This window comes from Somniosus microcephalus, chromosome 6 (genome assembly GCF_052327205.1).
Source record: "Somniosus microcephalus isolate GS21.2 chromosome 6, FLI_Smic_1.0, whole genome shotgun sequence".
Taxonomy (NCBI): Eukaryota; Metazoa; Chordata; class Chondrichthyes; order Squaliformes; family Somniosidae; genus Somniosus; species Somniosus microcephalus.
Window position 1 is genome coordinate 259,049,846 of NC_140992.1, and position 144,179 is coordinate 259,194,024.

A 144,179-nucleotide genomic window follows, 5' to 3' on the forward strand; every position below is an offset into this window, starting at 1 on the left:
AGCCAATCGGCCCCTCGAGCCTGCTCCACCATTCAATAAGATCATGGCTGATCTGATCCTAACCTCAAATCTTCTATCACTCTGCATCCACCCGAACCCATGTGATCTCCCGGGAGAGGCGAAAAACCAGATAAAGACCCAATGGCCAATTTGGGAGAAAAAAATCTGGGAAATTCCTCTCCGACCCATCTAGGCGATCGAAATTCTTCCAGGAGATCACTCTGTCCCTATATTTTCTACAGTACTTACCTTCTGTAAAGGCGATCTCCACCCCAGCCAGGAACAGGAATAAAACCACCTCCTGAAATCTAACAGAATTAGAACACAGTAGGAGCAGAACACGGCTACACGGCCCCTGGGCCCGCTCCACTACCCACAGGGCCATGGCCATTCCGAACCCAGACTCATGTCCAATTTCCTGCCCGCTCCCCGTAACCCTTAATTCCCTTTACTTCTAGGAAACTATCTATTTCTGTTTTAAATTTATTTAATGATGTAGCTTCCACAGCTTTCTGGGGCAGCAAATTCCACAAACCTACCACCCTCTGAGTGAAGAAGTTTCTCCTCATCTCAGTTTTGAATGAGCAGCCCCTTATTTTAAGATTATGCCCCCTAGTTCTAGTTTCACCCATCATTGGGAACATCCTCACCGCATCCACCCGATCAAGCCCCTTCACAATCTTATATGTTTCAATAAGATCGCCTCTCATTCTTCTGAACTCCAATGAGTAGAGTCCCAATCTACTCAACCTCTCCTCATATGACCACCCCCTCATCCCCGGGATTAACCGAGTGAACCTTCTTTGTACTGACTCGAGAGCAAGTATGTCTTTTCTTAAGTATGGACACCAAAACTGTATGCAGTATTCCATGTGCGGCCTCACCAATACCTTGTACAACTGCAGCAATACCTCCCTGTTTTTATATTCCAACCCCCTAGCAATAAAAGCCAACATTCCATTGGCCTTCTTAATCACTTGCTGCACCTGCATACTAACTTTTTGAGTTTCGTGCACCAGGACCCCCAGATCCCTTTGTACTACAGTACTTTCCAGTTTCTTGCCATTAAGATAATAACTTGCTCTATGATTTTTCCTGCCAAAGTGCATAACCTCACACTTTCCAGTATTGTATTCCATCTGCCAAATCTCTGCCCACTTACTTAGCCTGTCTATGTCCCTTTGCAGGTTTTTTATGTCCTCCTCACTCACTACTTTCCGTCCCATCTTTGTATCATCTGCAAACTTTGATATGTTACACTCGGTCCCCTCCTCCAAATCGTTAATATAGATTGTAAAGAGTTGGGGACCCAGCACTGACCCCTGCAGAACACCACTAGTTACTGGTTGCCAATTTGAGAACGAACCATTTATCCCAACTCTCTGCTTTCTGTTAGAGAGCCAATCCTCCACCCACGCCAGAATATTACCCCCAAGTGGTATTTCAGCGCAAGTTTCCAGAACAGGCTGTCTAATAACCCCAATGTCCTTTCAAGGCCTGGTGCCATGCTAACTGCATGTTTATACGTGGGGAGTCAGTACCTTTTGCAAGGATAAGAGTTTAATATCAAGCACTGACATATGAATAATGGCTGCAAGATGTGAGCCAAACTATTCTTCTCACGACAGCCACTGTGAGAGACTGCAGTCTTATCCAGGCAAGAAGCACATGTTTATTACCTCTGTATAAACATTTCATAAATCATTCCAATACTTTTTTGTTATCCTCAGCTAAAATCTGGATGAGATTCTGTCTACCTTCCATTGCATTTCCTCCATGCTACCTTCCCCTTATTGGAGAGAACATCCATGTGTAATAAAAACAGAAAATGCTGGAAACCCACAGCAGGTCATTCAGTATCTGAAAGAGAAAGATAGGTTAATTGTATAGAATAGGAGGGACTCTGCTTCGGCTCAGAAACATTAACCTGGCCTTTCTCCTTCACATGCTGACTGACCTGCTGTATATTTCCATCACCCAATCCGGCCCAATTACCGTTCCATCAGACTAATCATCTCAGCCCCAGGACATCGCTGCAGGAATTCCTCAGGGTAGTGTCCTAGGCCAAACCATCTTTAGCTGCTTCATCAATGACCTTCCCTCCATCATAGGGTTAGAAGTTGAGATGTTCGCTCATGATTGCACAGTGTTCAGTTCCATTCGCAACTCCTCAGATAATGAAGCAGTCCATGCCCGCCTGCAGCAAGATCTGGACGAGATTCAGGCTTGGGCTGATAAGTGGCAAGTAACATTCGCACCACACAAGTGCCAGGCAATGACCATCTCCAACAAGAGAGAGTCTAACCACCATCCCTTGACATTCAACGGCATTACCATCATCGAATCCGCCACCAGCAATATCCTGGGGGTCACCATTGACCAGAAACTTAACTGGACCAGCCACATAAATATTGTGGCTACAAGAGCAGGTCAGAGGCTAGGTATTCTGCGGTGAGTGTCTCACCTCCTGACTCCTCAAAGCCTTTCCACCATCTACAAGGCACAAGTCAGGAGTGTGATGGAATACTCTCCACTTGCCTGGATGAGTGCAGCTGCAACAACACTCAAGAAGCTCGACACAATCCAGGACAAAGCAGCCCACTTGATTGGCACCCCATCCGCCTCCTTAAACATTCACTCCCTCCACCACCAGAGTACTGTTGCTGCAGTGTGTACCATCTACAAGATGCACTGCAGCAACTCGCCAAGCCTTCTTCGACAGCACCTCCCAAATCTGTGGCCCTTACCACCTAGAAGGACAAGGGCAGCATACGCATGGGAACACCACTGCCTCCAAGTTCCCCTCCAAGTCACACACCATCCTTCATCATCGCTGGATCAAAATCCTGGAACTCCCTCCCTAACAGTACTATGGGAGTACCTTCACCACACAGACTGCAGCAGTTCAAGAAGGCGGCTCACCACCATCTTCTCAAAGGTAATTAGGGATGGGCAATAAATGTTGGCCTTGCCAGTGACACCCGCATCCCATGATCATTTGCTGTCTTTACTTCAGATTTCTGCTATTCATTGATTTTTTTTTCTTTTTATCTCCACATCCTTTTGTGAGCGACACCCAAAAACTGTATTGCTGTTACTTACAACATGTGAATGTCCTTGACTAGTAATAGCTCCCCTCTGCCATGAGCTTAATTTTCCTTTCTTCAGATGATACAAATTCTGTAGGTATGTGCACCATTCTTACACAGGCTTTAAGCCATTTATTTCACAAGGGTTATCGCCTACATTAAAAATAGTACAAAGAAAGAAAAAGAAAAAAAAGACTTGCATTTATATAGTGCCTTTCATGACCACCAGATGTCCCAAAGCACTTTACAGAGGTACTTTTTGAAATGTAGTCACTGTTGTAATGTAGAAAACGCAGCAGCTAATTTGCTTCAGGAACATGATATAAGCGCATTAAGCATTTGTGTTTCAACCTACCGACTGGAATTTCTGCACTATAGCATCTTCAAGATGAGCTATATATCCCATTTATCTCACTCTAGCTCTTTTTGCTTCAGACCTCCAGTTGAAGTGATTTAATTTATAATTAAATAAAACAAAATAATTATACAATAAGAGCTGTACACTCAGTTATTTATAATACTTTTAAAATAAGATGCATAGTTATGTTATGTTGTATGGTTTCCATTCTATATCTTGTATCTGTGGTTGAGACGTAGGTTTAAATCTAGCCCAGGCTGCTGGAATGAAAGTCTCCTGTCTATAAAAAATTATGACTATACTTCAAACGTAATTTATTGGTTGTGAAGTGCTTTGGAATTTCCTGAGGGCATCAAAGGTGTTACCTAGATGCAAACTCTTTATTTCTTTATTCCTTTTTCTGCTGGCTGTAAGGGTCTTATGTAAATTGAGTTCCTAATGGGCATGGGCCTACAGCACCAAACTATCAATAATCCAGCACAAATTGGCAATCTATATCTCAGTGTTGTCTATGGGTCTTTGCTGTGCGCAAATTGGCTGCCATGTTTCGCTACATTGTAACAGTGACTACACTTCAAAAATACTTCATTGGCTGTGAAGAGCATTGAGACATCCTGAAGTTGTAAAAGGGGCTATATAAATGCAAGTTCTTTCTGTCTTAAACCAGAGAGGTTAGAAAGAAAGACTTGCATTTCTATAGCGCCTTTCACAACCACTGGACGTCCCAAAGTACTTTACAGCCAATGAAGTATTTTTGAAGTGTAGTCACTCTTGTAATGTGGGAAACGCAGCAGCCAATTTGCGCACAGCAAGCTCCCACAAACAGCAATGTGATAATGACCAGATAATCTGTTTCTGTTATGTTGATTGAGGGATAAATATTGGCCAGGACACCGGGAATAACTCCCCTGCTCTTCTTCAAAATATAGTGCCATGGGATCTTTTACGTCCACCTGAGAGAGCAGACAGGACCTCGGTTTAATGTCACCTCCGGCAGTGCAGCACTCCCTCAGCACCGCACTGGAGTGTCAGTCAAGATTTTTGTGCTCAAGTCCCTGGAGTGGGACTTAAACCCACAACCTTCTGACACAGTGCCACTTACTGAGCCACAGCTGACACTGGCTACAGGAAGACTGGTGTGGAAAATGGAAAATAATGTCACACAGATACAGTAGGGTACGCTCTTCTGAGTTCGGGGCTGTAGCACATTGTTGGGTCAGGTAGAGGAAGCTTTACTCCGTATCCAGCTTTTATCTCTGACCTTGACATGTTTGATGCTGATGTTCCATTTCCTAGCATTAGATGAACACAAATACCTATTTTTTAATCTATCAGATTTCCTCCTGTTACTGTTAAATGGGCAATTCTATATTCTATTCTTAAAGATCAATACTCCAGTAGTGTGTGTCTCTATCCTTCTGTGGCTATGTGGAAAGAGCTGTGGTTTCAATTCCTTCTTTCTGGCTTTCATATCTATCCATTTATTCCATTTTGTTCTAGGCTGACATGTGCCTCCATGTCTTCACACTCTTTAATTTCAATTCTGATATCTCGAAGGGTTGTAGGGCTGGAGGAGGTTACAGAGATAGGGAGGGGCGAGGCCATGGAAGGATTTGAAAACAAGGATGAGAATTTAAAATCGAGACGTTGGTCAACCGGGAGCCAATGTAGGTCAGCGAGCACAGGGTGATGGGTGAACGGAACTTGGTGTGGGTTAGGACACGGGCAGCCGAGTTTTGGATGAGTTTAAGTTTATGGAGTTTACCTACTATTTGAGTTAAACTAGCTATTATGTTAAGTAAACAGAAATCTGCACCATTAGGTTCACTTTTATGAGTGATGGAGATTTCTAATTTCAAGCATAGAAGTCTTATATCACAATATTTGTCTTTGTCATTTTAATTGATTTGATCTGTAACTGCACTTGCAACTACTTCCTCTTTCAGTAAGCCGGTCAGGCACAATGATGGGTAGCAGGCGCTTGAGGTCCTCAAGGGACACTCTCAGGTTACCATTTTCATTGCCTGAACAAATGTACTTATTAGCCTATGGTCCCCAGAAAGAATCCAAAAGGTGTAGCGTGACATTGTTGTGCTGTTAAATAGCATCTGCTGTTACAGTTATACGACAGGTTTCGTGTTGATGTGAAGTGGTTTCGGCTTCACACCCATGTAAAATATGCGCTATAACTCGGATGCTAAGTTGCTGAACTGATTGCTGCTCTCATATTTACAAATGAAGCAAGCGCATTTTCAGGGCTTCACAATGGCTACAGTGAAACTTCAGCAGTGCAAAGCAACATTTAAAAAGCTTCCAAGTGCTCACATAGGAAGTGTAATTTTAACCGTTTTAAATGTAATTTTAACCATTTTAATATCAGTAGCACTAACTGCCCTACTGCACTTTGCTAACATTACAATGTAAGCAGCATTTGGATGCAGGTAAGTGGGCGCACTGTACATCTGCTTGCTTGACCAGAGAGTAAACAAGAGTGGCAGTATAACTCCAATCTTATGTCATTCAACCAATTATAAACCAGCAAGCCTAATTATGGTATCTCCTACTCTTATATAATTCTAGCACAGAATAGCTGCCAATTTACCTACATAGTAACAGTTACTATACTTCGAAACATAATTCACTGTGCAAAGTGTTTTGAGACATTTTGACATGAAAGGTACTAAATAATGCAAGTATTATATCGGCTTGAAATTATATAAATATTTAACATATTCAAATGATGCTCCTTTTCTATTTTGGTGGAGGCATGAACATACATATTTAAAATGGATTCATGTCGCTGTTAAAAGCAGAGGAAAGTAATTCATACTAATGCATTAAGCATTCGAATGTTAACATTTCACAGCGCAATTTCCAGGCCTGTAGTATTAGAATGTGTCTAAATTAAGTGCATTTTTGGTTTCCCCTGAGCAGCAGAATGAACAAACCATTCATTAGCAATGCAAAGCTTTGGGAAGGAATCTAAAGCAAGAGAGCTGTCACTGCTTTATTTGCATTTTCAGTCAATCCGTTTAATTTGAAATTGCTCACGAGAATCCTGTTATGAAGCCAGCAGACTTTCCCTTGTTGACCTTACTGAAATCATTTGCTACCCAGATGACAGACAACTGCATCAATTAAGGGCTATTTAGCAAAGGAAAGTTAAAGGTCAAACTGCTGGGCAAACTGTCTCCTGGTTTTGACCTGGTCAATTATTCAGTCCACAATGGGAATGACATATTCTAGGGATCTTACTACAGATTAGAAACAACTGACTATCAGAGTTGTATTTAGTTGCTAAATATAATTGCATAATAATGGGTAAATCACATTTTTTTTAAATGCTGGTGTAGCTTGACAGGACCAAAATGTACCTAAAAACTACTGTTCCAATAAAAGTGCTAATTCGTACAATATACAGATGATTTGCTGTAACAGAGGATACAATTCTTAACTAATGCAAAGGTTTTGATGCAGTTCGATAATTGATTGCACATTTCTGCATTATTGTGAGTGAAATTCAACTTTGGCGGGGACAGAGAATGGGTGGTAGCAGATTGGCGGGTGTATAACTGGCGGTGATGCCCACCAAGGATAAATAAGCTGATGAAATTCATTGGCTAGATTCAAATTTACATCGAGTCCACAGCACAGAAACAGTCCATTTGGCCCAACTGGTCTATGCCGGTGTTTATGCGTCACACGAACCAGAAAAAGTTACCCTATTGTCCCTGTGTGGGCTTGAACCAACCAGCCTTTTGATTAACAGACGAACATGATAACTGATTGCACCACAGAGTCGCAACATTTGCTGAATGTCCACTTGAGTGAGATACTGAGGGCTGTTGGCACCCATGGAATCAAAGCCCAGCAAAAGCCTGCACCTTGAGAAGGTGAGGAATTGAAATGAAAAGTCTTTTTAAACCGATCTAGCTAGTTAAAACAAAGCGTTAAATGAACCAAACAGTGGTTTGTTAATTCACCCCCTAAATCAATCCAGGTTTAGGGAGGTCATTGTTTAGTTGAGTTTAGATTTGTTAAACTGATAAGAGTGTCAGCTTTTGGTGAGTTATATATGCAACTATGTGCAGAATGGGCCACCTTAAAGAATGAGTTGATTTTGAAGCTTCCCTCAGTATAAATAATAACACTGAAGAAAATTCTAGTGCTAATTTTGGCAGTTCATTTCCAACACGTTTTTTTAGAAAAGAGCAATGATTTGATTCTGTATAAAATAGTGTGGTACCTGTAGTATGGATAGAAGCAGTTGCTGATTTTGTATTATATTCATCGACAATCCAGTTCATACACGTTCATCTCTGATGTAACTGTGTGTACTTTACACGGTTCCTTTTGAGAATATTACACTACCATAGTTAAAGAGCCTGACAGCAGTCACACGTACATTATTCTTTTTAGTAAACACAGAAGTAACATCTAAAATAACACTTTTTAAAATTAAAACACCTAGGTGAAGTGCTAAACTCATGCTACAGGAAACCAACAAAGTTATAAAGAATTAGAGAAAAGACGAGATAAAATTTTAAGCAGTATTTCGATGATTCCATGCATACAAAGTGAAAAAGAAAGGTAATACTGAGGGAGGAGTTTCAATGTCCAAGAAAAGAAGGAGGTTGTGCGATGATTTCAACATAACAGGCAGGAGAAAGAGCGTGTAGGTTGGTATATTTAGAACTTAGAAGGAACAAGAGAAGAAAGTTCAGAGGAGCAATGACTATAGTAGTATTGTAAAAATAGAGCAACATGAGAATGGTTGCATCAGATAGAGTTGGCCGTAACCAGCTATAAGTACAATGAAGCACACTGGGATATTTTTGTAATTAGCATCTGCAATTGCTAATCAAAGAACACTGCAAGGAAAGGGAAATTAGAAAGGAATGTCTTCACAGGAGTGGCTAGAATGCAGAATTCTCTACCACAAGCCAATATTGAAAACATGCAAAACATACGGAATTGATGGGCAGGAAAAAAAACAGCTGGTCCATCAAGCCTGCCCCACACCATGGTGGCCGGAGAATCATAACTAAAGACTTCTTCCCACCCCCACCCCACCTGCCTCCCTCTTCCTTTGCAGCCATGTAATCTCCTGGGAGAAACAAAAATACAGAGAAAAATCCCAGGGCCAATGAGGGAAAAACTATTGTGGAAAATTCCTCTCCCACCCCCTCAGGCGATCGTAACTGTCATAAATCGCAACTTCTACAAGAAGTAACTCAGGAAGTAGTACTGAATGGCCAGCTGAGGGCGCCGTCCAAGGAGTATAAATACTCGGGCATGGGCCCACCTTGGCCAGAGACAATCTGGAAACAGGAAGCTAGTGACTACTAACTAGACCTCCATGTTTTGTTACAAGTCGATTAAAGCCTTGCTTTATGTACAACCAAGTGCGTAGTGAGTCTTTATTACATCAGTAACCAGTCCAGGAGATCACATGGACCAAGTGTTATCTAGAAAGACACTTACCTTCTGTATGATGTGGTCTCTGCCCCAGTCAGGAATTGGTCCAGCTCCCTCTTGAAGGCAGAGAGTCAGCACCCACCACACCATCCAGCAATGTATTCCAGAGACTCACTACTCTCTGGGAAAAGAAGAACCGCCTAACATCCAGTCTATTCCTACTCTTGCATAGTTTAACCTCATGTCTCCTGGGCCTGCTCAATCTGTTAAACTGGAATAATCTATCAATAGGGAAGCTATCCAGCTCTTTAATTCGTTTATAGACCTAAAACAGAATTAATAAATTCTTTTAAAAGGAATTTGATATTTGTTAGCGAAAGAGGAATAATAAAGAATATGGGGAGGGAGCAGGAGAGTGGTTTAGACTAGATGCTGCTGGTGGAAGAAATACTGACATAGACTTGAGAGGCAAAATAGTCCGCTTCTGTGCTGTAATATTCCATGATCCTATAGTTCTAAGGGCAATCAATGGATAAAGACTATGGGGGAAAAATTCAGTTGGTTTGCGCCTCCCGTTAGCGCCTTAAGAGGGCAATAATGGGGCGCAAAGCATCTAGCACCCCTGCGCGGCGATGTTTGCGCCACTCACGAAATTAACTAGACATTTTGCGGCGGTGCTAAACACTACCGCCACGATCTCCTGCGCCGGCAGACCATGACGTCAGTCGAGTGTGCAATGCCCCGGTAGTGCCCTGGACCAGATATTGAGTAGCATCCCCTGCCTTACCACCTGCCACTAGCAACGACAGGTTGAGGGGAGCATTTTGCAGTCAGGAAGGGACTGGGGGAGTGCTATTTAAAGGTGACCGCTTCCTGCCTTTTTTTGTTGGTGACATTTTTGCACCACGCATTCTGAGAGAGAGAGAGAGAGAGACTTCTGGAGAGATTCAATGCTGTGTGAAGGTGTTTTGGGTACTGAGCAGCACTTTGCAGGTTCATTTTGATTTGCCCTTCCTTGTATCGATTTAGAAGAGACTGCGGGGGCTGCACTCTGAGCTCTTTCCCTGGGTCTCTCCATTGTTCTTTCCAGCAGATTTGATGTACAGGTCTCTCCAGGCCGAGATTCAAGGCTGCAATGAGCAGGATTTGGCTCTAACCCTAACCCTAACCCTCCCCTTTAAGAACTGGCCGGTGCCATTGTGTCTGTGTTTCATTGCTGACTGACATCACATGAGCTTTGCCAGCGCTGTGAGTTAGCGCCTCGCTCCTCGGCATTTGCGCCTTAAGATAGGTGTGAAGCACCTGATATAGCTCTCCAATCACCTCCAGGGGCGATAAAAGCCAAGTTTGCAGTCGGAGGCGATAATTAGCGGCAGGCGCTAATCTTTGTGCCCGGCCGGTAATTGCGCCCCAAATGGGGTGATACTGAATTTCTCCCCCTATATACCTCCTGAGAATTATTACAGTTTGTAGTTACTAAGCTACCAAAAAACATATCCTTTGTAGTTACATTAACTACAGATGGCCTGAATAGTCTGAAATGATATTATGGCTTTAATAGTTATTGATTAAATTATATTTGTTAGTTTCTCTTTCCACTTGCTCTAAGAGGCTGAGAAGGGTTTGTTGCAGTCTTCCTACCAGAAGTCAATGAAAATCGTGCTAACTGTAGCCTTTCTGAGCCTTGTGAGAAAAGGTAATTACCCTTGCAAAATATATTAGTTATAGGTAACAGCGTTGTAAAATTTACTAAGCACATGTATGTATGTATGTAAAAATATATATAATATATACCTTCAATTTAAGCCCACTGACAGCTTCATGAATACATGCACTATGCAATGAGCCATAAAGTCCCAAATTCAATCCCTAGTCTGTCTTGAATTAGCTGATCTTGGTTCAGACAGCAGCAGGGGTTCAACAATTAGCCTCAGCTCTCCTGGGCTAGAGAAAGGCAAAGGTTAGCCCAAAGTCCCACTCATGGTTGCTATCCAATGATCCCTGCTGGAAAGCGTGAATATGTGGATGTTGGTCAGGAACAAATTGGGCTTGAAAGAAAGACTTGCATTCAGTTTGAAAGAAAGACTTGCATTTATATAGCAACTTTCATGACCTCAGGATGTCCCAAAATGCTTTTCAGCCAATTAAGTACTTTTGAAGTGTAGTCACTGTTGTAATGTAGGAAGTGCTACTGCCAATTTGCACACAGCAAACTCCCACAAACAGCAATGTGATAATGACCAGATAATCTGTTTTAGTGATGTTGATTGAGGGATAAATATTGGCCAGGATACCAGGGATAACTCCCCTACTCTGCTTCAAAATAGTGCCATGGGATCTTTTATGTCCACCTGAGAGAGCAGAGGGGGCCTCGGTTTAACTTCTCATCCGAAAGACAGCACCTCCGACAGTGCAGCACTCCCTCAGCACTGCACTGGAGTGTCAACCTAGATTTTTGTGCTCAAGTCTCTGGAGTGTGGCTTGAACCCTCAACCTTCTGACTCAGAGGCAAGAGTGCTACCCACTGAACTATGGCTAACACATATGTGGGCATGCTTGGATGTGATGCCCTCCACAGTAAAATAGCCTGGTGAAGCTCACAGTCCAGAGCACTTGGGTGAGGTACAGGAGGCCTATGGAACTGTATCTGCACACAAATCAGCATCGACAAGAGAGGAGTGGAGAAAATTGGGGGGGAAATTCAGCGTATTGCACATCCAGAAATAAATTAGTAAATAAATACATTAGGTACACACCGAAAGATTGTAACGAGAAGCCATACAAAACCATGATTAGGAAGGAACGCACTAAAAGAAGGGTGATTGTACAGTTTCTGCAACAGTCCATGTTTATCAGAAGTTCTTTTCATAGAATCATAGAATCATAGAATAGTACAGCACAGAAGGAGGCCATTCGGCCCATCGAGTCTGCGCCGGCTCTTTCGAAGAGCAATCCAGTTAGTCCCCCTCCCCCGCTCTTTCCCCCTATCCCTGCAATTTTTTCTCCTTCAAGTATTTATCTCGTTCCCTTTTTGAAGGCTACTATTGAATCTGTATCCACCATCCTATCAGGCAGCGCATTCCAAATCCTAACCACTAGTTGCATAAAACAGTTTTTCCTCAGTTCGCCTCTGGTTCTTTTGCCAATCAGCTTAAATCAGTGCCCTCTCATTATCGACCCTTCAGCCATTGGAAACAATTTCCCTTTATTTACTCTATCTAAACCCTTCATGATTTTAAACACCTCTATCAAATCTCCTCTTAGCCTTCTCTGCTCTGAGGAGAACAACCCCAGCTTCTCCAGTCTATCCACATAACTTTTGTATCATAATTGTTATAAGAAAATCGGTGCATTTGCGCCTCTTGTTAGCGCTCCCAGGGGTGCTAACGGGGCGCAAATGACTTTTCACCTGGGTGCGGCACCGCTAATGACTCCCACTAAATTCAGCGGGAGTTTAGCGGCAGTGGTAACCAGTAACGCCCCGCTCCACTGCGCAGGCGATGACGACATCATCACCATGCGCAGCGCCCCGTTTTCGGCGCGCCTGCAAAATTGGCCCGCGCCCCCTGAATCTGCATCGGGCGATGACAGCGAACGATTCGGGGGGCGGGAGCGGAGCGGCAGGAGGCTCACTGGCCGATAAGTAAAGGGGAGGTGGCGGGCGGGGAAAAAGGAAATCAGCCGACTTAGCCGTCACGGCCCATTGCGTCTTTAAACGCGGGGTCCGTGCTGCGATCCGGCAGCCCAGCACTCCTCTTGTGCCGGGCGCTAAATTTAGTGATTTTGGCAACCCAAAATGGTCACTAGAGAATTTTTCCCCCATAGTGTTTTCAGTCTACTTTGTTATTTTATGAATTAAAAGAGAGGTGCAAATGCAACTTTTAAAAAATAATTGCAGGTGAAATGAAGGTGAATCGTTGATATTTGGTCCGATGGTGCAGTTTGTTGGTGTTATCGGCACCTGGAAGTTGTAAAATGTGAGTCCTGTCCTATATTTCAGGCTTCTTATTTCAGAGAAAATCATTTCCTGTTATACCCTGCGAATTGGGACACTGTAACGTACCAATAGATCATCTAGGATTAACATTCAATGAACTTGTCAGACAGAATGTATGCTTTATATGCAGTTCCTGGTTACAATCAATCTCTTAACTACACCACAATTCACACACATATATTAGGGAATTGCAATGCATTGTTCACTTGCATCTCTTTTCTGTCATTCTCCTTGCAAATAAATGCTTGAATCTCCTACCCTTTAGTTTGGCATATGACCCCTTTAGCCATTACCTTCATGGTTCACACCTCTGTGGCTGCATAGCACTCTGCTCTAACTTTCCCTAGTCTGCTACTCTTTCCCAGTAGATTCTGACTCCGTGTGTCTTGGAGACAGAGTGATAAAACAAATGCATCCCCTGTTTGTAGCGTGGGTCCAATTCAATTGAGATTGTGTTGATTTTGACCAAATTTAATCTCCCTAGAGTTCACACTATAGCTCTGCCCTGAGCCAGGACATAGGTCAGACGGTATCAAATTGCTGTCTGTTGCAAGTCCTGGTCAGCAATGCTAGGTTACAGAAACACCAGCCATTTTAAAGCCATATATAACAGTCCAGTTTTCTTTGGAATCATTTGGAACATCTGAAGGTTACATTTTTAATTTCAGTTTAATATGATACTAAATATATCTTCATTCTATTTACATCAGCATAGATTTTATTTGGAAACAGCCATAAATGCACAATAAATGACATAACAGAATAAATAAGACTTTGTCACCTAACCCTGTGTGATATAAGTTTACCGTTATCTGCAGTTAGCTGTTTGGTGAAAATGTGTTAAACTGATAACCCTGTCTTGGCAGTGAGGACTGGAAGTTAAAAGATGGCTGGGAATGTGTTGTAAGACTGTAAGATTACCAAATGATTCGCATGTTGTCCTAAAATTTTTGCTCAAAAGCTTAATAATAATTGGAAACTCTAACATTCCATTGCATGCAGCCCATAACACAGTCACAGTCAGCTTTCACTGTGTATGATATATATGGGCTTCCATCTTTTTCCATCATTGAGTTCTTTTTTTATTCCACTTCATATTTTGAATTACTAATGCCATTTTTCCATATCTCCTGCCAGCTTCCATTATGACTGCTGAGTTTTCTCTGCAGCTTTACATCATTTCACAAGAAGACAGCTTCTTAACTGGAAGGTAACCGTGTGACAAGAAGAAAGTTTTTTACTGGAAGATAATTATCATGTGACAGGAAGAGAACTTTTAACTAGAAGATAAAAGTGTTGGTTCCTCCTTTGACAGCAAAGGATAGTTTTACCAAGAAAAAAAGCTATGTTTTACAAATGTAGGCTCTAACCAATATAAAAAAGATTTTTGAAAATGTGTTTAATTAACATTTTTGTTTACAAAAACACAGAATGCATTGATGTTTATCATATTGTAAACTTTATTACATCACTTGTGTTTCAGGATGAAAATATTGAATAGTTTTGAATTATTCTCAGTTCTTAAACAAAAAGGTTTACCAAACATTTTCCACCAAAACAATGCCTGTTATATTGTACAGAAGCATTGCTAAATTAATTAGGTAAAGGCCCAAGCTGAATTCTCACATTCTCCAAAGAGTCTCACCTGATAGAGGTCTGTAAGATTGTGCAAGGGTTGGATAAGGTAGACGGAGAGAAGGTGTTTTCACTCGTGGGGAATCCAAAACTAGGGGATAGTCACTATTAAAATCTAATAGGGAATTCAGGAGAAACTTCTTTACCCAGAGAATAGTTAGAATGTGGAACTCGCTACCGCAAGGAGGGGTCGAGGTGAATAGCATAGATGCATTTAAGGGGAAGCTAGATAAATACATGAGGGAGAAAGGAATAGAAGGATATGTTCATAGGGTGAGATGAAGAGGGGTGGGAGGAGGCTCGTGTGGAGCATAAACACCAGCATGGACCAGATGGGCCGAATGGCCTGTTTCTGTGCCGTACATTCCATGTAATGTAATTCTACATAACATTCCTTCATACTTGTATCAGCTCGGGTCCTGACTCCCATGTCAGGTTGCATTTACACTATAGCTGCAGCTGTAGTGTAAAAGCACGCTAAAATAAATAGGTAACATCCTCACTAAAATAGCAATCAAAAGAGTATCAAGTGAATGCATAAATGTGTTTATATGTTAATATTGCACAGTGCAATCAAAGGACCCGAGGGTAAATTTCTGTCTCTACAGCCTGGACGTTAAGCATTGCTTGGGTAAAGTTCCAAAAGGATAATCTGCTGGGGTAGGTCGCATGCCCTTTACAGAACCCTACGGATTTCCCTTCCATTAAAATCAATGGAAAACAAAGAAACAAAGAAATTGCATTTATATCGCACCTTTCACAATCTCAGCTTGTCCTAAACCACTTCACATCCTATGAAGTACATTTGAAGTGTAGCCACAGTAGGAAAATGTGGCGGCCAATTTGCACACAACCAAGTCCCATAAATAGCAATTAAATAATTGACCAGATAATCTGTTTCAGTGAGATTCACTGAGGGATAAATATTGGCAAGAAAAATACTGGGAGAACTCCCCTGCTCTACTTTGAAAAGTGCCATGGGACCTTTTACATCCACCTGAGAGGGCAGACGGGGCCTCAGTTTAATGTCTCATCTGAGAGGTTACACCTTCAACAGTGCAGTACTCCCTCAGTACTGCAAATGAAGTGTCTGCCTGGATTATTATGTGCTCCAGTCTTTGGAATGTTACTTAAATCGAACCTTCTGACTCAGGCAAGAATGTAACCACTGAGCCAAGGCTGACAAGGAAAATCAGGTGAGTTCAGTTACTGATGTGCGATCCTCCCCACCAGATCTTTCTTTTGGCACTCTGCCCTCGTGATGCTTAACATCCAGGTGGTAAAGACACAAATCTACAGCTCTAACTTCTGATCAAATCCAGAATCATTTGTGAATATTGAGAAATTAATAAATGTCTGTTGAACAGATGCTTTGGTTTCTCCTCAAACTTGCAGAAAAATTGCAATTAAATCTGACGTCATTTTACAGGGGTTTCTAGTCCGCTGCAGTGTTCTCAGCCATTTCCTGCCATAATGTCAGACTTGGCTCAGCAGTAGCACTCTTGCCACTGAGACAGAGGTTGTGCTACAGGGACTTGAGCACATAATCTAGGTTGACACTTCAGTGCAGCACTGAAGGGACACGGCCTTGTGGATGAGACATTAACCGGAGGCCCTGTCTGCCCTCTCGAATGGAAGTAAAAGATCCCATGGCACTTTATGAAGAAGAGCAGGGGGAGTTCGCCCGGTGTCCTGGCCAACATTTATCCCTCCGCCGACACCACCAAAAACAGATTAGCTGGTCATTTATTTCATTGCTGTTATTGAAACCTTGCAGTGAATGAAAGAAAAGAAAGACTTGCATTTCTATAGCGCCTTTCACGACCTCAGGACGTCCCAAAGCGCTTTACAGCCAATGAAGTACTTTTTGAAGTGCAGTCACTGTTGTAATGTAGGGAACAGGGCAGCCAATTTGCGCACAGCAAGCTCCCACAAACAGCAATGTGATAATGACCAGATAACCTGTTATTTTAGTAATATTGATTGAGGGATAAATATTGGCCAAATTCGCTGTAGTACCAGTTTACTCTATGTACATTTAGTGTATAGATATCTTCGGCAGTGTTCTCCTTTTGAGAACCAGATCTGAGCTATGTATTGCAAACGCATACGATGAAAGACTCAATCAGCACGTTCTGAGACCGACAGTAACAAGTGATAGCTTCTAAGTGAGTAATGTCGTTAAACATCTACAAACTCCCAATAAAAAAGCAACTGATTTAATTTCATCGTTATTTTTGGTGCAATAATTGGTCTTGAGTATGTCACTGCATGGCAATACAAACTATCAGTGACAGTAGCAGCAAGCTGCAAGTCTTGTATAGCCGATAGTTAGCTCCTTAATTTGGAAGTGAATGTATTTCACTTTGGTTTAAATTGTTCTCACATCTAAATCAGTATGAAACTAGATTTAATATAAACCCGGTTTATATGAGACACAGTAGAAACAGATATAGTCCAAAAAGTCGTCTACAATATATTTATGCATATGTATCAAGTGCATTATATTATTACACGCTCATTGTGTTAACTGAACTCATTCATATTCAAATTCCACTTCTAACGCCGCCTTGCGGATTATCACTGAATCTATCCCGGTGACATAAAATGGCATAAATAGAATCATTTGTCCTTTTTTTTAGTTTAGACGGCCCAATCGCCACGTTTTAAAGCACATATCACATATTTGAAATCCAAGTTCCACACTCTCTGATTCAAAGACGTGCTTGCTTGAAGGAAAATAAATATCACAGCTCGCTGTATAAAATGCCAGGGTGTATTCCTCGGTGGGAGAGAGTCCCAGCAATGTGTGTTACTTATATGGGCAAAGAGCACGTGTTTGGTGTTTGTATTACCTGATCAAACAGAGATCACTCTGTAAGCTGTTCTTATAAACGCAGATCGACTTTTTTTTTACAGTTTATGACTTGGTCAGATTTTACCTCCGGGATGTTTCCTTCGGAACGACATTGCGTCCAGCTTTTTTTTTGAAATGGGTTCAGATTAAATGGGCCGTTACAGCCAAAGACATCTATTAGGTGTTTTTAAAAAACATAAAATTAGCGTAAAAACCACAATTCGGCTGCACATCGAATACTCACTTTCCAGAAAATCGTGGGGCAGATGTAGAAATATTTTCCGGAAAGAAAGCTTACATCAAATTGTCGGGAAAAAAAAAGTGTGGAACTGAAAAAAAGTCATTTTGAAATATTTGGCTACTTTTCATTTTCTGTGAATGGGCCAAGAATTTTTAAAATGTAAAGTATACAAATGTTAACACTTCAATTTTGCATAAATTGGCCATCAGTATAAGGTAGTCACCAAGCAATCCAATAGGGAATTCAGAAGAAACTTATTTTCCTAAAGAGTGGTGAGAATGTGGAACTCGCTACCACAGGGAATGGTTGAAGTGAATAGTATAGATGTGTTTAAGGGGAGGCTGGACAAACATATGAGGGAGAAGGGAATCGAGGGTTATGCTGACAGAGTTAGATGAGGAAAGACGGGAGGAGGCTGGAGTGGAGCATAAACGCCGGCATGGACTGGTTGGGCCAAATGGCCTGTTTCTGTGCTGTACATCCTATGTAATCCTACCTATATATATATAATAAAGCAATTGAACTATAAGACACACTGAAAGGTAAAGCTACCTGTCATAAAATGCGGCCAGTAACATGCTACCATAACTTGAAGCTATATTGTCCATTGCAGAAGTATTTCAAGTGGGATTAGGATCAGGGGTATATTCAATTATTTGCATTTCTATAGCGCCTTTCACGACCACCGGATGTCCCAAAGCCTTTTAGAGCCAATGAAGTACTTTTTGAAGTGTAGTCACTGTTGTAATGTAGGAAACGCGGCAGCCAATATGCACACAGCAAGCTCCCACAAACAGCAATGTGATACTGTCCAGATAATCTGTTTCTGTGATGTTGATTGAGGGATAAATATTGGCCAGGGCACCGGGGATAACTTCCCTGCTCTTTTTTTGCACGAAAGTAAGGCTACCATTCAGCAAATGGATTGTGTACAGGTGCCTCGCCCTGCCTTAGGTGGCTGCTGTGTTCATGGTTTATTGGATGGGTTTTACATAGGATTACATCGGATATACGGCACAGAAACAGGCCATTCGGCCCAACCAGTCCATACCGGCGTTTATGCTCCACTCGAGCCATTAAGTCTACTGATAACGCACAGCATCTAAATAAACCTGACGCTTCGTGACAACGGGCAACTTTAATGTGCATAAACTTTATTGTAGTTCTACATTTGTGTTACCAAACCCATTCATGGATTCCTTCCAACCGAGCTACAGGACTGTTGCTATTTGTCTGAATGCGATCGTTACATTCAGACTGAACTTGAGTGTATATACAATCTTCCAAAATTGTGATTTTGCATTTGGGGCGCCCAGAACTGGAGAGAGATTTAATTGGGGTGGGGAGGAGGGAGACATTCCGGTCAGGTGATGTTTCAGGACTGGGTCGACCTCAATGGGAGGTCCTCTCGCTCCACAGTCCCCAGACGACACCTCCCTTGAACTAGCTTGAAGTGTGTGTAATTGCAATGAAGCCCCGGGGAAGGACTTGTGTCATTTACAGTAACGTCAAAGGAGGAATTGACGAGGGTGGTAAAACATTCGATAATGAAACTGTTGCTCCAGTCTCTGCTCACGTTTGCACTAAAATGCACTTTTATCTAAATTCAACAATTAAAAGAACCAAATTCAACATGTCTAAATAACCACCGCGGTTATAGTTTGTGCGGGTGATGGGCACACTTGATACTCTGCTCTCTCTCTCTCTCTATTGACGTTTAAAATGAGAAGGTAAAACTACGAAAACGCATTAAAGTTTACGAGCTAGTAATTATGCTGCATTTATTTTCCGTGAAAACCAGATTCACTCAAAAACTGGTGCAGAGTAACGCTAGACAGTGTTGTTTGACTTATAATACACTTAAAAACTAACACAAGATACATATATGCAGTTTAAAAAAAAACTGAGCTAACATCGTCTACTTAAACTGGGAAATATCACAGCCTAGTCTCACTGCCTGATTATCTCTGCACGGCACGCCATAAGGTAAATAAGCAATGAGAGCGATTTTCTGTGAGCAAAATTGTAAAGCAGCGGATTCGGGCACCAGGGAGTTTTTAGAAGTGTAAATAGCCTAGTCTGTTCCTGGCCAACTCCGAGCGCCCTGGAGTGCTGGCGAATGCATAGATTTCAGGCACAATAATATTGCAAAGTCCGAAAAGCCAAGCGAATCGAGTGTCACGTTGCTGCAAATTATTTAACAATTGTATAGAGAGGATATCGCTTTTCACGTTATTCCGGCTAATTTGTCTGGATGAAAGGCGATCCCCTTTGGGGCTAATGCTATTCCCGAATGAGGTCAGTTATTTGTAGGGTTCAGCTCTATCTGCGGCAAGCTGTTAAACTCTCTCTCTCTCTCTCTGTCCTGACACCTCTCCCAAAAGAAAACCCACCTGACGTGTGTGGGAACCGTAAATCTCCCACCGGCGAACCTCGGCATTAAGCAAACAGCTCGAACTGCCGTCTGAATGTCAGCAGGGATGCCAAGGACCCAGCACTTTGTGGCAGTGATCACTGCAGTTGAAAACACTCTGGGTAAATGTTTGGACCCAATCAATTCCTACCCTTTTATACTTGCTTCCCAATATTTGACACAAAGAAGCACCAGGTAATTAAAAGTCTAGGGGAAAAAATAGAAGTTTAACTATATTACTATATGTAGGGGGAGCAATAATTACTCGGTCACTATCTAGGGAGCACCGGTTGCTCATTCTGTTGTATTTATCAATTCCATTATATCCAGGCCCACTCTATTTACAGTATACGACATAGTTCAAAGATTATATATAGCGGGCCATCGACGCCAGTTATTTTGGGGCAATTTGCTAACCTGTAGGGACACCCCCTTAAAGCTGGCGGGCCCCTTTACACTGGCATTATTAACTTGAGAAGATAGCTGTACTAAAAATAATTGCAAATGCTTCTTGTACCTGGCAGTTATTCGCGAGGTTAACAATTTTAAAATTAAATTATTTCACGAACAGAGGATGTATTTTAGTTGGTAATAGGGCATAATGTGCATTTTAAGGTAAAAAACCATCCGGACAGATTTGAGTTCAATCGTTCTTCCAAGACAGATGCATGTCAACACCCTTCTCAGTTAAGATGAGTGTCCTCCTTGGGTCATCATTTTAAATAAAATGTACTTGATAACAACAGGATTTAACCGCATTAAAATGTTTAAAAGAGCAGTTGACATTTTGCATTTTGTTTATAAATTCCACATGAAGGTTGTTCGGTTTTGTCGAAGCAAAATTGGTTCGACTCTTTAAAGAAAGCACACGGCAGGGAAAGGGGTTTCACTTTGGTCGAACTGTTTGCACTGCGTCCATTTATGGATTGCCTTAACCCTTTAAGTGCGACATCCTATTTGTGTCTATTTTAAACTTCTAATACTGGATAGCTGCATTTTATCGAGACAGGCATTAAACGCCGCCACTCCCCCTTCAGTTGTGGCACTGCCCGTTTCAATTAGTTGAACTCGTTGTGATTCGTTTTTATCTCTTTCGGTGGTTCGAAAATTCGACTGTGGTCCCGAAAGGGTTAATGCACACAAAAAGGAAAGGATTCTTGAGGTTAAAAAAAAATCCACCGAGTGCCTGCGGTATTTTTGCTGAGTTTGAAGGTAGTCCTGACACTGAACAAATTGATCTGTCGCTTGACGCGTCGCAGGCTTTGACAGAGTCTGCGTGGAGCTTGTAAATTTGTAGTATCCCAGCTTTTCTTCTGAGGATTGAGGCATTAGCAAGGCAATAAAGCGTTTAACAGAATGGTGCTCGGCCACCCTTGTATTATACACCACCTGTTAATTAGCTGGCCATCAATCCTTGCCTGATTGTCAAAACAGTCAATTAACTCCAAATACTCCAAAGACCGAACCAAACTCAAACACACGCGCGATGAACTGACTTTTAAGGAGCTCATTGTGACCTTCTGAATAAAACACCGGCATGTAAATTGGAAACAAGGTAGCACAAAATCAACCGAATGCAACAATAAACAGATCAAGTAGCAAAAGCTATTTCAACAAGAAAGCCCCGTTGTGCATCCAGACTCTCTTCCCATTTATCATTTTGTCCCTTTTAATGTGCGTATCATTCACTAAAAAAAATCAAACCGATTTCGAAGTTGACTGCAATAAATAATGATTTTAAAAACAAATTGTTGAGACGTTTGACATATATTTCCTACATTACAACAGTGAATACACCTCAAACATTTTAATAGGCGGTAAAGAGCTTTGGAACGTCTTGAGGTCGTGAAAGGTGCTATATAAATGCAACCTTTTCTTTTCAGTAGGAAAATGCATTTTCTTCTTTGTTATAATTCCAATAAATCGATGACGGTTCCATGAGATCTTGGAATATAGGGATAGGGGTTTCTAAGAGTACTGCATATCCTGGTGGGGAAGGTGATAATTTGTTTATTTAAAATTCCTCATTTATTTAAATTTAATGTAACGCCATGCATTTCACATTAGCTAAGACATTCATTCTTAATTAAGTAATGTTTGCATTATGGGATTGCACTCAGTATGAAGTGACAAGACATGAACCTTTACTTCACTATTAAAAGGTCAAGAGGATATTCTGGAGCACAACCTCAATATTCTATCATGGTTAAATAAGATATCCCTTTGACTGACACGTTGGAAAGCACCACTAGAGTAATAAACCCAAAAAGCCATTTCGCCCGCTGGGCTGGTCAATTTTTCTCTCTCGCTCTCTGGTTCTTCCGCAAGGGTCTTCAATCTGGTGATTTCCGTATTATCATTTTTATTTTATTGTATAAATATACTTGAATCAGGTTCCTGTGGCAACAGACCATCTCACTGTTATTCCCTTTTAAATTCACCTTTTTTTATTAAAGGTTTCTAACGTTTTAAAAAAACGAGAAGACTGATGTCAACAAAGTTTGCCCCTATTACTTAAAATGGGTGAAGGTTTGCAAGAGCTGATCAACAATGACTGAATGGCTTAGCATTCTGGGCGTGGAAGAATATGTCGTGTGCATTATTTATTGCATTCCTTCCGAAGTTTCCCTTAAATTTCCCCCCAAAAAACCCAGAAGTCTTGTTCTTAGAAAATGAAAACGCGAATTGGCCCAACAAGCTTGTTTTTTTCCCCTCCCCAGTGAACTTTCACACAATTACTGCGTATCATTGGAATTAAACATCAACTTACATAAAAGACAAAAAGTCTCCGCAAATTTACTGATTGATGTGATATTGGCAGAACTTAAAATATTGTTTACCACTACACTCAGCAGATTCCCACACTAATTAGTAGATTTGTTGATTAATTAAAACAAAAGTTGCACTCTGAACTTTACTTGTCTACTTTTAGCAGAAAATGTCCCCCAATTTCTATTGTCATTCCAGAATACCTTCATGCCTTAACTATTGTTGGTATAAAGTATAAAGAATAGACTGATAGTCAGGGATCTGTCTGGGTGGTAGTGCAAGAGAACTTCTGGTAATATTTGCCTGGACTCTCCAACGTGATCTCTTTATTCGCTTTTACAATGTAACAGAATTATGTTTTGCAACGCCAGTATCTGCAGTAACATTTTTTCACATGGGTGTTCTTATATCCTCAGCATGTTAATATTAGAAAAAGTATTTTTGGTTGATGCGAATTTAATTTTAAGACTTTTTAAACTTGCATGGTGAAATCGAGGGAACCTAGGTTCCCATTAGCTTGTAAAGCATCTGTCCTTTTTAGGTCGTACTGCAACATTTAGAAGTCCTAATCACGAATAACCCCCCCCCCCCCCTTAAATAAGCATTCTATAAATCTCTGCTCTTTCATATACGCATGGTATAAATCTTTGTGAGTTATTTATTCTCGTGTCACTGGGTTGGATTTTTTAGACTCTGAGGCTCCTCCTGGTCTTGGGTCTGCTCTTTCTGGGCAGCCCAGATCTCCATCCCCCATGCCATGAACTGCCCACGTTGTTAAATGAGGCATCGACTGGTGAGCAGTGAAATGTGGACAGCGCTTTCCTTGGTAGCCTCCAGCTATACACATTCCAACAAACGTCGAAGCCCCTGATGGAAGATTAATGCACAAAATGGGAAATAGCTCCAAACGACATCATCATTAACGCGCCACTGCACGCCTATTCCATTTGCTTTAACTTTTAACTGTCATATTATGCAAATTCAGTTAGAGATGACATAATACAGTTTCTATATATTTGCTACATTTTCGTGGGTAAACCAGTCTTGTCAATCTAGCGGTGGGGAGGATACGAGTATTCAGAATGAGTCTTGAATATGCAATCTCCTGGCTGCAAATTTCAATTGTCGACACTTTAGTCAAATATTTTCTAAAAAAAAAGGATTGCCGTTTAACTTCTGTCAGTGATTCCATAAATCCATCAGATTACGGGTCGAGGTTGACCGTTTTGAATTAATTTCAACGAAAAATAGAAATAAAATTAATATTTTATGTCTAATAGTGTAACACATCCGAACTTCCACTTCGCATTCTTTTTAGTCTCTGGAACGAATTTTTTTCTAGTTAAAAATAAACCATCTATACTTTCCATTCGAAGGAATAAAGGTGTCATCACAGCCTATGTTAGTTATACAGTCAGGTGGAGGAAACAGCGAATGATGAATTATACACGCTGTGTATAAATAGCTGAAAGGCCTGTGTAGGTTTCGTTAGCTAGGATGTAAGAATAATGTAACAGACACCGTACAATCGTTAAGAAATAAGGGGCATCGGGGTTTTAAGCAACGGCTGGGTTATATATTTCTTTAGCTGAAATATGTTGCTGAAATATTCCGGCCTGACATCACATTCGTCAACTTATTAAAACACTGGTGAGATGGTTTTTGCTCACTGATGCATGCATTCGTCGCATTCCACACGCGGAATTAGCCACCCACGAAACGGTTCCCTCCTTTTTATTATGGCAGATAAAACATCTATTTTCACTAGGTGGCAATGTATTATGCCACTGTGTTTCCCTGGACTGGCAGGCGCGTTTGCAAAACATCGAGACGAGTGCGCTGACATACAAAGTAGTTCAACGTTAATATCTATAGGGAAAGTTTCCACTTTTTCGGCGTTTACTATTTTTAGACCTTGACATGAACAATTGCTTCCATGGCTTTGAATGGGAGGGGGAGAAAAAAAAGGTGAATTGCTGTTGTTTAATTGGGATGACGCAGAGGTCAGGGCGAGACACAGTCCTGAGATCTGCAAAAATCACGCAACCTACATTCACAAATATCTCTGCAGAATAAACAGAATCTCTTGGAAAGCTGCCCGGGTCACTCTTTACGGCTACAAGTTTAACTGGAAGAGGAAACTGCGATCATTATTCATTGAGTAAGAAGTATATGCCAGGACCGGGCTGTGCGGGGTTGCAGGGTTGCCACTTTTCCTGGTGTATTGTGTTTTGGTCCGGAGCGATTTCCGTGTCGTGGGTCGAGGGGGCGGTCTTCCGCTTGAACCCACTCTGCGTGTGAAACCCCAATCAGATTCTGTGTGGTGCAAATCAACTCACCGGGAAATAATGTTGGAAGGAAGAAGTTTGACTACAATACCTTTGTTGTAATAAACCGGACGATGCATAACTAAAACCCTGAGCAATATAACTAAAAACACACACACATTTTAATAAACCTATAGTCATTTATGTATAATTTTAACAACTATGACTTATTAATTAAAAACTCCTGCACTGCCCAGATACTTATATAGGTAGTTGGTGCCATAAAGACGCTTCCTGTTAGCTGTTATTATGTTGAAATGATATTTGAAGTAACATAACTATGAATATATCACTCAAAAATAAATGATTAATTCAAAAGGGTTTCTAATTAAAATATATAATACAGTATAAAAACAAAATTATTAAGGATTACCATCTAGTTTAAAAGTCTACGGGATGTGCATGTACAGGTAGATAATTAATATTATACACATTCAACATCTGTCATTTAAGAGGCACATTTTTACTTCCACTATTTGCTTTTCAATGAAGAATCAATCGAATCAATTCAAAACTAGCCCAATAAAGATGTACCTAGCGAATTTCAAATGTAAATAGTACTGAATCAATAGGAATTAAAGGTAAATAACAAAAGACATGATTGAAACAAAAATCACGAGAAAGGCAAAACGTAGACATTCTAATGTATTTTTGATATGCTTTAATTTTAGAACCTGACGTATGACTACAGTTTAAAAAACAACAAGAAAGGCACAGCAGCTTTTAGAAATGTAAAACTCTTCAAAGGTAATCTCACAATTATGCTCCATATTTTGGTTTAGAGTGTGGTCACCACACTCCACTCAAAACATGTACCAGTAACCTGTAAATGATATGCCTTGAGGTGTGAGTGTCGGCGTAGTTGCCTGTTCACTTGAATATTCAGCTTCTGCTTGTTTCTTGTGAATTATCCCGGCCTGCATAACAGAACAGTTAGAATGCTCTCCGAGCAGGTTCTGTGGTCGGCAGAGCGGTTCAGTGCCGGAGAGGGCATGACCTTCATGTATCTCAGCAGGGATCCAGACACCCCGAACCAGTCACTGGAAAAAGAAACATCTAGGTCATATTCCTTTTTTTTTGACAACAAGCTGACCTCCAAATTGAACTTATCAGAAAGTACCTCATTTCTAAAATTCGCAATCTCCTGTTACCTACACGGCGCATTGTGCATCCCACTGATAAGATTTTTTTGTCAAAAAGATCTAAATGCTTTGTGATCCTGTTCAGACAACGATCGCATATATATAAACACTGGCGTTTGATCAAGGAAATAAACCACAATGAACGCTAAACACATATTTATCACAGTCACATTCCTCACTTTATATATTCAGAAATATTTTCATACAATTCGCACCAATTTGGCGGGATTGCTGTAACAAAAGTTGAAAAACATTTTAGGAGAAAAATATAATTATAATATGCTGTATATTTCAAGGTAGAATATTTTTTTAAAGTGTAATGCCAACTGATTCTGTAACACTTATATTAAAATCAATACGCCACGAACTTAAATACAGTTGCATAGTGTATTTCACAGTAAGATTATTTAAATGTAGAAATACTAATCATGACACATTTATGGAAATATTACTTCATTGCTTTAGAAGCAAAATCACAGTATCTCAGAATGCCTATTTCCAGTGAATCATTCGGCCTCATGCGCGATTATAGGTGTTAACACAACAGTTGTCACGGTGTGGAAAACGTTATCTTTGCTTTTATGGTTGCCCTCTGATTGCAAACAGCCACTCTGAATTGGTGAAGTTGAACCCTTCAGAGAGTGGGCTGACGTGAATTTACCGGCGTGAGACTAAACAGTTGGCAAACGCACATCATTAATTTTACTGCATGACCCGTTTGCGTGAGTGATAGCTACTGATGGCCAGTACATTACATTTACAAAAGAATATGTAATATGCAATTCAGCTAAATCATATAACGTTATCCTTTTTAATAATTTTCAACAGTTACTTTTGATTAATTGCATTTACTCAGATCAGCTATATCTGATATTACGGAAATTATACATTCCATGTAGTAATTTATCACGTTAAAATGAATTAGATAATGTATGACACTTTATATCATGGTATATGCTTCGCAATCATTCTGAATCGTTACTGACTATATGGGCAGGTCTGAAACATGCAATGGGAGCAAATATGCTTTGTAGTGTGCAGCAGGTTGAGGAGAAATGATTGAAAATGACTTGTCCTTGCGCTCTTGTTCACCGTGCCAGTGTTTTGTTGGCTTCCCCTTCAGTCCTAAAAATACGCCTGTAACATTCTAAACATTTTAACTGGGTCGCTAAGCAAGGCGTTCCGCAATTAACTATACAGCATGTGAGGGAACATAACATGATATGCAGCTGAGAATGATCTATTACATCTGAGAAATATATTACACCGATGTTGATGTTTTGAATTTTCCATTTTTATGTTAAAAGGTGTAAAAAGGATGTCGCATATTTTACAAAACGTATTGCGAGGTATAGCAATTTTGTTTTTTATTGATCAGAACTGCAACGCTAAATGCAAATTTCAATTCCATCGTATAAAATATAAAATACACGCGGGTGTCGCCATTTACAGTGCCTGGTCTACTTAATTGCTAAGAGACAATAATAACATGCCGCCCTGACCAGGTACGGACTCAGCTGTTACGTCGCGTCTTCAATGGCCTTCTGCTCAGTTTCAAGCCAGTTTCCAAGCTGCTCACCTCCCAACCCAATGATCTGCGTGTCGTACTCGTGATCTGCGTGTACTCTGTCCGAATTAAAACCAGGGCCGACTGCAGATATATTATTGCAACCAGCTAAATGTCCTACATAAGCAAATCAACCAAAATGTAAATGGACAGAAAATGACCTTTTAGTTTCTTACATACTTCTATACAAATCTAAAAAAAAATAGTGAGGCACTGCTAAATTAAAATTCGGAACGATTCTATAATCAAACTTTATTATTTTTCCTACGCTTATAGGAAATACATAATTATATAAAAACCATCATATAAAGATTGCCGTTGCGTTTTCATATCATGCGACAGACTACCGTACAATATAGTTAACAGCCAGGCATTAGGACCGCGCGGAACAATACGCCAGTGTGGGAGGGGTATTCCGCGTTTGCGTGCAAATGGGGCAGTCTGGTCCTTGTGTGGTCCGGGTGTGTGGTCTCCGGTCCCGATCATCTGTCCAAAGGCTGCTAACTTGGATGTGAATGACCACCTCTGTTTACTTTAGCTCTGTCTGCAGTTAGTGAACTCTGCTCAGCGTTTTCCTGGCATGGCAGGTTCCAGCTGGTGCAGATCAGGACTTAGCAAGGGCTCCTCGGGATGGTCTGCAAATGGACTCCTGCGTAAATCAACGTCAGAATTTATGGACCATTTTCCACCTCATCTCGCTCTGCCTAAAATATACGAGTCTCATAAACTATGAGTGGTGAAGAAAAGTTGTAGATGTTCTGATTACTGTTCAGAAGAATAAGACGTTACAGTAACGTGCATAGCTTACCTGTAAAATTCAGTGTAAAGTTGCAGTGTCTGTAATCGACAACACAATCGTGCATTGTCCCTTGTATGAACTCTTGTAATTAATTACCTCCTATCATTTTGCTTTGAAATGTCACTTTTCAATTTGCTTATTATAGTCTGTTTGCTGTTAAACAGTGTTTCTTGTTTTTCAAATATGCAGTTACCATGTGACAAAAGACGTGTTTAAATAATGAATAATGCTGTTGAATTATAATATTTGTGACACTGGATAGTCTATGCACCTTTATTCATTTAAGATAAAGAGGACGGAACAACATAGACATATCAAACACGGCCATCCAAAATGCAACAGCGGTTACAGCTATGTGACTGGTTGTAAGAGAATAACCTATTGTAACAACTTAAACAAACAATCTATTTCAATCCCTCGTGTGCAAAATATGAACAGAAGTGTGTTTTCTTAACGACTGTAGCACAATTAAGGGAGAGGTGAAGTGATACTGGGCAACCCATTTAGTCAAACTAAAGGAAATTGGCTGGGGGGACGCTGTCTGCATTTTAGAACTCTGGACTGCTGTTCTGGGCGCCAGTGTACTTCTCCAGTACCTGACCTTTCCCCTTTAACCTCTTCTGGCTTGGCTGGAAACTCGCCCTTAAATGAGACGAGTCTACTAGCCTAGGATTCCGTTCCCAGAAGATTATTTTTAATAGGAACAACTGGATTGCCTAATCAGCGAGCCTTAATAACAAAACTTTGCTCCTGAATTAATCTTCAGCGCATTATTCTGTATTTCCAGCATCGTTTCACAGTTTTGAATGAATTTCAAAATATTTAATCAAAGGGCAGTTCATTTTGCGTCTGCAGTTCAATATTCAAGCGAGCAAAGGAAACCATATCACAGTGTATCAGCAAATAAACGCATTCGTATGGAGATCTGGCTATTTGGAAAATCAGTAGGTGGCTCCTTAAATGTACTGTAATATTTCCCTGAAATACTTGGGGCACGCTTTCAGTAGCTTTTCACCACGTTCAAGTGTTTCTATAATTTAACCTATTGCTTCCAGTTACAGAACATATGGGCGAAGTCAAGAGCAATGTGTCAGACATACAGATGCCTCTACAAAAAGATACTTTCGACAACATGACTGTGCTAACATTGTATAAAAACAAAGTTGTTTAAACCCTTTAAATGTTTAAACGGAAAGGCAGCTGCAGAAAAGTCTCGCATTTGTACAATCTGCTTTGATTTACACATTTTACTGAATAAAAAACCATCACAATCCTCTATTTTACATGCGAGAATGCATCCTGGATTATTTCATAATACGTTAGATGTCCATTTACTGATACTGAAATAGATATTGCAGCTTCGGTGCGCACTGGTTGACATTTAGCAGAAATTGAAAAATAAGTCATTGAACTGGAAGCAAACGACATAAAGATTTTACATGAAAATCGCGAGTCCAACAACCCCCCAATTAAATAACCAAAACATTGGACCACTCTTTCAGAGTTGGAATATGAAAACAAATACGTCAACTCAGACGTTTACGCTCTACTCTGTTTGGAAAGAAATGTTATCCAGCCAGTACACCTTTTCCTTTAATTGCCCTTCATAGGTTGGTTTCATTTTGAAACATCAAAAATCAAACCTTAACACAACCATTGCATCAATTCTAGTGCTGTGTGATCCTGCTCAAGGTATTGTAACTGCCCAAGGAAGGTGAAAATGTTGATTTGGGAAATCAAGTGGCAATTTAATTTCCTTAATCGTCATACTTACCATATCTAATTAATATAAACTTGATTTCAACGGTTTCAAATGTATATGATGCACATCCTTTTCTCAGTTGGTTTAAGCCGACAAACTTAAAACTGCTGGATTTATCAATATGATGGTTTCCCCACCCCTCAATTTGTTGGCTATGTATTGGTTTGTGTATCATATACATTGAAACAGTGGAAATCAAGTTATATCCATTAGATATGTTAAATATGATAACCAAGGAAAATGAAATTGCCACTTGACTCCCAAGGCAACATTTTCACCTTTCATTGGCAGTTACAATACCTTGAGCAGGATCAGACAGCCCTAGAATTGATACAATGGTTGTGTTCAGATTTTATTCTTAATGTTTCCAAAATGAAACTAACCTATGAAGAAAAAGTGTAGCGGCTAGATGCATTTCCCCCCCCAGACAGAATATAGTTAAAACGTCTGAGTTGAACTGTTTGCTCTCATATTCCAATGTTTTACGACTTTCAAATTGAATTAAAATAGTCGTTTTGTGTTACATTTTGCGTGTTAGATTACATTTAGCCCAGAAAGCAGTTTGGGAAGGAATTAGCAAATCTAGCCTGTAATTGAGGGAAGGCGGCTGTCTCGTTTTCATTTTAATCATATGCCACTTTTATGCTTGCCAGTCTTCTTTAATCAGTCCGACATTTAACTGTTACAAAGTTTGAAGCCTGAAGTTTTTTTTAAACTTGACGTTTTCAGTCACAGCCTGCTTAAATTGATGAATTATAGAGAATGTAGCGTTTGTGCACAGGCCTTTGTGGTTTGTCTATTGCAAAGTTCAAGTGGTACGCTTGTCCAATGTTATCCCCATTTCAATTAATCTCCAAATCAAACTAGGCCTACCAATGTCTAATAAAATATAACTAACGTTTCCAGGAAAATGTAAATAACAGGCTATGAAAATAGATCACTTTATTCCCACCCATGGCGCCTCACCGCAAAATCTGGTGAAATAACGGATTCTTTTTACAGACATGTGGGTGGTTCGACACCTTATATCATTATCCAAACATGGACCCTGCTGCGTTGTGTGGTCATTTTTGATTTCATAATTACTTTCGGAAGACCTTGGGACATTGGTCATAATTTTCTTTTAATCCTAAACATATAAAGGAAGTTTTCGCAAAAAAAGCTCTACTTTATGCTTCCAGCCTCAAAGCCTCCTTTCAGCACGGTTGCCATGGATTAGAACACTATTTCCAATAATTATAAATCTGTTCACTTTCACCGTCGTCATTTGCCTTCCTTAAATGGCTTAGTCAATAAGTTGGCAGTGTTGCCGTTGAATATTTAAATTACTAGCTATATTACAGAATGAACATTAGGATACATATTAGAAATATAAATTGGCCTGAAATAGGATACTAATCACAACTTGGTAGGTATGTCCACAAATTGTCATCTTACTTCACCTGGGCACTTCTGGGTTGTAAACGTATATGTGAAATGATTCCTCAAGAAATGTACAGAAAGCTAGAATGTACCACTTTATATGATACCTTGTTTTACTATCAGCATATCCGTATCAAAACGGAACACTTTCATTAAAGCCGTCTGTGAAAATGGGACGTTCTCAAAATGATTCAAAATGTGTTACATAAAACTATATATTAGAATCAATAAGGATCTACGTGCATTCTGTATCTCATCACATCTAAATTCAGATCGCAGAGGTCTGTCACTGAGTCTGAACTGACAATTTTTAAAACCCGCAATAAAAAACTAATTAGCCCTGATTGAGTGCACTTTACAAGACAGAGAACATCTATTTTTTTACCAGTGCTGAATAAAATACTTTGTTGTAAACTATAATTCTAATTCCGATTTGTGAAATGACCGTCCATCTGGTTGCAATATTTAATGGAAGTTATTCAGATCAATATTTGTGCTTCTTAAATCTTCTTTAGAAACTGTGAATTAACAACATACGATTTTGTTGTGGAATATACATCGAGGCAAATATTTGCACAGAGCAATTGTCATATTGAGATTAGATGGCGAACAGCAACATTGATAACATTAAATACATTACACGTATCAGTATAAGAAATCCTTTCACTTTTAATGTCTATGATGTATATATTTACTATATTTTAATGAATCGAAATATTTCTTAAAGGAATCACGAATATAAAGATATAAACCTAGATTTGATTCTTGATGCCTGCAAGACAAAGTTGCTAAATGCATGAAAGTAATTTTACTGAAATGATTGGATGACAGGATCTCAGTGACTCCCCTTAGCCTCACCTCACGACATGTTCAGCTATTAGCTGTTAAAACCAATGTAGGTGGACCTTATTGGATCATGCTATGCACTCTGAAGTTTCTAAGTGGTCCACACCTTGAAATACAGGCAGGAGCGAGATTTGGTTATAAAGTAAGCGGCTTATTCAAGCACAAAATAGTGTTTAATTTCGGGTTTAAAATCACTGAGATTTGGGATACATTTAATGAGATTGTAGGGAAATTATACAAATAACTTAAATGAGTGAGATTGGCGGTATAATTACAATTTAAGCCAACCGCTGTGAACATGCAGAGTAAAATACATCTCCTGGGGAGTCCCATGAGGCGCTGGCTTCACACTGTCTGCAGTATAACTGCAATTGCCAATCAACACTCCAACATGGGTCCTCATTCCAGAGGATCATTCTAAAAATCGATATTTTAGAATCCATAAATGTGATGGGAGTAATACAATCCCTCCTTGTTTGATTTACATAGAAACCGAGATGACTTACATTTTTAAACACAGATTTCAACCAGCATTAATCTCAATTCACATTTACACTGAAAAGTAAGTACACGCGCATTTTTCTATCTCAGCTTTTCAGTAATTTTTAAAGAAAATCGGATTCAGATTGCAAACTGAATTTATTATTTTTTAAAGAGATACATGGAAATAAGTTGATTATCCACACAAGAAATCTACTGCAGTAGTTATACCGCAGGTGCCGGTTTGACATTTCTGCATGTTTTTAGGGGGGTGCAAGGTGACATGTGCATCTGGTCACTGGCATCCAAATGCAAGTGGAATCCTCGTCAATACTGAGCTAGCCGTTCTGCTGTTTTGTTGCTAACATTTAAAAAATAACGCAATTTAACTCTTCAATGTTTAACAAATTGATTTCGCACAGTTGCGGTTTATACAGTCGACAATGTGAAGGGGAAGCGGTGTGAGACTGCCTCCAGGAAATGCTCTGACACTGCATCTGAATAAACTTCTTCATATGCAGATCGGTTGCTTTAAATTGAAGTTATGTTACAGATTCTGAACAGATACAGCGTGAAAACGATGCTACCTTGATGTAAAACCTATTCATCTAATTTTAAGTAAGGGACCAGTTGCATGTACAGGTACATATACAAGTCTTCGACCAGTGCTTGCAGATTGCGAGTGATTCTGCTGACACCAGCCTAATGACAACAGTGTTATGCGGCCACTTTCTCAACAGTCAACATTGGACTGGGCTTTACAATAAAACGTGTGCATGCACAAATTGGTCGGATTTCGCAGACATGACATGAGCTGTTTTGCATTGATAGATGCCCACGCTGAGCAGATGAAAACACTGAGCAGAGTTCACGAACTGATTGTCAGGGAGCGCGCCATGGTTTTAAAAAATCTTTTCCAGTTCGACGTTTAAATCTGTGACATACATAGGATTACATCGGATGTACGGCACAGAAACAGGCCATTCGGCCCAACCACTCCATGCCGGCGTTTATGCTCCACTCCAGCCTCCTCCCGTCTTTCCTCATTTAAATCTATCAGCCTAACCCTCCTCCCTCATATGCTTATCTAGCTTCCCCTTAAATGTATCTATAGTATTCGCTTCAACCACTCCCTGTGGCAGCGAGTTCCACATTCTCACCACTCTCTGGGTAAAGAGGTTTCTTCTGAATTCCCTATTGGATTTCTTGGTGGCGATCTTATATTGATGGCCTCTAGTTATGCTCTTCCCCACAAGTGGAAACACTCTCTCTGTATCCACTCTATCAAAACCTTTTATAATTTTAAAGACCTCTATTAGGTCACCCCTCAGCTTTCTTTTTTCAAGATAAAAGAGACCCAGCCTGTTCATCCTTTCCTGATATGTATTCCCTCGCATTTTTGATATCATCCTTGTAAATCTTCTCTGCACCCTCTCCAGTGCCTCTATATCCTCTTTATAATATGGTGACCAGAACTGTATGCAGCACTCTAAGTGTGGTCTAGCCAAGGTTCCATATAGGTTTAATATAACTTCCCTACTTTTCAATTCTATCCCTTAGAAATAAACCCTAGTGCTTGGTTTGCTTTTTTATGGCCTTGCTAACCTGTGGCGCAACTTTTAGTGATTTGTGCATTTGTACTCCGAGATCCCTTTGTTCCTCTACCCCACCTAGACTCGCACCCTCCGAGTGATAAGTGACCTCCCTTTTCTTCCTACCAAAATGTAATACCTCACATTTATCTGTGTTGAACTTCATTTGCCAATTATATGCACATTCTGCAAATTTATTAATGTCCTCCTGTAAATTGTTACAGTCCTCCTCAATATTGACTATCCCCCCAATTTGGTGTCATCCGCAAATTTAGAAATTGTGTTTTAGATTCCAAAGTCTAAATCATTAATGTAAACTGTGAACAGCAGTGATTCTGCCACTTTACTGCTACTCTCTGCTTTCTGTTCTGTGACATCCTGCCAGAAACAAGACTGCCTACTTTTTAAACTGAAAAAGCACGTGTCCTTGCTCCACAGTGATGGTTAAAAGCCATTATTCTCTGCTAACTTTAAACGGATTCAAAATGAAATGTCTTAAAAAAAAGCTCCAGTCTGGCCTGCAGTTATACTGCAGCAACTGTGATGCTCAAGCGGCGGGTGATGGCCCTTGCTTTTAATGTGATCGCCAGTCAGATCACTGGCATGAGACTCCCTGAGTTATACTGACAATTTTGCTTCCATGCACAACTGAATTTGCTTTGCATAGATGCAAAAAGCAGCAGGGTAACAGGTCCATAACTGGCCCAAGAGTAAAACTAACCAGGCCCGGCTACTCCCAATTACCACTGTAAGCAGCGAGTATTCAGATTTAACCACCATTGGAGTAAAAAGCAGCCCACTTGATCAGCACCCCATCCACCACCTTTAAACATTTAATCCCTCCACCACAGGTGCACCGTGGCTGCAGTGTTTACCACCTACAAGATGCACTGTAGCAACTCGCCAATGCTTTTTCTGCAGTACCTCCCAAACCCGCGACCCCTATCACCTTGAAGGACAAGGGCAGCAGGCGCATGGGAACACCACCACCTCCAAGTTCCTCTCCAAGTCACACACTATCCTATCTTGGAAATATTTCGCCGTTCCTTCATCGTCGCTGGGTCAAAATCCTGGAACTCCCTCCCTAACAGCACTGTGGAAGTACCTTCACCGCACGGACTGCAACGGTTCAAGGTGGCTCACCACCACCTTCTCGAGGGCAATTAGGGATGGGCAATAAATGTTGGTCTTGCCAGCGACGCCCACATCGGAGGAACGAATAAAAAAAACACCATGCAGTAGCTGTAGACTTGTGTGACCGAATGTGAATGGTGCCAGTGCTGGCGATGGGACATATTTCCTGCAAGTTGGTAGAGGCGAGGTAAATGTTCAGGGGGAATACATGCAAAGTGTTTTTGTCAGTTATGTCTTCTCTCCTGGCAGAGGCAAGGTGAGCGTTCAGGGGAAATAGATGCAAATTTTAGTATCAGTTATAACTTCTCTCCCGACACAAGTCATCCTTTCAGGGGACTGTGCTTGCGGGGGAAGAGCCGCTGCAATGGCCCCACCTCAACCATCCCAGAGGCGGCAAACACCTGAAGGCTGATGTGTCCGCTGGGAATGATGCCGGCTTGGCAGATTCAGGTCTCATTAATATCCTCTCTTAAAAATCGCCCAAATATCTTGTTTCTTTCCCCATTTAAAATATGTCGAGCCAATTCTTTGAGCATTCGCTTTGATGATCAATATTTCTGTGGAATGCTACCATCAGCACTCTGGTCCTATTTCAAATACTCTACCGGGGGAAAAAAATCCGTTTATAATGTGAACAACTTTTAAAACCAGCCACTCCCGGTGCATTCACCGCAAAATAGATTTACGAAAGTAACGTTCTGCCAAGCAGAAATTCCGCATTCAAGCGCCACCTCCCTGTCCACACAACTGGTGCTAGTGACACCACCTGATGATTTGTGTTCTGCATTTCCACCTTTGGGAAATGAAACTGACCTACCCGCTTAAAATACGTTTTAAACACAGGTGGCAAACGCACCACCCAACGTGTCCGGGTCTCCGTTAATCTCCATTCTGTGCTGTATTGTCAGTTCGTGGCAAATTTATTCTTGAACGATCCTTACCAGTAGCAACAAAAACATTGCCAGCGAGCTGTTGGATAGTCGCTGCCTTGTTTGTTACATAGAAGACACAGCGCAGAAACAGGCCATTCGACCCAACTGGTCTGTGCTGGCGTTTGTACTCCACACAAGTCTCCCGTTTTACAAAAGCACCTTCAAATCCGGTAAGTCGGTGGATGAACAGACCTTAATGGCCAGAAATTACTGCTGGCCATATCAATGGACAAACCTTAAGGGGCTTGTTTTGTCTCCGATTTTAGTGGAGACATTACTACCCCTGTGTTAAAATAGTCAGTTGAAAAATACAAGCTTGTTTCGCCTGCTTAATGTCAGCAGTAATTTCCAGGTTTACATTTATACTGTTTAGTTACACCAGTTCAGTTTGAAATGTTCACACAGAGGCATGTAATCATCGCAGTTGAATAATCTAAGTATATTATTAGTCAGTAAGGGATCTTATATCGGAGTGGTAGTCGTCACAGCACTTGTGAATTGATTAAAAAAATTTATGCATACTAAATAAATGGTTGCAGCCAAAAATATTAAACAATTTCTTGAAAAACTAGTTAAAAAAAATCTGTTTAAAGTTACCCTGCCAAAAAGTTATTATCACCTTTTAAAGTTTTTAACATATTCGGCTTAACACTGTCTCACCAAGTAAGCTATTCCACATGTATATCATCCTGTTTGAAGAACTTAATAATATGTTAACTGTGTCTTCACCTTTTTTCATGAACCCTTTTCCTACAGCGTGTGTTGTTGCAATTGAATGTTGCTCTGGGATCCAATTGAACTATTCCCTTCAAGATCTTAAAATACCTCAGGCAAGTCACTGCTATGCATTTTTCCCCCAATGTGAATATTCACAGTACCCTTAGTATTTCCTTATAGGCCCCTATGCTAGCTTTGAATGTAAATGTTTCTCTCTCCTCAGGTGCTGTCTGACTCCCGTTCAAAACCGGAAACTTCACCTCACCCCTCAAAAAATCTACCTCAGCTCCTCTGTTCTTGCAAACTATCGCTTCATCTCCAACCTCCCTCCAAACTAATTGAATGTATAGGTCAGTGGCACAGTCCCCTAGATTAAATTAGATGTCCTTCTTTGTACTGCCTATGAGGCCAGTATTTCCCCCCTGTTGTACTATGCCCAGAATCGTACACAATAGTTAAGGTGGGGTTGACCAGTGCTTTATGGAAGGTAGCTATCACCTCCTGGAACTTGTGCTCTATACCCTCTGCTTTACATCCTATTTGCCTTTTTCGCCCATTGCAAATTGTACTGAGAGTTCAGGTATGTTCCACTGAAACCCTGTGATCCGTCTTTCGTGTTATTTACTGTAGACTGTAGGCAACCCCAACTGCCCCATGCTCATCTCTCACTAATCTTCCTGGCCAGCATGTCTGCTGAGTCTAATCTCACCACCCACCTGCCCGTCCTACTACCCCATCAGACTCTGCCAGTGGATCAACAATTGCCACCCTTTCTGCAATTCCATCCAGAATGTCCATTCACTCGCGAACAAGACCCTTTCCATCAGAATTTTATTGTGGGCAATTGCATTGACATCCTTGCTTTGATGGAAATATGGCTCATGGGTGGCGACACCTTGCCACTTACTGAAACTCGCCCAAACCCATTTGCCACAATATTTCTGCAGCTGTCAATCAGCTCAACCATTCTCTCTCCGTCAATGTCCTTATCCCAATAAAATCTTTGCTCTGCCCCATCTTGCTCATTACCTCTGGCATGGCCCCCACTTTTACTCCCTCTAGTCTATGGAGCACAGCTGTTTAGCCATGCATCACCAGATCTGGCTGGACCACATCAAGCATTACTGGTCCTCTTGTCCACTGCCAAAACCACTCACTACTCCAGATTCAGCATGAGGAACAAAGATAACCCCTGGCTTCTTTTCTCCACTGCCAACCATCTCCTTAAACCCCTCGCTCTTGCCCCTTCTCCCCTCACCCCCAACAGCAAGTGCAAGGAGCTCATGGACGTCTTTGGCACTAAGATTGTGACCATATTTCAGCTGTCTCTACAGCTTCCTGCTCCTTCCTCTTGCCCATCAAGCCAAACCTCTTCCAAGGCTACCACAGACCCAAACCTGTGCTTTCTATAGTTTCTGTCCCCTCATGCCCTCTGACATGAATCTTGTCATTCATGTGGAAATTACTTATGAAGTAATACTAGGCGGCCTGCTGGTGGCGCTGTCCAGGGAGAGTATAAATACTCGGGCATGGGCCCAGCTTGCTCAGGACATTCTTTAACATGAACTAGTAAAGGACAACTAGATCTCCATGTTGAAAAACAGTTGATTAAAGCCTTGTTTAATACTCAGACCAAGTGCCTAGTAGTTTTCTTATGTCACACTCTATGAGCTCATCTTGTCCATGAGACCCATCTCCTGATCCATTGACCCCATTCCCATAAATTTCTCACCACCCAATTTCGCTTCCTGGCCCCTATGCTAGCTTTGAATGTAAATGGTTCTCTCTCCTCAGGTGCTGTCTGACTCCCGTTCAAAACCGGAAACTTCACCTCACCCCTCAAAAAATCCACCTCAGCTCCTCTGTTGTTGCAAACTATCGCCTCATCTCCAACCTCCCTTTCATCTCCAAACTAATTGAACGTATTGTTACCTCCCAAATCTGTGCCCATCCTTTCTGCAACTCTACATTTGAATCTCTCCAATCAGGTTTCTGCCCCGCTACAGCATTGAAACAGCTCGAACCAAAGTCACAAATTATATATCCTTTGACTATCACCATGGTACATTATCCATTCTCATCCTCCATTAGCTCTCTGCAGACTTTGACGCAATCAATCATGCCATCCTCCTCTAACGGCTCTCCTCCATGTTTAGCTCAATGCTCAGTACTGCCTCCACTTGGTTACTGTCAAGTCGGAGCCAGAGCACCTTCAAAAATAGCTTCTCTTCGCACCCACACACGGTTACCACTTGAGTCCCCCAAGCAGCCATGCTTGGTCCCTCTACTTCCTGATCTACATGCTGAACCTTGGCAACATCGTGTAAGCTCCACCCCTTCACCACCTCTCAACCCCTCCACTGCCTCTGTTATCAGAATGTTTGCCAAAATTCAGTCGCGGATGAGCTGAAATTTCCTCCAGTTAAACATTGGGAAGACTGAAGCCATCGTCTTCAGCCCCTGCTGCAAACAATCTACCCTTGCCACCGATTCCATCCCCCTGCCTGGCCACTGTACCAGACTATTCACAATCTTAGCATCCTATACGACCCAAACCTAAGCTTCTGGCTCCATATGTTCTCCTTCAAAAAGACTGCCTACTTCAACTTCTGTAACATTGCCTGCCTCTGCCCCTGCCTCAGCCTATCTGCTGATGAAACCTTTATCCATGTTTTTATCACCTCCAGACTTGACGATTTCAATTGTCAGCCTCTCATCCACCACATTCCACTCATGCAAAGCTCTGCTGTCCATATCCTATCCCAAACCATGTTCTGCTGACCCATAATCCCTGTCCCTGGTGACCTACATTGGGTGCAAGGCACGCAACGCCTCCAACTTAAAATTATTTTCCTCATGTTTAAATCCCTTCATGATCTTGCCCCTTCCTATCTCTGTAACCTTCTTCAGCCCTACAAATCCCCAGAACTCAGCGTTCCTCCAATTCTCGTCTCTTGCGCACCCTTGTTCTTTCTCCTCACTCTTTGCGGCCATGTCTTCAGCTGTCAAGGCCCTGTGCTCTGGAATTCCTCCCTAAACCTCCAGCTCTCCACCTCCCTCTCCTCCCTTTTAAGACCCTGTTTAAAACCTTCCTCTTTGACCAAATTTTTAATCACCTCCTTCCTAATATCTCTTTCTCTGGCTCTTTGTCCAATTTTGTCTGATTACACTTCTGTAAAACGCCTTAGGAAGTTTTGCGATGTTAAAGGCGGTATTTAAAAAAAAGTTGTTGTGTGATGTGACCCACTTACAGAAAGAATACTTTTTCTCAAGTATATATTAAATAGTAACTGAAAAATCTGGCAGCAGCAGTTAACTTAATTGTAAATGTGACCTCTGGTAAGCAATAACTATAACAGGCTATGAGTCATTCCTGCAAACCCTTTGGAAATATTTCAGTGCAACGTGCATATTCATCACTGTGAAATATTTTTTGATATTTGTGAACAAAGTTTCACCCATATATTATCTGCATCATTGAGTTCGATGTAGGCAGTGATTGATTCTGTGAGGGAAGTCTGCAAAAAAAATGCAGATTTGCACTTGTTACTGTAGAAGATGATGATTATTATTGTATACATACATGAACGTTCTCTAGACAGAAATCTTTGGCAGTGGCATCACACTTCTTAAAATATCCTGGGCACAAACTCAATAGAACAATAGCTTCAACATGGATTTTTGAATTAATTACAATCCTTGAATTGAGAGGATGACAGAGTCCCCTGGTCGCATGCAAAAGAGGCAGGAAACCAAGCTCTCCTTTGATGTTAACAGTTTAAGATCAGATTAGTCCATACTAACAAAGCCGGCATTTAATCATCTACTCTAGCTTTGAGCTCCAATGGTACAAAAGATGAAAATCAATTTGAATAAAAGCTACAGCAGGTAGTTATTGTGAAACTTACCAATGGCAAACTATTTAGTAAACACATTAGGCCAAATTTTGCCACCCCCCGCGGGTGCGTACGAGGTGTGTATGCACCCGTAGGGGCCGCGCAAGTGCCAGGTTTAGACATGCGTGAAAACCCGGCACTTGCGATCTCTCAAGAGTCTTCTTATCAGATCGCACGCATGTCCAGGAGATGGGCCTCCGTGGGTGGAGAGTTGCACTTTTTGCACAAGTTCCGCCCACTGAAAGCCTGTCAAATTCTTACGCCTGGTAAAAGCTTGTGCAAGGTCTGCTTTTACCAGCATAAGAGTTTAAAAAAATAGAAAAATAAAATTTGATCACTAATTTATAAATGAAAAATATTCTTAAAAAAGCTAAGTTTATTTTTAGCCCCGTAAAAACATTTAATGGGCCGGATTTTCCCATCCCTATGGGTGTGTACACGCTGGGGCATCGGAAATGCTGGTTCCAGGCATGCACTGCGCATGCGCTGGAAACCGGCATTTCCGATCTGTCAAGAAAGCTCTCGACAGATCCTCCGGCTGCCCGGGAGAAGGGCCTCTGCGGGCGGTGAGTTCTGCTTTTTGGAGACCCTCTGCCCGCAGAAAACCCTTACAATTCTTGCACCTGGTAAAAGCAGGTGTAAGGCCTGCTTTTACCAGGATAAGAGTTGAAAAAAGTAACAAAATTTTTTTACTGATTTTTCATTGAAAAATACTTTTAAAAAAGGTAAGTTTATTTTTAGCCCCCGAAAAAACTTTAATTATTCTTTTCAAAAATTTAAATTTTTGTTTAAAATAGTTAATTTATGGTAATTTCAAGTCATTTTAAAAATGTGATGTTTAAAAAAAAAATTATTTAAAGTTTTACTATGTTTTGGGGGTGATCTCCATTCATATATTTGACAGGTCTTCCTGTCAAATGTATGAAGGGAGATTCCCTTCTTTGATTGGCTCCCCATGGCCCACGTGATCCCAGGGATGCTGCGAACCACCTGTGCCTCTGGGATACGTGGGCCCTGCACACTTGGGCCTAGAAATTCACTGGCCTAAGCGCCGCTTTTGAGGCGCTAGAGGGCCTAGCGCCGAAGTTATGGCCAGTTTAGAAATTGACAGGGGCCCTAAATCGGCGTTAGGCCGGTAGCGCTGCGCCGGCACCGATGACGTCATCGGTGTGCGCAGCGTCCCGGTTGCCATGGTAACCCGCCCGAACTCGGAAATTGAGTTGCGGCCGCCTCGCCCGTGGCAGCCGCAAGCAACGTTCTGGCAGAGGTGCCTTACAGAACTTTGCGCCGGCGCATTAAAGGCCCCGCGGCGGCCGGCCGCTTTCCCACCGGCCGCCTGGCCGCAGCTCCCTCCCCGGACTTCCCCCCGCCCCCCCCCCGGAACAGAAGCAAGCCCGGCACTTGTCCGAGGTGCCGGGCTCATTTTTAAAAAGATTATCGCGGGCCGCGGCCGGGTGCAGGCAGCTCCTCCTTAACGGAAGGAGGAGGCCTGCACTTCCCGAGCCTGCCGCACCGCAGCGGGCGCCGCAGCGCCGGAATAGCGCCGCAATGCGGCGCGTGGCGCCAGTTTTGAGGCGATGAGACCCCTCAGTAGCGCCGGCAGCCGTTTGGGCGCGGCGCTACTGAATTTTTGGCGCGCGCAGGGGGACTTAGCGCCGGCACTAACTTCCGGCGCTAAAGCCCTCGCTGCGCCAAAACCGAATTTCTAGGCCATGGAGTTTGGAGAGGCCCAGCACCGGAATGGTTTGCTTCCAGGGAGCCCTCCGGTAAGGGCGCAGATTTTTCCAGATTGCAGTCTTCCGCCCGCAGGAGGCCTCTGACCGGAATATCTGGGCCAATTTTCTTTTCCAAAAATTAAATTTTTGTTTATAATATTTAATTAAATGTCATTTTAATTAATTTTAAATATGATGGCCTAGAAATTCAGTGCCCTTAGCACCGATTTTGCGGCGCTAGAGGGCCTAGCGCTGCAATTGGTGCCGGTTCCTAAATTGCCTGGGGCCCTTCCGCGGCGGTAGACCGGGAGCGCTGCGCCGGCACCGATGACGTCATCGGTGTGCGCAGCGTCCCGGTTGCCGTGGTAACCCGGCCCCAAGCCGAAATTCAGTTGCGGCCGCCTCGCCAGTGGCAGCCGCAACTAAGGCCTAGAAATTGGGTTCTGGTCTTGCCAGGCCTGCAGCGCCAGAAAGTTTGCGCCAGCGGTAATGCGGCAGCGCCCGACGAAAATTCGGGTGCGCCGGGCCCAGACGGCGGCGGGCGCTAAAACCCTCCTTTAGCGCCTCAAAACGGGCGTGAACTTGGGTTTCCCGGCGCTAATCCCCCGCTGCGGCACCCGATGCGGTGCGGCAGGCGGGGGAACTGCAGGCCTCCTCCTCCTGTTAAGGAGGAGCTGCCTGCAGCCGACAACTGTCCGGCGGATTGACCCGACATCTGAGCCCGGCACCTCGGGGAAGTGCCGGGCTCGCATGAGACACTGATCAGGGCCGCGGGGGGGGAATGCAGGAGTCCGGGAAGGGAGGTGCGGGCAGGCGGCCGCCGGGAACGCGGCCGGCCGCCGCTCCACCTTTATGCGCCGGCGCACACTGGGGGAAGACTCTGTTGCCAGGCCTAGAAATTCAGTGCCCTTAGCGCCAATTTTGCAGCGCTAGAGGGCCTAGCGCTGCAATTGGCGCCGGCGCCGAAATTGCCTGGGGCCCTTCCGCCGCGGTAGACCGGTAGCGCTGCGCCGGCACCGATGACGTCATCGGTGTGCGCAGCGTCCCGGTTGCCATGCCGACGGGCCCCAGCGCCGAAATTCAGTTGCGGCCGCCTCGCCCGTGGCAGCCGCAACTAAGACTCTGGCAACAGAGTCTTACATGACTTTGCGCCGGCGCATTAAAGGCCCCGCGGCGGCCGGCCGCTTTCCCACCGGCCGCCTGGCCGCAGCTCCCTCCCCGGACTTCCCCCCCCCCCCCCACCGGAACAGAAGCAAGCCCGGCACTTGTCCGAGGTGCCGGGCTCATTTTTAAAAAGATTTTCGCGGGCCGCGGCCGGGTGCAGGCAGCTCCTCCTTAAGGGAAGGAGGAGGCCTGCACTTCCCGAACCTGCCGCACCGCAGCGGGCGCCGCAGCGCCGGAATAGCGCCGAAATTCAGCGCGTTGCGCCAGTTTTCAGGCGCAAACAGCTCTCAGCAGCGCCGGCAGCCGTTTGGGCGCAGAACTATTGAATTTTGGGCCCGACCAGCGCGACTTAGCTCCGGCACTAACTTCCGGCGCTAAAGCCCTGGCTGCGCCAAAACTCAATTTCTAGGCCCCAGAGTCTTAGTTGCGCCTGCCACGGGCGAGGCGGGCGCAACTGAATTTCAGCTTGGGGCCGGGTTACCACGGCAACCGGGACGCTGCGCACACCGATGACGTCATCGGTGCCGGCGCAGCGCTACCAGTCTACCGCCGCGGAAGGGCCCCAGGCAATTTAGGAACCGGCGCCAATTGCAGCGCTAGGCCCTCTAGCGCTGCAAAATCGGCGCTAAGGGCACTGAATTTCTAGGCCATAGGCCTAGAAATTGGGTTTTGGCGCAGCGACGGCTTTAGCGCCGGAAGTTAGTGCCGGAGCTAAGTCGCGCTGGGCGGGCCAAAAATTCAATAGTTCTGCGCCCAAACGGCTGCCGGCGCTGCTGAGAGCTGTTTGCGCCTGAAAACTGGCGCTACGCGCTGAATATCGGCGCTATTCCGGCGCTGCGGCGCCCGCTGCGGTGCGGCAGGTTCGGGAAGTGCAGGCCTCCTCCTTCCCTTAAGGAGGAGCTGCCTGCACCCGGCCGCGGCCCGCGAAAATCATTGTAAAAATGAGCCCGGCACCTCGGACAAGTGCCGGGCTTGCTTCTGTTCCGGGGGGGAAGTCCGGGGAGGTAGCTGCGGCCAGGCGGCCGGCGGGAAAGCGGCCGGCCGCCGCGGGGCCTTTAATGCGCCGGCGCAAAGTCATGTAAGACTCTGTTGCCAGAGTCTTAGTTGCGGCTGCCACGGGCGAGGCGGCCGCAACTGAATTTCGGCGCTGGGGCCCGTCGGCATGGCAACCGGGACGCTGCGCACACCGATGACGTCATCGGTGCCGGCGCAGCGCTACCGGTCTACCGCGGCGGAAGGGCCCCAGGCAATTTTGGCGCCGGCGCCAATTGCAGCGCTAGGCCCTCTAGCGCCGCAAAATCGGCGCTAAGGGCACTGAATTTCTAGGCCATAGACTCCGGCAAACGAGTGTTGCCAGAGTCTGCGCCGGCGCTTTAAGAAGGCGCGGCGGCCGGCCGCTTTCCCGCCGGCCGCCTGCCCGCAGCTCCCTCCCCGGACTTCTCCCCACCCCCCCCCCGGAACAGATGCAAGCCCGGCACTTGTTTGAGGTGCCGGGCTCATTTTTGAGGAGATTTACGCGGGCCGCGGCCGGGTGCAGGCAGCTCCTCCTTAACGGAAGGAGGAGGCCTGCACTTCCCGAGCCTGCCGCACCGCAGCGGGTGCCGCAGCGCCGGAATAGCGCCGCAATGCGGCGCGTTGCGCCAGTTTTCAGGCGCTAAAACACTTCAGTAGCGCCGGCAGCCGTTTGGGCGTGGCGCTACTGAATTTTTGGCGCGCGCAAAGGGACTTAGCGCCGGCGCTAACTTCCGGCGCTAAAGCCCTGGCGCAGCGCAAACTCAATTTCTAGGCCGTAATGTTTAAAAAAATCATTTAATGTTTTAGTGTGTTTTTAAAAGTGATCCCCATTCATGCTTTTGATAGTTCTGTGCGTACAGACCTGTCAAAAGTATGAAGGGGGATTCCCTTCTTTCATTGATTCCCCATGGTCCACGTGATCCCAGGGGCACTTGCGAACCGCATGCGCCCCTGGGATACCTGGGCCTCTGCGCATTTCAAAGAGCAGAGGCCCAGGATCGCAAGCCTCAGGATCTATGGAACCAGCAGGCAAGTTTGTAGATTTTTTTCCGATCGGAGGCATCCGCCCGCAGGAAGCCTCCGATCGGAAATTCAGGGCCATTGTATTTTATTGGCCCGGAGTTTGCGGTCGGTCTGGCGGCATACTCTCAGGGCTGGATTTTCTCAATGAGAAGCTTTTGGAGGCGGGACTGCTGCTTGCCGGCTTTCAATCCCACCTCCATCAGCTTCTGGCCAACCAGCGGGATTTTCCCCTGATTGACCTTGTTAAGCCCGTCCAGTGGGCTCAGCAGGCCAATTAGGGGGAAGTCACTGAGAGCACGTCAACGTCTGACGTGCCATCTGTCAAGATTTCTTGAAAGAAGAAATGTCAGCATTTGACAGCTCTGTGAAGCTGTCAAACACTGACATTTTGTGTAGTTTGATGAGCCCTTGTGTTCAGGACTCATCAAACCTTTTAACTTTGCAGAAATCACCTGGCTGTTGGTTCGGAGGATCCAACAGCCAGTCTGTGATATCTACAATGTCGGGACTCCGGCTCCACAGCGGCTGAAGGCTGTAGGCAGAAATAAAGGTAAGTGAACATTTTATAACACTTAACACTCACCTTACATATTTACCACTCCACACTTGCACCCATCACTCACCTCTAGATCACAATTTCAGACCCCTCCGACCCCCGCAGACCTCCTTCCCGTCTCCTACACCCTAGCGGGGTTCCCCAAGGTCGGGAAGGCTGCACTTCAGAGCTAAAAATGGGGATAATCCTATTTTCTGTCTGTTAACTACCTGTTAATCGTATTTAATCCCTTTCCCGCCTTGAGGAGACGGGACCCGGGGCAGGACGGCTTCCAGCCTCCTGGCAAGAGGGCACGGAGGCGGGTTGAGCCAGGTTTGCCAGCCGCCCCCAAATTCTGCAACTTTACCAGCAGTCGCGCCTCCATACCCGCCTCCTCGGGGCTGACAAAATCCAGCCCTGAGAGTACACCACCATACCGTCTTTGAAATCCACCGCAAGTTCAGGACTTCTGCACGCACTTGCGCATGCGCAAAATGCGGAACTTGCGAACTGTCAACGTATGTGTTGACTGGCCACCCGCGCGGGCCATGAAAAGCAATCGCTGGCGCAGAGTTGGGCTATTTGCCCACCGACTGGCCAGCAATTGCCCATGGAAATGTTATGGTTGATGCAGGGCCTGTTTGTATCAGTGTAAGGGGATACCTCAGGCATGATTTAAACATTTTCATATCGGAAATTGTACACGTACATGGGATCAAATGAGCTTTTGCAAATATTGGCCCAGATTAGGGTTTTGATAATGTTGAAAATTAACAAAAAATTAAATTTTTATTGAGCTTGGTTGAATGAAGGTAATTACGAATTAAATTCCAATTCTGTAAATTGTAATTAGATCAGATTTCGGGATTCCATTACATCTCATTACGGGATTCCCTTTGGAAATGATTAAAATTGAATACTGCTTTGTGATCCCAGACATGCTTCCGCACCGCCTGCATCCCTGGGATCCGCGGGCCATCACGCTGTCCTCCGCCTCGAGGCCTGAGACCGCAGGTTTTCGCAGCCTGGCCGCCAGCAGGTAGGTTCGTCATTCTTTCGTGGGTTGGAGACGCACTCCAGAGGCACACAGAATCACAGAAATCACAGAAACCCCACAGTGCAGATAGAGGCCATTTCGGCCCATCGAGCCTGCACCGACACATATACCACCCGATCCCCGTAACCCCTACACCAACACATATCCCACCCTATCCCCGTAACCCCACATATTTAATCCCCCTAACACTAAGGGTCAATTTATCATAGCCAATCAACCTAACCAGCACATCTTTGGACTCCGCAATTATTGGCCCATTATTGTAACGGTTAACTGAAAGTTTTTATGCATTAAATTAAAACAGTAAACTGTTGGGGTCATCCTTTAAGAATCTTGGCTAACCTGATTCCATTTCTTATGTGATACCTATGTCAGTTGCCAAACTACTAAGCTAAACAGCAAAAAAAAAAGTCAATATTTGTTTAATTTTAATTGCATCAGCAGAACAGGACCTAACTGACTAGTTCATATGTGTGTAAAGTAATGTGCTATGACTCTATGGTCTGCTTCTAATTCAGGTCTATTCAGATTTCTGCCTGAATTCTTAATGTACTTATTGCCTACTTTTTCTTACTGGGAAGACTGACTGCACCATGCAATACCTGGTAGGGTAATGCTTTTGGAACTGTATCTCTTCGAATATTTCAGTCATCGCTGCCTTGTGATCAGAAGGCACAATCCAAGCAGGGGACGAGCTAATGTCAATCCTCAGCAAAGCTAAAAAATAAAATTAAAGATACGCTAGCATTCTGGTACTTGCCTTTTACTCGGTGCTCATAGGCCCTGAAATTGTGGTGTTAATGACGACATACTCTCAGAGTATGCCGTCGTATTCCCTTTGAAATCCACCATAAATTTGGGATTTCTGTATGCGCTTGTGCATGTGTGAAATCCGGAACTTATGGCCTGTCAACACAAAAGCAATCGCTGGCACAGAGTTGGGCTATTTGCCCGCCGACTGGCCAGCGATGGCGCACGTAAGTCTTGCGGTTGATGCAAGCAGACGCAGGGCCTGTTTGCATCAGCGTAAGGGGATAGCTAAGCCAATAATTAAACATTTTCATCTCCTAAATCCTGCACATACACTGTATGAAATCAATTTATGCAAATATTGGCCAGGATTACAGTTTTAATGATGTATAAAATTTTGATCAAAAAATTAAATTTTTAGTGAGGTTGGTGGAATGAAGGTAATTACGAATAAAATTCCAATTCTGTAAATTGTATAATTATTAGATTTTGGGATTCCATTGCATCTCAATAGGGGATTTGCTTCATAAATGATTAAAATGGAATACTGCTTATTGTTTGGAGGACCGGGCCCACGTGATCCCAGGGAGGCTTCCGCACCGCCTGTGTCCCTGGGATCCGCAGGCCATTACGCTGCCCTCTGCCTCGAGGCCTGAGACTGCAAGTTTTCGCAGTCTGGCCGCCAGCAGGTACTTCTGTAATTGTTTCGCGGGTGGGAGGTGTACTCCGGAGGTGCGCCTCCGGCCGCATGTTCTATCCCACAGTCTTATTTTATCAGCACCATCTCAAATGTTACTTCTGTGGAGCTAAATAATTGGAAATGCTTGGGTGAGGAATGGGTACTACCAGCGCTCCTCAGTGTAAATGAAAAATCTTTGCATTATGATTACCCTGAGGATTGCGAATTGTTAGTGGTTACTATGAAGTTCAGCCCATTGAATGATCTTTATGATGTTTCCTACTTACATTTTCAGTAGAATTTGCTGTGTTTAAAAAATGTACAGTGAAGTTCTACCTCTAGGTATTGTACTGAGCCTTCAAAATAATAAAAAATAGACAGCATTTAAAAAAAAATCAGTATTTGACCATAAAGGAATACAGTCTTTTCTTAATTTAAAGTTACTTAATTCAAATTATCTGATTGTTCCATTTTTTAGCACTAAGTTCGCACTTTGCTATGTTATTTATGTTTGCTTAATTCAAATCATTGGATAATTACACTTTTTGTAACAAAAAATTACTTTGAATTATTGGGACTAGTCCGCATGAACTTCTTTTAGGGGTTTTCTGACCCACAGTGAAAACTAACAGTTTAAGTGGTATATGTGCAAATATTGAGAACTGGAATGCAAAGTGTGGGTGAATTTTGTGTGTTTGGTGAAACGGGTTGCTCCCAGGTTTGTGCCCTGGTCATGGTATTTTCTGCATGTTTGTTTGTCAGCTTGAGACAAACCACAAGCAGCTTCACAGTGAGATCCTGGCATTTCTCATCGAACTTAAGAGACACTGGTCTTTGGAAAGAAAAGCATGTGTCAACTGACATAGTTTCCTGAAGTAAAATTAGGGATTTTACATATACGCCAGTAAACTTCATCAAGCGTTCAATCAATTTTTCTATTAACTGAGCAACCAGACTTTTAACAACAGTGAGCCTAGTATTCAACTACAATTGTGTCATAGATGCTGTTTGGGTTCTTGTAGCCGCACCTACCATCCCCTCAATATTATCTTCAAAATTGCATTGTTTGAGAATAAAAAAATTGGTACTTTAAATACACCTTATTAACAGCAACATGTGAATATTGCTTTGCAACAGCCTTGTTAATGTTGATATACAAAAGGAAAGTATTTTGATAGAAGTGCACATTCTTTTATTGGAAAAGATCATTACTTTTTAAGGATAACCTAGTTTCCTGACAGTAAAACTGTCTTGGCTATAAAATTGCTGTGAAATAATTGATAATCCAAAATGTTCTGGCGTGTTTTTTTTCAAGCGGATGCATCTGGTCCCACCAAGCAACTACGCTCGGTCAATGCACAGTTACTCTCTTGTCTAATCTAAGAAATTTGCAGCAAGCTAAGCCACACTCAGAGAGCTCAACACCAATTAATCAATCACTTAACACTGCTTGGAACACCAAAAGCTGTTTGCTTTTTAGGTCTGACTGTATGCCATGAACCTAGAATAGCGACGCATTCTGGGAGTTTGAACCAAAGATCTCCATTACAGTACTTTTAACATAGCATTCAGCTAGATAATCCTTCCCTATCAGTAGCTGACTGCAATGGATTTGTAAAGGATTGTAAGGTCTACAGATTCTAAGAGCCATTAAAGTAACTAACCATTTCAAAATTTCATAAGCTTAAAGATAGCTGTGTTTCCATTTTGCACTGTGCAGTATTTATATTATGAGTATTATTAGAGTGTTGGGTAATGCTCTTGAATGGGAGCCTTTCCACTCCAGTGTATTTTCTTGTCAGCTTTAGTAACAACATTCAGTAGAGGGACAAATATCCAATGTTATTCCTTATCATTCAACAGAGCGCTTTTTGTAGCTTGGTGATCTGTGAAATTCCTCAGCATAATTTTCCTGCTTCCATAGATTTATGCACTTGTGTGCACGCGTGTGCATTCAACCCTGGAACCACCGCCTCCCCCCCCGCCCAACACACACGCACACGCACACACAATACATGCCATTACTGAACTGAGAAAGCCGATGTTAATCTCTTCCCCAACTTCTACCAATATTGGTCTGATTTGGTGCATCAGTCATGTGCATCAATTGGCCTGGCCTCCAATTTAAAATGCCTTTGACTTTTGGGAAGTGCCATGCTCTTAGCGCCTCAGCTGGCAATCAAAGCAGAGACCCAGAGGGCTTTTTTGTGGAAAATCACCAGAGCAGCTGTGCTGAGGTGGAAAGATTATTTGACCATGGGTTTTGGGCTGTGTTAGGGGTGGTAGAACTTGAGAATGGATGTTTTGATTTTATCTAAGGATATAAACTGATATATCTGAGATTATAGCTGAATCAGATAGAAGTTTCATAACATAAGATTACAGGAAGAACACATGGCTGTTCCACATAAATCAATGGCATGGAAAAAAAATCATGTTATTTTTTTTATCCGTTCATGGGATGTGGGCATCGCTGGCAAGGCCATCATTTATTGCCCATCCTTAATTGCCCTTGAGAAGGTGATGGTGAGCCGCCTTCTTGAACCGCTGCAGTCCGTGTGGTGAAGGTACTCCCACAGTACTGTTAGGGAGGGAGTTCCAGGATTTTGACCCGGCGACGATGAAGGATCGGCGCTATATTTCCAAATCAGCATGGTGTGCGACTTGGAGGGGAACTTGGAGGTGGTGGTGTTCTCATGCATCTGATGCCCTTGTCCTTCTAGGTGGAAGAGGTCGCGGGTTTGGGAGGTACTGCCGAAGAAGCCTTGGCGAGTTGCTGCAGTGCATCTTGTAGATGGTACACACTGCAGCCACGGTACGCCAGTGGTAGAGGGAGTGAATGTTTAAGGTAGTGGATGGGGTGCCAATCAAGCGGGCTGCTTTGTCCTGGATGGTGTCGAGCTTCTTGAGTGTTGTTGGAACTGCACTCATCCAGGCAAGTGGAGAGTATTCCATCACACTCCTGACTTGTGCCTTGTAGATGGTGGAAAGGCTTAAGGGAGTCGGGAGGTGAGACACTTACCACAGAATACCTAGCCTCTGACCTGCTCTTGTTGTCGCAATATTTATGTGGCTGGTCCAGTTAAGTAACCCCCAGGATGTTGATGGTGGGGGATTCGGTGATGGTAATGCCGTTGAATGTCATGGGGCAGTGGTTAGACTCTCACTTGTTAGAGATAGTCATTGCCTGGCACTTGTGTGGCGTGAATGTTACCTGCCACTTATCAGCCCGAGCCTGAACGTCGTCCAGGTCTGGTTGCATGCTGCACATAAGAACATAATAAAAGAATGAAAATTGACTTAATTGCAATACCCTGCATGCACCATACTAACCCACATAGCATAACAAACAGGTAAAAAAGGATCCTTCAACTGGCCAGTGATTTCAGCTCCTTTTAGCAAACTGTGGGGGAAGGGGGGAGGGGACAGATGTATCATGGGCATTGTAGTTTTCACCCTGGTCCTCGGGAAATAAGAATACCCAACGTGCACTGTGACTACACGTCATGTGACAACTACACTGCTCTTGTTGGAGGTGGCGTAAACCACTGAAATAATTGTTTTTCTGTTGCATCTCAAAGAGCACTGTTGGCTCAGCCTCCAGTACAAATGTCAGAGCTGTGTGCCATACAAAGATGCCTTAAAATGCCTACTTCTTCATTACAGGCAGCGGACTAGTTTTGTTTAGTTGCCACTAGCCTGCGCAGGCCTTCATCAGCTAATAGGAAAGGTACCAGCACTGAGTAAAATAGATACAAATGGCAAATCAATCTGACTGCTGTTGAAACTGTAAGGGGCAGATGGACTCCCTGCCAAGGCACTAAAGCATGGCGGAGAAGCACTACTGGCGTGAATTCATGAACTCATTTCTCTTATCTGGAAGGAGGAGAGCATGCCAGGGGATCGCAGAGATGCCGTAATTGTGACAATCTTCAAGAAAGGTGACAAGTCTGATTGCAGTAATTACAGAGGAGTTTCCCTGCTGTCTGCCACAGGGAAAGTCATTGCAAGAATCCTCCTCAATCGCCTTCTCCCAGTGGCCGAAGAGCTCCTCCCAGAGTCGCAATGTGGATTCCGCCCACTGAGGGGCACAATGGACATGATCATCACCACTCGTCAATTACAAGAGAAATGCAGGGAACAGCACCAACGATCTCATAAAGGCCTTCGACACTGTCGACCATGAGGGATTATGGAGTGTCCTCCTCAAATTCAGCTGCCCTCCATACCTCGGGAGCCTACTGTCAACAAGGGCAGACGTTGATGACGAAGTCCAACACCGCCTTCAGTGTGCCAGTGCAGCCTTCGGTCACCTGAGGAAGAGAGTGTTTGAAGACCAGGACCTCAAACCCGGCACTAAGCTCATGGTCTACAAAGCAACAGTGATACCCGCCCTGCCTTATGCCTCAGAGACATGGACCATGTACAGTAGGCACCTGAAAGCACTGGAGTGATACCACCAACGCTGCCTCCGCATGATCCTGAAAATCCATTGGCAGGATAGGCGCACCAACGTCAGTGTTATCGCTCAGGCTAACATCCCCAGCATCGAAGCTTTGACCACGCTCAATCAGCTCTGATGGGTGGGTCACATTGTCCGCATGCCCGCTAGGAGACTCCCAAAACAAGTGCTCTACTCGGAGCTCCGGCACGGCAAGAGAGCCACAGGTGGGCAGAGGAAACGCTTCAAGGACACCCTCAAAGCCTCCTTGAAAAAATGCAACATCCTCACTGACACCTGGGAATCCCTGGCCCAAGACCGCACAAAGTGGAGGAGAATCATCCGGAAAGGCACCGAACACCTCGAGTCTCTTCGCCGGGAGCAAGCGGAAGCCAAGCGCAAGCAGCGCAAGGAGCGCACGTCAACCCAAGCACCCCACCCACCCGCCCCTTCAACCACCGTCTGCCCCACCTGTGACAGAGACTGTAGGTCCCGCATTGGATTCATCAGTCACCTGAGAACTAATTTTGAATGTGGAAGCAAGTCATCCTCGGTTCCGAGGGACTGCCTAAGAGAAGAGAATACAATCTCAAAAGGGCAGTTTCAACAGCAGCAGGGCTGGGAGTCATCAGAGGAAAATGGCTCTAGGAAAAAGTTCTGTAATATAAATGGCCCATATGTTTCAGATAGGCCCAGTTGTTTGTGGCCCAAGTCCACACTTAAATATAACATACAGGGCTCGATTTTAACAGCCCTGAGGAGGCAGGTTTGGAGGCGTGTCAACTGCTAAAATCGGAAAAAGTGGCTTCAGACACCAACCCGCCTCCATCTCGCCCCCATGCGATTTTCGTGAGTGTCTGTTCAGCTGCTCCCAAACTGACCTGATTCCAACCGGTGGACAGGTAGTTAAGGCAGCTAAGAGCCTGTTAACTACAAGGAGAAGAGTTGGTGGAGGACATGATCTGTAGTCATTATTGGTGCAGAACTTTAAAAGCACTCCTGTAACATGGCTGACATTCAAATGCAACAAATTTGTTGTTGGAGGTTTGGGGTAAGATTTAGCAAATCTGCTGACCTTGTGACTGGTCAAGCTGATACACATCTGCTGTTTGAACTGATTGGGAATAATTTCAGGCCACTTTGAGTGTGCGCTTGCAAGCTTCTTGCCTCAACTGAAATCTATAACAAAGTGATGGGAACCATTTACATCCTCTCATCCTGGTCGTCAGATTCGGAGGAAGAGCAGCGCGGCTTAGTGCTGCCGGATGGACAAGTGGCTCAGCACACAGCCTCCTTGGAGGAAGATAAAGAGGACGAGGATGAGGAAGAGGACAAGGAAGAGGATGAGGAGGAGGATGGGGAGCGACGCCTTGCGGGGCTGGATGTGGCCAATCCAGCAGCAGGCGACCACATTACTGACCGTCAGGCAAGGGATGCGCTCATCCATGCCAGATTCACACTTCAAACACAGGTGGCTGGCAGGTGAAGATGTAGATAAGATCAAGATTCTTAAAACACCATGGCCTAGAAATTAGGTATGGCCCCGCCAGCTCAGTTGCGCCCAAAAGTTTGCGCAGCGCCCGGAGCCCGTTGCGCCCGCCAGAAATTCACTTTTAGCGCCCCAAGTCGGAACCGGGTGCTGTTCCAGGGTGTGCCCGCCTCCGCTTGGGGCGCTGAAAGTGAATTTCAGCGCTCCAGCTGCCGCTGCGCCACCCGATGCGGTGCGGCAGGCTGGGGTACTGCAGGCCTCCTCCTTCTCTTAAGGAGGAGCTGCCTGCAGCCGTGAGATCGCCGCTGGATTCTGCCGGCAAATGAGCCCGGCACCACGGAGAAGTGCCGGGCTCGCGGGAATCAGCCACCAATGCCGCGGGGGGGGTGGTGTAGGAGGCCGGGGAGGGAGGTGCGGGCAGGCGGCCGCCGAAAAAGCGGCCGGCCGCACCTCCACCTTTATGCGCCCCACTAACGCTGCATGAAGGCCGTGTTTCACGAACGTTGTTTGCGGCCGCTGTGGAAGAGGCGGCTGCAACTGAATATGGGCATCGGGCCGGCATCGGAACGGAACCGGGGCGCTGCGCACACCGATGACGTCATCAGTGCCGGCGCAGCGCTACCGGCTACCGCCGCCATTAACGCTGCACTCAATTTCCGCGCTACCAACCCCGCCGGCGCAAAGACCTCTTTAGGCGCTAAGTGGGCGCAAGGCCCACTGAATTTCTAGGCCCATGGGCCTAGAAATTCAGTTGTTTGCGCCAGCCGCTAACGCCTTAGGAGGAGGAGATGTGGGGCGCTAGGCGGCTAGCGGCCGGGCGCAGCGCGATCTGCGCCTCTCCCCAACTTCAGTAAAGATTTAGCGGCAACGCAAAGCCTTTGCGCGTGCTCAGCTGCGCGCGCAGATCCTGACGTCATTTCATCGTGCAACGCCCTTTGTGCGCCCCAAACCGGAAATTCAGTGGCGCCGGCCTATTGTGCGCCTGGCGCCCCTAGCGACTGGTAGAGGAGAACGGTTCCCAATCGCTGCAGGGCGCGGGGGGCGCTATTTAAAGGGGACTCCTCCTGCAGTATAAGTGGCAGCCATTTTGTGCCAATCCCTCTGTGTGAGAGACGGATATTTGGAGAGAGACAAAGGCAGAGAGCTTTCTGCTTTGACTCAGCGCTCGCACAGGTACTTGTGGCTTCAGGCCAGAGCTTTGCACTTGGATTTCACTTTCAGTGCCATAGCCTTGAGTCGCCACATATAATGGGGGCTGCAATGGGTGAAAACGTTGGCTTTCTGCATTGCATTCAAAGGGATCAGAGACGCCGTGAGTGAGTGCCAGTCATGGCCAGACGGAGATTGGCCAACAGGCGTCGGCACAGGAGGCCTTACCCACCCAGGGTATACCGCCAGCAGTTCTCATATCTGAACATGTCTGAGGAGCAGTGTGTTCGGAGGATGCGATTCAGAAGGGAGGTGGTCACTGAGATCTGCCACCTGCTTCGCAGAGATCTGCAGCCACAGCTGAGGAGCAGGACGTCTCTGTCGGTGGCAGTGAAGGTGATGGTGGCTCTCAACTTCGATGCCACTGGCTCCTTCCAATCCGCTACTGGGGACATTGCCAACATCTCCCAGTTCGCGGAACATTGCTGCATCTGCCAGGTGAACAATGCCCTTTTCAGAAGAAGACGTCAGTACATCTCCTTCCCCATGACCCTGGACAAGCAGCAAGAGCGTGCAATCAGATTTGGAAGAATAGCGGGCTTCCCCATTGATGTGCCTTCAATAACCACAAAACTAGAAGTTATTAACTTAAACAAGTTGGCTTTTAATCACTAAGATCAGAGCTAACATCTCAACACACTGCACACTGACTGGCTCACAGGAATGAGTCAGAGAAGTCAGGGAAGAGGAAGTGAAACTATACACCGTGTGGGGGAGGGTAATATACATGAGTGCAAAACGAATACAGGCAAGACAAGCAGATACAGGCAAGACAAGCAGATTTCATTACACCCATGGTTGAGGGCGTAGAACTGATGAACCAGCAATGGTCAGGCCTTGCTTCAGGGCTGCAGTGTGCAGGGCATGGCAGCCAAACAAGTCAACCCTTCCCCTTTAAGAGCTGACCGGCGCCAGCGTGTCTGCCTTCATTGAGCAACTCGCCGCACCTGCGCTGCGCCCGTCCTCGGTGTTAGCGCCCTGGATCGCCGGCTTAGCGCCTAATGATATTCATGCATCACCTGCTTTAGCGCAGCAGCAACCTCTTGGGGCGATGCAACTGAATATCGGCGAAGGTGGCGCGAATTTGCGCCGGGCGCAAACTTTAGCGGCCGCCCGGCTGTAGCGCCCCAAACATGGCTATACTGAATTTCTAGGCCATCATCTGTCCAATAAACGGTGTTTTCTGACCACTGTCACCACCATCATTATAAATGGAATTAGCCCTGAGCCCTCAATGTGCAACTTCCATTTCACAGAACACATCGACCAGAACTTCAACTGATTGCCATCACTTTTGTTTAATGACACCACAAAAGGAGGACACTCGATAATTTACAGCAGAATAAAACACCCATGTGACTAAATTTGTGACTATTTGTGTGTTAACTTCCTCTTACGTGTGCTTCTACGTGGTGCTTCCCCTGTGGCTTCAGCAGGTGTAGAGGCACCTTGCTCACTTTGATGCTGCGCCTGCCTAGACGCCTTTGGCAGGCGTTCTCTGGGTTTGGGAGCCTGAGAGGGCTCCTCCACAGTTTGCTCTTCCTGTGGCTGTGCAGGGGCTCAGATGGCCATCTCAGTTTGGTGTGGAATCTAGGGCTCTGACCGAGGGCTCCGCAGTGGCATGGTCATGTGAGCGCTTGGAGAGGCTCCCACACTTCCTTGTTGCCTGCCACCAACATCCCTCTCATGGGTCAGCCGCACTTCAGTGCTAGCAAATGGCTGGAGAGCACCTTGTTGCATATCAGGAGGACCATGAGGACCCATCTCTGTACTGGCAGTCCTCATAACGGGGACGTCCATGATGTTCTGCTGTCTCTCCTCAATTGATGCCCATCTCTCCTCCATAGCAGACAATCTATTTAGAAGAGTCACCATGTTTTCGTTAGTCTGGCAATTTATGTCCTCCATGGTGGTTGCCACCCTCTCCATGGTGGAACGGTCATGCGCCATTGCCTCCACAAAGGCAGTGCTCATGTTAGAGATGGACTCCTCCATTTTCTGCACACTCGCAGTTACCCTGGATGCAAACCCTGTCAGAGACTCCTGCACTTGTTCCTGGAGTTCCAGCACCGCTCTCTTTCTGGATGGCTCCAGAGGCACAGCGTCTACATGCAGCTGAGCAGAGCTAGGAGTGTCCTGCGACCTCCGACGAGGACTCTCCACTGCTGTCGCTGTCTCCACCATCTGCTGATGCTCACTTGTGAGCTGTGATACACCAGGTGACAACATTACTCTATGTCCCGATGGCCCCGCTGAGGTGTGTGTCTCTGCGCTGGTGCTGGGTGTGCTAAGTCCTGGTAACGCTGCTCCCTCTGAGGCTCCAGGTTCCTCTGAGGAGTCGTCTGGCTCTTCCTCCTGGACAGTGAGGAGGGGGGCTCTCAATGGTCCTGTGAGGAAGTAAAGGCATGAGTTAGACATCAGATTTTCAGGTAGCAGACAAATCCTTTTGTGCAGATGATCAGAAGTCAATCTCTATGAGCATCATATGCCATTGCAGTCAATCATGAGTTGTAAATGCGAGGGATTAAAATGCATTCTGTCACCAGCTTCCTCTAGTGCGCCCGTCTCTCCGTCCTCCACTTCCAGCTCCTCGCCACCTCCCACAATGTCATGAGCAGCCTCCTCAGCATTTGTTAATGTGGCCAGGGATGGTGTGCCTCCTCCTGTCTTTGCTCTCTCCCTCTTATTGTGGGCTAGCTTTTCCTGCAAGAAGGGACACAAGTGGAGTTTCAGTGAGAGTGATGGAGTGAGTGTGAAGAATCCAAAACCTAGAAGCTTAGAGGGAGACCAAGATGGAGTGAGGTGGCAAGAGGAAGCTGTCTCCCTGTGCATTGTTAATTGTTGTCATTGCATAACAGTGAGAGCGAGTCTGAGGGCTGCATAGCAGAATAGTGAAGTGATTCAGTACAGAGAGAGAGATGGAGAGGTAAGGGTGCAAGGGAAGTAAGGATAAGGTAGGATGTGGAGGAGCAGGCTGACAATGCAGAGTGCTGGTGATGAGAAGAAAGGGGAAGCAGTTTGAAGGTAAGTGTGATGTGATACTCACTTTTGATGTTCGCACAAGATCATTGAAGCGTTTTTGGCACTGGACCCAGGTGCATGGATATAACGACCTTGCACTTACCTCCTCAGCAATCTCCAGCCAGGCCGCCTTTGTCTGCTGAGGAGACCATCGGGAGGGAACAGAATCTCCCTGCGTCCTCTTACTCCCTGCACAAGAGTTTGCAGGCAGTCCTCGGGGAGCAGCCTTGGATTTTGCAGCACTCATGGTCACCTTGGCCCATTCAAGCTGCAGCAGTAACGAGAAATGAGAGGCTGAGGCTACATGGAGCCCTTAAAAACAAGTGCAGCAATGACCTCATCAGTGCAGACCAACAAACCCGCTCCCGGGCAATGCAGCAGGCAGCGTGCACAACGGGACTAATTGATACAATTAAGGCAAAATGGGACACCGGGAGTGGCTGAAACCGGCAGCGGGTCCGAAACCCACCCACCAGGAAGCCCGTCCTCAACCTACCTCCATTAGTAAAATCGAGCCCATAGATTCCAATTTAGTGTCTTCCTGTTAAGGTTCTGAGACACTATTGGTGCACAGTCATGTTATTTTCACAGTCCATTTTTGATTCACTTTTAAATATTGATTTCTGTAATACCTGGGATTCACCCATGTATATTTAATTAAAAAACAATTTTGAGCGAAACTTTTACTAAAGAAAATTAATACACATTTACTAAGAGGGTTTCCTGAGTACAATAACAATTATACTGATTTCATTTTTGCATTGTGTTTAAATATTTTCTAAATGAATAAAGATGTAATCAGTAGTATGTTGCAATGCCCAAACAGGATGAATATATTAATGGCCCAGAAATTCGGGTCTCCACGGGTGAGTACGCGCTGGGTACTCACCCGTAGGCCCAATGGAAGTGCCGGTTTTGTGCATGCACTGCGCGGGAAACCGGAACTTCCGTTCCCTTGAAAGAAGGGGTTCAGAGGTCGAACGCGTACGCCGGAGAGGCAGCGCATGCGCATCGAACTTAGGGTTTTTTTCCAGGATTTTCCGGGAGGACAAGTCTCCAGGAGTTACACATTTAAAAAGCAGGCGCAAGGCCTGCTTTTAACAAGGTAAGTGGTGAATTAATTAAAATTAAAATATTTTTTCCACAGGTTTATTATTTTTAAATACTTTAAAGAAAGGTAAGTTTATTTTTAGGCCTGTTAGAAAATGTAATTAATTTTTTCAAAAATGTAAATTATTGTTTAAAATAGTTATTTTCTATAATTTATAGTTATTTTAAAAATGTGATTTAAAAAAAAATTATTTGAAGTTTTAGTGATGTTTTGGGACTCATAGTATTTATAGGTTTGACAGCTCTTCCTGTCAAATTTATGAATGAAGCATTCCCTGCTACCATTGGCTCTCCATGGCCCACGTGATCCCAGGGGACGCTTCGAACTAACTGCACCCCTGGGATACGCAAGCACCGCGCGCCGGCAGTTGGAGGAGGCCCAGGATCGGAATTCCACGCGGGCCCGCAGCTCAACGGCCGGTGCGCTAGGTAAGTGCAGGTCGGGGGCTTGCACCCGCAGGAAGCCTCCGACCTGAATTTCTGGGCCATTATAGTACATGAGAGTCAATCCAGTATACAAACAATTGCAGCGGGAAAATTGCCATTTATTTTTAATTGTCATTTACTGTAGTCAATGGCATGACGACCCCTGAGAAACTGAATTAGTCGTCTGAAAAATAGTCACTCCATTTTGATCTCATTCTAAGAGCAGTCTTCATTTTATTCTCTTTGAAGTCACTTCCAGAAGACTTTATGCTTCCTACTAAATTGGCAAGCTTTATTATATGAGCTAACATAATAAACCTGATAGGCTTTAGAGTCATCTGGTATGAGAAAATGGTCTGTATTTATTGCTCTTCCACCTTTGAGATGCCCACCGACTCTGCTGGGATTCTAATCCATGCCTTTATCACCTTGAGGCTTGGTTTGTCCTTTCTGACCTTCTCACTGGCATTCCCCATAAATTGCAAATCATTCCACTGCTGGTGTCCTTACCCATTCAAAGTCCCACATTTCCATCGTGCCGGTTCTTGCCAAACTCCATTAGTTCCCTGTGCCCTTCTATATCAATTTCAAAATCCTTGTCCTTGCCCCAGCCTACTTCAGTGATATAATTTTTTCAGGCCTTTATCTCTGCTTGCATCTTTTGCTTTTTGTTCCCTGTCCTCTACACTCAACCATTGGTGGCAGCTCTTTAACCAACCATACGCCTTCCCTCTGGAACTCTGTCCTTAAAATTTTTTGCCTTTACCTCTGGCCTTTTTGATTTCAATAGTCTTCTCAAAATGCTTCTCTTCCATCCATTAATTCCATCTATTTGGTTTTGCCTTGTGCTTGGTGTCCACTTTTTCTTTCATTTCTGCACAGTAAAGCTGTCTAAGATGTCTTTCTATTGTGAGGAATGCTGTATAAATCTAAGTTGAAGTTGATGATGAAAGCAAGCAGTCTTCACTGAACGGCCAAGACCATAAAATATCTGGAATGGCTTAGCAATGTTTCCCAATTTTACTTTCTATCCACACAGTCTGAATACACACTTGTCCTACTTAAATGATTTGCTCTTCCAAGTACACATTAGGACTGTGACATGAATCAGTCATTCTTGAAAGAAAGACTTATGAAATAATACTGAGCGGCCTACGGGTGGCGCTGTCCAGGGAGAGTATAAATACTCAGGCATGGGCCCAGCTTACGCAGGACATTCTTAACAGGAACTAGTGAAGGACACAACTAGACCTCCATGTTGTAAAACAGTTGATTAAAGCTTTGTTTAACGCTTAGACCAAGTGCCAATAGTTTTCTTACATCAGGCTGTGTTTAGGAATGTACACTTCCAGTGGAGAGTCTCATCCGCTGGTAGCACAGATCAGCAAATCGCAGGTGTGATCCCATTTTCAGTCCATTAATTTTAGTAGTGAAAAATCATGAGGAGCATGGTGCAATTTCCCTAAATGCCCTCCCAGCAGACGAGACCCTTTGCCAAGAGTGCACATTCATAAAATAATCCCTATTCATATTTTCCTTGCATTTGTCTACTTTATTTTGGTTCTAACCATGAAATTAGTGAAAACCTTTACAATTTCTAGCAGTGTATATAGAACATAAAGGAAAACACTTGGTGCTAAGATAGACCTTCCTGTTATCACAACTATAATATGAATACAGGAGAATTCCTTCAAAAGATTCAAACAACTTTAAATTATTTGAAGAGCGCTGAACTAGTGTATAATAATAATAATCAACTTTATTGTCATTGTTAGTGCACAAGTGCAGTACAACGAAATGTAGGCTTGCGGCTCCCGAAAGTGTACATTTAGATTAAGACATTTAAACATTCAACATTCATTTGGCTTGTAATACATTAACATAAACATAATAAAGTGCATTGGCAGATGTGCAGGCTTTAGAGTTTATTTGTGAAGTTCAGTCGGATGACAGCCCTGGGAAAGAAGCTGTTCCTAAATTTGGTCGTTCGGGTGCGAATGCATCTGTAGCGTCTCCCAGATGGCAGGAGGGCGAACAGACTGTGGCTGGGGTGGGTAGGGTCTTTGATGATGGTCCGTAACCTCCGTAAACAGCGTTTCTGGTATATGTGCTCTATGGTCGGTAGCTGGGTGCCGGTAATGCGTTGGGCAGTTTTGACTACCCGCTGCAGGGCTTTCCGGTCATAGTAGCTACAGCTGCCATACCATACTGTGATACAGTTCGTCAGGATGCTCTCTATTGTGCAGCGGTAAAAGTTAGAGAGGATCAGGGGTGACAGGTTACATCCCTTCAGCCTCCTTAGGAAATATAGGCACTGCTGGGCCTTCTTCACCAGAGAGGAGGTATTGAGGGACCAGGAGAGGTCTTCAGTGATGTGGACTCCGAGGAACTTAAAGCTGTCCACCCTTTCCACCACAGCCCCATGGATGTGGATGGGGGGGTGACTTCCGCCTTTAGACTTCCTGAAGTCCACAATGATTTCTTTGGTTTTCTTGATGTTGAGGGCCAGGTTGTTATCGGCGCACCACTTCACGAGATGCTGGACCTTCTCCCTGTAGGCTGACTCATTGTTGTTGGTGATCTGGCCTACCACCGTGGTATCATCCGCAAACTTGATGATAGTATAACTTGTAATGAAAAATGATAGAGGGGGCCAGGCAATTGTTTGTGTATCCATACCAAGAAGTTTGAAAATTAGCCTATTTAATGGATGGTTTAACTGAGGCACAGGTAATTCTTTTGGTTGTAGGTTCGCCCCACTTGAACTAGACAACTGTGTTATTTGAAACTACTGGCCACATTCCTTATGTTACCTAATGAGGTAAAATGAAAAGAGAAACTGATAATGTCAACATAGTGAAGTGCCTAGTTAGCACGCTTTCAATGTCATTCAAGTGGCATAGATAATATCAATGGCCCGTAATTTGCAGTCAGCAGCGAAGCGACGGCAATTGCCACTGACCTCGAAGAAAGCTGCCCACAGAGATCTCGCGATCTATGTGGTGAGAACTTTAGCTTCCTCGATGTGTAATTGATGGTAGCGCTGTCAATAGGGGATTACTAGCGTAGAGCAGCAGTGATGTCATCAAGCTGTCTAAGCAGCCAATCACATTGAAGAATTCTCACTGACAGCAAACCAGGAAATGAAAAGCATATCTGCACTTTTAAAAAATGTTACGGAGAGTGAAATAAAGATTGGGACATGCACATGGGCTTAAGGTAGAAGCTGGAATATCATGAACAAACTTTAAAAAATGTTTTAAATTAAAAAAAAATTCTAGTAATTTTTATTATAATGGAGAAATTTGGCATTCCACAAATATAAAATTAGTTTTTCAGGGCCAAAATGGTTGTTTAGCAGTCAATACGCTGTTAAATCCCCAGTTACACCTATTACAACAAGGCTTAACATTTAATGGCGTATTTAACAGAGATATTGGCCCAGAAATTCAGGTCGGAGGCTTCCCGCAGGTGCAAGCCTCCGACCTGCACTTACCTTGCGCGCCGGCCGTTGAGCTGTGGGCCCCCGTGGAATTGCGATCTGGGCCTCCTCCAACTGCCGGCGCGCAGTGCTTGCGTATCCCAGGGGCGCAGTTAGTTCGATGCATCCCCTGGGATCACGTGGGCCATGGAGAGCCAATGGTAGCAGAGAATGCTTCATTCATAAGTTTGACAGGAACTGTCAAACCTATAAATACTATGGGCCTCAAAACATCACCAAAACCGCAAATAATTTTTTTTTAAATCACATTTTTAAAATAAACTATAAATTATATAAAATAACTATTTTAAACAATAATTTACATTTTTGAAAAAATTAATTACAGTTTCTAACGGGGCTAAAAATAAACTTACCTTTCTTTAAAGTATTAAAAAATAATAAACCTGTGGAAAAAATGTTTTAATTTTAATTAATTCACCACTTACCTTGTAAAAAGCAGGTCTTGCGCCTGCTTTTTAAAAGTGTAACTCCTGGAGACTTACCCTCTCGGGAAAACCTGCAAAAAAAACGTAAGTTTGATGCGCACGTGCTGCCTCTCCTGCGCACGCGTTCCACCTCTGAACCCCTTCTTTCAGGGAAACGGAAGTGCCGGTTTCCCGCGCATGCGCAGTGCATGCACGAAACCGGCACTTCCATTGGGCTTACGGGTGAGTACCCCATGCGTACTCACCCGTGGAGACCCGAATTTCTGGGCCATTTCTGCAGAAAAGCCCAGGTTTTCATCAGTTTCACTGATTACACTAATTGCCGGCTATGGTGGGAGGTGGGGTGGGGGGGGGGGCGGGGGGAGTTCCACAGAGCAGCCAGTGTCGGAGCAGTGAATGACTGACCGCAACTTTAGGATTTCCCCGTTTAGCTGCGCGTGAGCTAAATCCTGAAGTTACGATCAGTTTCGGAGAGGTAATGATGGCGAACGCTGACAGTTTCACCGTCATTACCCACCACAAAATCCAGGCCAATGTAGTATGGGATTATAACTCCTATCTCGGGGATACTGATTTTTCTTTTCGCTTTTGTTAGTAGCATATTTTTGTTTACAGCTCATTGCGATGCAGTTAAGCTCTGTCCATCTACCTGAGCTCTCCTGGTGAATGGCTAACAAGGATTCATGTGCAGATGTCAAGTATACATTAAATACTGCCATATGCTGCACCCAAGAACTTGTGTGTCTGTTTTTTGAGAGACTGGACTATGGACTGATGGAAACTGAGTGGAAATTGTACATTGCTTATAACATGACAAACTGTTACAGTTACACTGACATAAAACTGACAATGGACGCTATTTGATTCTTTCATTGACAAGGAATTTTGAAAGGATAACATTTGGTAAAATATCCCCAGCTAGCAGCTGCAGCGCATACTTAGCATTAGGAGTTAATCGGAGTATTATTCTTAAACGAAGCCATGGACTGCGTGTAACAGATGTCCGCCTGTTATGAGGAAAAGCTGAAGGAACTGACTCACTGACATATAGTGGCAGATTTATATTCCACACGTTAGCAGTCAGAATAGATTCTGCTGCTGTACGCACACCATTTGCAATAAAAGCTTACCAATAAGACTGGAATGTTGTATCAGTTTAAGAAAGCCAGGCCGCGAATACTTGCATTGATTGGCTTCTTTATTTTCCTTTACCCTGACAAAAAAAAAGGAGTATCTATATTTGGCACTCTTGAGGAGTAAGGTTATAAGGATTAAATGTTCGTGCAGCGCCCTCATAAGGACCCAAAGGAACTGCTTTGGTAAAGGCATCAATACTTGAAATGTTGTTATGTGCCATATTACACATGTGAGACAGGCATCACACTGTTTCAGCATCACTGTGACTCTATAAAATGAGATGCTTCCTCTGGAAGAAAAACATCTATAAACCACTGCATTTTCATATGTAGTTTATGGGTTTGTTTCCCAGATGATAATTCCTGGATTTTAAAAGACACAGTTGGCAATTACATTTATGCATTATGATTTTAAATGCTTTTGGAATTTATTGCAAATATTAAAGGCCAATTGGGAAATATGAAGACACAAAAGCTGTGCTGATGCTGAAAATGTAGCTAGTCATATAAATTTGGCAAGTTTAAAGCCAAATTTCTTTTGTCGACATATCTGAAATATTGTAAGTTATACTTTTCTCCAGTGTTAAATACTCGAGTCTTCTTAGTCTAAAATACATACATAAGTATCTAGCAGACTACACTCCTATAGGAAAAGCTATATGTGATGCTATTCTGTATTAAATTAATATAATTTTGCGTCAGTGTTTTTTATATGAATGTGTTGGTTCGTGTGCAGGATGATAAACATGCATTCATTTAAATTAACTTATCTGAAAGGTAGAAAAACAGCTATGATTTTAATACAGCAAATACATTTTTGGCTTGTAGTTAGTCATTCACATGCATATTTATTTTACCATATTTACTTATTCATTCACTTATTTATTTATTCACTTCAGTATGGCACAGACTTAATGATCATGCAGGATGATGAAGATAGTGCATTTGCGCTAATCTGATCCAGTTTACTTACATACCCATAGCTTTGAACAAAACAGCTCCTGTATGAAGGCAACAGTGAAATCTCACCTCTGGGACTTGACTTTGAATGTAACCCAAACAGATGGGGTGAACGCTACTTTCTCTGATGGCTGTTAATGGTCCTAAGTGAAGTGAGTTTTGGCAATCGCATTCTAGTTCTCGGTGGACATTAGTTTATGGTACAAAACTGACCTCTAATTTTGTTAATTGACTGTGTTCCAGCAATGTAATCCATAAGGATATGCAGCATGGGATAGCCACAGCAGTGTGCTGAGATTGGGGGTTTCAGTGCATTTTGGGGACAATGTAGAGGGAGTTCTGCATTACATCAGGCTCCTATTTTATAACTAGTTGACAGAGAGAAATAAAAAGTAACTCCAAAGACTTGAGCACAAAAATCTAAGCTGACACTCCAGTGCAGTACTGAGGGAGTGCTGCACTGTCAAAGGCGCTATCTTTCTGATGAGACGTTAAACCGATGCCCCTTCTGCCCTCTCAGGGGAGGGCAGACGGGGCCTCGGTTTAATGTCTCATCGGAACGACCCCATGGCACTGTTTCGAAGAAGAGGAGGGGAGCTATCATCAGTGTCCTGGCCAACATTTATCCCGCAATCAACATCATAAAAACATGACTGCACTTTAGAAAATTCTTCATTGGCTGTAAAATGCTTTGGGATGTCTTGAGGTCGTGAAAGGCATTGGCCCAGAAATTCGGGTCGGGGGCTTTCCGCGGGTGCAAGCCCCCGATCTGCACTTACCTTGCGCGCCGGCAGTTGTGCTGTAGGGCCCCGTGGAATTCCGATCCGGGGCCTGGTCCAACTGACGGCGCACTGTGCTTGCGTATCCCAGGGGCGCTGTTAGTTCGATGCATCCCCTGGGATCACGTGGGCCATGGGCAGCCAATCGGAGCAGGGAAAAGCCCATTCATAAGTCTGACAGGAAGAGCTGTCAAGACTTATAAATACTACGGCCCCAAAATAGCACTAAACATTCAAATAAATTTTAAAAAACATCACATTTTTTAAATAAACTATAAATTACATGAAATAACTATTTTAAACAATAATTTAAATATTTGAAAGAAATAATTTTATATTCTAACGGGGCTAAAAATAAACTTACCTTGCTTTAAAGTATTTAAAAATAATAAACCTGTGGAAAAATTTTTTAAATTTTAATTACTTCACCACTTACCTTGTAAAAAGCAGGCCTTACGCCTGCTTTTTATATTTCTAAATCCTGCAGGCTTACGATCCCGGAGAAACCTGTAAAAAAAAGCTAAGTTTGATGCGCACGCGCATCTTCCCCCACGCACGCGTTCGACCTCTGAACCCCTTCGTTCAGAGGAACGGAAGTGCCGGTTTCCCGCGCACGCGCAGTGCATGCAGGAAACCGGCAATTCCATTTGGCCTACGGGTGAGTACGCCGTGCGTACTCACCCGTGGAGACCCGAATTTCTGGGCCATTGTATGAATGCAAGACTTTCTTTCTTTCTAAAGATGCTCAGTGCTGTAATAAAGGCTTCTGATGAAACAGCAATGAGCTGAGGTAACCATTCTCTTCGTATGTGTGTTTAAAAAAAAATGTTTATGCCCATTAAGGAAAAAAATATAAGTGTAAAGAAATGTTCCACGTTTTGTACCCAGAATTAGCATTAAGCACTCCCAGGTCAGGTATAACAATGGTTAGAAGCAAAGTCAAGATTCAGCTCTACTGCCTCAGCAATACATCCAGCACTAACTATTCCTTGTATCAGTTACCTTCATGAATACTTCAAGCAAGATTGACAATTAGTTGAAATAATGAGAATTTTTGTGGCGTGATCTAGCACCCACTAACAACAGAACTGAGACAGGTCAAACGCATTTCACTTATGCTGTGGTTAGTTTGCAAGAAATACTTGAGATTAGTTCAACATTCCTTTTGTGAAGTAACTCTTCAGTATTGTCCAAAATCTGAATTGCCCTGGAAGTATCTCAATTTGGGGTCTTGAGCAAAAAACTGGATGCCCAAATCCCACGTGATTAATAAAATCGGCAGCTGTTGATTCTGCTCTTCATGTTAGGTAGCTTACTCTCTCGTACAGCATTTCCCCTTAAGGTACTTTGCCAGCCTATGAAGACCATCTGAAGAGATCACAACTAAAAATAAAGGTTAAGAAAAAGAAAAGACTGCACATGTGCAGCTGCAATGCTGCATGTATCGTACTCGTGTGTGTGCAGAGGGTTTAAAAAAAAATCAAATTTAGAATGGAACAGTATTGACAGCTGGCAAGAACACGGAAATAGAATTCCTCTGATGAACTTGTATCTAGTGCATAGTAAAACAGGTTTTAGAACTCTCACTATCAGCAGAGAGAGATGGGGAGAGCTTCATCGGTCTGGTCTGGATTAAAACCATGTCCCACAATTTTAAAGAGTGATGCTCAATCCCACTGAGGCACCAAGTTTCTCTGACCAAGGTAGTGGTGGGATGTTTCTTCAAGTGGATGCATTGGTTGTCTTTTCCAAAATTCCATAGATTCTAGAACGGTTCCTGCAGATTGGAAGGTAGCAAATGTAACCCCCACTATTTAAGAAAGGAAGGTAAGAGAAAACGGGGAACTACAGACCAGTTAGCCTGACATCAGTAGTAGGGAAAATGCTAGAATCTATTATTAAGGACGTGGTAACAGGGCACTTGGAAAATAATAATAGGATTGAGCAGAGTCATCACGGATTTATGAAAGGGAAATCGTGTTTGACAAATCTGTTAGAGTTTTTTGAGGTTGTAAATTGCAGAATAGATGAGGGGGAACCAGTGGATGTGGTGTATTTGGGTTTTCAGAAGGCATTCGATAAGGTGCCACACAAGATATTATTAAACAAAATTAGGGCTCATGTGATTGGGGGTAATATACTAGCATGGACTGAGGATTGGTTAACGGACAGAAAACAGAGAGTAGGAATAAACCGGTCATTTTCAGGTTGGCAGGCTGTAATTAGTGGGGTACTGCAAGGATCAGTGCTTGGGCCTCAGCTATTCACAATCTATGTCAATGATTTGGATGAGGGGACCAAATGTAATATATCCAAGTTTGCCGATGATACAAAGCTGGGTGGGAATGTAAGTTGTGAAGAGGATGCAAGGAGGCTTCAAGGGGATATAGACAGGCTAAGTGAGTGGGCAAGAACATGGCAAATGGAATATAATGTGGAGAAATGTGAAGTTATCCACTTTGGCAGGAAAAATAGAAAAGCAGAGTATTTTTTAAATGATGAGAGATTGGGAAATGTTGGTGTTCAGAGGGACCTGGGTGTCCTTGTACGCGAATCACTGAACGTTAACATGCAGGTACAGCAAGCAATTAGGAAAGCAAATGGTATGTTGGCCTTTATTACAAGAGGAATTGAGTATAAGAGTAAAGACATCTTACTGCAATTATATAGGGCCCTGGTGAGACCACACCTGGAGTATTGTGTACAGTTTTGGTCTCCTTACTTAAGGAAGGATATGCTTGTCATAGAGGGAGTGCAACGAAGGTTCACCAGACTGGTTCCTGGGATGGGGGGATTGTCCTATGAGGAGAGATTGAGTAGGCTAGGCCTATATTCTCTAGAGTTTAGAAGAATGAGAGGTGAATTCATTGAAACATACACAATTCTTACAGGGCTTGACAGGGTAGATGCAGGGAGGATGTTTCCCCTGGCTGGGGAGTCTAGAACCAGGGGTCACAGTCTCAGAATAAGAGGTCGGCCATTTAGGACTGAGATGAGGAGAAATTTCTTCATTCAGAGGGTGGTGAATCTTTGGAATTCTCTACCCCAGAGGGCTGTGGAGGCTCAGTCGTTGAGTATATTCAAGACAGAGAGCGATAGATTTTTGAATATTAAGGGAATCAAGGGATATGGGGATAGTGCAGGAAAGTGGAGATGAGTTAAAAGATCAGCCATGACCTTATTGAATGGCGGAGCAGGCTCGAAGGGCCAAATGGCCGACTCCTGCTCCTATTTCTTATGTTCTTACGTTCAAAAATACCATGAAATTCTGATTGAATTTGTAATTCGGAATTTCCAGTGTCTCATAAAGAATATGGGTAATTTAACTTTTCATATTGGGCTGGATTTTGTGGTTAGCGGTGTACTAACGGTGCCAGCCTTTCATTACACCTGCACTTCCCCATAGACTTTCTATGGGCTTTTGTACTGGAAGTTGCTCTCAGTCAAACAGCACAGCGCCCTTGAAAGTGCATCTGGGACATTTGTGAACAAGGCAAGGAAGCCCCAGTTTTAACCCCAGGTGGATTCCCCGCTCAGGCCCGAGTTAAAATTACAGTCGGGTCTGAATGATGTCAGCGGGCCGCCACATGCACATGTAAAGAAGGGTCCTGTTGGCTCGGGGCGCCTGTCCTTGCTGCCTGCTCAGGAGAGCAGGTTAAAATTGCAGATATTGCGATCATGGCGGCTTTTGGACAGGTAAGAGCCAGGGCGAATTTAACTGTCCATCCGTCAGGTTTCTGCTGAGCGAGTAGGGTTAAAATCGCCCGTGCCTCCTTAAGTTACATCGATACCGTTGTCCATAAGGTGTAGTGAACAATAATACATTTCTTCAACAATTGACTAGCTTGAGTCTTGAGGAAATTCCTCCTCACTGACAATTTTTGTTTTTGGTGTTCCCTTGTAAACTTGCCATATCTCTGAAGAATATGTGAAAAATAATAGTGAAGTATAAACTGGCAGGGCATATTTAATAGGCCAGTTGTACTACATAGTTTGCATTGTTCCAAAATACTTAATCCTTTACACTGATGCGATTGCGCACTATAAATCAAGTCACCTGAAGGGCACTGAGGCAAAAAGTTGCAAGATCTCTTTCAGTAGGTCGCAAGTTCACGCCGTTCCATGTATTTCAATGGTGAGTCTCTCGGCGAGATACCATTATTGCACAGCTTCTGGAGGAGCAGGGCATCTCAGACACCAGCTTCCTGATTTATGCATTTAACTGCGCATGTGTGTTCATCGGAAGTTGCTGTCCGATTTATACATTAATAGAATGTTAATGTATACATTAAAGAGCTGTTAACCCTAACCCTCCCCATTATTTTTACTGCAAAATCTGTCTCAATAACTTTGCTATCACTGTAAGAATTCACACAACACCAGGTTATAGTCCAACAGCTTTATTTGAAATCACAAGCTTTCGGAGCGCTGCTCCTTCATCAGGTGAAGTGGAGAGATGCATATAGGCACAGCATATATAGTCAGAGAATACTGCCAGATGATTACAGGTAATCTTTCTAACTGCCCTTTATCACACCTCGGCAGAGAGATAATCACAGCAATCAAAGGTGTGAATGGTGTCGAGACACACGACAACGCAAAATCGTCGAGCAGAAACTGATAGCCAAGTTCCGCACTCATGAGGACGGCCTCAACTGGGATCTTGGGTTCATGTCACACTACATGTAACCCCACCTGACGTAGAGTCATCCAGACTCGAGTCGTCGTTGGTTTGTTCTCTCTACACAGATGTGGCCGGACCTGCTGTGATTTCCAGCAAAAAAATAGTTTTTTGTTTTTCATACAGACCCCAGCATCTGACCCCTTGTGACCCCACCTCATTGTTCTTTGATGTAATGTTTTCCTGACTGACCTGTTTGGACACCATTCACACCTTTGATTGCTGCGATTATCTCTCTGCCGAGGTGTGATAAAGGGCAGTTAGAAAGATTACCTGTAATCATCTGGCAGTATTCTCTGACAATATATGCTGTGCATATATGCATCTCTCCACTTCACCTGATGAAGGAGCAGCGCTCCGAAAGCTTGTGATTTCAAATAAAGCTGTTGGACTATAACCTGGTGTTGTGTGACTTCTTACATTTGTTCACCCTAGTCCAACACCGGCATCTCCACATCTTTGCTATCACTAACCTTGCAGCAAGCTAGTTCTCATAATTAATAAGAAATCAAAATTACATGTATGTTTATTTTGTTGCCACAATCATATTCATGTTTTTGTAATTAATTGACTATGAAGCTCTTTGGGGTATCCCAAGTATGTAAAGGGAGCTATATAAATACCATCTCTTACTCTTTTTTAATGCTTTGTACATCCTGAAGTTTAAACCATTGAAAAGATTTCAGATTTGTTTCATTGCTGCTTGTGAGCAAAAGAATCAAGACAAGCAGGCAAAAATTAAACGTTGCCCAGACCTATTTTGAATGCAGGAAAGGACTGACATGGGTGTAGATGTCTTTTGCCACTAAGTGATTGAGTAGGTGCCAAACTTTCCTCAATCCCAGCTCTGGTATTGCAGAACAGAGTGAGACTAATATCTAATTTATAATAGAGTCACTTTCAAAAGTTGATCTGTAGATTGAGGATTTCACTCTGCTACTGGTGAAACTACCCCATTTATATGGTGTCTATCAATTTCACCCGCGGAAGGACAAAGCTAGCAACCAATAAGCATGGGTACAAGTGGTCCAACTGACCCAAGCCTTGTGCTCCTCTCAATACCAGCAGAGTCTTAACATTACAGGCACATTCCAGGAAAGGATCGCCTCCTTGTGTTTGCAGCGTTGTGTGGAAAACAATAATTGTTAAAAGTTTTTTTAAAACTAAGAATGTTCCATTTCTGATTACACACTTTGGGCATACATACTTCCACATTTAAAATGTTTTACACCATTTTGTCTCAGAAACTGGCAGAGCTATGGAGAAGATGCCACAATGGTGGCGATCTCCCAATTTTTTTTTCCAAAAATTATTTTCCACCTCAGCTTTGGACTCCTACCCCGCACAATATGCCATTCTCCGATGAGGAGGAGTTAACAGGCAGCATTTTACCAGGCTCTGCTTTGAACTGATCGCTGACTGGTGAATGGCAGTGGAATAAGGTGGCTTTCTCCCTCGGACTTCTGGGGCAAGCACCTTGCTTGCACTCACAAGGGGGGACAACTGCAGCTCCTCACTGAGTGGCACAGAGGACTAGTGATTTCTGTATAATTTTTTGAAGATTTCAACTTTGCTCATAAAACTCATGTATTAGCAGCAGAGAGTGGAATGAGGATGAGGATGATGCAGACAGGCAGCCCATGGTTTTACATCCGATATTAGCTTTACTTTCACTCAGTATTGTTTATTCCATCAGATAAATTTAGTCTGAAGGTGCATCTGACACTTCCCAGTTTTCAGAAAAAAACGGTTTTCCTAAAGGCTCGGGACTAAACACCAATTGCACTGGCACATGTGCCAAATGGTGTGTTCGCTTTGCTCCCATTTGCTGTTACAAATGGATTATAATTTGCTGTAACTTCCAAAGTGCCATTTATTTGATGGATTTGCTAAACTGCTATTCAGAGTATGGGAGCACTGGCAGTTTTTGGAACTCTTTATTTCAGTTACTGCATTCTACCTTATTCATAAATATTTGTATACCGTGTTAGATTTATTTTCCTGTTTTCATAACTAAATAGTACCGTACTGCATGTTTATGGAAACATATCTTGCAGTTTAATCATGGCTTTTACAAGCAATATCTTTCCATATTATTATTAGTTTTGAAAATTTCTCCTCTTCCAATTTTTTTTTTTGCAAAATTATTTCGACCACAGCTTTGGATTCCTACCCTGCACAATGTACCATTCTTCGATCCAGAAGAGTGCGCAGGCAGCATTTTACCAGCTTCTGAACTGATCAGGCTGGTGAATGGCAGTGGCATGATTTGACTTTTCCCCCCTCCAATTTCCCCTCAAACTTCTGCGAGGGAAGCAACTTACTTACACTCACAAGGGCAAAAACTGCATCGCGTCGCTTGAGTGGCACCTTGATTGCTCTATAATTTCAGAAGATTTTAGCCTCACTTTATTTAGTTCAAAGGTAAATGTATAAGGAAGCTGTTATGCTACAGACTGGTTGTTTGAGTGACACAGGGTGGGTAGACTCAAATTATACAGCTGACTTCATGTCGTGTCTCTGGTGAGGGGAAAATTTGAAGCTCTGCAATTTTAAAGTTAGCAGAGAGGTGGCTATCGCAAGGGCTTTCTGCTAGCTTTAAAACGATTACAGCTGAAGGTGAACTTTATCTGAACTGCCTGGAACTCTAAAGCTTCACTTTGCGCAGGCTGGAGTTACACTACAGTTAGTGTAAAGCTGCAGTGGTGTGAGACTACCTACTGAAAGTGGTCTTGCACCTTTTTGCCTCAGTGCCCTTCAGGTGACTTGATTTACAGTGCAGTCGCATCCGTGTAAAAGATTAAGTGCTTTGGAACAATGCAAACTATGTAGTATAATTGGCCTATTAAATATGCCCTACCAGTTTATACTTCACTATTATTTTTCACATATTCTTCAGCGATATGGCAGGTTTACAAGGGAACACCAAAAACAAAAATTGCCAGTGAGGAGGAATTCTTCAAGAACATAAGAACATAAGAATTAGGAGCAGGAGTAGGTCATTCATGCCTTTGAGCCTGCTCCGCCATTCAATAAGATCATGGTTGATCTTCGACCTGAACTCCACCTTCCTGCACTACCCTCATATCCTTTGATTCCCCAGTATCCAAAAATCTATCGATCTCTGTCTTGAATATACTCAATGACTGAGCATCCACAGGTCTCTTATAGCTAGTCAGTTGTTGAAGAAAAGTATTATTGTTCACTACACCTTATGGACAATAATATAGGTGTAGATTTTCTACAGTGGGGAGCATCAGTTGTACAGTAACTGATAATAAAGTGTCAGCTGTTGCTCAGTGGGTAGCACACTCGCCTCTGAGTCAGAAGGTTGTGGGTTCAAGTCCCACTCCAGGGACTTGAGCCCATAAAGCTAGACTGACACTCCAGTGCAGTGTTGAGGGAGTGCTGCACTGTCAGAGGTGCCGTCTTTCGGATGAGACGTTAAACCGAGGCCCCGTCTGCTCTCTCGGGTGGACGTAAATGATCCCATGGCACTATTACGAAGAAGAGCAGGGGGGTTATCCCCAGTGTCCTGGCCAATATTTATCCCTCAACCAACATAGCAAAAACAGATTATCTGGTCATTAACACATTGCTGTTTGTGGGAACTTGCTGTGCGCAAATTGGCTGCTGTGTTTCCCACATTACAACAGTGACTACACTTCAAAAGTACTTCATTGGCTGTAAAGCGCTTTGAGACGTCCGGTGGTCAGGAAAGGCGCTATAGAAATGCAAGTCTTTCTTTTTTCTTTTTAATTAAAGGTCTATAACTTGCAGCTGCAAGAAACCTTTAAGTGTTGGAAAATCCAAAAGACATAAAACTTGATTAAGACAAAATTCATTGTCCTGGATTTGGTGGTAAGAATAACGGTGAGGCTATCAGCGCTCACTATTACTAAACAATAAATTGGACAGCAACTTTCGGCGGCCGCACATGCGCAGTTAAACACAGAAATCAGGAAGTTGTTATCCAAGTTGCCCTGCTCCTCCACAAGCTTTGCTATACCGGTAACCTGCTGAGAGGCTCGGCATTCAAATACATGGAATGGAGTGAAGTTGGGGTACTTACATGATGGATACCCACTAAACATGCCAGAAAAAGTTAGGGCCTGTCCATTCAAGTGTAAGTGAATTTTTAACAGCGTGATAAGCCTAATTACTGCCGAACAACCTCTCTGGCACTGACAATTCACTGTGGAGTCTCATTCCTTCAGATTTTAATTATTGTTGGAGATTTGAAAAATTTTAATATATTTTTTACTTTTTCTTTCTGTGTCTTTTAGCTCTCTTAATCCCATCTTTATTTCCCTCTCACTTAATTCGCTGTCTGAACATGATTTGACATTGATTAAAATATTTTTCCTGGTTCAGACTCTGCGCTGAATCTTGACCGGGGCGGACTGCGTAGGCGAGGGGGCGGAGTTTATGTCGGGGGAAACCCAGATTTTCGAGTTTCCTTGCATGCCACGGAGTTTTGGTTCCACAGCACGTGTAGTTTTTCTTTGACAGGTTCCCCACCCAGAAGTCAGCCTGATTGACAGGCTTGGCTTCCAGTCGGGCGGGGAGGCCTCCAGAGTAGGCCACAGCTGCAGGTAAGTCGCCTGCTGCTGCTAGTGGGAGCATGGGGGTAGGTCCGATCCCCAAACTCGGAGGTGGTGGGGGGGCCTGGCGATGCGACCCCGAGGGGGTCTGATCCCCAAACCCAGGGGGATCTAATTAGCAACACCAGGGGTGGGTGGTGTATGAGGGGATCTGGTGGTGGGGGCAGCTTGGGGGGGCTGGGGCGAAGCACTTTACTACCTCCAGAAGCTGTCCTTGCCTCACTTCAGCTTTCGGGTTTTCCAAGGCCTGGGAAACCCTACCGGCCAGTGTTAAACCTGCAAAGTGCCGGCAGTCTCATTAAAATATTTAATTGGGCAGCCTGCCTCCTGTGCATGGGTTGGCTGTCCACCCCTTCGGTCCCGCCTCAGTTAAGCCTGGAAGTAGTGAGGTTGGGGTTGAGTTTGAGATTTTTAAGGCGCGAAATTCGGTTATGCCCCGTTTGGGGGTGGTAACCGAGTTAAGGCCAAACATTTAGCGCCCCGGCCGCTAAATTCGGATTACCGCCCCGCACAGGAAGTGGAGCGCAATGTCGGATGCTCCACTTCCTGGTGGGGTGGTAACCAAAGCGATGTTGGGGCGCGATCGGCAGTGCCCCACGGAGGCTCCGCGGAGCGCTGCCGCATTTCAACACCCCTCCCCTTCAGTTAAAGGGGAGGATTGCTGCGCACTTGGCAGGGCCTCCGATGGCCCAAACTAGGCCACCAGGGTGGCGCGGTGCCACGGACGCAGCCGCGCGATGGCAGCCAGGATCACCACGGAGGGTCGACCTGGAGGTCGGTCAAAAAATGAAAGTGGCGGCACGGGTCGCGGCCGTACCTCCCCTTTAAATACCAGCCCGCGAGCAGAGGTCGGCCCGGTTCGCGACCCGTGAGGCTGGCGCTGACATCGCCCGCGGCAGCCTCACGGGGCGCAGCCGAATTTCTGCTGCAGGGTGGTAAGAGGCCGCAGGCTGGGCGCTAAGGGGTCGCGGCACATGGTACATTTCTCGGGAGGTGCTTTTGTCGCCCCCCCCCCCACCCCGGGCGATAAGCCCTTTGCACCCCGTTCGCACCCCCTTGGAGGCGCTAACGGCAGGCGCAAAGGAGCCGAATTTCTTGCCTTTAAAGTTTTAACATCTCACCCGACCCCAACCCACCCATTTTTGGGGATTAAGACTCAGCCCTGCAGGTCTCAGTATGGATTCTTCAATCTGATTGGTTAAGGAGATACACAGTTGCTTGTCTTGCTCACACAGGTCCCGATCCCCTGTAGAGGGCGCTGCGCTGTTTTGGATTTCTATTCACCACATGTTCCAGTGCAAAAGCCTGTGGGCAGGTGCGAGTAAAATGAACGGCTAGCACTGTTCATTCGCCGCTGACCGCAAAGTCTGGGCCAATTATATTCTGAGTTGACCAACTAGCGCTATTGCACCATAACTGAAAAATTAAATGTAAAGACCTGCCAGTTATAGGTATTTATGTTGTAGTTTGCTAAGCAGCCAATATCAAATCTATCATGAGCATGTTTACAGTTGATCCAGATAATACTTGAATTTCTCAGGGAAACATCTGAAAGCCATTTATATAATGAATTACAGTGTTTATGTAAACAATTCGCAAACAAAAGAAATGAGGGGTGATTAAAATATTTTCTATTAAACAGTTCATTATTTGGGGAATATTTTATTGAGACACAAGTGGATCTTTAGTTATGAGGTAGGCTTTGGTTATGACGAAAGAATGGTGAGACTGAAGCTAATATCATTAGAATAAAGAAGGTTCAGAAGCGATCTGATTGTGGTGCTCAAAATGACGAGGGGTTTTAATCAAGTAAATCAGGACAAACTGTTTCCGCTGGCCATTAATTAGCGAGCACAAACTTAAGATCGTCAATCGAATTAGTCAATTTTTTTAATGTGGTGTGTTGTATGACATGAAATGCCATAACCGAAACAGCGGTGGGTGTAGAATCCATAATAATAGCTCTTAAAAGGTAAGTGGATAAATATTTCATAACAAGAAAAGTAAAAGGGTATGGAGAAAGGGTTGTGAAATGGGACTAATTGAATAGCTTGTTCAGAGTGCTAGCACAGGCGGAATGGAATGAATCACTTCCTTTTGTGGCCGACACTCCCGATGCAGTACTGAGGGAGTGCTGCACTGTCGGAGGTGCTGACTTTCGGATCAGACATTAAAGCGAGGCCCCGTCTGCCCTCTCAGGTGGACAAGAAGGATCCCATGGCACTATTTCGAAGAAGGGCAGGGGAGTTCTCCCTGGTGTCCTGGCCAACATTTATCCCTCAACCAACACCTAAAACAATTTATCTAGTCATTATCACATTGCTGTTTGTGGGACCTTGCTGTGTGTAAACTGGCTGCCGTGTTTCCTACATTACAACAGTGACTACACTTCAAAAAGTACCTCATTGGCTGTAAAACGTTTGGGACATCCTGAGGTTGTGAAAGGCGCTATAGAAATGCAAGTCCATTTCCTTTTCTCTGCTGTAAAATTCTACAATTCTATCTCCCCCCACCCCCACTCCATCCCCCATACCCCACCAGGAGCGCAGAAGAATGGAGAGATGTATCTTGCTCTGACCAAATTGACAGTTCCATTTGCACTTCAGTTGATTTTGCTGCAAGACAAAATTATTAATAAAACCACCTCTGTGACCCAAAAAAAGCTAACGACACTGAAACAGCTATTGCCTCAAAAATACAACTCAAATCCTATAAATTCACTGCAGACTTTACAGAACTTAACTTCGCATCTCCAGCTAAGCACATTCAAAACTTTGTCACTTAGGTTCACAGTACCCCTTCATTTCCAAACTAAAATTCCATCTGTCTTTTAATCTCCCTGCAAATACAAACAAATTACTGATGCGCTGATTTAAAGTAATGATTTAGAAGTTCCAAACTAGTGGGATATAATAATAATAATAATGGCAGAATTATTAAATGATAGCAAGGAGCTTAATACCACATCCACACATTGATCAATGGGTCCTTTACAATAAAAATTAGGACAGGGAGTCCTTGAATTTAACTTCTCATTCCCCTTCTCTGAACACTAATATTTGGTTTGGTATTTCTGAGCGTTCTGTGTCATATTACTTGATAAATAACATTTTCTGGCATTTACAGGCATGCTTTCCTTTACACTGGAATTCCAACTTCCTAAATCAACTATAATCTTACTTCCTCCTCTCTAATGCCTTCCAAATCAGTCTCTTTAAAAACTTGACATTGTGTCCTTCATGTGCCTCAAACTGAGAAAACAGCAGCTGCAACAGCGATATTACACACTGAGCAGGATTCTTAGCTTGTCACTGGCGCAATTAATTTTCTATTTTCAAAACCATGTTGAGCAGATTTTAATTTTTCTTCAACCTTTTTATAAGTTCTATTCATAGGCCTGCAGTAACAGAAATGATGCAGCTTGCCTCTATATAAAAGCATAGTTAATGATAGAGTGTTGGAAGGCAGGGTCGTGCCTGTGATTTCCATGGATGACAAGTTTCAGACTTGGCTGTGTGATTAGAGAAGGGGAGTAAGTGGTGCTCACAAACAGGGAAGGAAAATCAAGGGGCGAGTCACCGCAGGCAGATCCCACACACTTCCTATCGCCCGGTTTAAGCCTATTAGCAGGTTGCCTGCTTATTAGCTCAACTAGGAATGGTGTCTTGTGTTGGGAAATCAGCTTAAATCTGTGTCCTCTGGTTGTCGACCCTTCTGCCACTGGAAACAGTTTCTCCTTACTTACTCTATCAAAACACTTCATGATTTTCAACACCTCTATCAAATCTCCTCTTAACCTTCTCTGCTGTAAGGAGAACAACCCCAGCTTCTCCAGTCTCTCCATATAACTGAAGTCCCTCATCCCTGGTACCATTCTAGTAAATCTCTTCTGCACCCTCTCCAAGGCCTTGACATCCTTCCTAAAGTGTGGTGCCCAGAATTGAATATTATACACTATAATTATGAGGTCTAACCAGTGTTTTATAAAGTGTTAGCATAACTTCCTTACTTTTGTACTCTATGCCTCTATTAATAAAGCCAAGGATTCCATCTGCTTTTCTATCAGCCTTCTCAGCTTGTCCTGCCACCTTCAAAGATTTGTGTACATACACCCCCAGCTCTCTCTGTTCCTGTACCCCCTTTAAAATTGTATTATTTAATTTATATTGCCTCTCCTCATTCTTCTTACCAAAATGTATTACTTCACACATCTCTGCATTAAACTTCATCTGCCATGTGCCTGCCCATTTCACCAGTCTGTCTATGTGCTCCTGAAGGCTGTTACTATATCCTCATTGTTTACTACATTTCCGAGTTTCATGTCATCTGCAAACTTTGATATTATGCCCAGTATACCCAAGTCCAGGTCATTAATATATATTAAAAAGAGCAGTGGTCCTAATACCGACCCCAGGAAACATGACTGTATACTGCCCTCCAGTCAGAAAAACAACTGTTCACAACTACTCTCTGCTTTCTATCCCTTAATCAATTTAATTTCCACGCTGCCGCTGTCCCTTTAATCCCATGGGCTTTAATTTTGCTAACAAGTCTATTATGTGGTACTTCGTCAAATGCCTTTTGAAAGTCCATATACACAACATCAACTGCACTGCCCTCAAGCCACCCCATTGCTTCATTAAAGAATGCAATCAAGTTCATCAAATATGATTTGCCTTTAACAAATCTGTGCTGACTTTCATTTATTAGCCCATATTTTTTCAAATGCCAATTAATTTTGTCCCAGATTATTGGCCGGAATTTTCTGTACCTGGGCGGGTCAGGTGCGGGTGGTCGCCGTAGCGGGTCGCGACCCGGCTGCTCATTTCATTCTGTTCCTGAGATCGACTTTCCGTTAATGGCACCGATTATCCGGTCCTATTAAATGGGGCGGGTCTGATGACATCATCGATTACATGTTTTCTGCCGGGATATTTAAAGGACCCATGGTCACATTGCATTTGAAGGTTCATCTAGGAGTGTGCAGTCACTGCACAGCACCATTGGAGTGTTCCAAACACTTGCAAACATGACTGCACAGAGACAGAGAGCTGCACCCATATTCTCAGATGACTCCCTCCATATGCTTGTGGAGCATGCAGGGAGGTCCTCTTCCTTTCGGATGGGCAGACAGGACTTCCCCAGCAGACCAAAGGAACCTGGCTTCAAATAGCAAAGGAGGTCAAGAGCAGGGATTTTGTCAGGAGGACCTGGGTGCAGCGCCAGAAACACTTCAATGATTTCAGTAGATCAGGAAAGGTGAGTGCAAAGCCACACTCAACTTCATCCTGCTGCACCTCTCATCACACCCCATCACTCTGCTTTCCGAAGCTTGCTTCTGCACATCCTTACTCATACCAACATACCTTGCACGTTCACCAATCCCTCTCTCTCTATCTACATTATCACATCCCAACTGACTAATCACCCCTCACACTCACCCTCATCCTAATGCAATCATACCAATTAACAATACACAAGGAGGCCACTTGGCATTGGCACCTCTAAAGATGTTACCTATCCATTCCTTACACTCATTCCAGCACTTTCACTCAACCTTCTCTTCTTTCCCTCCTTGTAGGAGAAGAGAGCCCACAATAAGAGGGAGAGGGAGAGAACCAGAGGTGGCCTTCTATCATTGGCCACCTTAACTGAAGCAGAGGAGGTCGCCCTGGAAGTCTCAGGAGTCGCAGAGCAGCTGGAGGTGGGAGATGGAGAGAGGAGGATATCTCAGCAACCTGGTGACAGAATTACATCTCATACAACAACATGGCATACAGCAGTCACTCATATGGGGACTGATGTCAGCAGCCAATGAATGTTCATCCTGTGCATAATGGTATTGTTACCCATTCTTGATATGACATATCTAACTCGTCTCTTTACTGTTCCACAGGTCCCTCAAGAGCCTTTCCCCCCCGCCCCACTGTCCAGGAGGAAGAGGAAGACAACTCCTCAGAGGAGCCTCCAGCCTCTGAGGAGCCTCCAGCCTCTGAGGATGCACCGTCACCAGACATAAGCGCACCCAGCACCAGCGCAGATACGCACACCTCGGTGGGTCCCACGCGAGATAGAGTAATGTCGTCACCTGGGGCTAAAAATTCACTATGGCCCCGCCAGGTCTTTTGCGCCCGAAATTTAGCGCTCGCCCGGATTCCCGTAGCGCCCGCCTGAAATTCAGTTGCGCCGCCCCAAGACAGAGGCGGGCGCTATTGCAGGGTTTGGCCGCCTCGTTTGGGGCGATGAAAGTCAGTTTCAGGCGTCCAGCTGCCGCTGCGGCACCCGATGCGGTGCGGCAGGCTGGGGTACTGCAGGCCTCCTCCTTCTCTTAAGGAGGAGCTGCCTGCAGCCATGAGATCGCCGTTGGATTCCCCCGGCAAATGAGCCCGGCACCACGGAGAAGTGCCGGGCTCGCGGGAGTCAGACATCAATGCCGCGGGGGGGTGGTGCAGGAGTCCGGGGAGGGAGGTGCGGCCAGGTGGCCGCCGGGAAAGCAGCCGGCCGCCCCTCCACCTTTATGCGCCGGCCTCTCGGAGCTGCAAGGCACCGTTTTTCAAACGCTGTTTGTGGCCGCCACGGACGAGGCGGCCGCAACTGAATTTGGCGGCCAGCACGGAATCGCATTGGAACCGGGGCGCTGCGCACACCGATGACGTCATCGGTGCCGGCGCAGCGCTACCGGCTAACGCCGATGTTAGGGACCAACTGAATTTCGGGCGCTAAAAAACTTCTGGCGCAATAAGTGGGCGCAAACGCGACTGAATTTCTAGGCCCTGGTGTCTCACAAGTCACAAGTGAGCAAGAGCAGAGGGTGGAGACACGGGCAGCAGTGGAGAGTCCTCGTCAGAGGGCGCAGGATGCTCCCAGCTCTACTCAGCCGCATGCAGACGCTGAGCCTCGGGGGCCATCCAGAAAGAGGGCAGCAAGCGGTGCAGGAGGCTTTGACAGGTTTTGCGACCATGATGTCTGCAAATTGACAGAGAATGGATAAGTCCATCTCCAACATGAGCACCACCATGTCGCAGGCGATAGCGACTGTAAGCTCTTCAATGGAAAGGAATGCATGGTGCAGCTAATGCACCACTCACAGGAGCACATGGTCTCTATGGAGAATAGATGGCTATGTATGGAGAATAGATAGCAGACGCTCATAGACCTCCTCTTTAGAAGGGATGTAAATGTAGACTTGGGTCCTCATGGCTCCACTGCTGTGCAGCAAGGTGTTCTCCAGCTTCTTGCTAGCAGGGAAGTGCGGGCAGCCCATGAGAGAGATGACGGTGGGAGGAGACATGGAAGTGGAGGCTCCTCTCAAAGTGCTTACACTTCTTCCCCGTTGTCTCTGACACAGTCAGAGTCCCACATGCCTCCTGGGATCACGATGGCCAAGTCTGCCCCTGCACAGTTGCAGGAAAAGCAGACTTTGGTGGGGCCATCACAGGCTCCAAGACGCAGAAGGCGTCCGCCAAAAGTGTCTATGCAGTTGCAGCAGGGAAGTGAGCAGGCTGCCTCTACCTCTGCTGAAGCCACAGGAGTTGCACCTAGTAGAAGCATGTGTAAGAGAAAGATGACACACAAGTAGATGCACAAGGGTAAGCACTTGAGTGTTTTAATAACTGTTTGTGTGAAGTTTACTTTAATGTGATGACACAGATACAAATTCATATTTTCACCACTTTCCGGGCATGCCAATTGTGTCTGCAAATTTGGAAGTGGCTTAGTGAGTTGGACTGAATGGTGAGACATAACGTTACCTCCAGCAATGCTGGTCAGTGTGAAAGGAATGCTGGTCATTGTAGGGATGCTCTATGGTGTTGCTGTGGGGTGCTAGGAGCCTGGTGCAGCATATGGCAGCCATATGGGTGTAATGTCTGAAGTTAAGTAAATCTGACCATGATGAGGCCATCCCTGGCCTCCCGGGCAGCAATGTGCTCGGGTGCTGGTGGGATCTACTCCTCCTCCTCCTCGTCTTCCAGCTGATGCTCCGCCTCCTCCTCATCCTCTGAAGAGGATGTGCGCTCAGAGCCTCGCTCCTCATACAGCGCTAATCCTCGCTGCTGTGCTATGTTGTGAAAGGGTGCAGCAGACCACAATGATTATGGAGACCCTGGCTGGTGTGTACTGAAGGGCGCCTTCAGATTTGTCAAGGCATCTGGAGCGCATTTTCAGCATGCCTATTGTCTGCTCTATGACACATCTGGTGGAACTGTGGCTTTCATTATAGCTCTCCTGGACATCAGTACTTGGCCTCCTCAAGGGTGTCATGAGCCACGTCTTCAGTGGATAGCCCTTGCCTCCAAGCAGCCAGCTAGAAAGTCTGTTTGGAGGAGCGAAGAGCTGAGGGTGGACTGGTGAATGATGAAAGAGTCATGACAGCTGCCAGGGAATTTGGCACACACATGCATGATGATCTTCCTATGTTTGCAGACCAGCTGCACATTGAGGGAATGGAAGCCCTTGCGGTTGACAAAGACTCCTGAGTGATTATGGGGTGCCCTGATGGCCACATGTGTACAGTCAATGACCTGCACGTGTGGGAAGCCAGCCTGAGTGGCAAAGTCGAATGCCCACTCAGTAACACTGGCTTCATCAGTGGCAAAGTTGATATAATTGGCTGACTTGTCAAAGAGGGTATCGGCGATCTGTGTGATACATCTGTGGGCAGCCGACTGCGAGATGCTGCAAATGTCTGCTGCGGCTCCCTGGAAGGAGCCTGAGGCAAAGAAGTTGAGGGCAGTGGTGACATTGACAGCCGCTGGTAAAGCCTGTCCACCTGCTCCTCTGGGCTGCAGGTTTTGCTCCAGCAATCTGCAAATGCCTGCAACGACCTGGTGCGATAGCCTGAGCCTCCTTTGGCACTGCTGCTCCGTCATGTTGAGGAAACTCATCCTCTGCCTGTATACCCTGTATTGGGGGTATCGCCTCTGGCGCAGTGCAGTCCTGCACTGATGCCCTCTGTCCTGTGCAGTATCAGATGGTTGAGGAGAAGGTTGGTGGTGTTATTGTTGGTGCTGCTGGTGTGCCTGGTACTGCTGGTGCTGGGGCTGATCGTGGTCCGATTCTGAGGACCAAGGTGAGACAGTATAAATGGCACCCATGCTTATGCAATAGATGGCAGGTCAAGTAGAGATGACAGAAGCAATCTGTCAATGGTGTGATCGGTGGTGCCAATGGGGTGACAGTGGATCTCGACTTTGCTTAAAACACTTCCAACCTCTAGAAACCTAAATCTGTGCTGACAATGCACTCAGCAACAGCATCTGCCTTAGGAAAGTAACTAGGTGTCAGGTGGGAGTATTTATTCTGCTTTCCATGCTGTGCACTAATGAGCTGGATCAATGGCCACTGAACTTCTGCCTCAGGTTCACAGATGTGGTTCCAGAGCTGCGTGATTCCCGTGGTCATCCAGGGAAATTTGAATGGTAGGGTTAAAAAGATGCTTAAGGGTCTGAGAAGTACCTAATAATGATTCGAATTAGTTCGGCCGCCTCTGCTGTTCAGGTCACTGCCACACTGGCAAACGTGCCTGAGGGAAAGGCACGTGGGAGCGGAATGATGGTGGGTTCCTGACCCGCTACAAATTATTTCAAATTTCCCTCCCGACCCACCTACATTCCCACTGGCACGGACGTCAGAAAATTCTGGCCAAATTGTCTCTAAAAGTTTCCCCACCACCGACGTTAGGCTGGCTGGCCTGTAGTTGCCGGGTTTATCCCGCTCCCCTTTTTTAGACAGGGGTGTAACATTTGCAACCTGGCACCACCCCCATATCTAAGGAGGATTGGAAGGAGAGAGAGAGAGAGGGAAGGAGAGAGAGAGAGAGAGGGAAGGAGAGAGAGAGAGAGGGAAGGAGAGAGGGAAGGAGAGAGAGAGAGACAGAGAGGGAAGGATAGAGAGAGAGAGGGAAGGAGAGAGAGAGAGAGGGAAGGAGAGAGAGAGAGAGGGAAGGAGAGAGAGAGAGAGGGAAGGAGAGAGAGAGAGGGAAGGAGAGAGAGAGAGAGAGGGAAGGAGAGAGAGAGAGAGGGAAGGAGAGAGAGAGGGAAGGAGAGAGAGAGAGAGAGAGGAAAGGAGAGAGAGAGAGAGAGGGAAGGAGAGAGAGAGAGACAGAGAGAGAAGGAGAGAGAGACAGAGGGAAGGAGAGAGAGACAGCGAGAGAGGGAAGGAGAGTGAGAGGGAAGGAGAGAGAGAGAGAGGGGTGGGGGAAAGGGGTGGGGGAAAGGGGAATGGGGTGGGGGGAAAGGGGCGGGGGAAAAGGGGTGGGGGGGAAAGGGGGTGGGGGAAAGGGGTGGGGGAAAGGGGAAAGGGGTGGGGAAAGGGGAAAGGGGTGGGAAGGGGTGTTGGGGGGGAAAGGGGTGGTGTAGGGGGAAAGGGGGGGAGGAAAGGGGGGGTGGGGGAAGGGGGTGGGGGAATGGGGGGAAGGGGGTGGGGGGAATGGGGGGAAGGGGGTGGGGGGAATGGGGTGGGGGAAGGGGGGTGGGAAGGGGGTGGGGGGGAAGTTAGAAGTTGAAGGCGCTAGATAAATGCAAGCTGGGTTAACGGCATTTCCTAGAATCCCTCTGACCTCCACTACAATAAAGAGAGATATTTTGAAAGCATTGGCAGTGCAACCTCTCGCAGAGGTCGAGGCGGATACTGACCTGGATGAGCAGAGCCCGGCCACAGAAGCTCAGGAAGTGAGCACCGGGGCGGCTGCAGAGGAGGAAGCAGCAGCCGAGCGAGAGCAGGGTGGCGGTGACCAGCGCCATGGTGCGGCGGACCGAGCGAGAGCGAGCCCGGGTGCCGGTCGGTGCAGCCCCGCAGCGGAGCAGAGGCTCCAGCACCTGGCGCCACTCGGGCTCAGAGGCGGGCAGCCGGCGCCGGCACAGCCGCTCGAAATGGCCGTCAAAGTAGGCGAGCCTCCGGGCGAAGGGCAGCGACCGCAGCCCCAAGCAGCAGCTCCTTCCCCGCCGGCCCATCATCGCTGCTCCTATTTCCGCGAGGCCAGGGTGACAGGAGAGAGGGGAGAAAGCGGCGGAGACCCCATGGGCGGCCTAGTGCCTGAGGCCAGGCCCGAGTCACCCGAGCTGAGCTCCCGCTCCCTCCGACCCGAAGAGCTTGGCAGTGACATCCTGCAAAGCGGAGAGGCCCAGGTGACAGGAGAGAGGGGAGAAAGTGGAGAGAAGGAGGAAGCCAGCCTTTACCAAGATGGCGGTGATGGCGGGCCGCTGGTTTGGAATTGGGCCCAGCAGGACGGGCGGTGCCTAGCTCGGGCGTGGCTGGCAAGGAGAGGCTGAGGCTTCGAGGCCTGAGGCCTGCAGGCAGCTCATCCACCGTGGCTGCAAACAACCCGTGAGCAGAGAGGCCGGCATGACAGGAGAGAGGGGAGAAAGTGGAGAGAAGGAGGAGGGTGAGGGTGGGACTGGGGCCCATGGTCGGACAGAGGCAGAGTTGCTCCATCACAAACAACAATGGCCGCCGCTTGCTTTTCAGTTTGAAGGATTAGACCCCGCCCACACACGCCATGAAATGCCCCCCGTGACGCAGCGCACTCCCCCCGTAGGATTGGTCAACCTTCACATCACTCAATGCTAATGAGTGGATTTCCCCCGTATGATTGGCCAACCGCTAATGAGCGGAATTTTGAACGTTTTTTGTCTACTGTCCGAACAATTTTTGTCTGACCAAAAAGTAAATACACCTAGGACACCCTCCTAATCATAACCTTTCTTTTGATATAACATATGTGTAGGTACGCTCTATAACTTTTGAGTGATGCCCAGACAGACAGACAGACAGACACCACTATCCTTTTATATATATATATATATATATATAAGATACTGATTAAGAATTATTTCTGATTACAGTTAGCCAAAACAATTGCCTGCCAGATTGAAATGACTGTATATATTAAATATATAGCATTTTATACTTCAGCATAGCAGTTCAGGGCATAATTTGAACATCTGTGATGATGAATCTGAGTCTTTAGATGAGTAAATAATTACAAGTAACTGTCTCATCTGTTTTCAGACAATCTTCCAAGCATAGTGTCCTAATGGACAGGAAATGATATCAGAATATAAGACATTGTGGAACAGGAAAAAGCCATTTCAACATCAAGTTCCTTCCACAGATCATGGACATTCTATTGTATTATGGGCTGCACCTCACTTATTTAAGATGTACAAAATGTCTCCCTTCCCTTCAAAGTGAAACACCTGAAAATCTTTCCCATGGATAATATTTCACTCTATCTCCCCCAACTAAGGTGCGACATTGACAGCAGAAGACAGAAAGATGTTTGTGGCCTGCTCACTAAATCAACTAGTTTGTGGGGGGGATGGTGCAAAGGTGAGCTACTGTAAATGGGGAAGGAAATGAATGAAGAAATATATCAACTTAATATTTAAATTTATTTAGAAGTATATACATATCATTAGTAATTTTTGGTCCATTTAATTCATGCACATATTATTTGTGATACCTCTTTTCTGTTGATTCTTCCAGGGACTTTGTTTAATATTCATTTTTTTTGGTAATCCAGTCTAATGCATTGCGGCTGTTTTTAGCTCAGTACATTGAAACGATGAGACAAATTTTTCCTATGTAATCATGTCTATAAACCTTAGTGGGGTTTGAATGAGATTTATAAAGAGGTTCAGTATTAGTTTCAATCATTATATTTGTATCTGCTGTAATCAACATTTTGATTACAAATGGTGCTGTATAAGTATTTTTACGTAACAGAGGCCTGTTATTGGGTTGGGATCTGCTGTTCAAAAGGCACTGGGCTGTCCAAAGATTTAATTGTTTCAACAGTGGAAGCAAACAAAAGTAACTTGGTCTGGTCCTAACCCCCCAAAGCCTTTCCACCATCTACAAGTCACAAGTCAGGAGTGTGATGGAATACTGTCCACTTGCCTGGATGAGTGCAGCTCCAACAACACTCAAGAAGCTCGACACCATCCAGGGCAAAGCAGCCCGCTTGATTGGCACTGCATCCACCACCTTAAATGGGCCAGAAATTCGCGGCCAAAGGCGTGAGTGCGCTCGGGGTACTCACGCATCTGGCCGTTGGAAATGCCGGCGTTCAGCATGAACAGCGCATGCGGGGAACGCCGGCATTTCCAGACCTCGAGCGCGTGCGACTGCACAGGCAGCGCTTGCGCAGTGAACTTCGTAGATTTCATTCATGAAATCCGTGAGGGTAAGTCCTCAGAAGTTACACTTGAAAAAAGCAAGTGTAAAGTGGTTCATTGGCTGCGGAGGAAGAAACATTTTATCGTGGAGCTTCTGAAATGCAATATTTTTGTTTGGGAAAGGGAGGGAAGTTATTTTAAGAAATTTTAAGTAAGTTTTAAAGTTAAAAAATTTTTTTTTTAAAAGGGTTTTCAGAACGGTAGGTAGAAGGAGCAATTGTGGCTGTGTGAATGGAATGTGAGAATGAGTTATGTATGTATGTCCACATATATTCCTTTACGTATATGTATGTATGTTTTATATTCCTTTACTAATGTGTATGAATGTATGTTTTTAATTATGATTTTCCAATAAGTTACTTTCTCTGAAAGTCATAATTAAATAATACATTCATACACATAAGTAAAGGAATATATACATAACACGCAAAGGAATATATACAGACATACATACTTTCAGAAGCTCCACGATAAGAAATATCTTCCTCCGCAGCCTCTGGAGCAACTGTACCCATGCTTTTTTCATGTGTAAGTTGTAAGGACTTGACCTCACTGAAAGCAGTAATGAAAGCGGCGAATTATACTGCGCACGCGCTGCCTGTGCAGTCGCACGCGTTCTGCCTCTGAACCCCTTCGTTCAGAGGACAGGAAATGCCGGTTTTCCCCAAAAGCACTATGCATGCTGAAAACTGGCATTTCATCCGGCCAGATGCGTAAGTACCCCGACCGTACTCGCGCAGTTGGAAGGGAATTACTGGGCCAACATTTTACATGTCAATAAAATGAAAAATTTAACAATTGCACGACTTGCCCCCTCGCATCTGCGACTGAGGGTCCAAGGAGGTGCATTGCGCAAGAGGTCATCATCGTACGTATCCTCACGCTGTTCCCTTTGGGGAACTGTATGAAGTGGTGGAAGGATTTATGGCCGTGATTAACGCTCATTCCGTGACCGTAACCATCTTTGAACCAGCCATTAGGGTGGTTAGTCCTATGGCGGGAGGGTTTTACGGGCTCCCACAACCCATCTGAGGGGGGGGGGCCACCAACACCCACGGACGCAAGTATCCCGCTGGATGTCCACCCAGAATTTAAAGTTGGAACTCCGACTCCACTTGCCAGGACTGTCTGGAGTGGGGTTCAAAACCCTACTTCTTCTGGCCCAGCGGCGGGGATGCTTACTGCTACGCAAAAGGCCCACTCCGCACAAAAGGTGACACCCATATGTTTCCTGTGCCTTTTCCCTCCCCGTGACTGGAGCCCTATGCTGCCATTTCATGTTGCTAATCGGATTGGGCCTTTGTCATAGCGGTAGGATCCCCGCCGCTGGGCCAGATCAGGGTAGGGTTTCGAACCCCGCTCCAGACAGTCCTGGCAAGTGGAGTCGGAGCTCCGGCTCTAAATTCTGGGTTGACATCCAGTGGGATATTTGCGTCCGTGGGTGTGGGTGGCCCCCCCTCCTTGTATAGCTTGTGGGAGCCTGTAAAACCCTCCCGCCATAGGACTAACCGCCCTAATGCCTGGTTCAAAGATGGTTACGGTCACGGAATGAGCATTAATCATGGCCATAAATCCTTCCACCACTTCATACAGTTCCCCAAAGGGAACAGTGTGAAGACACGTATGACGACGACATTGCTAAATAAATAAATGGAATTAAAAACATTCTTTTAGGGCTTTTAAAAGTCTTTAAATTGCTTTAATTCTGTTTAAAACTACTTCAGATTACTCAAAATAATGTAAACATTTAAAAAAGTTTATAAAAGTTACCAAAATCTTCAAAAAACTTCCAAAAACCTATTTAAACTGCTGCTTTGCATGTAAAAATGCTTAGCAGCTTGACAGAAACATTGGGGGCGTGTCCAGTGAAACTGAGGCCTCAAGGGGCATGTCTCACTTGCACTGCACGCTCCTGGCTTCGCGCTGGCTGCACTCCTGGGTGGCGTGACGTCATACGCTGCCCGGGATTCTTCTTCTGGAAACACCAATTCCAGGCGTCCCTGGAGCTGATCGGCAGTAGCGCGGGGTAAGTGCAGAAACGGGGCTGCAAGCCCCGTTCACTAATTTCTGGCCCATTAACTCCCTCCACCACCGGCGTACCGTGGCTGCAGTGTGCACCATCTACAAGATGCATTGCAGCAACTCGCCAAGTCTTCTTCGGCAGCACCTCCCAAACCCGCGACCTCTTCCACCTAGAAGGACAAGGGCAGCAGGTGCAATGGGAACACCACCACCTCCAAGTTCCCCTCCAAGTCACACACCATCCTGACTTGGAAATATATCGGCCGATCCTTCATCGCCGCTGGGTCAAAATCCTGGAACTCCCTCCCTAACAGCACCGTGGGAGTACCTTCACCACACGGACTGCAGCGGTTCAAGAAGGCGGCTCACCATCACCTTCTCAAGGGCAATTAGGGATGGGCAATAAATGCTGGCCTTGCCAGCGACACCCACATCCCATAAACGAATTTTTAAAAATGCAGTACAATTCCTGAGTACAGCAAAATCGGCCTTCTCTTAAAAAACATGACTATATTAGTTCAGAAATGGTACAGCAGTCCTCAAATGATTACAGAACTGATAATCTGCGTTCGGTTGTTCTTGACATTTTCTTTTGTATTTTGGCTCGGGTTTCCGGAGGATCACAGTTCACATATTTATAGACTAACTAGCTGTAATTAATCAAATGCGTTATCAAAGTGGGCCGCCTTTGATATTATTTATTAGATAGTTGTTTAACTAGGCTACAAGATTTAAGGAACCACGTCTGTATATATATATATATTTCTTAGTAATCTTGATAATGTGAAATGTTTTGAATTTTGGGATGAACTTTAATCTTAAAGTATGTGATACTGGAGCACACTTCGAATGGGATATTCAGCAATTCTTCTTGGTTTTATTGTGTGCAGTGATGACATGAAAGCCTATGCTTCCCGTAAAATGTATTAACAATCTACTAATATAATTCGGCAAAAAATTGCTTTGATTGCTTCCACATTAATATTTAACTATCGCATTATTTAGAGTTTAAATTTAAGCCAGACACATCTTGATAGTGTGAACTTTCTCGGTACTTACTCCCCACTGTGACTTATTGTTTAATATTCATTTGTGTTGGGAATGCAATCAAATATATTGGGGATATTGTCTTTGCTAGTCTTAGTGGAAAAAATAGACATGAGTTAAGTGGTAGATCTTAAGTCTTAATTTTTTGCTAAAATTGTTGCTGTTTCTAACATGAACAGTGGAGTAAATTCACTGTTTACTCAGATAAAGAGCATCACAATTGATTTTTAATTACATAATCTAAATATGGATTGACACCACTTCAAGTTTGAACATTGGATTGTAGGAGATGATAATTATGTGTAGGAAGGATATTGAGAGCTGATGAGGTGACATTGATTTTATGAGATCTACATGATCTTGAGTAATTGTCCATCACTTCAACAAATGTAACTCTCAAAATGCTAGTTTTAAAGGGATTGAAATTGCTCTGTGCAATATTAGTAATACGTTTGATTGAAAATCCTCTGATGGTTTTAAAAGGTATGCAACCATTTAAAATAGACGGGTTAAAACCTTAATTAAAAAGCAGAGGAAGGTGTGTGCTAACACATTCGTTGCAAATATCAACGTGAAATTTCAATGCCTGAGTGTGGCACGTTAAACATTCTGTACTATCATAGCTGTACAATGTGCAGACTCGTGAACATTTGGCATGGATTTTAGTTTGGATGAAATAGCAGGGTAAATTTGGATTATGTTCCTTGTACATCAAGTTATACATTAATACATGGAACATGACAGACAGGTCCGTTGAGGTTATCGAGGAGAATCAAACGACATGTGAGGGTAGAAATTCCAAACAATGAACTTGCTCACACTACATTCTGGGGGCTGCTATTTTCACTTGTTTTAAATAAATGGGTTAACATCTGCGTAAAGATAGCATGCACACGAATGTAGTATGAGTGCATTAAGCATTTTAGGTGAACTTTGCTGATCAAAATTTCTGTGCTATTGCTGCTGCGAACACGGGCTTGGAAACCAGTTAATTTGAAGGAAATATGTTAAATACAGTATTGTTTGATACCGTCATGATTTATAGGGGCATGTTTGCCCTTGTGAAGTTAATAGGAAAGATTTCCCCTAATGTTGATAGACAAGCAAGAGATAGACAAGCAACACGGTGATATGGTTTACATTGCATTGCTATTTGATTTATTGTAACGATCTAGAATGCACTTGCATGATGAAAATATAATCGCATTGCTGGTGCCATTTGTACTTGATGTCGTTGCAACTTGCAGCTTTTTCAGGCTCTTTCCCCTCTCTGAAATGGTGATTATTCCCTTTTTAAAATGTACACAAAAACAGATACTCGCAGCACTGAAAGCAAACACTCTGAAAATATTGCCATAAGTAGAATGTGAAATTGTATAAACATAGTTTAGGTAGATTCCACAAAAATGTATCATTTTGTGCTATGAATTTCGTTTCTCCATTAAGTTTAATAGAAGAAACTACAGCTGATTCTGCTTTTTAACAATAAAAAAATACTGAAATACAAGCAACTGCGAGTTTAAAAATCAAAATAATTTAATTTTAGCCGATTTACTGATTAACTTAAAAAAAAATTGCGAGTACTCAAGTTCAGTTAGTTACCTTAAGTTACTTTAACGTTTAACATTTCTGAAGAATTGGAGCTTTACATGTTATTTTTTGAAAAATGTCAAAATTAGCTTAGCTTTACCATTACTGGATGTCTGGCCTTCCCACCCCTCATCCCCCATCCCATTTTTGTATTATTTTTGACAGGGCCAAATGCTCAAAATAAAACCGTAAATAAATTCAATAATATTCTTGGGAGAAATGAATGCGGCAAGAGTCAACTGCTCTCCCCAGCACACACACACGCAAGCATTGTTATCTTTTACTTATCTTTACTATCATTTTATATATACATTTTTGGGGGATTGATATATAATCCATATACTCAAGCTTTCAGAATCACTTATTTCCGTCTAAAAGTAAATACATTTTTCCTCAAAATGGTAAATATTAATAGTACTCATTCATTCTCTCTTTGGCCGAGCTACATTTTAGCATTGCAGAGAAGTTCTGAGCAAAAAAGCACTGTTGTTTCCCCTGCTACATTGGAGCACATTTAGCAATTATCCACAATTATTTTTAGCCTTGAGTTTTAATCCTGTTCTGCCTAGTCACATGGTTAATGTTCAGAGAATAACTGCAAAAGTTTCTCAAGAGTCCTTTATTTTTAACTCAAGTGAGGAGCACAGTGAAATGTTCAAGGCAAGATTTACCAGAAAGACAGTTTTTGCTGAAGCGTTTGCATCTGGGGTTAATAGGAATAATTCCCCAATTCATTATTAAACACCGTACACTGTTAAAGTACAACTTGATGAGAAGGTACTGGATGACTTGCTAAGTAAAGTCAAATATGGAAATAAATTAAAAATGCAAGAAGACTTTTGATCCTAATTTAGGTTCGTAAGCAAACGTGGATAAAAAATTTACACATGAAAGCAATGTAGTATTTTACTAATTGTGATTTTTGAATAAGATTTTTGAATATTAAGGGAATCAAGGGATATGGGGATAGTGCAGGAAAGTAGTGTTGAGGTAAAAGATCAGCCATGATCTTATTGAATGGCGGAGCAGGCTCGAAGGCTCCTCCTGCTCCTATTTCTTATGTTCTTAATTAATTATACACTGTTCCGGTTAAGCATGCTCATTTCCTCTTTTTTTTCTAAAGTTACAATTTTTTAAATTTTATGTATGTGTCCCTCTTCATTACCATTTCTCTTCATTCATTCATTTTTTTTAAACAACTTTTCTCCAGATTATTTTCTTTCCTTTCTTTTAGTGTTTACTTGTACTTGCTTTATATTGTCTAGATTCCTTCTGTCTTTGCTCCAGCAAGACCACACATGAATCTCGAGTGCAATGACTTGACCTGAAAAAGCAGGCAGGGAAGACCATGCACATGAGGAAGGCTTTGCTGGTCCTCGCTCCGATCTTTAAAAATGGCATTAGCTTCACTCAATCCCATAGCTGCAAATTTGAATTGTTTTGAATTAGCAAATCATTTGTAGTACATTTAAGTGGGAAGTTATTACATTTATATCAAACCCCAGGTATTTATTACCGATTTCAACAGAGGAGAAATAAGTTTACATAGCTCAAATAGTGAAGGCATATTGGTTTTAGTGATCGAGTAATAGTGAGTTCCAGACCCCCACCACCCTCTGGGTGAAGAAATTTCCCCTCAAATCTCCTCTAAACCTCCTACTAAATACTTTAAATCTATGCCCCCTGGTTGTTGACCCCTCTGCTAAGGGAAATAGGTCCTTCCTATCCACTCTATCTAGGACCCTCATAATTTTATACACCTCAATAAGGTCTCTCTGTAGATTCAGGAATTGTGCCTTTAGATTGGAAAATTACAAATGTTAGTCCATTATTTAAGAGTGGATAGGAAGGGCCTATTTCCCTTAGCAGAGAAGTCAATAACCAGGGGGCATAGATTTAAAGTAATTGGTAGAAGGATTAGTGGGGAGTTGAGGAGAACTTTTTTCAGTGGTAGGGGTCCGGAACTCACTGCCTGAAAGGGTGGTAGAGGCAGAAAACTTCATCACATTTAAAAAGTGTTTGGATATGCACTTGAAGTGCCGTAACCTGCAAGGCTCTGGACCAAGAGCTGGAAAGTGGGATTAGGCTGGAGAGCTCTTTTTTGACCGGCGCAGGCATGGCCTCCTTCTGTGCTGTGAATTTCTATGATTCTAAGGGAGGGAGACTGTCAGTTTAACATAAATTGTATGGAAGTTAATGGAATCTATCATCAGAGACGGAGGGCTGAATCTTAACTCCAAAAACCAGGTGGGTTGGGGTCATGTCAGAGATTAAAATGCAAAAAATCTGGAACAGGAACCGAACCCGGCCACTTCCGAATTTTATGGAGGCTGACCAATCCACTCACAGGAAGCAGGTGGTCATTTACATATTATAATGAAGCTATCTGCCTTAGGAAACCTGTAGCTGAAACATAGAAACATAGAAGATAGGAGCAGGAGTAGGCCATTCGGCCCCTCGAGCCTGCTCCGCCATTCAATGAGATCATGGCTGATCATCTAAATTCAGTACCCTGTCCCTGCCTTCTCTCCATATTCCTTGGTCCCTTTAACCTTAAGAAATATATCTAATTCCTTCTTGAATATATTTAATGAATTGGCCTCCACTGCCTTCTGTGGTAGAAAATTCCACAGGTTCACCACTCTCTGGGTGAAGAAATTCCTCCTCATCTCTGTCCTAAATGGCTTACCCCTTATCCTTAGACTGTGACCCCTGGTTCTGGACTCGGGAAAGCAGGCGAGAAGGGCTGAATCCATGAGGTAAGTGCCTTTACAGGACTGGTTATGGGCTAGGAGGAGAAGAAGTGTTTCTTCTCGGCCCAGCAAGCTACCCAATAAACCAACCCCCACACCTCGCCCCACTGCGATCGGTCTGCTCCTCCCCCCCCACCATCTGACCGCCCCACCTCCCCCCCCGCCGCAATCAGGACCCCTCAGACCACCACGGGACTCGACCCCACCCCTCCCCCCCCCACAATCAGAACCCCTCCAGACCAACATGGGATCCCCCGACCACTTCTCTCAATCGGGATCCCCCGCGATCTGGACCACCCCCCCCACCCCTCCACCCCCGCACAATCTCTCTCACTCCCCCATTACAACTATCTGCTCTCGTAGGTTTCGACCTTGTGAAGCAGGCTTCCCACCCGAAAGGCCTCCAGGCTGTCAATCAGGCTGCCTGTAGGCGGGAATCCCACTTAAAGGGGCCCGGCAGTTAAATTCAGCAGGACATTCAGGAAACCTGTTCTTCCAGGTTTCCCGACCTCACAATAGCCCCCATTCACACAACTCACCTCCAGGCTAAAATCCAGGCCAGAGTAACTGTGCACTTGGACAACTATCAACCGACCAAAGAGAATCAGCATGGATTTGTGAAGGGCAGGTCACGCCTGACTAATCTAGTTGAATTTTTTGAGAAGGTCACCAGCATGGTGGATAGGGTAGTGCCTATGACTATCTATAGATTGAAGGTGGACAAATCCCCAGGGCCTGATAACATGCATCCTAGGGTACTGAAGGAGGTGGCCCTAGAGATAGCGGATGCACTAAGGATGATTTTTCAGAATTCATTAGACTCGGGAACAGTGCCGATGGATTGGAGGGTAGCTAACGTTACCCCACTATTCAAAAAGGGGGGTAGGGAAAAAGCAGGTAATTACAGACCTGTAAGCCTTACATCAGTTGTGGGCAAAATGCTGGAGTCCATCATTAAGGATGAAATAGCGGAGCACTTAGCAAATGGGGACAGGATAGGACAGAGTCAACATGGATTTACAAAGGGTAAATCGTGCTTGACTAATCTATTGGAATTTTTTGAGGGAGTAACTGGTAGAATAGATGGGGGAGAGCCAGTAGATGTGGTGTACCTGGACTTCCAAAAGGCCTTCGATAAGGTCCCACATAAAAGATTAGCATGGAAAATTGAGGCTCATGGGATAAAGGGGAAAGTTTTGGCGTGGATAGGGAACTGGCTGTCAGATAGAAAACAGAGAGTTGGAATAAACGGCTCATTTTCTGAATGGCAGGCAGTAACAAGTGGGGTACCACAGGGATCTGTCCTGGGCCCCCAGCTGTTCACAATTTACATTAATGACCTGGATCAGGGAGTCGGATGCAGCATTTCCAAATTTGCAGACGACACTAAACTAGGAGGTGGGGTGGGCTCAGAGGAAGAGACCAGGAAGCTCCAGAGCGATTTGGACAGACTGGGCGATTGGGCGGATAAATGGCAGATGCACTATAATGTGGACAAGTGCGAAGTTATCCACCTTGGGTGCAGGAACGGGAGGGCAAATTATTATTTAAATGGCAATAGATTGGGAGAGGGGGAAGTACAGAGAGACCTGGGTGTTCTTGTACACCAGTCACTGAAGGCGAGCATGCAGGTGCAACAGGCGGTCAAGAAGGCAAACGGTATGCTGGCCTTCATAGCAAAAGGGTTAGAATACAGGAACAGGGATACCTTGCTGCAGCTGTACAGGGCACTGGTGAGACCACACCTCGAGTACTGTGTACAGTTTTGGTCGCCTCATCTGAGGAAGGATGTTCTTGCCATGGAGGGGGTGCAGCGGCGATTCACCAGGCTGATACCAGGAATGGCGGGAATGACCTATGAGGAGAGACTATGTAGTTTAGGGATGTACACACTGGAGTTTAGAAGATTGAGAGGGGACCTCATAGAAGTGTATAAAATTCTGACAGGTCTAGACAGACTGGATGCAGAAGGAATGTTTCCCTTGGCGGGTGAAAACAGAACTAGAGGACATAATTTAAGGATAAGGGCTAAACCATTTAGGGCAGAGATGAGGGGGAATTTCTTCACTCAGAGAGTGGTGAACCTGTGGAACTCATTGCCACAGAGGGCAGTGTACGCCAGCTCATTAAATATATTTAAGAGGGAATTAGATATATTTCTACGGGCAAAAGGGGTTAAGGGTTACGGAGAGAAGGCGGGGACGGGATACTGAATTAAAGGATCAGCCATGATCTCATTAAATGGCGGAGCAGGCACGAAGGGCCGAATGGCCTACTCCTGCTCCTATCTTCTATGTATCTATGTATCTATGTATATGGACTTCCAGAAGGTATTATATAGGGTTCCACACAAGAGATTATCAGCAAAAATGAAAGCGGATGGAATTGGAGGCAACCTTGTGACATGGGTCGGTAATCGGTTGGGAGGTAGTAGACAGAGCTTAGAGCTAAAAGGTTCATTCTCTGATTGACGGGGTGTGACAAGTGGTGTTCCCCAGGGTTCTGTACTGGGGACTCAGCTTTTCACCATGTATATTGATGACTAAGATGAAGGGATAGAGAGTTGCATATCCAAGTTTGCAGATGACACTAAAGGCTGGATTTTGCCGGCGCTCAGAGGGCGGGTTCAGATGCGGGTCAGCTGTCAAAATATCAAAGATTGACAGTAGGTAGGAAACCCGCTGCCAAGCCGTCTCCACGCGAGTCTCCCAGGTGTCGGGTCTGTCTGCGCAGAACAGACCCGAAACCAAGTGGCGGGTGAGACAATTTAGATCATTAAATGGCTTGTTAACAGCCAATTTAATACTATTTTGAACCTACCTTCTAATTTTATGTGCTCCCCCACAGGTTACCCGCTGCTCGGGGAAACACGCCAGCTCACCCTGTCGTGAGTTGAGTCTGCTTTGATTTGTCTGATTACCAGGCAGCTGCAGAAGTGGTATAAAGGATACCATGTTGCAGCTGTTCAGTTTCAGAGCTCAGAAACTGTTGGTTACTGCATTTGGAAGACATAGAGATTTCTTTAGCTTGCAAGTGTTTGGAGCCAACTCTCTATCCAGTGGCACCTCATTGGAACAACCTCACTCACCATTGACGGATTCTGTCATCTCTCCATCTCTTGCCATCTATTACATCAGAATGGGTACGGTTTACACTCTCTCACTTTGGTCCTCAGAATCCCACCACAATCAGCCCCAACACCAGCAGCACCAGGCACACCAGCAGCACCAACAACAACACCAACCATCTCCGCAATCACCTGATGCTGCACAGGACACAGGGCATCAGTACCCGACCACATTGCTGCCCGGGACACCAAGGATGGCCTCACCATGGCCACATTTACTTCACTTGATGCTGTACACCCTGGCTGCCACATGATGCGCCAGCTTGGCACCACCCCACACCAACGCCATAAAGCATCCTTACAATGCCCAAGCCATTCCTTTCACACTCATCGCCATTGCGGGGTGTACCATTATGTCTCACCATTCGCTGCAGCTCACTAAGCCAAAGGTGCACATACATCTGTCCAAGAACGCAAAGTTTTAAAATAAAGATTTCAATGTTTGACAGCACATTAACAGAAACTTCACATGAACATTGGCTTAAGCACACAAGTGCCTACCCTTGTGTGTTGTTTGTTGGTATGATTGGACCAGGATGAGGGTGAGTGTGAGGGGTGGCTAGTGAGATGGGGAAGTGATAATGTAGATAGAGAGGGATGGGTGGAGGTACAAGGTAAGTTGGTGTGAGTAAGGATGAGCAGGAGTAGGGTAGGGAAGGCAGAGTGATGGGGATGTGATGAGAGGCACAGCAGGATGAGGTTGAGTGTGGCTTTGCAGTAACATTTCCTGATCTACTGAGATCATTGAAAGGTTTGTGCCACTGCAGCCTGGTCCTCCTGACAACATCCCTGCTTGTGTCTTCCTCAGCTATTTGCAGCCAGGCTGCCTTGGTCTCCTGGGGAGGTCTCTTCCGACCACTGGCAGGGAACAGAACCTCCCTGCGAGCTTTGACTCCCTCCACAAGAACATGGAGGGAGCCACCACTGAATCGAGGTGCAGCCCTCTGCCTTTGTGAGCTCATTTTTGGAGTTGAACAAGCTATCTCAGCAATGGTCATTTCAAATTCAGGAAGTGGAATGCAGTGGGGCCATGGGCCCTTTAAATAAACTGGCAAGAGAAGCGTCAGCGCTGACGTCACCTGACCCGCACTTTCTAATCGGTTCGGGGAACATGACGGGCTGGCTTAACAAGGCCCATTAACGTAAAATCCTTTTTTTCAGCGGGCTTCAGTAGGCAGCGGGACCGCATCCCGACAACGACCTCTCCCGCCCTGAACCCACCTCGGCCGGCGAAATTGCGGCCCAAGTTAGGAGGCAACGTAAGTTGTGTGGGTGGGAGCAGGAAGTTACACAGGGACAGAAACAGGTTAAGTGAGTGGGCAAAACTATGACAGATGGAGTTCAATGTGGGGAAATTTGAGGTCATCACTTTGGATCTGAGAAAGACAGATCAGAATATTTTCTTAATGGTGAGGGACTGGAGAAGCAAAGGGATTTTGGTGTCCATGTACACAAATCATTGAAAAAAAGCTAGTGCACAGGCACAAAAAGTACTCAAAAGGACTAATGGAAGGGCTGGTCTTTAGCTCAAGGGGGTTGGAATTCAAAAGCGAGAAAGTGATGCTTTAGTTGTACAGCGTCTTGTTTAGGCCCCATCTGGATACTGTGTTTAGTTTTGAGCATCAACCTCAAGAAAGATATATTGGCCTTGGAAGGGGTAAAGCACAGAGTCACCAAAATGATACCAGGGCTTATAAAGGGTTAAATTATGAGGACAGAATGCATAAACTTGGCTTGTATCCCCTTGAGTTTAGGGAGTGATCTAATCGAGGTGTTTAAAATGATAAAGTGATTTGATAGGGTAGATACAGCAAAACTATTTCCTCTGGTGGGGGGAACCCAGAACAAGATGGCGTGCTCTTAAAATTGGAGCTTGGCCGTTTAAGAGCGATAGCAGGAAGCAGTATTTTGACACAAATTGTAGGGCAAATCTGGAACTCTCTCCCCCAAAAGGCTGTGGATGCTGGGTCAATTGAAAATTTCAAGGCTGAGCTGTTATTTTTTGTTGAGTAAGGATATCAAGGGATATGGAACCAAGGCGGGTAAATGGAGTGGAGGTACAGATTAGCCATGATCTAACTTAACGGAGCAGGCTCAAAATGTCAGAAAATATCTCCAGTCCCTCACCATTAAGAAAATATTCTGAATGTCTACTCCTGTTCCTGTGTAACACAGTGAATGTATTTATCTGGGAATTTCATTGCCAATCACAAAGGTCAGCCATACATATAAATCCATGGACGCACATGAATGTGGTTTACACAAATGTTATACGAGCAGCATAACTTTTATGGGCAAGCATCTCAGGTGTATAGAATCAGTAAACTCTGTACACCTGTTGGAATGACACTTAATGACCTCAGGATGGAGTATGGAAGAGGATCCTATTGTCACTTTTTCCCCAGTGGTGTAGCTTCCACGATGGGGGCAGTTGAAGGCAGACTCCAGCTTGTCAGAGAATATTTAATTTTTCCTGTTTCGTATTTCAGACAATGCCATGATAAACTTATAGCGGAGGCATTTTTCATTCCCGAACTTGTCTTCAGTTCTTAAACTGTTTAATAAGCAACACGAGGAACAGTGGGAAGATATCAGATTTGTTTTACTGGGTCATCAAATTATAGAACACACTTTGTTAGTATTGGTTGGGGCCTTAAAATTTTAGAATTTGTTACATGAAATTCAACAGCTGCATTTCTTTTGCTTTCACCTTATCACTGTGACTCACCACATGAAATAGAAACTACAAACTGCAGTGGCTTTATAACTGTTAACATCACAATTTAATACAATGGATGTAGTAGATCATTTTATGACGTAAAACAAATATGAAACTTTAAACTCTCCCTTGATTTATCTAATGACTCTGAAACCTTACTGATTCTTTTTAAAATACTTCGGTTAAGACCGTCCTCTTTCATAATATTAGACATAAACAACACATTTCTCTTTCATGTGTGCAAAAGTAATGAGGAGGCTTGTTAGTTTGTTTTAAAAAAGGAAATATTAATCTGCACCAGCGACAGTATAAATGTGCACCGTATCCATATGATAAGTTAAAGAAATTCAGGTTTTCCTGTCACTGTTGTGATAAGGATAGCAGTGTTTGTTTAACACTGCCCTCCCACACATGGGGTCAAATTATTGAAAGCTCTACATCGTGAAAAGTGACAGTAATTATAATCTATTAACTTTTCTCCTGTTGATTTGCTTAGTGCTCCAACAGATAAGTCCAGTATGGTGCTGAGCCACATAAGTGGACTTCCAAAACATTTTTTTTCCCTCCTCCTTTTTTGACAATGCTTAAATCAAATCTGGGTGCATTGCCATGCGGTGAAAAACCTGTATAGGGAAGGATAAAACAAGCCATTTCTCAATACACTCAAACTATTGTTGTAGTGAGTCTCAGGCTCCCGGCTCTGCATCACGCTGAAAGAGTTCCATTGTGAATTCCTGATTTGCTTTCTGATCTGCACCTTCAAAACAAGGAAATGAATCTCTCTCACTCTTGTGCTGTATATGTTTAAATAATGACTTCTGTTTCCTCAGGGCATCCTGAAATCATTGAGAATTTTAGCAGCTTTTTACAACAGGAGAAATGTTCTTGCACAACTTATTCTTTATAAGGTTGCAGCAGGTCAGTAATTTTGTGTTTGTTTTTAAAGATGTTCGAAGAACACCAATTATTCTCTTTCAAAAACAGTGCTGTATGACTCGTAATTGCAGTCAGTTCCTCTTGAGCAGGTAGGAGTTTTGCCCCTGTTAGTGGGCAGAGGGAAACCATTAAAATGACAGTCAGGAGGAATTTCCATTGTGTGCACTTTCCCCCCCAAAAAGGAATGTGAAGTAAAATGTGTTTAAAAGGAAGTTATCCGTAAGCATCTTGCTATTAAGCAGAGTAACCTGAATTTCTCATATCATCACGCACTTTAAATTGACTTCTCTCTTTGAAAGGCCCACATCTGTCTGCAAAAAACATCTGTGCCTTCAGGTTTACGATTTGATTTATTCATTCCAGGGTCATCCAGATAGACGTGTGGATCCTGTTGTAAAGTGAATGTCTGTCAAATGTTCAGCCTTGAAATGTTTACGCGGCTTGTGATTAACACCTCGCAGGTGTTAGCATGCAAGAAAAAAACCTCCTGGTTTTTGCAGATTTTTCCGCAAGGTTGTATACAGATGTTTTGGCCATTTACATTTATAATCTGTGTAACAAGTCGTGTTTTCTTAAAAATAGAATGAAACTGGTGGTTTCATTTGCTATTCCCCCCACCCCACCCCACCCCCCCTGTGCTCTCAATGGGACCAGCAACAATTATCATCTCCTCTGTGTATATAAAATTAACCCCCCTCCCCTTCCACCACCGCCCTGTAGACATAATCACTGTTTAATCTATTTTGCCCAGGGTTCCAGCTGTAAGGGGTCAGTGTCAGCTGTAAATCCTAAATAATATAAATAAACTGTAAAGTAATCCTTGATGCATTTTGTACGACTGTTGGGTAATTGTTACATTTAAATATTCACGTTAAAATATTCAAATGACCACCCAGAAGTATTTTGCCGTTGTTAAGGTTCAAACCTGTCATAATGTAGACGGTGGTGGGGGGGGGGGTGGGCAGGGAGTCCACCTGAATGTATAAGGGGTAAACTGGAAATGTCTTTGTTGCGCCCTCCCATCTGACCAAATGCCATTTGAACATATGGCCAGAATCCTGTCCCATGAGGATAGGACTCCAACCGTGCCCAAGAGAGGTAATGAGCCATTTAAAAAGAAAAACTCACCAGTGCGGAGAAAAAACAGCCACCTCTGGGACAGGAAAATTGAAAGCAAGGTCAGTAATTCCATGAACCTGTTTCTCCGTCCCCATCCCCCCCATTTATTCATCTTTTATCGCGCTGGCGATTATTATTTATAGCATTTATAGTGCAAGGCAGGAGAGTAAAAGTGCCTGCTAAAATCCATGCTGCCAACTTGAATGGCTAGACCCTTCAGCTTACTACTGTGCAAGTAGTGTTGTTTTTCAATAGTGTTTCGAAAGAACTGGTGCAGACCCGATGGGCTGAATGGCCTCTTTCTGTGCTGTACTATTCTATGATACCAGTGCCAGATCTTTCCCAACAATTGGGGATTTTTTTTAAAATTCATCTACTTAAAAAAAAATAAAGACAGTACCTGCATAATTCATAGAGTCTCGAAGGAAATTTTATTATCAGTGTGTCCAAATGAACCATTGCCATAGGGAAGGGGGAGGAAAAATGGCTGCAATTTGCTGCCCAAACATAATTCAAATTATTCAGAGTGCTCAGTGGCACGTCCAAATGTGAGGTGGTGAATCACATTTCTAAGGTGACCAGTGGTACCGTAGCATAGTGGTTATGGTGCAGGTCCAGCAAGGCCAAAGTGGTGAGTTCAAACTGAATTCAGTAAAACTGTTCATTGGTAAGCTAGCACCACAAAAAATCAATTTGATTTTCGTCTTTACCACCTGTGTGCTGTGCATTGCCTGGGCGGAGCAGGGAAAGGAAAATCTGTCGGGGAGGATTGGGGGTGTGCAATCCTCCCACATTTTCCTTTCCCTGCTCTGCCTCAGTGATGCTCAATGACCAGACAGTAAAGACCAGAATCAGCCCCGAGGAATTTGAAAGCTGCTTGCACGTTGTAAACATATAACTGATACACTGTGGTCCTTCAGGGAAGGGAATGCGCCATCCCTGGCCTACACTCAACTCCAGGCCCAGAGTACGTGGTTGACTCTTAATGCCTTAGCTGCACAATCAATCATTAGTCAAGAACACCCATCACCTTCTTGAGGTAACTAGGGATGGGCAATAAATGTGGCCTTGCCCACATCCCAAGAACAAATTCAAAAAAATGTTTCTTTTTTTTGGTTAACACGTATATATGTATTGCCAGTAACAACTGAAATAGCAGGTGCTCATTTTTCTCTCTTCTTCAACTCTGGGTTGGATCGCTGTGTAGGATTTATTATTTTCCTGATTATTTTTTTGTCCCAACAAGCTGGCTATACTAAAATCTATGCATGGACGTTGCTTAAAACATTATTTAATTAAAATGTAGAATAATTCATATTTATTCACTAGCAGAACTTAAAATATACACTCAATGATAACCCTAATCAGTGGATCAGTCCTACCCTGCCAGCCTACACTGTGCTATTAGTAAGCTGAAAGCCCATGTCAATTGACCACAGTAGTCCAATAATGAGGTAAGCTTTCAATTGGCTGTGTGCAGATTTGATGGACGCGACAGCAAATCATTTTGTGTTTATTTGTGATACATTTCTATTATTGGCCCTCCGAGTTAGTGTTTTTGCTTGGGTGCTCATGGCTTGAACAAGTATAACATTTAGACCTTTGTGTCCCTTCTCACCACCACCAAGCAAACAACAAAAACAATCCAATGGTAAATCACAATTCGATGGCAAGTCTGATGGTTACCCAACTGTACGTGACTGGGTGCGAGTCTGTCGGCACAAAGGCGTTGGAAATCAGAATGTTGGCTTAACCATAGTTTGCCATTGATGCGCTAATATGTTACCTGAGGGAATGTCAATTGCAGGTTTTCACCCACAATTCCCCACTAAGGGAGCTCCTGATCTTGGCTGGGATATCGGGGCAGGCTGGGAACAGAGTGCACACATCAACACATGGAAGGAAGACCATCTTTGCTTTCAGAGATGTTGGAAGCTTCACTGTTGGTCAGCTGCCTATTAGCTGATCTCGGGAATGGTTTCTGGGGCAACATAAAAATTACTTAAAAACTGGGGAATGCCATTTTTTAAAAATGCAAGAGAAAGTATAAGCTTGTTGAAATTCATCACATTTAAAGTTATGTGAAAAGAGGTTCTGTACCTTCTCAACTAACCAGTAAAATTGTTAATCTGCACTGCTTTCCTACAGATTTCCCTCAAAAATAATGTAATCTTATAGATATTGTTAATTTTATTATTGGGTCAAATATGCTCTGGGGGATGTTCTAGATGATTTTAAAATGACTGTAAATAATGTGATATGAATAATTACCATCCTATTTCAGCATTTGTATAGTGTCAGTTCTTACCTACAAAAATCAACTGATGTTTGGAATATGTTTTACAAACTACAATAATGATATGCAACAACTTGTATGTTTAATGCCTCATCTCTATGTAGTCTTTCCTAAGTTTAAGATTTCTTATTTCAGCCATTGTGGTGCTGATTACTCAACTTCAAAACTATCACAAAAATAACTTTATTAGTAAACCCTAACCCTTTGTACAAATTTCTTCATTTGGGAAAAAGAATAATTTTATAGCTTAGACTGATCATCTACTGATGCCAAAAAAATATATGGAAGCAGAAATTAGTGTTCCTTAGCTGTGTTGTATTCTCTAGAGCTTTCAGTACAAGTTGCAAATATAAATCGATTATGTTCTAACTTAAATTGGATTATTTCTTAAAGATATTCTCTGTGCGGAAGGTACTGAGATCTAAATTGATTCAACTCACTTGAATAACTTAGTACAAAAACGAGCAAAAATGTTTAATAAGTAATATCAGTGTAGCGTTTTTGTCTTCTGTATTGAAATAGTTATATGACAAAAAGTGGTTGGAATGGAAGGAAGTTATTTATTGTGTTTCTGCGCCGTTAGTAAGCATGGGATATGCTCGCATGCTCCTACATCAATGTATCTTGCAATGTATAAACATTCAATGGCGAGTTTTTTTCACACGGTTTTACTGCATACAGTCAGCACGGGCACAAGAATGTTGCAGCGATGCCTGTAAGCTTTTGTGAATGCTTTGATACACTGCAGGCACTACATATGTTGTCCGTACATGCATATGTTTACCGAATTGGAAGGCCTGTTTCCGTCCGCTGACTTATTGGTTGCCCAAAGTAGATCTTTGTGAGTTATTTTGCTGAGCAGTAAGATAGATTGGGTTCAAAGTAAAGTTGATCCATCCCTTATAGAAAAGTACAACATCTATATCTCAACTTGAAGCAGTATTAAAGCTTTTAACCAATAAAAAAAAATGTAATATCACTAAAAGCCAGCTGACACAAGTTAAAATAAAATTGTTTCACCTTACGTAATTGCTTATTTGTCTTTTGTAACAAGTTTTGTGTCATTTCATTTGTCGCAATGTGATAGCACTGAATACTTACTAACACAGCAAAAAAAACGAGTGTCACCCCACTATACTGCACTACTCACTCTGCCACCAACTGAAATTTATCTCCCTGAATATGTAAAAAGTCAGACACATTAGAAAAAAATGTTCACTAATGTTAGTGAAATGGTGTATGTTTCTTAATAATAGTCACTTTTTTAATACTGTACAGTGAAACCACAGTGTAACAGCAAGCTAATGTACTCCTAAAGCATAGAGAAATTAGCAATGATTTTTTTAAAAACTTCAAAAAATCATCACAGTTGCTTAACAATCAGCACCATGATGGCTGAAATAAATCTCAAACCAAAACATTGCTTACTACACAGAGATGAGGTAATAAACAGCCAAATATTTGAATATCAGTATTGTCGTTTGCAAAATATATTCCAAACATCAATTGATTATTGCACGTAACACTGGCACTGTATAAAATGCTTACCTTAAGTAGGATGCTGATAAATCAAATCACATTATTTACAGTCATTTTAAAATCACCTGGAACATCCCAAGAGCAAGTTTGACTTTATGAAAACTTTAGATAAGCCATCAGATTGTGTGAGTGTGTTATAAAATGTAAGTACTGTATAATCTAGGTGACAGGCAGCTTTATAAACTGATCTAGCTTTGTTCTTGAGTTTGATCAAATTCTTTGAACTTCTTAATTGTCTTACAGATGATAATATATGGTAAATATCAGTTTATATCTGTTTCCATTAGACATTATTTAATTACAAGACTGTTACATTTGATTTAACAATGTAGCATCTTAATTATGGATTCTATCTTGGCGCAATGTGCAGTCCTTTTGAATAAGAACCTATTTATTGTGTGAGACCTATTAACCCTTTTGCATTTAAAATTTTTGCAACCGAAAGTATAACTTTTTGAAATATATTATCGCCGATGAAACAGTTGAAATTGATTAACCTTTGGTTGGCTTTCAAGTACCTATGACTCGCAACAGACATTTGTTAACAGTTGATTTCAAGGTAATCAGCATCAGTGTATTATAATTGAATGCAGCTGATGTGGTCAGATACATTCCACTCCTCATAATTCATTCAAATGAATAGTTTAAACAACAGCTCACAGAATTACGTGAGTTAAAACTCAAGTGCAGAGTGTATGCTGTGTGAATGTTATCAGAATATATAGATTGTTCCTGAGGATTTAAAAAGTTAAACCCCCAGTAGCGCAGTCGGAAAGGGATCATATTTAGTATTGGCAGAGGGTGCCCCAGATTCAACTTTTGGTCTGTACTGAGTTAACAAACCTCAGCTGGGTGAGGGTGGAGGTACTACAGTTAGCCTTAGTCTCCTCAGGTTTGGTAATTGTGTGGGGGGGGGAGGTGGGGGAGTAGTGGGGAGAGGGGGATATGGAGGAAGGAAGGGAGTGTGTGGGGGGGTGGTGAGAAACCAGTCAAATCTCTTGCTTCTGATTAATTAGTGAACCCTACTGGAAAGTGTGTGCAATGAGGATAAGATTGTGTCAGTAGTGATGCCCCCACAGTTAGATAGCCATTGACACTTATTGTGTAGGCTTACCCACGATTACTTTACCAAAGTACTAAAAAGGCTGCACCACCCAAAAAATCTACTGCAGTACTTTGAAGACAGGGAGGGAAGAGAAACATTGGGGGAAAAATGCCTTTAAATAACATTGCTGGAGCCAGCTTCCTGGAGCTGCACACCATCTCTCCCTGTCACTGTCTAATCGAAGCGCTAAGGTAAGTGGCGACAATGAATTTTTCAGACTGAGCGGCCTTAGCACCTCCTGTTAGTGCCAGCAGATGACTGTAATGGGTCACTGATGCAGTAGCACTGGGGCGAGGTGAATCCAGCCCCGCACGGCAAATCCGGCCCCCCCCCTCCCCATTGCACCACCAGTATGAGGTACTGCCAGGGACTTCACCACCAGGCAGATCATGACATCACACACTCACTGGCCGCTCGGTCTGGAAAATTCATTGTCGCCACTTACCTTAGTGCCTCGACTAGACAGTGACAGGGAGAGCTGATGTGCAGCTCCAGGAAGCTGGCTCCAGCAATGTTATTTAAAGGCATCAGCATTAATCACTCCTAGCTGTCAGGGCAGATTAGTTTCAGTGGTATCTTGTCAGTTTCACCCACTCGAACAGTTCCTAGGAGTAATTTCAAGCTTCCTTTGTATCAGCAGTCTTCTGGCAACTACAAAGTAGCTACATTTATTGTTCAAAGATTCAAACTGCTACACTTGGCAACATTAATGGGGGCTGCACTGGCACCACCTCGCCCTCCAAGATCTACGGTGGAGGGAGTGTAGGCAGCAAGAGATATGAGATCATGTGCACAGAAGGATGAGGAGGGACATCAGGGCTCTCACCAGGAGGCCTTACCCTCCGAAGGTATTTCGACAGCACTTCTCCTACTTTCAATTAAATGAGGAGCAGTGTATTAGATGGCTCTGCATCACCAAGGTGGTGGTCACAGACCTCCAGCCTCATGCCAGGATGACTTAAACCCCAGATCCCTTTTGCTCATCATGTCCCCATCATACCTTCCCTGTGTCGTGCCATATCACAGCGTCCTCCTGGGCACAAAGGTGAAATGAGAGAGATCTCAAAATATTGCAAACTCCATTAATAAATGTATGCATAAACATATCACACATATCACATTCATTCTAATAACTAATGACCTTTGAGCCTGCCATAGTTGAATGGCTGTCATTGTGTGCAAGGTGTGAGATGTGGATGTGAGTGTTGGTAGGTAGAGATTGTTGGTGGGTGAGTGCTGGGGGTCTGGTGCTTTGGGCAGTGTGTGAAGCTTGTGGTGACATTTCTTTGAGCAGTGAGAATGAATTTTGCGTGCAGTCTAAAGCATTAGTGCCTGGCACTAATTCTCCAACTTTTCTAATGATACCGCCCATTCCTAGGCTATAATGAATTTCTAACCATGTTTAAAGTGCGTCTGCTGAACCAAAGTACATTTCTCTTTTGAAATGTGCCACCTTATTTACTTAGTTCTCCAAACTACATATTTTTTAGCTTTTATGAAAGTATATTAGAATTCCAAACCATATGCTAACACATCCACAATTATTTGTTCCATAGTCCTTGACTTGGGATCGAAGAACCAGAGAAGACCACGGGAAGTGAAACCAAGGCTGGTTAAGCTAGACCAAGGAAAATGTAGTGTAACATAAATGTGTCCCAGTAGAAGGAGTAGTGTCCTATCTCCGCAATTATAGTGATGGACAATAACTCTACATCAATACTAGATCTCACTTAGCAGCACAGAGAATCTGTTTGCTAGCTTCTCACAATAGCATGGACCAAATTCCAAGCTAGTTATACCATACCGAGCAGACATCTGAGGTACAAGAGGCTTGTCCAACCTTTCCAGAGGAAAAGTTGCACTGAGGAAGGACCCCTAACATAGTACACAAACTCGGAATAGCAAACAGTGCTGCTAGCACTTATCCCAAAATCTTACAAGATCCAGTCTTGAAGGATATTAGCAACATCTCTTGATTTACCTTGCCTTCTCTGCTAATCTTTTCAACATTGGTCATGTCCTACACTCTGGGCCGTCACCTAACTTTCTCAGTTCAAAAGATTGCCTGCTCTTAATGCAATACCTAGAATAAAATTAAGAACATAAATTTCTATTGAAATTAATTTAGTCTATGAAGACACACTCTTCAGCGATACTAAATAGCAAACATCCAGTGAGCCGCTGTGAAGCTGGCTGATTATCTGTGTTTGCCAATATAGCATCATTTCTAAAGGTATATATTTGTTTTCACCCTGCAATACATGGACCCCTAAGAAGTCACCAAACCAAAAACCTAAAAATCATAAGAACATAAGAAATAGAAGCAGGAGTAGGCCATTCGGCCCCTCGAGCCTGCTCCACCATTCAATAAGATCATTAAATCAGCCGCCATGTTCCACGACATTGTGCAGCAGAAGATCACGAAAGAACAAAAACCGGGCAGATTAACCCACCCTGTGTAATCTCTCCTTTTTCCCATTTTCCTCAATTAGTAAAATGGTAGGTGATTACTGTGTTATCCACTATCTATCGCACCACTAGGAAGCTCATGTTCTATTTCAAATGCAAAAGTGGATCATGCGGTACAGGTATTAAAGATTTTCGTAAATGGAAATAAAAAGTGGTTATTCAGTCAGTCTTCCTATTGCCACTCCTCACATCAGATGGTTTTGATTCCATGGCCTTTGGTTCCAAGGATCACCTTGAGGGTACAAATGGGATATTGCTGCCATCCCCACTAACCACTGCACAGTCATTCTTGCCCTGAATACCGTATGCACATTCTTTATATACTCTGACTCACACCACCCTATCTGGTTTCAGATTGGTGCTAATTATACGCACCAGAGCCTTTTCACCCAAGATCTCTTGGTAATCTTCAATTTTTCATGCTAATCAATAATTCACCTTCCCCTCCATTCTTCCTACCACTTCTCACCAGCTGCCTCTCCCGTACAGAATCAATTACAGCCTTCCCTTTTTAAACATTCTTTTACTTGTCTATCTGCCATTACATCAAACCCTAAACAACTTCCAAAATTTAGGATACATTAGTCGTGTTAAAGTCCAGGAGTGAGATGTGTATCTTCCATGAGTGATAATAACACTAAATATAATAAAAGTTTTGTTTTAAACCACAAGTCTGCTGGTACTTTTTTATGAAAATAAGTTTGTTAAGTGGAGATTTTTTTTAAAACAATTATTATGGACATTTCTGAAATGTGTATGTAACCTATAACAATGACTAATTATTGATTGCAAATGATTAAATGTATAATTTGCTAAATGCAGACATGTCACTTCCTCAGGTTAGACTTTTATTCATGGTGTAAGTACAAACTAGTAAAAGCAACTTCTAATTCAAGGCAACTTTGATTTAGTTGCATATTTTCCCCAATTTTATGACATAATACTTTGTGATGAGAGCAAGCTGTTTCAATTATAAAATTATTTTTTCAGCTGTAGGGTATCTTAATGATCTATGGTGACCTTGCACCCTTTTATCCTGCAGTTTGGACTCTTAATCACCATTTGTGACTCACACAGCCACGTAGACAAAAGCATCGCCTGTTTTAATATCTTATTCATAAAAGGTTAGAAAACGCTGGGATCATTTATCGCGCCTCTGGCAATGCTGTATGTTAAGCAACAGCTGAGCCAGAATTCCGGATTGAACCTGAGGGAGAGGGAATATAGAAGTGCTTCCATTGAGGGAGAGGAAATTTTGGACTGAGGGGATTGTTTGCACGTACCTCCTGGCTGCTTGCAGACTGGCATGGATAGAACCTTAGTGCAGGCAGACCTGGGCTGCAGTTGGAGCTGTTTACACGGCCTGAGATCAGCACAGTCAGTAAAGTGCATGTGAAATAAAAGCAAGGCGGAGCTGAGAATAACGTGATAGGTCATCTATCTTCAACCACATGTATTGAATGAGGTGACTAACTTTGCTTTAAAAAAACTGCTGTCTTTAAAAAAAAAATTGCATTTAAAATACTTTGCCAAATTCTACTCTGCCTTACAATGATCAGCAACAGCAACATTTAGGTAAATTCTTGAACAATTTCAATCAACGGCACATTTTTAGTTGGAGCATTTGAATCATTGTTACGAGGAACTGACAGTGAAAGTTTCAACCTCTATAGTCCTGATGCCAATAGGCCCTCCCCACAGCAGCAGCTTGTATTTAAATAGTGCCTTCTTTAACATAAAACAAATGTCCTAAGGTGCTTCACAAAGGTAAATGGATACCAAGCAAGAAAGGGAAAGATTAGAAAGGGTGACAGAAGGTTTGGTCAAAGAGAATGGTTTAGAGAAGTTCTGAAGGTGGAAGCAAGGTAGAGAGGCAAAGGAATTTAGGAAAATTAGAGAGCTGGGCAAAGGCGGCTGAAGGCTGCAGGAGCATGGTTGGCTGTGATTGTGAATTTCCTCACTATGGAACTCTGGGTGTAATAATTATTTCTTCTTTTGGTAAGATTTGTTATGAATTTTGTGGACTTTAATTGGCTTTATCAGCTATGTCCTGGTGAATGTGCTGTGAATCTCTATTCCTCACACACTTCCTGTGCTATAGATTTTGATCTTCAATGGACACATTTCTTGACAGCAACACCAATAATGGAGATTTGCTATGTTGGGGAATCACTGTGGCAAATTTGCATCCATTCTGTCTCAGAGTGCTCTCAGCAAGATATTTTAATGAGCTGTGCCATTGCACCAGATTTTCTTGTTTTTTTAAAATATATTGGTAAACAGCATTGCACAAGTCCATATTTAAGGAATATGCATTTAATAAAATTGCAGGAAGGATATTTTTAATAAAGCAGCAACGCTAACATCTTTATCAAATTTATACATGGATATTTTGTGCAATTATTTATTTTATTTTTATTTTTGTTCCTAATAATCTTTCTCCTAATCAATCAAGAGTTGAGAAGGTGGCCAGTCTGCCTGCTCCCTGACCCCTGTTGCTGCTGCCTGCCTGAAACTGTATGGCCCCTCCTTTTCCACATTTACATGTTGCCCCTTCATAACTTCACCAACAGGCCTGCGGCCAGGTTTCAATAACACCCGGTTGTACTTTTGCCTTCTACCTTCCTCCAATCTACTCCATGTGCTGTCAGGCTTCCTGTCTGATGTCATGTGGAGGGAAAAGAAAGAAAGACTTGCATTTATATAGCGCCTTTCACGACCACCGGACATCCCAAAGTGATTTACAGCCAATGAAGTGCTTTTGAAGTGTAGTCGCTGTTGTAATGTAGGAAACGCGGCAGCCATTTTATGTACAGCAAGCTCCCACAAACAGCAATGTGATAATGACCAGATAATCTGTTTCAGGGATTTTGATTGAGGGATAAATATTGTCCAGGACACCGGAGATAACTCCCCTGCTCTTCTTCGAAATAGTGCCATGGGATCTTTTACGTCCATCTGAGAGAGCAGATGGGGCCTCGGTTTAACGTCTCATCCAAAAGACGGCACCGCCGACAGTGCAGCACTCCCTCAGCACTGCACTGGAGTGTCAGCCTAGATTCTTATGCTCAAGTCTCTGGAGTGGGACTTAAACCCACAACACTGCACTGCAGCAAGTTGCCAAGGCTTCTTCGGCAGCATCTCCCAAACCCGCGACCTCTACCACCTAGAAGGACAAGGGCAGCAGGCGCATGGGAACACCACCACCTCCAAGGACCCCTCCAAGCCACACAACACCCTGACTTAGAAGTATATCGCTGATCCTTCATCGTTGTTGGGTTGAAAACTTGGAACTCCCTCCCTAACAGCACTGTGGGAGTACGTTCACCACATGGACTGCAGCGGTTCAAGAAGGCGGCTAACCACCACCTTCTCAAGGGCAACTAGGGATGGGCAATAAATGCTGGCCTTGCCAGCGACGTCCACATCCCATGAACAAATATTTAAAAAAATTCTGACTCAGAGGTGAGGGTGCTACCAACTGAGTGACGGTTGACAGCTGAGCCAGAATTTCCTCCATTTGGATATTGGGAAGACCAAAACCATTGTATTCGTCCCCAGCCAAAAATTCCATAACCTTGCCACTGATTCCATCTCCCGCCCCCACTGCTTGCTTTGGCTACACCATTTGGTTCGCAACCTTGGTATCCTGCTTGGCCTAGCAATGAGCTTCAAACTCCATAATCTAGCCACGACCAAGACTGTTTACCTCCACTGCCCGCAATATTGCCTGCCTCTGCCCCTGTCATACTTTCACCGCAGCCAAATCCTTTTTCCAAAATTTAGTAGCCTAAAATGCCCTGCTCGCCAGTCTCTCAAGGTCCATGCTTCACAAACTTCAACTTATCCAAAATAGCGCTGCTTAAATCCAGTCCTTTTTGCCCAACCTCACCTACCTACACTGGGTGCCTATCTCCAAAAGCACCATTTAGAATCATTATCCTTATTTCCAAATGCCTCCACAGCTGTAACCTAGCCTGCTTCCTTCACCCATATGCCCCATCCCAAGCCTTTTGTTAATCCAGCTCTGGCCTCCTGGGCAACCCTGTTCCTTCAACTTCCGCAACAGTGGGAGAACGAGCTTGGCTCAAATCTCTGTAACTCGCTCCCAAAACCCCTCTGCCTTGCTTTCTCTCTGCCTCCCTTTACCTGCCCTTTCTAAACCTACTTATTCGACCATGCCTTTGGTCACCTCTCCTAACTTCACCATCTTTTCTCATGTTGAGGATTTTAGAATTTTTAAAGGAATTGATAGGGTAGATAGAGAAAAACTTTTTCTGCTGGTGGGGGAGTCTAGGACAAGGGGACATAACCTTAAAATCAGAGCCAGGCCATTCAGGAGAGAAGTTAGGAAACACCTCTTCACGCAAAGGGTGGCAGAAGTGTGGAACTCTCTCCCACTAAAAGCAATCGATGCCAGCTCAATTCATCATTTTAAATCTGAGATCAATAGGTTTTTCGCAAGCCAATGGTATAAAAGGATATGGGGCCAAAGCAGGTGGATGGAGTAAAGATACAGTTCAGCCATGATCTCATTGAATGGCAGAACAGCCTCGAGGGGCTGAATGGTCTGCTCCTGTTCCTATATTTCTCTGTTTCTTTCTGTGAAGTGCTGTGAGACTTTTTCTATGTTGAAGGCAAATGCAAGTGTGTATAAATTTTAAGGAGTGTTGCCGTGTGAGTTAACACGATCTGCCATTTTTATTCCTTCCTCACTGCAGAGGGGCATCTTGTATGCATTCAGCGCCACTCTGCTGATGATGGCCCACTCATGATCAGCAACTCAGCACGTGGGAAAATGTAAGTGCATAAATGTACAGTGCCACTGGGCTATTCGCTAGATTTATTCTAAATAATGGAACATATGCATGTTGTGAGATAAATGATTGTATTCTAAAAGTAGAAAAAAAAAGATCCACTACTGTACTCGCTTGATCCTTAAACAAAATAGATTTTTAGTATAATAATTGTGTTCTGTCAATTGTCTATTTATTTCTATGTACAGTGTTTCTGTATGCACTGGAACTTTAAGATTTTTATACTTACAGCAGTGTCCAGCTGAATGCTGTAACCGTGTAACAAAAAATATATTTTTTAAATGGAGTGACAGTATTGCAGCATTGTATAGCTACATTACTCAATATTAGATTTGAAGCATTTTCCTGCCAGAAATTCTCTTCCATTTTTGGTTAGAAATTAAACTGGCCACAGTTGTCGCCATGAATATTTGCTGGTAAAGGTTTTAAAAATACTATTAGTGTAAAACAAAATTAATAACTCCTAATGGCTGTTTGATGGGGGGAGGCTATTAGCACAATCCCTTTTCAATACAAACATCTGAAGTCCCTTTCCTGTTAGGTGGATGACCTCAAGCAGATTCTGATTAACAAATGTGAATTGCACATTATAGTGGAAAGTGAAAAAAAAAGAAAACTGTGTGCAGTGGTCTCCACAGTCAGAACACAGGAGGGTAAAACTATAAAAATAAACGATACCTTCTTACTCTCAGGGTGGGCGATGCCATTCTTGCTCAGGAACCTCAGCTCTGGTGAGTGTTAGCACTGTCACGGTAGACGCGATCCCAACAGAACCTGCTTCGGTGGGCCAGGAGAAAACATTCTCTGCATTCCTGTGCTTAGCTCTATCTTGCAAAGAGTCAGACATTGCTGCTCATGTTGCTCCAGGACCCTGCGATCTGAAATGCCACAAGCCTGCACTTTCATGGGAGTGGACAATTGACCAACTAGCATCGACACATTTAGTTCAGTGTTCTTGCTGCTGCAGTAAGACTATGAATATTGCACAGCTGTAACGTGTTCCATTAGTCCCACTGTCAGTGAATTTTGGCAGCTTCTGATATAACTGCTTTACAGTGGCTTTCTGTTTTTTAATGAGACAAATTATTACCAATGTTATTTTTACGGTTTTGCTGGTAAATTATACCACTTTGCTCTTTGCATAACTGATGCTCTTTTCACAGCCAAAGTCTAATTTTGGTGGCTAACCTAATTGCAAAATAATAAATCCTTTCATTTAATAACTCTCGGCTACATTCACCCATTAACCATGTTGCAAGTACAGTTCAGGAAAACGATCCTTCTTACAGTGAAAGCTCCTGCATAATTAAAACAAAGTTGTTATTAATTTTTTTTCAGATATTTAATATGTTGGCAAATTAGCACAATGTACTGCCACCTCTATTAGCAAATAAAAAACAGTAGAGAAAGAAATTGTGACAGTTAAATGATAGCCCAGTATTTTACCTGTCGTAACTTCAAATAATTTTAGCTCATTAGGTTCAATTTTCACCATGACCTAATAGCACACATGAAACAGCTGGTCCTATACCTATGGGGAAAGTGCCCCCTCTACCCCCTTCCCCCACTAGATAGCAGCTATACAAAGGTATGAGAGGGATATGGGCTGTGGCCTACCTCTTTTCAAGCCTCAGAAAATACTGTAACACTGATAGAGAGTCTGTGTTTTTGCGATCAAGTTTTTAGTTCAAAGGGAAAATAATAACCATTGGACTCGTGTCCCAAAACAGCAATCTTCCTTTACTCTACAGCCGTAAAATGACCTCTGAAGCAGGGCAAAAGTTTTACTACTGCACGACAATCTGATATGGAGGGAGGGTCCACTTTGCTCTGTGAGCTATTTTAACTTCCAGGCTGTGTGCTAGTTCAATGAAGTTATTCATGCATTTAAAATAAATGTGTTAATAATTACATTTAAATAATTCAGACAGGAAGTTAATGCAAATGCATTAACCAATGCGCTAAAAATATGATACAAAGGGAATTAAACCCCCCAGTTAATGAAATTCATGGCTAGCGCTCGGCAATAATGATTTTTGTTGTGCAGGGCCAACACAAAGCAGCTGAACTATGTCTATGTGAAGTTTCAGCATCATTTGAAGTAAATATATTGGCCCAGTAATTCCGGTCCCAACGCATGAGTACGGATGGGGTACTCACGCGTGGGCTTGTTGGAAGTGCCGGATTTCAGCATGCACAGTGCATGCGCGGGAAACCGGCATTTCCTCCAAGGCGTTCAGAGGTCCAACGCGTGCGCGCAGGACTCTGCGCGCACGCGTTGAACTTCCTTCTTTTTGACAGGTTTGCCCATGTGTAAGGGCCTCAACTTTTTAGAAATGAAAAAAGGAGACGTAAGGACTTGATTCTTAAGGTAAGTGGTCTATTATTTAAAATTATAACATTTTTTCCACAGCTTTATTGTTTTTAAGGACTTTACAGTAAGGTAAGTTTATTTTTAGACCCGATTTCGTTAAAAAAATTATTTTTTTCAAAAATTTGATTAATTGTTTAAAATAGTTTTTTAAAGTTATTTATAGTTCATTTAATTAGTGGGATGTTTTTTAAAATTTTATTTAAAGTTTAAGTAGTGTTTTGGGCGCCCGTAGTTTTCATGAGTTTGACAGTTCTTACTATCAAACTCATGAATGAAGTTTTCCCTCCCCTGATTGGCTGCCCAGTGCTCACCTGATCCCAGCCGGCACATCGTACTAACTACGCCGCTGGATCAGGCAAGCACAGCGTGCCGACAGCTGTACTGGGCCAGTGACAGGAATTCCAAGCAGGCCCAGGCTTCAGCTGTCGGCGCGCCGGGTAAGTGCACATCGGGGGCTTGCACGCGCGACAAGCCCCCGATCCTAATTTCTGGGCCTTTGTGTTTTGTATTCTGTGGTTCTATAGATTTTTCCATTGCAATTCTCTGCCATACGTTGTCTGAAAAGTGATTTTCTGCACACTTTCAGTGAAGAATTGGACGGCATTCTTTTTACTGCATGATAAACTAACTAAAATATTGCAGTCATTATTTTTCTTTTGTAATAGTGGTGCAAAAGTGCTATTGTAATCCAGAAAAGCTTCAGTTAACCCGCAGGAACACTAGTTGCTACTATCTTGCAAAGGAGCCATTCAAAACTCAGCTGCACTTTCAGCAGAGGCCCTTGCTCACCAGAAGAATATATCAGGTGCACTTCGCGCAACTTTCCGTACGTTTAAAATTAAAAATGAACGGATGGAAGATTGTACAGTTTTTCTTTTATTCATTCACAGGATGCGGGCGGCGCTGGCAATGCCAGCATTTATTGTCCATCCCTAAACAGTTCGGAGTCACATATAGGCCAGACCAGGTAAGGACAGCAGATTTCCTTCTCTAAAGGACATTAGTGAACCAGGTGGGTTTTTACAATACGCCAGTAATTTCATGGTCACCATTACTGATACTAGCTTTTTATTCCAGATTTATTTAATTAACTGAAATTAAATTCCCCAGCTGCTGTGGTGGGATTTGAACTCACGTCTCTCAGATCATTAGTCCTGGCCTCTAAGTTTCCCTTTAAATGCATCTATGCTTTTCACCTCAACCACTCCATGTGCTAGCAAGTTCCACATTCTCACCACTCTCTGGGTAAAGAATTTCTCCTGAATTCCTTATTGGATTTACTAGTGACTATCTTATATTTACCACCCGAGGTTTTGGACTCCCCCACAAGTGGAAACATCTTGTCTACATCTAACCTATCAAACCACTTCATGATTTTTATCAGGTTGCCCCTCAGACTTCTCTTTTCTAGAGAAAGGAGCCATAATATAAAAAAGAAAAATCATAATTATGATATGATTGGATGGGATCAATGCCTTATATTTACTCCTGGGTATCCATTAATCTCTGTAATAAGCTCTCAGGGTAATTTTATGAGCTTGTACTACTGGTGGAGAGCCTTGCCTGTCAGTGTTCAAATGGTATAGAAACATAGAAACATAGAAGATAGGAGCAGGAGTAGGCCATTCGGCCCTTCGAGCCTGCTCCGCCATTCAACGAGATCATGGCTGATCATCCACCGGTCCCTACACCGACAGCCATCCCACCCAAGCCCTATCCCCGTAACCCCACGTATTTAATCCCCCCTAACACTAAGGGTCAATTTTAATCATGGCCAATCAACCTAACCCGCACATCTTTGGAATGTGGGAGGAAACCGGAGCACCCGGAGGAAACCCACGCAAACACGGGGAGAATGTGCAAACTCCACACAGACAGTCACCCGAGGCCGGATTTGAACCCAGGTCCCTGGCGCTGTGAGGCAACAGTGCTAACCACTATGCCACCGTGCTGCCCCGTATGTTAGCCTTTATTACGAAAGGATTGGAAGTATAAGAGTAAAGAAGTCTTACTGCAATTATATAGGGCCTTGGTGCGACCACCAGTATTGTGTACAGTTTTGGTCTCCTTACCTTTGAGGGAATGCAACCAGACTGATTCCTGGGATGGGGACATTGTCCTATGAGGAGAGATTGAGGAGAGTAGGCCTATATTCCCTAGAATTTAGAAGAATGAGAGGTGATCTCATTGAAACATATAAAATTCTTACAGGGCTTGACAGGATAGATGCTGGGAGGATGTTTCCCTTGGCTGTGGAGTCTAGACCTAAGAGTCACAGTCTCAGAATAAGGGGTCGGCCACTTAGGACTGAGATGAGGAGAAATTTCTTCACTCAAATGGTTGTGAATTTTTGGAATTCTCTACCCCAGAGGACCGTGGATGATCGGTCATTGAGTACATTCAAGACAGAGATCGATAGATTTTTGGAAATTAAGGGAATCAAGGGATATGGGGATAGTGCAGGAAAGGTGGAGCTGAGGATCTTATTGAATGGCGGAGCAGGCTCGAGGGGCCGTATGGTCTACTCCTGCTCCTATTTCTTATGTTCTTATCGTGAACTGGAAATCCAGGCAGGCATGGGCCACGATTGTCCGATCTTTAAAATGAATGGTCCGAAAATCAAATGCTGACCATTGCATGCCTGAAATGTCTAATCCTGCTGCTGGTGGGCAATGCTCCCAGTTGGCAGCACAGTCTTGTAAAATTACTTGCCTGTGTGTTTTAAACAAAAGAAATGTGATTTGTTTTTTTAAAAATCACATCAGTGCAGCTTAAGAGTTAAGTTTTCTTTCAGTTCATTTCTCTACTGGGAGGTATTAGAGACTTTAACTGTTTCTACAAACAACTGCAGGATTTCAAACCACTTGATGTATACAACCTCTCAGAATATGATTTTCAGAGGGAAAAAATCTCTCGCTCAGTATATATTTCCTTCTGTGTTTGTCATTAGCAGTTCACACAGCTGTCATGTCATTAAGGAAGGGAAATCATGTTCCTGCTCCCTCAGTGCACACAAAACAGGGAACAAAAATATAATTAAAAGGGCTTTACAAGGCATAGAAAGCCTCCCAAATGCCAGCAATGAATTTTACCTTAACTGCCAGTAAAGCTGGCACTGACATGGATTGTTCCAGCCACTGTACAGTTCAAATGTTGTCAACTAGAACTCTCATGTAGCTCTATGTACTGGCATCTGATGTTCATTCCAAAGGGATTGAAAAATTGAAATTTCATCAAACGTCATGAGCATGCACACGTCACAAAGGACAACATTTAGCTATAAGTTGCATTAAAACATCCTGCTTATCACGTTTCAATTGGGCAGATTTTACTGTGTTAGGCCATCCACTTTATCAGAAGTTTCATTCCTCATTTGCACCTATAATGGTGGTCCATAGTAGTCAGCTGCTAACAGTAGCTCTGGTTTGTGACCTGAACCTCTGGAATTGCAGATTCTTTAGAGAATTTAAGGGAAATTTTAAATAAGTAGAAGCAACTGATTCAGAACCGTAGTCCTTTTATTTCATTTTTGACTAATAACTTACTTTTATTTCTTTTAAATCTTAACAAATTACTTACATAAAAAATAGAGCAGCAGCTTTGTATTGAACAGAACGTTTTGCTAATTTGAGTATTCAGTGCAGTATTGAGGGACTGCTGTGTTCTTGAAGGTACCATCTTTTGGATGAGACTTTAAACCGAGACCCCGTTTACCTGTTTAGTTGGATGTAAAACATCCCATAGCACTATTCGAAGGAGAGCAGAGGAGATCTTTTGGTGTCCTGGCTAACATTCTTTTCACAAGCAACACCAACAAAAAGGACACAACAACTGTTGTTTTGAATCTCATTGCTTTTTGTGGGACCTTGCTGTGCAAAATTGGCTGCGGTGTTTGCCTGCTTAACATTAACCACACCACATCATTCATTGGCTGTGAAGTGCGTTGAGACATCTTGAGGACATGAAAGTTGCTATAGCTTCTTCAATATACGAGATTTTGTACTTAATACATATCTTCCACTTATTTTTATCATTTTTTTCTTTCACTTAATATTTTCTGACCATAAGATTTGGCAGAAAACCTGGCTGTAGTGATCTGTAACTTGTTGCTTGTTGCATGAAAGTAGCCCAGATTCAATTATCTTCCAATTTTTCTTCCTTCCATGTGAGGAAATGTTTTATCTCAGCACATTGATCCTCCTTGCTGACCTGGCTAAGATAAGGAACATCACAGTGTCAGTAATCAGGCACATAAATCAACATTCTTCCACTCGGTAGCTCAGTATGTTGATAAGCCAATCTGCTGTGCCACTGTACATTCATATTGTTCTGCCTGTCATGTGTAATCTATTTACACGCAGTACAATCTGGATATAATACTTGATCTGGTAAATAGCACAAATGAGCACTCTATCTGAGCACTGAATGAGCCAAAGTCTAGCCCTGCAGTCCTCATGTGATTCTTTCACTGTATCAGTGCTTCACTTGGAACTACAATTATATTTATTAGTGCCCCTGTGCTTTTTTGCAGGAAAGTTGTGTTGCAAGTCCTAAGCTTGAGATAAAGATACAGGAAACTCTCGATTTAACAGCACCTAAATAACCGGAAATCTCTGTTAACCGGCAAAATTCAGGAGTCGGTTCAGGTAAGTTTTACTTCATATTAGTGGCCGTTCCTGGATCTGTGGCTGTGTAACCGGGGTTCCTGCACCTGTTGCTAAGCAACAGGGAAGCCTGGATTTGTTGCTGTGTACGGGGCTCTCGTACCTTTAACTATACCTCTCTGTAATCCGGACCTTTTGATAAACCGGCACCACGCCGGTCCCGTCGGTGCCGGATAAAAAAGAGTTTCCTGTAGCGACTACTATGGGATTCATTAATAGAGAAAGCATTTTAATCAAGGTAGTGGAAGCACTAATAGTTTTGATTTTTTGAGTACAGGTTTGAGTCCGGCCTTTCCAGGGAGGTGGGAGGGGGGGAGGAATTTTAGTTTTCATAGTCTATGCTACCAAAATGGCCCTTTGATTTAGGCGTGTTTCCATTGAGACTGATTTATTGGTGGGAGGCTTGTTGTTGCTAAGGGCCAGGCAGCATGCTATAAAATGAAGGCTAAGGTCAGTGGTTTAAAAAATTATTTTCAGACAAGGGGGTAGAGTTTCCGCTTTGGGGGTGCAATCAACGAAACGGGCGCAAATTGCGCCCAGAATTGCACCCGTTTTGAAAGTGGTTTTTTTTTCCCCTCAAGTTTTGTCTCAAACTCATTTGCATATCTCTGAAAACAAAATCTGCCATGAACCAACACAATCGGGCAGCGATTAAAACGTAATTTGTTTTTAAAATTTTGTTTCTAAACAAATTCCTTGATTATACTTAAGAGTGGTAACTTGGTGCAGTTTGATTAATACAGCTGGAAATGGGTTTATCACAAAAAATTAAGCATTTTAAATCATAGTGTTAATCCACCATCTGTGAGTAACCAGATTTTAAATTACGGAAAATGACTTTCAAATTATATACAGAACCATTTGCTAGTTGTATTGGGGAACAGTAGTCAGCTACTTAGCACATTAAAAAAAATTACATTCAAAACCTTTTAAAACGTGCCTATGGGTGTCCTTGCACCCAAATGTTCCAGTTTAATTTTTGGAGCCTCCTCGAAGGACTGCAAACGAGTGCAATTAGCAGAAACGCCCAATGGTGATTAATTCACTCTGGGGGGGCGTGGCCAGTTTTGTGGGCGGAGCCTGTTTCTGGCACCATGTTTTTAAACTAGTGCAAAAAGATCGCAGAAGCTCAAGTTGCGCTGAACGCAATTAGCGCTTAAAATGCCGCGATCGTTTTGCGCGGGTTACGCCGATTCCGGCCGAATTACGCCAAAAGAAACAGCGTATCCGAGTGGAAATTCCAGGTCAAGATGTTTAAATTGGTCACACTGCAAATATCGATAAAAGGCTTGAGCTCACAGGAAGATTAATATTAATAGGATTGTTTTTATCATGAGATTGAATGTTGTCAGATATGGTAGGAGAAAGAAGAAGAAAGACTTGCATTTCTATAGCGCCCTTCATGACCACTGGACATCCCAAAGTACTTTACAGCCAATGAAATACTTTTTGAAGAGTAGTCGCTGTTGCAATGTAGGAAATGTGGCAACCAATTTGTGCACAGCAAGCTCCCACAAACAGCAATGTGATAATGACCAGATAATTTGTTTCTGTTATGTTGATTGAGGGATAAATATTGGCCCAGGACACTGGGGATAACTCCCGGCCCAGGACACTGGGGATAACTCCCCTGCTCTTCTTCATAATAGTGCCATGGAATCTTTTACATCCACCTGAGAGAGTCGTCGGGGCCTCGGTTTAACATCTCATCCAAAAGACGGCACCTCCAACAATGCAGCACTCCTTCAGTCCTACACTGGAGTGTCAGCCTAGATTTTTGTGCTTAAGTTTCTGGAGTGGGATTTAAACCCACAACCTTCTGACTCAGAGGCGAGGGTGCTACCAACTGAGCCACTGACTGATACTCCAATGGGGAGGTATTTAAGTTGCTAAAAATAAGGGGCTGGATTTTGCCAATGGGAAGCTTTTGGAGGCGGGTCTCCCACTTGTCGGGTTTCAGTCCCGCCTCCATCAACTTCTGGCCAACCCACGCTATTTTCCCTTGATTGACCTTGTTAAGCCCGCCCAGTGGGCTTAGCAGGCCAATTAAAGGAAAGCCGGTTACAGAGAACGTCAGCGTATGACGTTTCATCTGTCAAAAAATTTTTGACAAATGAATTGTCATTGTTTGGCAGCTCTGTGAAGCTGTCAAACACTGACATTCTCTGTAGTTTGATGAGTTCTTGAATTCAAGACCTCATCAAACCTCTTTCTTTTGCAGAAATTAGATGGTTGTTGCATTGGAGAATGCAACGGCCATCTGTCATCTCTGCCGCGGAGGTGCGAGACTCTCCACATCCCCACCGACTGAAGCCTGCAGGAAGAAACAAACTTACCTCATATACTCACCTCTCCATATTGCACCCATCCCTTACCTTCACAGCGCACTTTTGCACCCCTCCGATCCCCGCAGACCCACTACTCGCCTCGGTGACCCTGGCAGGGTTCGGAGCCTTCGGGGAGCCGCACTTGTGTGAGCAAAACTGGGAAAATCCTCTTATCCGCCTGTTAACTACCTGTTAACAGGCAGTTAAGTGGCTGTAATCCCCTTCCTGCCCCCAAGGAGATGGGACCCAGCGCGGGTCGGTTAACCGCCTTCGGGCAAGATGGCACGGAGGCGGGTTGGGCACCTGCCCCCAAATTCTGCCACTTTCCCGTCAGTCCTGCCTCCATACCCGCCTCCCCGGGGCTGGCAAGATCACGCCCATGGTTACCAAAAGGCTAGGTAAGTTTTTGCATTAGGAACGGTAGGAGTGCCGGTTTTTATTAGCAATCTCCAGATTTGAGCAGTCTGATCGACTTGCGAGCACTACAAGTGAGTGTCCAATGGAGCATAGTTCAGACACTTGAAATGTGAATGCTACATGTGAATTACTACAACAACCTTTCAGCATTAAACCGGATTATACTGTACTTCAAAATTTTGAGACGACAATAGGGTTTTATTTATCTTTTAGTTAGCACTTGCTTTCAATAGGTTGGGTCCACAATTACCTAAGAAAGGATCTTAAAAAAGAAACCACTATGGATGCATCTCATATTTCTATAAAGCATAATTTCTGGCTATAGTAGTGTTAACTAGTTAGACACAAACAAGAACTGATCTCTGATCATTTATTTTCCAGCTCCTCCAAGCTGCAACAGATCCAGGAAATGTTAAGCTGGTCAGCATTGCTAACGTAGCTGGAAATGGCAGGGGAAAGCAACCATAAGTTTTAAAGCTGTTTTAGTTTAAAAAGTAGTGGTAAAAATAGCGATATGTAATAAACTCTAGGATAAGGTTGTTATATGGCCGTGTACTTTCGTATAACCTTTAAGGTTAAGTTAATCTTTAAAGCAACTTTTGTAGTGCTGGCATTCTTATTTTAGAAATTATTTTTTGGTAAATATGAAGGGATATTTACTAGTCCTAGCCTCTTTGGGGCTATCCCAGATCAGGCGTATTTCTCAGATGTTCACTTTCAACTAAAGTTTGAGGTAGCCGAATCCTAAATATGCTTAATTGGGTCTAAAGGTCCGGGCTATCTCTCCCTAAAGGAAAGGAACAACCCGAGAATGTTACCATCCTCCAGATAGCACTTTTAATATGTTTAGCCAGACTGTAATGTTCCGGATATTATGAGGGTCCGGAGAACTCCTTCAGAATTATGTAACTCTTCACCAAAGAGTATACAGAGATTGAGTTTGCGAGTTATTGATACAGAAGATTTATGTGAGACAATTCTAAAAATATATAGAGATTTATTAAAGAACCGACATGCAATTTACAGTTGGTGAATCAGTCAATCGCAACATTAATAGTTCTAAAAAGAGAAAAAAATATGACCTTATTAACAGAGAATCTTACTTTTAAATCTTAACTTCGCTACAGTATACAGTTCTTAAAATTTTCTATACAGGATATCCATCAATATCAAATGCCTTTGATCCCTGAAGTACAAAGAGTTGGAGACCACAGAGCCACCTCTGCAGCTGAGAATCACCTGCCCGATTAAAGCGACTCTGCTATTCCATCTGAAACTTCAATATTTATACCCTTTTCCAGTTGTATTTCCTTTAAAATTTCTGCTGATGCAAATCAATTATCCCAATTCATCTTTCTGCCGACCTCTGCAATTCTTCACTGCCACATCAGCTTGTAATATTCCAGAATCTTGTTGAATCTCCAGGTGTTCTGGGTTGACCATATAAAAACGGTGTGAAGGGCAGGTGTCCCTTATTTTATGTCATCTTTACGAGGGCAGATGTTCCTTATTTTATGTGCCATCTTTACAAAGTTTAAATCAAAACACCTTATCCAGGGTGGGCCATTGTTTTTGTTACCAAGGGGTAGATTTTCCTGGAGTCGTCAGGCAGGGTTTCAGGCGTGTGGGGGGGGGGGGGAAATCCCGAATTCGGGGGTCCCAATGCCATCCCATACAAAACCCGCCTCCACGTAAGTTTCACAGGAGGTGGGTACCCGCCCCACACTGGGATCCGCCGACCCGAGGCGGGAAGGGATTAGTGCCAATTAACTGCCTGTTAACAGGTAGTTAACAGGCAGTTTTTAGCCTAATCCCTATTTTGAGGGGTTTCGTGTGGGATTCCCAACGGCTCCAAACCACACCAGGTTAGAGCAGTCGGGCCGTCGGGTTGAAGGACTTGGAGGGGTCGCAATGTCAGTGTTCAGGTGAGTGATGGGTGCATAAGTGCAAAGGTAAGTGTGTTTGGTGTGTCTAAAGCGTGTAAAGAAGTTTAAATTACCTGTACTTACCTTAACAGCCTTTCTTCCTCTAGGTTTCGGGAGTCCATCACTCAGCCGGCACTGAAAGCAAAATGGCTGCGATCTGTCAAAAGTGACAGCCTTCAGCTTTCATTGCCGGTGACAGTTCTAACTGAGTCTGTGTAGAAGGACTCAGGTTAGAAGTCAGACTGTCAGCGTTTGACAGCTTCAAACAGCTGTGAAACACTGATATTTCATCTGTCAAGAACTCTTGACAGATGAAATTTCAGTCTGTGATGTCACCTGTTGCCGGGTGGCCCTTAATTGGCCTGCTGAGCCCGCTGGGCAGGCTCAACAAGGTCAATCAAGGGAAAATCGCGCGGATTGGCCGGACCCCGATGTAGGCGAGACTAAAACCCGAAAGTTGTAGTCCTGCCTCCTTCCCGACAGCTTCAGTAAAATCTACCCCCAAAAGTCAGCCTGTCGGAGCCATGCACCTTCTGTTTCAATAAGGTTATTTATTCAGGGTCAAGAATTGTCTCATCTCAGTAGCCAGAATTCTTTCATAGCTATTTCATAGTTAGGTTTCTAAATTTCCAAACCCAGTTTGTCATGTTTTAAAGAATTTATATGATAGAGTTCCTTATTTAGTATATTCCTTCACAAATATTTGTATTTGACAGAGTAGCCTCAGCTGGAGTATCGTGTTAATTTCTGGGCACCATACTTTAGGAAGGACTTGAAGAAGATGCAGAGGAGATTTACTAGAATGGTACCAGGAATGAGAGACATCAGTTGTGTGGAGAGACTAGAGAAGTTGGGTTTGCTCTCCGTAGAGCAGAGAAGGTTAAGAGGAGATTTAATAGAGTTGTTCAAAATTATGAGGGGTTTTGATAGAATAAATAGGGAGAAACTGTTTCCACTGGTAGGAAGGTCGGTAACAGGGGACACAGTTTTAAGGTAAACATTAAAAGAACCAGAGAAGAGATGAGGAGACATTTTTATATGCAAATTGTAATGATCTAGAATGAACCGCCTGAAAGGGTGGTAGAAGCAGATTCAATAGTAACTTACAAAAGGGAATTGGATAAATACTTGGAGGGGAAAAAATTGCATGGCTATGGGGAAAGAGCAGGGATGTGGGGCTAATTGGATAGCTCTTTCAAAGAGTTAGCACAGGCACGATGGGCCGAATGACCTCCTTCTGTGTTGTATCATTCTATGAGTAGCCATTGCTATGGAATAGAACAGGATTACACTGACAAATTCAACCCAGAATTTGTTTTTTTTTGATTGTTGGAAAATTAATTTAGGAAATCTCAATATAGTTTCTAGCCAGCCTACATCCGCAAACTATAATTTGTCACAGATTGGCACATCACAAATAAAGCTGTTGTAGAAAATACAAATCTCACGCTGATATGCTGGAGTTAGCGTTATGTCACACAATGTGAGGAACGATCCTTGGCTATGCATCTAACCCTTCCTATTTAACTTTGGAGTGTTTGAAGTTGAGATGAAATGGAAGAACTGCAAAAAATGTCCCATTCCCAAAAGCTGGCAAACCCCATTGGGCCCAAAAAATTAATTAACAAAACAAATCCCTCTATTTCACCCTGGGTATCAGAATTTAACATACTTAAGATGCTGCGTTTGGTGGATCCAAATCAAATTACATATTGTTGCTTTAAGGGTTTCCTTTATATCTACTCTTGTCTTTGTTTTAAGAACATAAGAACATATTAGTTGTTTTAGCTGATGACATTGTTATCATTACACAATTTTTTAATTTGAACTATTCTGCAATAACGACTCTCTGAAATATGAAATTAACTTGTCATTTGCGCCAATCTTCCAGGTTCATCCATTTCGCGAAGTTATTGGAACTCTTCTCAGTCCCAGTTACTAAAGCTGCTGCTGATCTGAGCAGTACCTGTTGGCTACAATGCATAGTCAGCATACTGCAGATGACCTCAGTATGACCAGTACCAGATTGCAGCTATAATGGAGTTCTGTGCACGTGTCTTTCCTAGCTGGAAAGTGAGTGAAAAGATCTATCCTTATGATACTCTATTACACGGGTAACAAACTTCTGTGAGACCCCCACAAGGAGATTCTTCGCAGAGAGGTGTAGGATTTTCCAAAAGGATGTGCACTGAGAAAGATGAACAGATAGGGATATATTGGATTCCGTCCCTGCGCACTTGATGAAAAACAAGGTGTAATCAGTATTAATATCAAACAGAATGGACTTGGAAGTAATTCAAAGTGGAAGCTGATTTTGGATTAAAAGTGGGGGTTCTAAAAGTTTTCATGGCCTTTTGCAGGCCTGTTTCAAGCTTTCTCTTGAGCACAGGAAATGGCAGTAGGCCAGAATTTAATGCTGGAAGCTTCTTTAAACAAGATAAGTATCATTTCCACTCCAATATTTCTATCACTACGCTTAGAGCGATAGCTAAATGTTTAGAATATAAATTAAATTTAACACAGCCAGCCCCACCTGAGACAGCATTTTTCCCCAGTTTGGTGAGCCTTGAGTTTCCATTTTAAACCTTCAAAGGCAGGGTCACCAAGGTTATGATACTAGTAAGGGTTCAGAAGGAAATGGATTATTGTTTTAGTAATGATCCATAGATGCATAGAGGTATTGAGAGTACCTCTGGGACACATTTACTGTGCTAAACTGTATTGTATTTATTTGGCAGCTACATATGGGAAGCCACCTTTATCAGGGTTAATGTCCATCAGTGCACACATTCTGTGCAATGTGCAAAAATGAATAATACCGTATGACTAATTTTAGGATAGTTAACAGCATACCATTGTCGAAGTTGCTGATGAGACGAACTGTAAAGACAGACTATATTTATATTATTGTGTTGAGAAAAGATGACACGACAAAATGCTAATGTTGCGCCCATGGACGTTTTTTTTCTTTAAAAAAACGGACCTGATATTAACAAATGTAATTTTTAATAAGGGGCTACATAAGAACGTAAAATGAATGGAACTAGGAAAGATGATTTGACCTATCAAGGTTATGTCTTCCAGTGGAGTCCTGAATTGTTGCTAATTTATTTAACCTCCTGAGGCAGGTGAAATAACGATAGTTAAAATTTTGAAGACAAGTCGGTTAAATTTCTCTCTCCCATCCTGCCCCCTTCCCTCTTCCCCCCCGCCCTGCAAGTAAGTCAAATTTCCAGAGATATCAGCCTGCCGTGACAATTCAGATGAGTCAGCTCTGATGATTTGTGTTCCACAGATGACATTCCCATGGTCCCACAGGATTGGCATCATTGGGGGGTCAATTTAACTTTTGGTGATAGTGGAAATGGGCGGATCAGCTGCCCAGTATACATCTTTCCCGATTTTAATTTCCACAATGGAAGGTGTATAATGAGAGGTGTATAAGGGGCGGCTGATCAAATATCACCACATTTACACTACCACCAAAAGTTAAAATTACCCCCATTTGATTTGTCAAGTTTCCTATGTTTATACTTAACCAATTTTTTTGGTCAGCTTGGTGCCTAGCAAAAGAAGGAATAATTACTGGGGTAGAGTTTCCGCTCAGTAGTGCAGGTTTTTTCTGCACAATTCACCCGAGATCGGCATAACCCGCACAAAAGACGGCGGAACTTTAAGAGCAAACTACATTCAGCGCAAATCGAGTTCCCGCGATCTTTTGCGCTAGTTTAAAAGCATCGCGCTAGAAGCCGGCTCCGCCCACAAAACTGGCCACGGCCCTGAATTGCACTCGTTTGCAGGCCATCGAGGAGGCTCTAAAAATTAAACTGGTTCTTTTGGGTGCAAGGACATTAATAGGCACGTTTCAAAAGCTTTGGAATGTAATTTTTTTTAAATTTACTAAGAAACAACAACAACAACTTGTATTTATATAGCACTTTTAACATAGTAAAACGTCCCAAGGCGCTTCACAGGAGTGTTAAAAGCCAAAAAAATTGACACCAAGCCACATAAGGAGAAATGTAAGAAGTCACACAACACCAGGTTATAGTCCAACAGCTTTATTTGAAATCACAAGCTTTCGGAGCGCTGCTCCTTCTTCAGGTGAAGTGGAGAAATGCATAAAGACACAGCTTATATAGTCAGAGAATCATGTCAGATGTTTACAGGTAACCTTTCCAACTGCCATTTATCACACCTCGGCAGAGAGATAATCACAGCAGTCAAAGGTGTGAATGGTGTCCAAACAGGTCAGTCAGGGAAACATTACATCAAAGAACAATGAGGTGGGGTCACAAGGGGTCAAATATTGCAGATGCTGGGGTTTGTATGAAAAACAAAAAAACAGACAAAAAACATTTTTTTTTTGGCTGGAAATCACAACAGGTCCGGCCGCATCTGTGTAGAGAGAACAAGCCAATGTCGACTCGAGTCTGGATGACCCTGCGTCAGGTGGGGTTACATGTAGCGTGACATGAACCCAAGATCTCTGTTGAGGCCGTCCTCATGGGTGCGGAACTTGGCTATCAGTTTCTGCTCGACGATTTTGCGTTGTCGTGTGTCTCGAAGGCCGCCTTGGAGAATGCTTACCCGAAGATCGGAGGCTGAATGTCCTTGACTGCTGAAGTGTTCCCCGACTGGGAGGGAACACTCCTGCCTGGTGATTGTTGCGCGGTGTCCGTTCATCCGTTGTCGCAGTGTCTGCATGGTCTCGCCGATGTACCATGCTCCGGGGCATCCTTTCCTGCAACGTATGAGGTAGACAACGTTGGCCGAGTCACATGAGTATGTACCATGTACCTGGCGGGTGGTGTCCTCACGTGTGATGATGGTATCTGTGTTGATGATCTGGCATGTCTTGCAGAGGTTGCTGTGGCAGGGTTGTGTGGTGTCGTGGTCGCTGTTCTCCTGAAAGCTGGGTAATTTGCTGTGAACGATGGTCTGTTTGAGGTTAGGCGGCTGTTTGAAAGCGAGTAGTGGAGGCGTGGGGATGGCCTTAGCGAGGTGTTCATCGTCATCGATGACATGTTGAAGGCTGCGAAGAACATGGCGTAGTTTCTCCGCTGTGATTATCTCTCTGCCGAGGTGTGATAAATGGCAGTTGGAAAGGTTACCTGTAAACATCTGACATGATTCTCTGACTATATAAGCTGTGTCTTTATGCATTTCTCCACTTCACCTGAAGAAGGAGCAGCGCTCCGAAAGCTTGTGATTTCAAATAAAGCTGTTGGACTATAACCTGGTGTTGTGTGACTTCTTACATTTGTCCACCCCAGTCCAACTCCGGCATCTCCAAACCATGACATAAGGAGAAATTAGGGCAGGTGAACAACTAACTATTGTACCCCAATACAACTAGAAAATGATTCTGTATATTTTTTTAAGTAATTTTCAGTAATTTAAAATCGGGTTACTCGCAGGTGGTGGATTAACACCAATTAAAAATGCTTATTTTCTGTGATAAACCCATTTTCAGCTGCATTAATCAAACTGCACCAAGTTACCGCTCTTAAATACATCAAGGAATATTTTTTAAAGCAATAGTTCTTTAAAAAAATTACATTTTTAACTGCTGCCCGATAGCGCTGGTTCATGGCAGATTTTGCATTCAGCAATATGCAGATGAGTTTGAGCGGAAACTGGAGAAAAAAGTACTTCTCACAGCCAGCGCAATTTTAGGCCCAATTTGCGCCCGGATCGCCGATTGCACCCAAAGAGGAAACTCTACCCCAGTACTATATGAGGTAAGGGTCTCCAAACCAAGCTACTGAGAAATCTACACCCACTTGTTTGCCAGATATGGGGTGCATATTTTTCCCTGTAGGGACACACACCACTTACCTAAGCCCAGAGAGCTTGTGTGCATGGGGATTCCTAAACTGCACCACTTGTCTCAGGTTAGTTGCTGAATTATTTCTTCTGGTTGTTGCTGCAATTCTACGTGCTTTGGGTGGTTTTTCATACTTGTTAAAAGTTTCAATAGTCTACAGGGAGTGGTCTGGCTGGTGGTGAAGTATTTTTTTGGTAACTTAAAGACTTGTGCACTAACCATGGGTGGCCTAGTAGTGCTTCCTCTTGGCACTGAGCATGACTAGGAGAATAAGCAGAGGCCACACAGAGCAGGACAAGCTGCCAGAAGAGGGAGTAGGAGGAGGGGAGAAGGGTTGTCAGCAGAAGGCATATCCGTTGAGCACCTTTAGGGAGCAGATCTGTTGGAGAACAGATTGCAGGAGTGCTGTGATGCCCTGGAAGCCGCTTTGCACACTAGTACCCATGATAGCAGCAGTCTGCGTTTCCATGGCAGCACTCAAGACATTGGGTGTATGCTGCTTGTGCTGCAATGGAAGCTGAGACATCAGCCATCAGATGCTATATCATGGTGGGCTCCACAGGTGTGTTGATGGAGGTGGCCACCCATTCCATGCTGGACAGGATGGGCTCCAAGATTTGAGCAAAGCCCTGTGCAAAGTTGGTGCTGGATTCCTCCATGCTCCTTGACATTGAACTCAAGCTTTCTGGCGGGCTTCCCAATGCACCAAGCATTTAGCCTTCTTCTGAAGCCTGGCCCATCGAAGTCCTCTTTTGAATGCTCTGCAGCAGAACTCGTGTGTGACCTCGCCCTCTGACAAGCTGGCATCTGCGCTATCCTTGCCCCCCTTCCCTGGCTGCAGCGCACCTGTGCCCGGTGTCTCACCATGTGCAGATCCTGCCTCTATTCTACCCTCTAAATTACGCGCAGTGTCAGTATCTGAGCTGATGGTTGTGATTTTGAAATTGAGTGACAGTGTTTCTTCCTTTTCAATGTCTTCTTGCTCTTCCCCCACTGCCTGGATAGGTTTTAGTTCTTGGGTATCTGAAATGGTAAAGGGACAAGGATTAGGTTGTGTTGAGGGGAGATGAGAAAGTAAGAAGTGCATGCTTACACCACCTGCAGCTTGCAAGTCAGAAGAGATTGAAGGATGAGGGAGAGGTGGGATGTGGGAAGGAGGATTCAGTATGAGGATACTGTCATCTTTAATGGCTTCAGTCCCACCGATGGCTATGGCCTCAGCGATGAACCTTCCCTTAATGGCCAGTCTTATGTTCATTAATAAATAGACATTCTTATTATGAACACAGCTAGCTTTTGCTAGACACTTTTATTGAGCACATGTGGACTAGGTACAGTATCTGGAGAGGCTGCCATCTTGACTGCTGCCTTGTGGGTAGCCTAGTGCCTCATGGGTAATGTAGTCTTAATATACATACAGCTGGGTAGTGTAGTCTTATGCGTACAGCTATATACAGCTCTACGGCTCCACCTAGTGTCCACTATAGAATGACATGTTATTGATCATTACATCCCCCTTTCTTTGAGGTTTAACAAAATCAATATCAATCAACTTTCAAGAAAACAATAAAGATAATATCAGTAATGTTAAGTCTGTGTGTTATAGTGAGAATTACTACACAGACCACAAGAGTAAATTTTAACAGGTCTTTACTAGTCGAAGGTCAGGGCTGAACTGCCCAATAAATCATTACACAGCACTTATATACCGGTGTGGTCACCACCGGTATTACAGTATACAGCAGCCAAGATAAAGTAGTGCATCTCTTAAAATAGTTCTCTTAAAGGTGGAACGGTTACATACACCACAATCCTCCCTTTTTAGCTTAACAGTATATATTCCCCATTAACATAACATAATAACATATATACACAACTTCGTGTAAAAACAGTTCACAGATTCAGTCTCTGAGGAGGCCTCCTGATCCGAGATGGATAACGCCTTTCAGGGGTCTCTGGTTCTTGTTGCTGGGGTGACTCATCTAATAGTCCTTCACTGGACTTAACAGCTTGAACTTTCATAACTTCAGAACCAGCATTGTTGACTTCTAAAGGCTCGAGTACCTTGGGAAGTTTTTCTGCTTCCAGACTGATTTGGCTCAGTTCGGAGGGACCACGTGCGTGACCTGGTAGGGGTGATAATGGTTCAGATGAGTCATCATCTTCTGCTTCCTCTCTATTGTCTTCGATTTCCTCCATCACTTCAGCTTTTGCCTCTGCCACCAATTCCCCGAGTGGCTTATTACTGCTGACACTGCTCACAAAAGGGTGCTCTTCTTAGCTTTCAACTGATCGATGAATTTGACATATTCCCTTTCTTGCTCAGCTTTGATTCGTTTGGCCTCATCGCGCAGACGGTTTGTGTGTTCCTGTTCCATTTTCTTAATCAGCTGCTTCTGCTGTCTTTCCAGATTCTCCCACTCTGTGTCAAAGAACTTTTTCTTTGCATTCATCTCTTGCTCAAAACGGCGAATCATTTGTTCTAATTGCTGTTGTAGTTTGAAATTGAGTTGAGTTCGAGCCCGGTGTTCCTCAGAAATGTGCATGTCTGTAGACTGGACAGACTCAGAATTCTCTGTCAAACTATGTTGTTGTTGTTCAGTGGAATTCTGTTCTGATACTTTGTTCTCTTCTGAAGCATTTATGCACTCCTTCGTTTTTCCATCATTAGTCTGCAAGTCCATTTTAGACTTGTCTTTTGCACATGGGCTGGTCTTACCATCATCAGTTCCAGAGTCTGAGCTGATTGTCTTCACCAAGTTCTCACTCTCTGCTTTGTCACTGTCACTGCTGCATATGCCCTCATCCAATATTCTGGACAATCGTTCAGGTTTAACATATTTTTTTCCGGAATCTACCGTTATTGCTTTTAGGGAGTGCCAGTCCATATTTATTTTCCTGATCCACTCCCGTCCCAGAAGTGGTGGACCTCCCTCAGGTAGTACATATATGTCCATTCCTTGGTGTTCTTTGCCCTGGTGTACCACCTTGACTTTTATCTTTCCGATGGGGTATACTCTTTGCCCCGTGTATGTCTGCAATACTATCTCCGTATCCCGTAGGGGAATATGTGTGAATAACCTTTTGTAATCTTGCTTATTCATGACCGTCAACGCCGATCCAGTGTCCAATTCCATCTTCACTTGGACTCCTGCTATCTGAAGTGTGACCCAGATAGTTTGTAGGTCAGCTTCCTTACTCACATTGTGAATTCTCAGACTACCCAGTTCCTTGCTGTTGGAGTCTGAATCCGAATTCTGTTCATCTGAACTCTTCTCAGCCACCTTATGTACCTTTCTGCACTTTTCCTGCGGTGACTTTTTGTTGCTGGTCTTCTTTCCTGACCGGCATACTTTAGCTATGTGACCAAGCTTGCCACATTTTCTACATTCCTGGTTTTTAAACCAGCATTGGTTCTGATCATGTGTTGTCTTCCCACAACGATAACATTTCATTGTACCCAAAGCCATTTGATCTACGCTGAGTACCGCTGCCTTCAGCTGCATTTCCGCAGTGCCTCTCGCTGCGGCTTCGTGCGATGCTGCAATAGTGACAGCCTTATCAAGTGTAAGATCATTCTCTTCAAGTAGCCGCTTTTGTGTTCCTTCTTTCGACAATCCACACACAAATTTGTCTCTCAGTGCCTCTGTCAGTCTTTCCCCAAACTGACAGTATTTCGCTAGCTTACGCAGTTCAATTAAATACTCCGCGTTGCTTTCCTCTTTCCGTTGCGTTCTCGCATAAAATTTAAATCGTTCCGCTAACATCAGCGGTGTGGGGTTCAAATGATTTCTCAGGACAGCAACAATATTAGCGAAGGTCTGATCCGCCGGTTTAGCTGGTGATAGGAGATGCTTCAATAGCCCGTATGTCTTCGCACCCATTGAGTTTAGTAAGGTTAGTGCTTTATCTTTATTTGATATTTTATTTGCCTTACGATAAATCTCTATGCGTTCTACATACGTGGCCCAATCTTCAACATCGGAATCGAAATCGTTGATGTTACCACACTTAGGCATCCTCGCAATCTTCTTGAGAAACAAAAAGAATTTTTTTTTTTTTCAAAATGGCGGTTCCCCACGCTTGTCTTCTTCCCCCGCCTATGAAAATGGCGGCTTCCCGCGTTTGCCTTTCTCCCCCGCTGGCTGTAATGGCGATTGCCGTATTGCTGCGTTCGCCCTCCCCAGCGGTTCTCAAATCGTGCCTCCCAGCCCCTCTTGCAGTCCGGTCCTTTCCCCCCGGCTGCGGCTGAGTTCTCCGCGGTTTTTTAAAATTTTCTCCCGCGCCTTACGCTGTCCCGGTCGCTGCGCCTCGCGGCCTCGGTAGCTGCCCGGCCTTTTTCACCGGTCGCGGTCGAGCTCTCTCTCGACGCTGTTGCGTCTCCCAGCCCGCTTGCAGCCCGGTCTTTTACACCGGCTGCGTTTGCATTCACCGCGGCTCCCGTGCCTTACGCTGCCCCAGTCTCAGCGCCTCTGGCCCCGACTTCTGTCCGGCTCTTTTCCCCGGCCGTGGTCGAGTTCTCCGCCCTTATATCCTCCGTTTTTCCCTCCCCTACTTCACAGCCAACGTGGTCGACTTGCTGCTCGTCGCTGATCGGCTTACCCACCACCGTGATAGAAGGGATGATCACTGCCTGTTGCTGATGGAAGGCTTCGTGTCAGAATTCTTCCTTTGCTCTTCAGACCCGAGTCTTTTCTCAGCAGGATGATGAGGGCGGATGCCTCTTCTCGACGCCCGTTAAACTGCCTTGGATGTATCTCTGCCACAGGGTAAGATCGTACTCGTCGCCACTGTTAAGTCTGTGTGTTATAGTGAGAATTACTACACAGACCACAAGAGTAAATTTTAACAGGTCTTTACTAGTCGAAGGTCAGGGCTGAACTGCTCAATAAATCATTACACAGCACTTATATACCGGTGTGGTCACCACCGGTATTACAGTATACAGCAGCCAAGATAAAGTAGTGCATCTCTTAAAATAGTTCTCTTAAAGGTGGAACGGTTACATACACCACAAGTAACACTTTTGTTAGTGCTCTATAAACATAAACATTTTCAAAACAGTCAACACATTTTCAAAGCTTTACATTGTACTCAAAGATCAGGCTTTTTTACTTCACGTGTGGATCTTCTCAACACTGATGTGTCTTCATGAGATTGTTCTGGCGGTGAATGACAAGATGCAGTTGCGGCATTGTCATCAATCTGCTCTTGAATAGTCTCTTGTGTTTTTAGGAGGGAACGGCGGTTCCTCCTGAGAATCTGTCCTTCCTCAGTTCTAACAGTGTATGACCTTGGTCCTACTTCCTCAAGAACTGTAGCTTTTCTGTTCCATGCATCTGGATCCTCAATCCTGACAACATCATCCCTTGTCAATGGTTTTAGAGTTTTGGATGACTTGTCATAGTATGATTTCTGTTTCAGCTTTAACAGTTGAAGTCTCTGTCTCAGTTCCTCACTTTGCTGTTCTTTTGCACAGCAGGGTAGTGTGGTGCGCAACTTGCGACCAATTAGTAGTTCAGCAGGTGAAGAACCACAGTCTAAAGGTGAGGCTCGGTAGCTCAGCAGGGCGAGATAAGGATCAGACTTGCTTTCTGTCACTTTCTTCAGTAGCTGCTTGAGAACTTGAACACCTTTCTCTGCCTTACCATTTGACTGAGCATACAAAGGACTGGATGTGATGTGCTGAAAGTCATAATGTGCTGCAAACTGTTGCCACTCCTTACAGTTGAAGCACGGACCATTGTTGCTAACGGCAATCCTGGGAATTCCATGTCTGGTGAAGATGGATTTCACATGCATTATGACACTGCTTGCTGTGGTGCTTGAGAGCAGCGCCATCTCAGGATAGTTAGAATAGTAGTCAATCACTATTAGATAGTCTTTACCATTTAAATGAAAAAGGTCCATACCAACCTTTTGCCATGGTGCTGTTGGTATGTCAGCTTTGTTTGTTTGTTTTGGTGTTTCTGACATGTCTCATATTTGCCTATCATGTTCTCAATGTCCTTATTTATGCCAGGCCAATAAACAGTGCCTCTTGCTCTCCATTTGCATTTTTCAATTCCGAGGTGTCCCTCATGAATCCTTTTGAGCATGTCTTGACGTAGAGCCTGTGGAATGACTATTCTGTTCTGTTTTAGTAATAGTCCACTTGCGACACTCAATTCTGACCTTATGTGAAAATATTTTGGACAGGAACCTTTTGGCCAACCATGATGAATGTTCTCTATTACTGTTTGTAATACATCTTTTACTGTTTCTTCTGCTATTTGCTTTGATTTTGTGTCTGACACGGGCAGCGCAGCAGTGACCATACTCACATGAACATCCACGTCTTCTTCAGTAGAGCTCACATGACTCATTGTGGGTGCTCGGGATAGTGCATCTGCTAACACTATGTATTTGCCTGGTGTGTAGATCAGTTCAAAGTCTTATCTTTGCAGCTTCATCATGAGTCGTTGAATCCTTGGAGACATCTCATTCAGATTTTTTTTTATGATGGCAACCAGTGGGCTGTGGTCTGTCTCAACCGTGAAGGTGGGAAGTCCATATATGTAGCCATGAAACTTTTCTAGTCCAACTACCAAGCCTAGACATTCCTTTTCAATCTGGGCGTATCGACACTCAGTATCAGTCATAGACCTGGAGGCATAGGCAACAGGCTTCCAATCTTCACCCTCTGCTTGTAGCAAGACCGCACCTAGGCCATCTTTTGATGCATCCGTTGACACTTTGATTCTTTTTGTTGGGTCAAAGAAGGTGAGTACAGGTGTGGTTGTCAGCACTGCTTTGAGGTTTATCCACTCTTGTTCATGTCTTTCTGTCCATGCAAACTCATTTGTTTTATGTAGCAGGTCTCGCAGACAGGCTGTCTTGGCTGACAAGTTAGGAATGAACTTTCCAATGAAGTTTATCATCCCCATGATGCGTAGCACTCCTTTTTTGTCAGTGGGTCGGGGCATTTTGAGTATGGCGTTTACTTTTTCCATATCTGGCTCTATTCCTTTACCAGATAGATTATCTCCTAGGAAAGTGACTGCCTGGACGCCAAACTAACACTTGGCTTTGTTGAGCTTCAGTCCATTCCGGCGTATGCTCTATAGCACTTTAGTCAGTCTCTCATTGTGTTCTTTCAGTGTGGAGCCCCAGATGATGATGTCATCAACATAGACCCAAACTCCTTCCAGACCTTCAATTATGTGTTCCATCACTCTATGAAAGATTTCAGATGCAGATATTATCCCGAAAGGCATTCTGAGGAAACAATACCTGCCAAATGGTGTGTTGAAGGTACAGTATTTGGTGCTCTCTTCATCCAGTTTTAGTTGCCAAAATCCTTGTGAGGCATCGAGCTTTGTAAAGTATCTGGCACCTGACATTTCACTGGTGATTTCTTCTCGCTTGGGAATCTGGTAGTGTTCACGTTTTATGTTTGCATTTAAGTCCTTTCGATCCATGCATATTCTTAGATCATTGTTCTTTTTCTTTACACATACCATGGAGTTAACCCAGTCTGTTGGCTCTTTGACTTTCCTGATGACTCCTAGTGTGGTCATTCTGTCAAGTTCATTCTTGAGCTGGTCACGCAGGGGTGCTGGAGCTCTTCGTGGAGTATGTACCACTGGCTGAGCATCCTCCTTTAGCTGGATCTTGTAAGTGAATGGTAGAACTCCAAATCCTTTGAACACATCCTGGAAATGATGTACTACAGAATCCACTGAGTCATCTGGTCTATTTATGGCACAGTTTATACGGTAGACTCTCTTGACCAGTTCTAAGTCCTCACAAGCTTTGTCACCTAGTAGAGAATCAAGTCTTTCAGCCACAACAGAAAACATGAGATGATGCACTTTGTCTTTGACTGTCACTTTAAGTCCGCATACACCTAAGCTATCTATTTTCTGTCCATTATAGTCCTTCAGTAGTACTGACTTTTTCTGTATTTTGGGCTTTTCTTTCATATTGTTAATGTCACTCATACTGATTAAGTTTGCTTTTGCCCCAGTGTCTAGTTTCAAGGTAACTAATGCTCCATTTGCCTGCAGTGGGATCATCCATTTGTCCTCTTTTACTGCATTAACTTTATGTTCAGCATTGTCCATTTCTGAGGGCTGCACATTTTCTGTATCCTTTTTGATATTGTCACATGACACCATTCCTACAAAAATTGTCTCACTTACATTAACTCGTTGCCCTTTCTTAGTTTGTACTTTTGAAAAGCATTGTTTGGCAAAGTGATTCTTTCCATTACACTTTGTGCACATTTTTCCAAATGCTGGGCATTGTCTTAACTGGTGTTTGTAACCACAGCGTTTACAATTAAAAATTTCATCCTCCGATTGCTTTTCATTTCTGTTCTGCCCATGTTTCTTCCCCTTGTAGGACACAGCACCGACAGCAGCATTATCACTCATTACAATCGCATCATTATTGATTTCACTGAAAGTCTTCGCGTGCTTTCGAGCTAGCTCGCTGGCTTGGCATATTTTCACCGCATTTTCCAAATTTAGTTCGGTTTCTCTCAACAGACGTTCCCTGACTTTTTTATCATGAATACCAAACACAATCTGGTCACGAATCATGGATGCTTTGAGCTCAGAGAAATTACATGTCTGTGCTTTCAGTTTCAGATCAGTTATAAAGTTATCAAAAGTCTCATTTTGCTGCTGTGTCCGAGAACAGAACATGTATCTTTCATAGGTCTCATTCTTTTTGGGAGAGCAATGTGCATCAAATTTTTTTAGCACATCTTCTCATTTTCTCTGTTCTCCTCTGGATTAAATACAAATGTATTAAATACCTCTATCGC

At 43.7% G+C, this 144,179-nt stretch overlaps 1 long non-coding RNA gene across 1 annotated transcript; it reads right to left on the minus strand.

Moving 5' to 3' along the window:
* Positions 1-25,750: 25,750 nt before the first annotated feature.
* On the minus strand, positions 25,751-118,765 carry LOC147116691 (uncharacterized). The gene is made up of 2 exons (XR_015078617.1): positions 118,509-118,765; positions 25,751-26,144 (listed from the first exon to the last, which is right to left on the minus strand). It is a non-coding gene; the product is annotated as an uncharacterized LOC147116691 (long non-coding RNA).
* Positions 118,766-144,179: the final 25,414 nt, after the last annotated feature.